Here is a 144179-nt window from a genome sequence, read left to right as displayed (position 1 = left end):
AAGGAGAGATTTTTGACCCTAAAGGCAATCATAGTATTATCAGTTAGTTAAAACACTTAATCATTTACAGGGTAGAGTTGGTCGGTCAACACTATGGCCGAGCTACTCTATATAGGCCAAGCTATACAATGAAGAAGTGTATGCATTCAATATTTTCCAAGTAGTAGTAACTCTGAAGAAAATTAATAGTTATTGAGTATATCATGGTTGTCGAGTTATACAAGAGGCAACACATGAGCCAAGTTCTATAGAAGCCAAGAAATGCAGTAGAAGCTAAGGATGATATGTACTAAGAGAAAACATGAAGAACAAGCATAAAACAACAAAAGAAGGTATATGAAACTTGCAAAAAACATTTAACCATTTCCACATAACCCATAATATATCTGAAATAAGTATGCAATTAAAATCCACATGCAAGAGAATAGACAACATATCCACAAAAATATGATACAATATATACCTTGGGAAACCCTCATTGAGGGAAAAAATGTAGCCTCCAAAAGCATTCATCACCATGTATTATTCAACAAAAAACCATTGTAATATAACCATGGAAGCCTTCAAATCCATAGCCACAACCAATCAATCCATGTGAAAAAGAATTAATCCACACATCCCATGCCATGCTCCCTTGGCTAACCTATCAAGCCTTTTTCTGCTCAACTCTTTCCTTTTTGTGTTTTTTATTCTTTTATTGTCTCTAGTACTATCCTTGTGGTTTCTTATATAGTAGCAAGTCCCACAAAATCATCAAGTGATAAAACCATGTGTTACCTAACCCATTGACCCCATATTAGATATTGGACATTTAATTTTGTTTCCCAATATTAAATAATCACATCAAATATTATCGCAATGTTACAATACAACTCATCAACTATATCCCATGGGAATCTCTACATGTTGCACTGTCCATCTAGGTGTTCCTAGGTGCAACATCACATAATAAAATAAAATGATACAATATAAACAATATTATGCAACGTGTGCAATACACATAACCTCAACAATCTCCCACTTGTTGTATACATTGCATAGGGTCAATCTGTAGCCACATAAATGAACAAGGAAATATTCCTTCCTAGCACATCCACCATCATGGGTCAGGGTATACCATGTGCTCCATCCTAGTACCTATAAAAAATTCAAAGTATCCAGCCTCTCAAACATGAATGATCCCACCTCCTATTATGCCACTATCACCAAACATATATAAAAGCCATCCAAAGAGAAATCCACCCAACATGTCACTTAAGAATCATAAAATCCTATACCAATTGAAATGGAAAGCACAAAAACCTAATCCAAAGGTAATCACATGTATCTATAGTTGTCAAAATTCATAGCTGAAATAAAAACCACACCAAGTGCCAACCCATTTGAATATCCATACCTAGAAAGGTATACCAAGTGAATTTCATATCATCAACATATCCAATCTACAACCTACAATCACAAGCCTCAAGAGCAATACCTACCATATATATACCAAGAAGCTCCCACTACAAAAAAGATAATGTCAAATCTATAACCAATTCACTCACAACATCACAAAGAAGTGAATCCATGTAGTATCAAGGATATTCACAACACACAAACTACAAGAAAAAATATCATAAAAAGTCTCTAACACTCTCCCAAGTTATCCACAACCAACAAAGGAATGAGATAAATGAACAACCATGCTATCTCTCACATGACATACATGAACAAAAACTAGTGATCACAATCTCCAATCAATCTCAAACCCAATGTAAGTAAAACCATTTGTATACCCATATGGTATAATATATTTTGGTATTGATCTTTAAAAACCACTTTTAAAAAATGTTTCTTTTGGGACCATACCACACTTGTGTATGGACACCATAATTTGACACAAATGAACGAACTTGTATAAATCCTTTTAAAGGAAGTTACCTAGAACACCAAAGATTTATGAGAATATTTTTTCCTTAATTTTTTATTTAATAATTTAATAATTGGCTATTAAGCTCATTTTTAAAACCTCTCTTGTACAAACACCATAATTTGATCAAAATTTCATTTTATTTTTATTTTTAACTTCAAAAGAATTGTATGTAGATTGATGACATAAATTAATTTAAGAAAAACAATAAACTAAAAAATTATTAATTTTTTAGTGAAGCTCACTATTTTACATTTATGTACCACATTTGATTAAAAAATAATTCAAAATTAGTAAATAACATCATAACACTATAAAATTTATATTTATGAAATTAGGATAGTGAAAACTCTAATGGATTTTTGTTTCATTGATAATTTTGATTGGGAAGACCCTCTAAATATTGACATAGCCCAAATTGGTCAGTTCAATGCCTTAGCTAAATCTTGAGAGGTCAAGGCATAGGCTTGGTCCCACCAAGCTTATCACGAACTAAAAACAAAGGTGAGAGAAGAAAATCTTGCCCCGTGTTGCAAGAAACAGGTGCCCATTATTTCCAATTCAAAAAATTGGACACCTTGTATTAAAAAGTAATATCAGTATTTACAAATACATCTTAAATCTCCCCCAATTCTTTTTCTGGAAATGGGAACCTATTTAAAAAAAATAAATAATGGATTTTTTTTTTTCCAAAAAAATGGCTGCCCATTTTTGAAATTTGCATCAAACATTCGAGCCTAAAATGGGTCCCCATTTTTAAAAAAATGGGTGCTTGTTTCTAAAAGAGTAAGATATCAATCCATAGACTTCCATAGTTTTGAGACCCAACTTCTTGCTTCCACCCTAGATGAAGAAAGTATCTACATTAGTCAATCCAAATATGTTAAGGAGATGCTAAATTTTTTGGGGATGAAAGATTCTAGACCATCAAGAACACCTATGGTCACATGCTACAAATTATCTAAGGAGGATAATGTTGGATACAATTGTTCAATAGTGTGTTGTCTTTAATGTTACACAAATGTCATATCAGTTATTAGTCAAAGTCTACCGAGCTCAGTTGGTTAGCAAGGCAAAAGAAAGAGTCTACTGAGCACAGTTGGTTTACAAGAAGATTCATAGTGTCTACCGAGCATTCTCAGACTTTACCTTGTGCAGATAGTTGTTACTGAGCTTTCAAGGTTAGCAAAAGAAAATTTAGTGTCTACCAAGCTTACTTGGTTATCAAAGGAAAATGTGGCAAAAAATAGTTCCTACCAAGCTCTCATGGTTAGCAAAGGAAATATAGTTTTTATTGAGCTCTCATGGTTAGTGAAGGAAATACAATTGTTACTGAGCTCTCATGGTCAGTGAAGGAAACATAGTTCTTACCGAGTTCACTTGGCAACCAAAAGATTTTGTGGAATTTGCAGTGTTAACCGAGTTGAGATGGTTAACTAAGGAAATTTTTTCTAGAGTAGTGTTTACCGAGCAGGGTCATCCAATGAAGGATTTCATTATTTTGGAAAATAAAGTTTATTTGTTTAATCTAATATTTGTAGCTAACTAATGTACGATTTATTGATAAATGTAACTTGTAATTGAGCCTACTTGATAATTTAAATTGAGCCTACTTGATAATTTGTAATGTATAAATAAAAGGTCAAGTTGCAAATTTTAAGTGTGATGGATTTGATGTGATATGAATGTGAAGGTGGAATGATTATTGTGAGAGCAAAGTTTGAAGAATAATCAGAGATCATTAAGGAGCAGCAAAGCTATATTTGATCAAGGAGGATCTAATGGTACAGAATAAAGATCTGTAATCAGCAAAATTTAGTTGCATCTTATTCTGGTCATTTCATTGTTACTTTCTAATCATTGTAGCAGTGATTTCTAAATCTCTTAACAGAGTTGGTTTAACATCCATTTTGTAAATCCTTTAACAAGGTGGAAAGTTTAGTTGAATTGTTCTAAAGACCTCTAGCAAGGCCATTCCTAGTAGGATGATTAAATCCTCTAATAGGGTCACACCTAATAGTGTGGTTTGTAACCTTTAATAGGGTTGGCTCCTAACAGGGCTCACTTCAGAAGAGTGAAAATTGGTAGCTAGTTACTTGGTGGTTTTTTCTATATTAGATTTCCACATTAAATCTGGTGTCTCTTGTGTTCATGTTATTTACTTTTGGATGCATGTTAATAATAGTGAATTCTTAAAGATCAATAACAAGTTAATCTACTGAGTTACAACATTTTTGTGAATTTCTACCAAGTATCAATAATAACTAGTTATTTAAGACATCTAAGGGATCTGTGAATTTCTTTTTGTAGTAACTGATTCACCCCCCCTCTCAGTTACTCCATCTATAATTTCAACAATTGATATCAGAGCTTTTGGTGCTTGTAGGGAAGATTTCAAGGATCTAAGCTAAAGATCAGGATGTCTTATAAGAGGAAAATTCCAAGACTTAACAAGGACAACTTCTAGACATGGCAGGGATTGATGAGACTTCATCTAGCTTCTATTGGTGATACAGGGCTAAAGTACCTTGATGAAAAATATGTAGAACTTTCTAGCACATTATCTATCAATGATATTGTTGAAAAGAAGACTCACAACAACATGATGGTAGATATTGCATTTTCCCTAAGTTATGAAGAATTTGATGATATCAAACATTGCAAAACTACTTTTCAAATGTGGATCAAGCTAAAAGATATCGATGGAGGTGATGATAATGTGATAAGAGCCAAAGTAGAAAGTTTGAGAGGTCAATTTAATCATATGAGGATGAGAGAGAATGAAAACATAGAAAATAATGTTGAAAGAGTTAAAGCAAGTGTCAGTGCAATCAAAGCATCTGGAGGAGATATCAAGGAGGAAACAATTATAAGTAAAGTTCTTAGAACACTACTTCCCATTTATGCAATCAAATTTTTTGCAATTCAAGAAAGAAGATGTGAAGCAAATCATGAGATAAATTTAGAGGCCATAGTTGGAAGATTGATTGCATTCAAGCTAGATAACTATGATAATTATATTCCAGCTACCAAGAACATTGAATTAGCATTTGAAGCCAAGCTTTCACTCAAGAAGAAAGAGAAGAAGATAAAGGATTCTCAGTCAGATAGTGAAGAAGAATTAAAAAAAAGTTCAAACATTGATCTTGAGGTGGTTGAAGCTCTACTAGCAAGGAAATATTCAAGAGGCAAAGGGAAATACAAAGGTAAGATTCCTTTAATCTATTTTTTTTATGAAGAAATTAGACATATTGCTGCTAGGTGCCCAAATAAGCAAAACAAGGATGAGAAGAAAGGTCATAAGTGCAATGGAAAGAAAGACTTCAAATCATTCAAGGACAAAGGTAATAAAACATGTTTCATGGCTAAGGATTCTAATAATTCTGATGATGAAGAAGAAGATGAAATTGTTTACATTGTTGTAAAGGATGAGTCTAATAATGATGAGGAAATGACACTTATTTCTCACGTGAGCAAAAATGATACATGGATTATAGATAGTGGTTGTTCTCATCACATGACTAGTGATAAAACTAAGTTTGAACATTTTGAAGACTATGATGGTGGTAGTGTGAGGTTTGGTAATAATGAACCTTGTTGCATAAAAGGAAAAGGAAGAATCTCACTACCCAAAGAACTTGTATGTGATAATGCATATTGGGTAGAAGGACTAAAACACAATCTGTTGAGTGTGGCACAGCTACTCAATAATGGATTCAAAGTGGAATTTATGTATAGAAAAACAAGACTGCTGGATGGAAAAGGAAAGCTGATTAGATTAGGTGCTCAAACAAAAGGTAACTTATTTTATCTTGAACTTGGTGAATGTTCATGTTTTATTGCTCAAGTTGAAGAAATTTGGTTATGGCATAGGAGGTTGTGTCATGTGAACTTTGATAACTTGGTGAAAATAAGTAAATTCAGAAAAGTAAGAGCCATTCCTAACAGAAACCTGAGGTTAGTCTATGTAAAAATTGTCAAATTGGCAAGATGGGAAAGACTAGCTTTAAAAGTAAGAACTATCAGTCTGAAGAAGTTTTAAAAATTGTGCATATTGATTTGTGTGGACCTATTGGAATTGAAAGTTATACTAGTGAAAAGTTTTTCATTCTTTTTGTTGATGATTACTCAAGAATGATGATTGTCATGTACCTTAGAGAGAAATCAGTAGCATTTGAGAAGTTCAAATGGTATTTGGCTAGAGTAGAGAAGGAATTAGGCAAAAGATTGAAATGCTTGAGGTTAGATAGAGGTGGTGAGTTCATCTCCAATGAGTTCAATAACTTTTGTATTGAAAGAGGAATAAAAAGGCAAGTTTTAGCAAGTGGAACTCCTGACCAAAATGGAATAGCTGAAAGAAGGAACAGATCTTGTGTGCTAGAAAATGTGACCTACAAGAAGCATGGGTTAACAAACAAATACTAGTTTAAAACCTTCAAAATGCATCAAGAATTCATCAAAATGCAAGGAATATATATCAACTAATGCTTGCTTGGGTTTTGCAACCCTAAGAAACCAAAAAATCCAACCTTCCAGCCACCTCTACAGCTCAACAAAGGTAGTCATGAGAGGCCTTGTTGGTGTGTTAAGATGGGGGTATGTTTGGTGTGCTCTCCCAAATACAACAATAAATGAATCTCTTGAGTGTGTGAGTGTAAGTGTGAATGAAAATGCACTAAGATCCTAAGCTATGTGGGATGAGGAACACTTCAAGAAATGGCTATGGAGAAAGCCATTTTTGAAAGCATTCAATAATGAAGATGATATGCAATAAAGTAAACTAACTAAGAATGTAAGCTATGGAATGGAAACGCAAATGTATGAAAAACTAAATGAACAATGCAAGATGCAAATTAAATCAGCTACCAAATGATTAGCATGAACCTACAAAATCACTATGAGAACTCTACTAATGCAAGCTCAAACTACCATGAAAGTTCAAACTATGAATGCAAACTCAAATCTCAAACCAACATGATAACAATGCAATAAAAATGAGATGCAAATGCTTGAGACAAGCCCTCTGTTTATAAGCTTGAGGGAGGGCTTGGTGAGGTGGCATCCATGTAGATGCCACATAAGGTGACATGCAAGCCATGCAAATGGTCAAGAATTCAAAGTTTTCTCACACATGTGTGAGCAAACTTGAGAAGAAGAGTAGGAGACAAGAGTGTGTAGGCATGCCATCTCACACATGTGTGAGCACACTCATAGGCTAATGAGGGGGATTAGGGAGATGATTAGGAATGATTAAGTGAGATTAGAGAAGAAGTAGGCTTAAGAGGATGAAAATGATGGTTATAGGCTAGGCTTCAAGTTAGGCTTAAGACTAAATTAAATGAAATTTAATTTAATCATGGGTTTAGAGAAATTAATAGGATGTGGGGAATTTAAATAAATAAAATTTATTTAAAAAGAGGAGTATGGAGGATCATGTGTTAAATTAATTTAACACATTAAAGCTAGAAGTATTTAAATTAGATTTAAATACTTAAGAGAATGAACTCATTTAATTAAAATAATTTAATTAAATAAATAGAAGAATGTGAGCAATATAATTAATTAATAATTAATTACAATGTCACGAGCAATATTAAAATTAATTAATATAGTGTTTAGGGATGATTTTAAGCATCTACATTTTGTCCCTCTTTGATGTGATGTCGAGACAACATCATATCAAAGAAAAAAAATATAGGTTGCCCCAGAGAAGGATAGGAGTCCTAGGAGTTGTGCTAAAGCGACAACAAGGGAGGAGGGTGCCCCCTCAAGGAAATGGGGTGAAAAAGGAATATATTTTGCTCCATTTTCTCAAAAATACACATGAGAAGGAAAAGGGAAAGAGAAAAGGCTTAAAAGATGGCCTTGCATGACTTGTATGTAAGCTTGACATGAAGTGGAGTGAAGTGGATAATAATTAATCTAAATGCAACTTAACTACTTGAATGCATGGGATTCAGTTGTGTTCATATGGGAGAGCACACCTTATTTTGGTATTGCAAGAGGAGTTACGCATCAAATGCTATAGTAGCATAGATGACAATATTCCTTTTGTGTGGACTAGACTCTCAACACAATAGATATAGGTTTCAAAGTCATGATGGAATAAATGACATATACACACTAAAGAGGTCTAGGTACACCCAAAGTCTTGTTACAAATCTTGGTGAAAAGTGTGCTAACCCATTGCCCCCAGTGAGCAATGCATAATCATAACTCAAAAACCAACAGAGATGTGCTAAAGAATCATAAAAATAGATCATATTGCAAAATGACACATGTAATCAGGTTAAACCATTCAAATGATACTAAGATATTGAAGATCAAGGCACACTTGGGAAGACTATCACTAGCACACAAAGATAAAAACAACAAAAAGACCTTATGACCAAGTAGTCATTCAATTCCTAATTCTTGTCATGAACTTGATTTTGATAGTGAAATTTGTTAAGCCTGTGTTGGAAGGATTCATCCTATAAGGGAAAAAAAAAAGATTGTTTGATTGAATTGTATGGAAATGTTTGTGATTGTTCATTGACAATAGTGTGAAAGGAACAATGTTCTTAAATCATTTAGTCTAAGTGTGAATTTATGTTAGTTAGTTTGCAATCATTATTTGATAAGCTCAGTTTGATGGATTGAAGCTCAGTGTCAGGAGATAAATAGAAGAATTTGGATAAGATATGATAATGGATGAATTGAATTGGAATGGAAGGAGGATGCAAGAGAGAAAATGATAAAGTTCTCTAGAGGAAAATGTGTTGAATGGAAGACTAGAAATTTGATCAAGGTATATGCAAATAGATGGAAAAATGGAGGATTGATTTGAATGAAATGATTAGAAGAAGGGAATATGATTAAATTAGAGGAGAAATGAATTGATTGAATGGATTGGAAGAGGTAAAAAATTGATGGAAGGTGGAATAGAGTAGAACCAATGAAAAGGGATAACCAAGGAATGGTAAACGGAGGAATAGCAATGTGAGTTGGTGGATGAAAGGAATGATGAAAGGGTATGAGTGGCCCAAATGATATGGTAGCAGAAAATGTGGAGCCAAGGACCATGTTTCAAAGGAGTCTCAATGCCCCATACCAAGGATAGGAATATGGTGGAAAATATGGTGGGAAAGGATGCATGAAAATGGCAAGATGGTAGGAAGTCTAGCACATGGAGGAAGAGAAGGCATGTGTTCTTCCAAAGCATGTATGAACATTTTGTTATTATGCCTCTAATAATGATCATGAGCATGGGCATGAAAGGGGAATGGATAAGGGATATGGGAGGGAGGGTATGAAAAAGGGATAATAATATGGATAAAATGTCGGATATGAAATGGAAGGGACAACCAAGATCAAGGACGTATGAAAGAAGGATGGAAGTATGTAGCAGTATGAATGGAAAATGGATGAACATGACAAGAACTACGGGATGCAAGATATGGATAACATGTCAAGATCAAATATATGGAAGAATTATGGACGTATGTAGGATAATGGATGGATAATGCGCGAGGAATATGGAAAGTGCATATGGATGGATGAAAGGAAAGTGAAAGTCAAGATCAAAAATGGAGAAGGATAATGAACGGTAGATGGAAGTATGGAAGATATGTATGGAAGTGTAGTATGGTTGGAGCTTGCCCCTAGTGTAGAGTGCAAGTGGAAGAGGAAAAGTGAATGGATGGATAAGTGGAATTGGAAGGAAATGAATGCATGATAGCAAAATGAAGGACTCCAGCATCTATTTACATGGATGGTATCCCTTGATTTTTCTCTCTTTCTCTCTTATTTTCAAGGAATTTTTACTATTTTCTCATAGATGTTGGTAGGATAATGAAAAGAAGGATGAAGGGGATTGAGGAGTGGAGGAAAAGGACTTATGAAAAGGTTTGGATTAGGGGGGTGGAGTGGGTGGGAGGAAGACATGGTTGATGGATGCTAGGTTGGAAGACTTGTGAATGAGTGGATGAAGGAAGCAAAAAGATCGTCATTGGCACACACCTTGAAGGGTGATGGAATGGAGGAAATTGTTGAGGATAGGTACAAGAAAGTTTGGATTTTGGGATATAGGGACCCAAAATGGAGGAAGTAGACAATGGATTTAGGATGGTGGATTTGGGTATATAAGGACCCAAAATGGATTTAGAAGCCTTTGGATTAGCCAAATTGGATGTCATTGTGAATCTTTCTTTGAGATTCATTGCTACATTAAGTAGGTTTGGGATCCATAAAAAATTTGCATTTTTGATTTTGAGCCTTTGTGGCTTTTTGATTTTGTTTTGGATCAAATTTTTCTCTTCTTGAACATGTCGTTTAGAAGGGACATGTTGATCCTTGGGCTTTTGTGGACTTTTGGCCTTATTTTCTTTTTCTTTGGCATCAAAATTGCTTCCATTGGATATGGTAGGGGTGCATGAAGAAGAGCAAATGGATGGTGGACATTGGAAGGAAGTCAAGGATGTGTGCTTTTGTTGATCTTTACTAGGAACATGAGGGGATGAAGGGGAAAACATAGATATGGTGGATGAATGTATGTAAGGGCCCAATATGGATGGAAGGGATGAAGGGTTTGACAATGGAACATAAGGACCTAGAATGGATGGAAGATAAGGACCTAGAATGGACTTGGAAAATGAACGATGGGAAGCTTTAGGTTTGGAAGGAGGAATTGTGGAATTGGAAGGAGTGGAAGGGATACCAACATCTTGAGACATTATTTCTTCAAGGGGATACTTATCATTTTAAACACAAGATGCGAGTCCATGTATATGGGGTTCATGAGTGGATTGGATAGGTGTGATGGGATCATGTGGAGGATTAGGAGGGAGAATAGGATCATGAGATGGAGTGGGATCATGAAAGGAAAAGGAATGGGTGCTTTGATCTTGACTTAGAAGAGGATCATGGAGTGGAATGTGTGGATCATGAGATGGAATAGGATCATTGAATGGAGTGGAGGGAATGGAACCGTGAGATGGGGTGATTTGATCTTGACATGGAGGAATGCTAGTGGATGGAGTGGAAGGAACTTCTGTATGAAGTGGAGGATCTATGGATGCAAACTCTTGAGATGGAGTGGAATTGGAGGTACATGGAATGCCTTGATCTTGATTAGGAAGGGAATCATGGGATGGACTAAGAGGGATAAATGGATCTTGAGGGATAAGGCAATGATGGGATGAAGAAATGCTCAGATCTAGAGAAGAAGAGGAACCTATGATGTCATGCTTTGGAGGAAGGTCATGAGATGAAAGTGGGGGTATGACATGAGGTGATTGGCTCCTTTCATCTTGTTCTTTACACTTAGCTAAGAACGATGAAAAATACCTCTTACGAGGTGGGGATGATGTGGATTTTGGAGGATTAGGGTTGTGGAGGTAATTGCATGGAGGATTGGGGTTGGATGGGACATGAGGACTATGGTCTTCAAAACATGGAGGAAGAGGAAACATGGCATGAAAGGTGGCCTCTTTCTATTGACTTGCTAAAAGATAATTCTTTAATTGTTCAATTTCCATAGCAAGGGCATTTGTGTTGGAGGAATTGTATGGGCTATGAATGGAATTGTGTATAGTTGAAGGATAATAAGGTGGATTTCCCTTGTCAAAGGTAGAAGAATAATGAACATGAGATGGATTAGAGTTGGATATGAAGTTTTGAGGATGAATTTGATATGTAGGTTGAACGGGATGTAGAATTCCATATTGTCTTTGAAGATTGTCAACCATTTGATTAAGAAAATTTGAATCCATGGATGCTAGAAGAAGAGTGATGAAAGATTCAAGGATGGATGGAATATGATCCTAGGACTAGGAACTATGTTGGACTTTGTATCAATTTGATTTGAATTCAATTTGCTTTGATATTGATTGGATATGATTTGGTTGAATTAGGGTTTGATTTGATGTGATGAGAAACCCTAGGATATTGCAAACAAGTGAATGTGAAATCTTAATGAAAGTCCAATGATGATGACAATGCTCCTATAGTAGAAGATGTGATGCAAAGTTGAATTAGAAAAAGATGAATGAAACTAGAAAGATTGATTATAGAGGAATATGTAAATGATTAAAATTAAGAATGGATTAGAAATGATTGGATTTGACAAGGGATTAGATTAGAAGAATGATGATGTGGAGGATTGAATTAAGGATGAATGATGAGATTGGCCAAGAAAATTGAATATGGATGATGATGAATCATGACTAGGATGAAGATTATGGATTTTATTGAGTGAGTAAGAAAATGAGGAAATGATTTGGATGAATAGAGATGATTAAGGTTTTGAGAAAAGATTTGAACGATTAAGAATGTGATTAAGACAAGAGATGCATGATGATGATGGGATGGATGGATAGAAGAAGTGATGGAGAAAACATGAGCTTCTTTTTGTTGTTTTTGTTTTTTTTTGAAATGTTTTGAAATGTTTTTTGATTTTTTTTATTTTTGAAGTTTTATGATTTTTTTGGATTTTTATGTTTTAAGATGCTAAATCAGACAAGGAAATATGTACAAAGGCAAGTTTATATGGTGTATGTCCCCTTCGAATGGGGAGGTTTTTGAACATTCAAGCACGTAGAACACACCAAAAAACCTATAAGGTTGCAACTGGGATGTACAAGGATCAACTAGAGGGCATCCTCGATATACGTAAGGTACACGAGGCCCAAATCTGTAGATGAAAGGAAATACTGCCACACAGCCAAGGGGAGACGGTAACCCAAATCTCCTCTTTCACTTCCCAAAGGTATAAAGTTCTTTGGGGCTTAGCCAAGAGGGACAATATTTTGCTTCCAAGAGAGGTGTCTTTCGATTCACCTCCCGCTATTTATACTTCTCTAGAAAATTGGAGTTGAGGTTGTCGCAAGGGGTGATGAAATCTCCAAGTAGGCCTCCTAAAAAAGAAAAAATAAGACCACTTATTTCTTGTGCACCCAAGATCACCCGAAGGCGCAAGGGGAGAGAATACGTAAGTGGCCTTGGGGTTTAAAAGACACTTGTTCTTTTCCCATTAAAATTTTAAATTTTCTATCTACTTGAAGACACATGATTAAAACATGCAAGGTTCTTTCTAACTTGAAATGGTGCTAATGTAAATTTAAAAATGTGGATTCGTCAACAAGAAAATAAAGCGAGCATACGTAAATGAAATACTAAAAATGAAAGATGCTAAAAATAAAATCAATTTACTTTAGGGCATTCAAGAGTGTGTAACTTCATTTTATGCACTAATTCTAAATGTTGTCTAGCCTAGGCATACATGTCAATTGTACCTTAATGCATTCAAGATAGTGTGAGTTCCTTTTAAGCACCAAGTCCAAATTTTTGTTGCTCTACACATTCATGTCTATTTTAAGCACCAAGTCTAAATGTTAGGTAACTTAAACATTCATGCATTCAAATGAAAGTGTTTAAATCCATACAAGTTCATCAGCCCTTAAGGTTTAAGTGATAAAAATTACTACAAATCTCTTTTAGTGATGAAAATCACTATTGGTTTTGTTTTTTAGGTTTTTAAGGTTACTTCTGTGCATAAAAATAGTTAGTTAAAACCTACAAGTCAATCAGTTGGTGAAAATCATTGTTAAAAATTGAACAATTCTGGTAAAACATGGAGATGCCAAAATATAGGTGCAGATGCTAAAATGCGCAGACGACAAAACACACAGACGCCAAACTACGAAGACGTTGAAACTTGAAGATGACAGAAGACCCTTAGAAGCAGTCTAAATAATTTCAGACGTAGATGACAATTTGAAAAGAAAAGATGCCAAAACTTGGAGACACTAAACAAAGTCCCACCCACAACGCAGAGGATAGAATTATCTTCGCGGACGACAAACTAACTTCGCAGACGATAGAACTAACCTCGAAGATGACATAATTGTTCTCACAAATGATAGAACTAATGTCACAGATGACATATTAATATTCGTAGATGACAGAGGACTCTTTAGAGACGATAGAATAAAAATGTAGACAACAGAATGACTTAAATGCAAGTATTGTTTCGAACTACTACAGAGATGCTAAAGAGTGCAGACGTTGGTCTTCATGAATGACAAGCGCAGACGATGTTGCGACCTGCGGAGATGACAATGCGATGTTTTATGACTGAACTAAGATTGTTTACAAATTTTTGAAATGAAACCAAGGACGTGGGTCCCACCGAGCATGCTAAAATGTGTGTTAGAAAATGTGACCTACAAGAAGCATGGGTTAATAAACAAATACTAATTTAAAACCTTCAAAATGCATCAAGCATTCATCAAAATGCAAGGAATAAATATCAACTAATGCTTGTTTGGGTTTTGCAACCCTAAGCAACCAACAAATCTAACCTTCTAGCCACCTCTACAGCTCAACAAAGGTACCCATGAGAGACCTTGTTGGTGTGTTAAGATGGGGGTATGTTTGGTGTGCTCTCTCAAACACAACAATAAATGAATCTCTTGAGTGTGTGAGTGCAAGTGTGAATGCAAATGTGAATAAAAATGCACTAAGATCCTAAGCTATGTGGGATGAAGAAAACTTCAAGAAATGTCTATGGAGAAAGCCATTTTTGAAAGCATTCAATAATGAAGATGATATGCAACAAATGAAACTAACTAAGAATGTAAGCTATGGAATGGAAATGCAAATGTATGAAAAAAATTAAATGAACAATGCAAGATGCAAACTAAATCAACTACCAAATGATTAGCATGAACTTACAAAATCACTATGAAAACTCTACTAATGCAAGCTCAAACTACATAAAATTTCAAACTATGAATGCAAACTCAAATCTCAAACCAACATGATAACAATGCAATAAAAATGAGATGCAAATGCTTGAGACAAGCCCTCTATTTATAGGCTTGAGGGAGGGCTTGGTGAGGTGACATCCATGTAGTGCCACATAAGGTGACATGCAAGTCATGCAAATGGTCAAAAATTCAAAGTTTTCTCACACGTGTGAGCAAACTTGAGAAGAAGAGTAGGAGACAAGAGTGTGTAGGCATGCCATCTCACACATGTGTGAGCACACTCTTAAGCTAATGAGGGGGATTAGGGAGATGATTAGGAATGATTAAGTGGGATTAGAGAAGAAGTAGGCTTAAGAGGATGAAAATGATGGTTATAGGCTAGGCTCCAGGTTAGGCTTAAGACTAAATTAAATGAAATTTAATTTAATCATGGGTTTAGAGAAATTAATAGGATGTGGAAAATTTATTTAAAAAGAGGAGTATGGAGGATTATGTGTTAAATTAATTTAACACATTAAAGCTAGAAGTATTTAAATTAGATTTAAATACTTAAGAGAATGAACTCATTTAATTAAAATAATTTAATTAAATAAATAGAAGAATGTGAGCAATATAATTAATTAATTAATAATTAATTACAATGTCACTAGCAATATTAAAATTAATTAATATAGTGTTTAGGGATGATTTTAAGCGTCTACAGATCTATCATGGACTATGCAAAAACCTTAATGATTAAAAAGAGCATTGCTATCAAATACTGGAAGGAAGCTATCAGCACTACAGTTCATACCTTGAACCAAGTACAACTAAAGAAAGAATCATTGAAAACCCCTTATGAGTTATGGTATGGCTATAAACCCAATGTAAGTTACCTAAAAGTATTTGGAAGCATATGTTACATTTTGAAAGAATTTAGAAAAGGTAAATTTGATGTGAAGGGTGATGAAGGAATATTTTTACAATATTCTTGCAAGATTAAAGCATATAGATTTTTGAATTTGTCTACTCACAAAGTCATAGAAAGTGAACAGGTGAAAGTTGATGAGTTTGTAAAAAGAATCGAAGAAGAAAGAAAAAGGGAACTATAAGACTACAGAAGATTTATTTTCATTGAACCTGATACAGTGCCAGATACACCTATCAATCAAGAATTTTCTCTTCCCGAGTTTTTAGTAACTAAGCTATAGGAACTTGAGTCACATTCTGATGCTACCAAGCCAATGCCTACTAAGTCTAAAGGACCCGAGTAGTAGAAAGAATAGTTAGAACCTGAAGCTGAAGTGCAAGAGGATGAAAATGCAATGTGTTCAAAAGGTAAAAAACTTGTGTTAGCTAAGTATGTTAGGAGACATCATACACTAGATCAAATCATTGGAGATAAATCTAAAGAAACTATGGCAAGAAGTAAGTTGAAAAGTACTTGTTTACTTGCTAATTTTGAACCTAAAAATGTCAAAGATGCATTAGAAAATGAAATTTGGATTGAGGCTATGAATGAAGAGATAGAGAAGATAGAGAAAAACAAAACATGGACTCTTGTACCTAGGCCTAAAGATAAAAATGTGATTGGAACTAATTGGGTATTCAAAAATAAGTTAAATGAAGATGGTAAGGTGTCAAGAAACAAAGCTAGAATAGTATGCAAAGGATACTCTCAAGAAGAAGGTATAGACTATGGAGAAACTTTTTCTTTTGTTGCAAGATTGGAAGGTGTCAGAACCTTACTTGCATATGCTACATACAAAAGATTCAAAGTTTATCAGATGGATGTCAAGTCAGCATTTCTTAATGGTATACTAGATGAAGAGGTTTATATTGGATAGCCTGAAAGTTTTGTTGATCTAGACAAGAAGGACACGGTCTAAAAATTACATAAAGCATTTTATGGTTTGAAGCAAGCCCCTAGAGCATGGTATGAGAGATTGCATAACTATCTTATTCAGATTGGTTTTCAAAGAACTAATGATAATAGTAGCTTGTATATCAAGGAAGGACCAGATAATAAGATTGTTTTGGCAAAAATATTGGTAGATGATACTTTGTTCACAGGAAATGGTGATCTTTGCAAAGAATTTTTAGAAAAAATGAAAAAGGAATTTGAAATGTCAATGTTTGATGAGATCAAATTCTTTTTTGGTCTTCAAATTCAATAGAATAAGTATGGCATCTAAATCACTCAATCTAAATACATCAAGGAGATACTAAAATTTTTTGGTATGGAAGACTACAAACTAGTTGGAACTCCTATGTGTACTTGATTGAAACTTACCAAGGATGATGAATCAAAGAAAGTGGATCAGACATTGTATAGATTTATGATTGGAAAGCTGCAATATGTAGTGCATACAAGATCAGACATTGCCCTTGCAGTTGGTATTGTAGCAAGATTTTCAGAAAAATCAAGAGAAAATCACATGATGACAATCAAAAGGATCATGAGATATTTAAAAGGGACTAAAGATTATGGATTATGGTATAAACTTGAAGGAAATCTGAATTTAAAAGTGTTTACTAATGTAGATTGGGCAAGAAATATTGATGAAAAAAAGAGTACAAGTGGAGGAGTTTTTTTTTTATAGAAAAAAGTTGGTTTCTTGGAAAAGTAAGAAGCAAAATTGTACATCCCAATCCACAAATGAGGTAGAATATGTTGCAGTAGCAGTAAACTATTCAAACATTGTTTGGTTCAAATAGTTATTCGAATGTATGAAGGAAGAAATCAAATAACTTGTTGTTATGTTTTGTGACAATACAAGTGCAATTAACATATCCAAAAAATTTGTGATGCATTAAAAAATCAAGCATATTGCTATAAAGTATCACTTTGTCAGAGAATTGGTGCAGGATAAGGAAATTAGATTGGAATATGTCCATACAAAGGAACAAATTGCTGACATATTCATAAAGCCTTTACCTAAGGATGCATTCTTGTATCTAAGAGGTAAGTTATAGGTCATTCCCCTATCTAAAGCTCACTAAAATATAGTTTTAGTGATGCATCAATAGGAACAGAATTGAAGATCTATCAGCTGATATAGCAAAGTAATGAAGACATTGCATATGAATCGGTACTTAAGGTACATTGAAATTCATTTGAGTTGTGTTTTCTTTGGCATGTGTTGTCAAAGAAGGAGAGTTTACTGTCATATCTTTCTAAATTTGCAAGAAAAAGAGAGTTTATGCAAGAGGGAGAGATCACTATGAAAGAGGGAGATTACTATATTTGAGGTGTTTTTGGAATGAAATGTAAGAGGGAGAAGCATTCTGTCAGAAAAGACTTGTTTTCAAATTTCATTCTACTATGACATGTTGTGTTGCCATCAATGCCAAAGAGGGAGATTTCTAGATAAAATTGTTCAATTGTGTGTTGTCTTTGATGTTACACAAATTTCATATCAGTTATCAGCCAGAGCCTACCAAGCTCAGTTGGTCAGCAAGGAAAAAGAAAGAGTCTACCGAGCTTAGTTGGTTTACAAGAAGATACACAGTGTGTACCAAGTGTTCTTAGACTTTACCTTGTGTAGATAGTTGTTACTGAGCTTTCAAGGTTAGCAAAAGGAAATTTAGTGTCAATCGAGCTTACTCAGTCATCAAAAGAAAACATGTTAAAAAAAAAATTCCAATTCTTACTTAGTTCACTCGATAGCCAAAGGATTTTGCATAATTTGTAGTGTTTACCGAGCAAGGTCGGCCAATGAAGGATTTCATTGTTCTGGGAAATAAAATTTATTAATTTAATGTAATATTTGTAACTGAGTAATGTATGGTTTATTAGTAAATGTATCTTGTAATTGAGCCAACTTGACAATTTGTAATGTATAAATAAAAGGTCAAGTTGCAAATTTTAAGTGTGATGGATTTGATGTGATATGAATGTGAAGGTGGACTAATTATTGTGAGAGCAAATTTTGAAGGATGATCAAAGATCATTAAGGATCAACAAATCTATATTTGATCAAGGAGGATCTAATGGTATAGAATAGAGATCTGTAATCAAAAAAATTTAGTTGCATCTTATTCAGGTCATTTGATTGTTACTTTCTAATCATTGTAGCAGTGATTTCTAAATCTCTTAACAGAGTTGGTTTAACAACCATTTTATAAATCCTCTAACAAGGTGGACAATTCAGTTGAATTGTTCTAAAGACCTCTAGCAAGGCCACTCCTAGCAAGGTGATTAAATCCTCTAACAGGGTCACACCTAACAGTGTGTTTTGTAACCTTTAACGGGGTTGGCTCCTAATAGGGCTCACTTCAAAAAAGTGAAAATTGGTAGCTAGTTATTTGGTGGTTTTTCTCATGTTGGGTTTCCACATTAAATCTGGTGTCTCTTATGTTCATGTTATTTACTTTTGGATGCACGTTAATAATGGTGAATGCTTAAAGATCAGTAAAAGTTAATCTACTGAGTTACAACATTTTTGTGAATGTCTATCGAGTATCAGTAGTAACTAGTTATCTAAGACATCTAAGGGATCTGTGGATTTTTTTTTGTAGTAACTAATTCACCCCCCCTCTCAGTTACTCCATCTATAATTCCAACAAATAAGTCTAAGGAGGTAAATGAAACTTTATACATATCAATGAATGCTAAGTTGTAGTGTGTTTCTCATAGTAGATTAGATATTGCACATGTAGTTAGCATTATTGCAAGGTTTTCTTCAAATCCTACAGATTCACATATGGTTGTTGTGAAAAGGATCTTTAGATATGTCAAAGGAACATAATATTATGGTCTATGGTATGAAAAAGGAGGAGATTTTAGTTTGAATGTATTTACTAATGTTGATTAGGCCCGCAATGTTGATGATAGAAAAATCACAAGTGGTGTAGAATTCTTTCTTGGTGAAAGATTAGTGTCATTGTAATGAAATAAATTGCAAAATAGAATAAATAATATAAAATATTAAATAAATACTTGATAATAGCTGAGAGTAATAGGCCACTTTAAGGGGACAACGTCCAAATATCTCCAATGAGAACACACTTCACAATTTGATAATGAAATAAGACTCACAACCTCTTATATATAACTAATTATGCCTAGGTTGAATAGACACAACCCTTTATAACACCTAAGCTGACCTACCTACCTAAATTAAGATATATATATTTGATAACATGACTTAATTAAGGATTAAAATAGCCACAAGTTGACTATTCATAACCCTATATACAATAATATTAAGGGTGTAGCATGCCCCCTCTCTTGAAAGAAACATTGTCCTCAATGCTAACCAAGTGTGAATTCTTATAAATGAACTCGTCATCCTCCCATGTGGCCTCTTCAACTAGTAAATTCTTCCATTGGATGAGATACTGAGTCAAGATTTTGTCCCTTAGCTTCTTTGTGCATGTTAGAATAATGCACTTTGGTTCCAAAATTATTCTTCCTTCTTCATCAAGTTCGTACTATTTGAGTAGGAATATTCCACTCAATTTCCTTCTTCAAACAAGAAACATGAAAAACTAGATGTATCTTTGTTGTTGGTGACAACTCAAGCTTGTAGGCAACACTACCAATATTTTTCATGATTTGGTATGGTCCATAATATCTTGGAGACAACTTATTCTCCTTTTTTTGTTGCTTCATTGAGATTTGTTTATAAGGTTGCCATCTCAAGAAGACCTAGTCCCCAGATTTGAAATTTCTTTCACTACAATGTTGTTCCACTTTTTGTTTCATTTGATTTTGTGCCATACCTAAATTGTCCTTGAGTCCTAAAAGTACCTATTGTTGATGAAGCAAGTGATCCTCTACTGCTTGAACTCTTGGGGACACCTTAAATGATGATGTCACCAAGAGTACCCAAACATGAGAATAAATCTTTGTAGAAGTGATTAGTAAAGATAGGATCATGATCACTAACAATAACCTTAGGTATACCATGTAGCTTTTGGATATTCTCCAAGAAAACTTTTGCCACTATACTTGCTATAAAAGGATGTGATAATGCAATAAAATGTGCATATTTAGTGAGGTGATCAACTACTACCATGATGACATTATGACCTTTAGATTTGAGGAGCCATGTGATGAAGTACATGGATACCTCTTCCCAATGTTGGCTAGGAATAGATAAAGGTTGTAAGAGACTTGGTGTCTTAATTGTTTCCCTCTTATTTCTTTGACAAACCAAACATTCAGCCACAAACTTTTGAACATCACCTTTTAGCCCTTCCCAAAAAAAATCTTACTCGACCCTATGATATGTATTCAAAAATCTTGAATGACCACCAATTGGGGATGCATGTAGTTCTTTGAGAATCTTGTGTTTAAGAGTGGAATTCTTGTAGAGATACAAATGCTCTTTATACCAAAGAATATCCCCCTTTAAACAAAACTTATTTGAACTAATAGGGTCACTTTTTATTTGTTGGATGAGATTACTTGTTGAAACATCATTTTTTCACTCTTCTTTGGCTTCTACCACCCAATTTTATTGCAATATTGAAAGGGCACACAATAAGGCTTCATCTTTTTCATCCTTCCTAGAAAGTGCATCGTCCACAATATTTTCCTTCCCTTTCTTGTATACAATTTCAAAGTCATATCCAAACATCTTAGTGACCCATTTTTGTTGCTCTTATGATGATAGTCTTTGTTCCAAAAAATATTTTAGGCTATCATGATCTGTCTTAACCTTGAAGTGTTGACCTATTAAATAAGGCCTCTATTTTTTAACTACATGAAGGATTGCTAACATTTATTTCTCGTAAAAAGGTTTGAGTTGATTTTTACCCTTTAATTGATGACTGTCAAAAGCAATTGGTCAACCTTCTTGCATGACAATCAATCCTATCCCATTTTCAAAAGCATCACATTCCAGAATGAATTCCTTGGTGAACTTTGGAGTGGCAAGCACTAGAGTTATACACATAACCTTCTTCAATTGCTCAAATGATACATTAACAGATTCATTCCAATGAAAAGAATCCTTTTTCCATAGATTTGTAAGGGGTGCTACTATATGACCATAATTCTTCACAAATATTCTATAGTGTCCTATCAATCCCAAGAAACCCCTCAACTTCTTAATAGTTTTTGGAATAGGCCATTCCATGATAGCCTTAATTTTGTTAGGGTCCACCTTTACTCCTCCATATGAAACTATGTGTCCCAAATACTCCACCTCCTTAAGAAAAAAAGCACACTTGGATGGCTTAGCATAGATTTGATGATCTTCAAGTAATTATAATGCTTGATCTACATGTTATAAATGTTTTTCCCAAGTCTTGCTATGAATTAATATATCATCAAAAAACACTAACACAAACTTTCTCAAGAACTTCTTAAAAATGGAATTTATCAAATTTTGGAATGTAGATGGTGCAGTGTATGATCAAATGGAATCACCAAAAATTCATAATGACCTTCATGAGTTCAAAATGTTGTCTTACAAATATCTTCCTCCTTAATCTGAATTTGGTGATAACTCAATCTAAGAACTAACTTGGTAAAATACATAGCTCCATTTAATTCATCTAGAAGATCATCAATGAATGGAATAGGAAACTTATCTTTAATGGTGTACTTGTTGAGCACTGTATAATCTAGACACATGTGCCAAATTTCATCCTTCTTATGCACTAGCACAATAGGTGAGGAGTGAGCACTTTGGCTATGCCTGATAATTCCTGCCTCTAGCATTTCCTCAACAATTTTTTCTATCTCACTTTTTTTGTATGTGTGGGTACCTATAAGACCTAATGTTTGGTGGATGAATCCCTTGAACTAGTTCTATGACATGGTCATGATCCCTCTTAGGAGGAAGTCCTTTAGGCATATCTCCAAGAATCATTGAGTGACGATCAATTATTACTTGTAAATCTAGATGAGTAAGAGCATTAGATTGAGAGATTCCTAATGAGCATAGTTGGACCACAAATCCATCCACACATTTCTTAAGAATTTTTTGCATTTGATGAGAACTTACCATGTGTGGGGATTTTTCCTTCTATCCCCTTAGCTCCACTACCTTTCCTTGTGATTGAAATTGCATGAATAGTTCTTGGAAGTTCATCTCAATTATTCCCAATGTAGTAAGTCATTGTACTCCCAAAACACTATCTATTGCACCTATGGATATTGCATTTATTGGGGTATCAAGTTGATAATCTACCATGGATAATTTGATGCTATGACACTTCCCTAAATAGGTAATTGTGCTCCCATCTACAATCAAAACCTAAAACTATGGGGTTGGATAAATAAAATAATTTAGAAGAGTTGGCAACTTTTTGTTGATGAAATTATGAGTACTACTTGAGTTGATCAATGCTATTACTTTCTACTTCTTTAGGAAACCCACTATCTTGAAAGTTTTTGGTGCACTGAAACCTAAAAGTGCATGACACGAAATGATTGGTTGAGAATCATGTGATTCCTCAACTGACTTTCTATCATCCTCTAATATGGGCTCATCCTCTTCTTCCTCACTTGGACCTTCAATATAGAACTATTTCTTTTCACTATATTTATGTCCTTAACTATATTTGCTATCACAATTGAAACCCTTTTTCTGTGTTCTCCTTAATTTGTTGTGGAGTCAACCTAGTGGGTTCAAGAAGATAAGGTGTTGAATATCCTTTATCTCTTCTCACACTAGCCCTCTACTTTCTAGAAATCAAGAACTTCTCCTCTATCCTGTGTGCCAATATAAAAGACTCATTTACTAAACTAGGACAAAAAATGTGTACCTCATGTTGAATGTGATCCTTGAGACCACCCAAGAATAAATTATTCAAGTTCTCCTCTATAATTGTATCCACTCTTAGGGATAGATTTTGGAATTGTTGAATATAATCCTTAACTGATCCTATTCGTTAAAGCTTAGCAAGTTGGCTAAATAAGTTTTCTGTCACACTATTGCTATATTTCTCTTGGAGTTCTTTTGTGAAAATTGACCATGATATAGTGAGACCCTCTTTCCTGCTATGAGTACAAAGCCAATGATACCAAATGAATTGATCTAGTTCTAGATATAGGGAAGCCATTATAACCATTTCTCCATATGGGATTTGATGTATTTTAACAAAAAATCTCCATTTGATTTATCCATGCTATAGGATCCTTGCCATCAAATTTGTGCATATTCACCTTTGGAAAAAATTTCCTAGATCTCATAGGATTAATAAAATTTGTGTCATTATTAGTCGACTTGAAGGTTTCACCTTGATTGCTTGAGAGCTCCTTCCTTGTTTCATTCATATAGGTTCTTAACATGCTTCATATATATGATATATCTCCTCATAGGTCACACATATCCTTCTTAACCTCTCCCTTGAACTTACTAAGTTCCTCATTGGGCTTACTATCCTCTGTTTCTTCCCAATCTTGATTAGAGGATTTCCCTAGTGTGGTAGAATTCTTTTTGCCTCTTATTAGAGGCCCCATCATGATGGAAACCAATGTTTTTGAAATAAATCACACAAATGAAATGTAAATTCTCTAATTTATTTATTTTTTGTTGTAACATACTTGAGCCAAGAAATCCTTACTTGGATAAAAAAATCCCCCCAAAAAAATTAGCAAATTTGTTGCCTTGAGAGAGAATTTTCCTAATTTTACAATATCTTGCTTATTTTTGTTTTTCAATTTCTCCAAGCTTTGAATTTAGGATCCTATTCTATGTATTGAAAAACCTAATACAAGTTATACTCCAATTTGGTAGGATGTGAGAGATATGAAGATCTCAAAAAATTGTGTAGAAATAGTAATTTTGCAATAATTTCCACAAATTTGCTCCAATTCCTCTAAATTTTTTACTATAGCTTCTTTAGTATGTTATTCAAAAACCCTTTAAAAATATTTGAAAAATTTGCTAAAATCTGAAAGTTATGCTCTTCCCAAAATCACCCCAATGTTGAGAAAAAATCTTGCCTCTATGGTGCCAAGATCATGCTTTGATACCACTTGTAATGAAATAACTTGCACAATAGAAGAAATACTATGAAATATTATATAAATACTTGATAATAGCTGAGAGTAATAGGCCACTTTGAGGGAGCAACCTCCAAATATCTCAAACGAGAACACACTTCACAATTTGATGATGAAATAAGACTCACAACCTCCTATATATAACTAATTTTGCTTAGGTTGAATAGATCAACCCTTCATAACACCTAGGCCAATATAAATAACTAAATTATAATATAATAATGATAATATGACCTAATTAAGGATTAAGATAGCCACAAGTTGACTATTCATAACCCTATATACAATAATATTAAGGGTGTAGCAGTCATGGACTAGAAAGATGAAGAATTGTATCTCACAATCTACTATAGAGGATAAATATGTTTCTTCTTCTATAAAATTTTAACAAATGATATAGATTAAATCAATTCTATAAGGGATTCATGGAAAGGTCAAGGAATTAGTGGTTATCAATTGTGATAACACTAGTGCAATAAATATATCCAAGAATATAGTGATGCATTCAAAGACAAAGATTATAGAAATAAAGTATCATTTTTCAAGAGAATAGGTACATGAGAAAAAGGTAAGGCTTAAGTATGTACCTAAAAATTATTTTTTTTTAACATATTTACAAAGCCACTACCAAAGGAGAGCTTTGAATATCTCAAAGGTACATTGGGGGTTATTGCCCTATCTAGAATATTTAATTAGAGGAAGATGTTGATTGCATTAGTTCATATATACTAATAAGAAGATCATATACATTAATTGTAGAGGTGGACTACTCTACTATGGAAGAAGTTTTAGCATGATATTGTAATGTAGTAATGAGAAAAAAAAAAACAAGGATCAATTAAGGACAATTAGACACTGGTTATAAAGAAGATAATGTATATGGAGAATAATTTGTGTCAAAGGGGGAACAAAGAAAAGAAATTAACTCTTGGGGAATGCTACTTAGAGGTAAAGACAAGAGACAAAGATAGCTAAAAGAATGACTTGTTATCTTTTGAATTGTATTAAAGGGAGAGAGATTATTATTAGGAGTGAAGTATTAATGACAAATATTGAGTAATAGGAGAAAGATTAGTCAAAGGGGGAGTGATGTGAGATCAATTATCAAAGAGGAGATACAATACAAGAGAGAAACATAAATGACTTAGGGGAAGTTTATGTAGATTGATAAAGACATTTCAACTTCTGTCTATGGGAGTAATTAGTTTAAGCTTGATGGTATGGAAATATTGTTTAGATGTTTGAAGATGTAAGTGTTGTCATTAGGAAACAAGAAGAAGTGTTGAAGTACAAATGACAAGTTGTGAGGCCTTGCCCTAACCCATCATAGCATAGTTGATATATTATTATTTTAATACTCATGACTCAATATGTTGAGACATTGTCAGATACACTGGACAATATTATGTTATTTTATGTCGTGTGATGTTTTACTTTCAGATTTTAAATTATGTATTTAATATTTCATGAACATGTATATTGATCATGTAGTACAAAAAGTGAATGCAAAATTAGGACTATGATTAACACTTTGATTATGCAATTTTTAGTTGTTAAGAATATGAGTAGAAATGAGATAAATAGTTAGTTATATGAAAGATTGATGTTTTGATTGATGTGATTATCTTGATAAGTTTTATATATATGCATGTGATTTTATTGAGCTACTAATGTGTGAAATGAGTGTGCAAGATATTTTAGTCAAGAAATCTAATGGAGAATTGGAATTGGACCCTATGTATAATTTGTGAAAACCAAAGTTGAATCTAATGAAAGATGTAGACCCCGTTGTTTCATATTTCTTTTGTATCATAAATTGAATGTATTTATCATTGTGTAATCATTACATGTTAATAGTTTGTAACAGTAATTTTATAGTGTCGCTTGACACTTGTGATTTGTATATGCATTTCTACATGATAGTTAGGGTTAACCAAGTAACCTAAAGATTTAAGTTGGACTAGGTTAGTGACCTATTACTAATCAGGTAGTAATCATGATTAATTACCCTAATTAGGTTTAGTGATAAATAGTGATAAATTTTTATTTTTAGAATTTTTAGGGTGTCCAAATAACTCATGCATTTTAATAGGTCCTTAAATAGTCCTAGAGGCAAAAAACCATGAAAACTAAGTACCCAGGGGGTATATGTATGGGTTGGGAGCATTTTCCACCCCTCTAGCCCCTATTGTTGACTTTGTGATCACCCAAATATTCCATTTTTTCTTTATTGTGAAAATTGAAGTTTCACCATAAGTTTGAAAAGTTAAATTCCACCTTGAGGTTAGCCTTATGAGAGGATTGAGTTAGAAGACTCTAGAAGCCTTTAGTCAAGTAGGGGAGTTATTGCATTTTGTAGGTGGTTGAGTTGAGATCCTATTTAGTGGAAGATTTGAGAGTAGAAGAGTGTTCACCTAACTTCTAGTTTTAGAGAGAAAATTTAGGATTGAAGGAGAAGGAAGGATAACTCTTCTCAAATTTCAATTGCCATAACCTTATTGTGAAGGTAGGAATCCTTCAAGTTCATTTTTTTAATGTTGTGTTTCATTTCTTAAGGAGGTTCTGCATATGTATGTTTGTGTGTTTGATGAACATGTTTGGGATGGGATTGTAATGGGTTTCTTTAAAAAAAAATTCTTCATATTCTACATTTAATTTTTGAGGGGATTTTAAGGGTTGTATTGGCATTAGTCACCCTCAGATAGGGTAGAAGTGGCCATGTATGGGAGGTGGGGTTCAGTTGGAATCCGACAGTGTAGAGTCTCTCCTCATGATGAGGAGAGGGAGAGAGTAGGGTGTTATGGGCCCCTACTTCTCAGTACAAATCATGTTTTGTGTTTTGGAAATTGAGAAATGGAAGAATGGAATTTCTTGTGATTATAGCCCTGAAAGGGCACCTATTATGGTGTTGTGACCGACATCTCCTATTTGGAAAAATCTACCTTCTCCCTAGTCTGGTTCAATGATGAACCTATTGCGCAAATCTAGATGGGAGTAAATGTTTGATTTTGTCTTCATGTTAAATTGTTTGTCTTCTAGTCAGTTTTGTTCTCTCCATGGTTACCTTGATGTGTTTGCAGATTTTTGTAATGGCTATCCTATTGTGAAGCCAAGCAAGAAATTTAGAGTTGTTATTTAAATGTAAATGTGTTGGGAGATTTCTCCTTGAGACAAAGATCCTATTGTAAAAATATTATTGTTAAACTTGCCTTTGAAATGATTATGATCTCAAGTTTTCTTCCTTGCTTCTTTGCCGAGGGAGTTCTTGAATTAGATGAATGAATAAAAAAAATGGAGTACTTTATGTTCATATGGTATTTCATATGATTAAATTTATATGCATAAGTTATTGGAAAATAAATGCAAAGATGTTTTACCCTTTTGTTGGCATTCTTAAAGTTCAAATTTGTATTCATGGATTAAATCGTAATTAGAGGAAATGATGAAATATATTAAATTATACAATTCAATACCAAGCTATGTTAAGGAAATTTGATTGTTTGAATGATAGATTATTTTGTACTTTCATTATTATTGCAACGAATGATAATCCTACATTATTATATCAACATAACATTATCAACGTTCCATTAAATCCCTATGTTATAATCAAAATAGAAAAAGGATATATATCCCCCTTGGCAAATAAGGGACAAAAAAGTAAATATACTCCTCTTACCATGAAAATATATTTTGCATTCAAATTCCACACATAGAAATATAAATAAGACTTGAGAAAAAAAAATCCTCACAGTGAAAACTCTCTGCCTTTTGTATGGGGAAAAAAATTTAATTCCCCCTCTTTGAAGAGAGCATATAAAGATTCCTTTAAATATCTTTATTTTGATCTAATAAATATTATAAATTTAAATTAAAAAAAAAAAGAAAATACATAAAAGAAAAACCTAAATATCCTAAACCCACCCACTAAACTTTATTCAATAACTACCCCTTTTCCCCTAAAAAATCCCCTCTACCCAACCCACTTGCAACTTACCTTTTTTACTTAGGCATTGAAAGGGAAAAAGGTGCCCATCACATCATGGATGATGTCACCCTCCCTACCTCTTCACCTTGGACGCAACATGCTTATTAGGTGAGGTTAAAGTCAAATTTGGCATTAAAGTTGCCTTGGTTGCTTTAAAAAAAACCACTCCTTTACATTCCCTTGTACCATGTGTAGTTAAGGAGTGGGAAGGTGGTTTTGGACACCATGTTTTATGACATGGTAATGGTTAGTAAGGTTAGTGGGATTAAGTTAGTTGGTAAATTAGTATAGTAGTTATTTGATTTTAAATTTTAATATTTAATATATTTAGTTATTATATATTGTTTTAATATTATAGTTAAACTTTTAATGTTAGGATATGTTAGTTTATTTTTAGAAATTGTTATTTTTTTTTTCTAAGGATATTAGGAATTTAGTAAGAGTTAAATTATAAAGTTAGTCTTAATTTAAATGATTTAAATTAGTATGTTTTAAATGTTAGAATATTGTTAAATGTTAGTAGTTAGTGAGTTAATAATTAGTTTTTAATTTATTTTAAATAATTGAAGTTAGATAGTTTTATCATGTTATTTTATTTTAAACTATAATTTATTTTTAAGATAGTTGTTAAATATTAATGTTAGAATAGTTTTAATGTTAGATTTTAATTGGATAAGGTTAGTTGTTGAATTTTGATGTTAGAATTAAATTGTTAGTTAATTTGTTAAGGTTAAAGATTGGATTAAATATTATAGTTAGTAAGTTATTTGTTTTAATGTTAATATCATATTACTTAAGGGTGTTAATATTTTTAATTAGTTAGTAATCTTTTGAATAAGAATTTAATGGTTAGTAGATTGTAGATTTTCATATGGATTATTTAAAAAGTAAATAAAAATAATATAATATTTTAAATTCAATTCAATTTAATTAAAATGTATATTATTTATCTTGTTATATTAACTAGTATTGGTAATCCTTGAGTTAAAATTGATGAAATTAATCTTATTAATATTAATATTATGGAATTAAAATTAACCTTAAAAGGATGAGTTAGTTACTAAGGATGGTTAGTTGTTATATTAGGGTCTAATATAAATGTGAACAAATGTTGAAATCAATTAAATAATGAATGTTCAAATTTAATGATCTACTTCTACACGTTGATTATAAACTAAAATGAAGTGTTAAGGTGTTGTTAGGGAAACCTAGATATGTATCTCAACATACGTATAGTTTAACTTGTAAAACAAACATATCAAATTATTTCAAAACCCTATGTGTCATGTAAGTTGTAATCAACTGGTATTAACATAGTAGATTTAATTAACTACTTATAAATAAAAAATTTGTGTTTTTGCCCCATATTTTGGGCATGACACAAGTGTTTCCATCAATATATGTTTGAGAATGAGAGGTTCTTCCATCAATGCCAAAGGGGGAGATTGTTGGCATAACTAGTTTTTTATGAGATTTTTGGCATAATCAACTACAAGAAATTTTTAGTGATGTTACATGATGATTTGATAAAGAATTGGTACAAATTTGGTAATAGATGAATCAATTATTTGGTTGTCATTGATGTCAACTATTTGACTAATTTTTTTTAGCATATTTCTATGAGACATTCAATGATTAAAGGATGATTTGTAGTATTATTGAAGTATTGTTTCTCTAAATAAAGGTTAAGGTATGAATTGGGATTCTATGTTTATGAGTGCAACTTCTAAAAAAAAATTGAGTTATGGGCGATGAACTCAAACTAGGTAATTGCTAAAATAGTTAGTGAAAAATAGTTAAATGATTTGAATGTTACTTTAGATCATTTAAATATTAGTTGGATCAATAATAGGGTATATTTGATGATGAATTCAAGATAATTTGGTTGAAACAACATCTTATAATGCTTAGAGATAAATATCTAGAATTGATGTTGATAGGTAAATTGGACAAATAGGTAAAGGTTTAACTAGTGATGAATGACAATTAATGAATATTTAAGGAGAACACATAATATTTGAATTATTATTTGGATTGGTGATGATTTTCAAAGTCCTCGAAGGTACTTGCATGATTTGTGGAAAATATTTGACAAAACATTAATCAAGGCATGTGATTGAGGAGGATTGTTCAAGAACTTTTTTTTGTCAAAACAACTCATGAGATGGAAAAGTCTCCACCAAGGAGAATTTCAAATATAAGTCAATGTTCTTAGAGGGAAATAATGTATGGATGGTTAGATGTCTTTTAACATATCATATCAAAATTGATTTGGATCATTAGATCTAGGTTTTCTTAATGTTGTGGAAATGATTTCTAATTAAGGGAAAATAATAAAGAAAAAAATGTTGATTGTTGAGTACGAGATTGAAGAAGGTTGCAATGATTAAGAAATGATCAAAATAAAGTAAAATCAAGCTAAAGAATTTTTTTTTGTATGTTTAAGAGTTATTTTACTTAATTATATTTCATGATGCAAAGGTAATGAAAATCATAGATTATTTTATTTATGTTACTCTCTAACCATTGTACTATTAAAATCCCTTAAGAGGGTGGATCCTAAAAGGTCCCTATTGTAAAATACTCTAACCAAGTGGAATTCAAAAGAGTTTTTAAAATACTCTAACTACATTTCTCATAGTAGGGAAAATAATTTAACGGGTCTATGGGTGAATCCTTTAACCGAGAAGTACATGACAATTCTTTTTGTAAACCTTAATCAGTCAAGATCCTAATAGGGTGTATTCTAAAAGAGTAAACAATTTGTGGGTATCATCTCACACCATGTTTTTTTGCTCAAATTGGTTTTCCATAAGATAAATCTAGTGTTTACTTTAGGTGGTTAATTTTCTTATGGTTCCATGTTGTTGAAAGTCTACTTTTCATTTGATGTTGATTGAATATTGAAGAGTTCAAAGTCTAAAGAAACTTTTGATTAGTGAACTTATTAAGAATTTTTTGATTTGGTGATTACTAATTAACTCTCCCCTCCTCCTCTCACTAATTAGGTATGTATTAACAAATATCCATGTTTTCTAACTTCACATTTGCATCTTCCACCATAAAAAATTAATGAAACTCTACATCAATACGCTTTGTACTAGCACGAAATGTATGATTCTTCACTAAAAATATATTTGTCATGATAACTAGTACTATAAAAACATCAAAATAAATATCAAAACACAATCTCTTAATCCAAATGTCTCTTTACAAGCATAAGAGACTTCTATGTAATTCGATTCTATGGTGGACAAAGTAAATACAACTTCAACTACTCTTCTAAATAATTACACCACTAAACATTGTGCAAATATATCTAGTGATGGATCTTCTTTTACCAATATCCCCTACTCAATCTAAATTTACATATCCATGAATAAAAAATGATTGTTGAGGTCTAGTAAAATAACCATGAAGATACAAGGAGTGCATAGATGTACTCCTCAAACACATGAAAAATCTATTAATCTCATATTAATACACAGTTCCAAGATTAACTAGATACTAAGGACTCCCACTTCTTGGACAATGCCTGACCTTATACAAACCATAACATACATCAAGATGCTAAAACACTCATATATAAGGTACTTTAAACATGTCCCACTATTTTAGTGAAAAATATTATGATCAAACTAATGTTAATGATATAAACTATGTGAGCTAATTTCATTCACCAAACACTTTTTACACATTAAACATTAAATACAAATGAAAGATGGGATTCCATAAATAACTCTCAATATAAACCAAGATATATTAGAAAAAACCAAATAGATGAAGGAATTTGAATACTAAACCAAAATTATATCAAGGAAGTAAATAAGAAAGTCCTCTTTTAGGCAATGCAAATTGATTAAAGATGCACAATGAAAATAAGAAATTGAACTAAATGAGTTAATGACAAGTATAAGATAGATCTGGGTGCTAAATTTTTGAAATCAACCCAATTGAAATATGGAGATAGGTGTGTGTTAAAAGTGAAGTAAATGATAAAGTAATTACTTGAAAAAATTCAAGGGAATGTAACTTTCTACTCTAAAAATCATGGATTTGAGCCTATGACTAAACTTTTGATTGTGTATCTACAATCATGATAGAAAACCTAGAAAAACTTATTTTTCTCTCAAATCTCTATAAATAGGTTGAATTAGTGGTAGACTATTCAAACACTTTTTGGAAAGATGGACATGTTTTCAGGACACATTAGCAAAGATGACCCAATTTTTTTAGAAAGGTCTCAAAGAGTAACTTAGTTTTTGGATTTGTAACCACAATTTGGATATGATATCCCTTCACATAGTAAGACTTGGTTTTTGTTTTGGGTTGATGAGGGATTTCTTTGATCAACCCTAAATTGAGGAATTAGCATTGAAATTGAGTTGTAAATAATGTAAGGAGGAAAGACAAACATAAATATTCACCTTTCTTGATGAAACCCTTATCGATAAGGAGTTTCCAATGCTTGTATATTGTCAATGTTGATTGTGCAATAAGGATGTAGGAAATCTCCACAAATGCAATGGATCTACCAAAATCACTCATGGAGCCATGGATTTAAATATGAATCAATGAAGAAGATGAAAAATGGCTCAATAAATATCCCCTCTCTTGATGGCCAAGAAAATGAAAGATCTAGAAGAGGAAATTCTCATAAAGGATCCTTGAATCTTGAATTTATTAAATGCTTGATAAAAATATACTTATTTAAGTTCTTGACTGCTTGAAATTGATACTCAGATTGCTTCAATGTCTAATGGGTTTCTTAAATATTCATGGATTGTGAAAATGAGGTTCCTAGGCTCCTTTTATACTAGTTTCTAGGTGCAAAAATAAAGCAATCCAACTTGGTCACCTGATTTTCAAATTTGCAACCCTGATATTGAACTCACCTTGGGACCTAAAGACCACAAGGAAGAGGTTGACTTGGGTCACCCTATTTTGGAATACCTTATATCTTACATTCAAATTGTATTTATAACTCAAATTTAAAATGTAAAACTATTTATTTTACCCTTCCTTGTAAACAACATATCAGATCCATTTTCATAATTATGATAAGAATGTGAGCAATTTTATATTTATAATCTAAAAAATGGTTGGGTTTAGTTCTTAGAAATCCAAAATAAAATACATAGGTTTCAATATTTGGATATCAGGAGATGGTTTCAAACCATACAAATATTTATTCAAATTACAAGTTTTTCTTTACCTTTTTCAATGTAGCACTTTGGAAATGACATATAAATTTTCTCTATTGAAATACCATGAAGGAATGTTGTCTTTACATCCATTTTCTTGATTTCAAAGTCATAATTTGTTACAAGTGATAATATGAATCAAATGGATATAGATAATTTGTCAAAGAGAATATATAACCATATTCTTGATTACCATCACCTATGAATACCCCTTTGTGACCAACCACACCATATACATCTCAACACTTCCATCTATATCTGATTTCTTCTTGAATGCTCATTTACACTTAAGAATTTTTTATCATCATTGGAAAAGGTACCAAATCTCATGTATCATTTTTCTTTAATTATATCATCTCTTCATTCATGGCTTCCATATAGGAATGTACATCATACATACTTATAGCCTCTTTAATTGTTTTAGGCTCATCAATCTTTGTAATCAAAGAAAATATACAACTGGAATTCAAGAAAGAATATTCAAAACTTTTAGGTGAATAACCATATCTATTAGGTCACTTCTTTTTTTATGAGTAGACCTCCTCAATGGTTGAGGTTGAGGTTTCTTCTCTTCTTTATAACATTTTGATCTTCTTGAGATTTCGTTGTCACTAATTTTAAAAGGAGTGCATAATTTATTTCTTATTAGAGTAGATGATATTTGAAAAGCCTTCTCTTTTTGTTTCTCTTCATTCTTTGGCTATAAATCAACCATGGAAGGTTTAAAACCATGAAATATCATAATTCTATTGCAGGGCACCTTTTATAAATAAAACACAATTCTTGTAACTTTTCACACTGACACCTTACCCAATGAAGATACACTTAACCACCTTATTCTCCAATTTTGATATTTTCTAGTGCTTGGTACATAAATCACAACCAAAAACCCTAAGATGTCTCAATGAGGAATTATTTATAGACTACACCTATATGGGTGTCTTCTCAATAAGTCCATAAGTAGGAGACCTATTAATTAAATAACATACAATGACTATATTTTCAATCTATAAAAAAAAATTAAATCCCAAGACCACTCAATGTATTGGTATCCCTTTCCATTAAAATTCCATTCATCCTCTTTGTAACTCTAATTTACTGCGAGATGTATGATTTTTTCTCATTCGTATCAATCTCATTATCCTTATACAACCTATCAAATTCCATCCAATGGAGCTCACTACCATTTTCATTCCTCAAGCACTTACTTTTTCTTCAAGTCAAATTTTAAACCAATAGTTTTAATGTCTTAAACTAGATAAAAAATTTAGATTTACTTCTAAGGAAATACACAAATTTACTTCTACTATAATTAGCTACAAACAAAATAAAGTATACATATCCAAATATCAAAGGAATATTAGCTAGAGAAAACACATCTAAATAAATACAAATAAACTTAGAAGACTTATGAGAATTGGATTAGAAAGAAGAATTACATTGTTTACTATAAGTATAAATTGAATACAAAATTACAATCATCAAGACCTTTAGAAAAGACTCTTAATTTTCAGTTCTCTAAGAACCTTCTTACCAATGTAACCAAGTCCTTTTTTAGGGCTCTAAGACCGTTCTTACTAATGTCAAAAGGTCTTTGGTGCCATAGAATTATATTATCTGCATATATGAAAACCTAACCGATCGAGAGCACTCGTAAACAAGCAAAAAATAGTAGCATGTGCATTCAAGATAAAAATAAGATTGAAAAACTACTAATTCTACTTGAGTTTTAAAAGACTATGCAATCAACATATTAGAGTCCTCACACAACTTCAAAGCAACTCAACAAGGGTTCCCATAAGAGGCCTTTTTGGTGTGCCTAAGTGTGAGAGATGTAGATGTGCTCTCCCCAAACACAACTATTGAATCCCTTGATGATGAAAATGCAATATGAAATGAATATATACTAAGAATGTGTGTGAAATACCTTCAAGCAATGGCTATGAGTAAGCCACCCTCAAAGGATTCCATAGATATGGAGGGGAATGAAGTGCAATGAAGAAAGAAACCTACAACATCATACTACCATGGAACTAATGCAAAAGCTAGAAATCCAAGTAATGCAAACAACTACCAAAGGTTAGTTCTAAGAATAAAATCTCTAAAAAGCTTTAGAACTATACTAGCATGATAACAATGCATATGGAGGAGATGGAGAAATGCTTGAGACAAGGGCTCTATTTATAAGTTTGAGAGAGGCCTTGGGGAGGTGTCATCTATGTGGCATCTACATAGGTACCACAAGGGAGACAATGGGCTAAAGGACAATCCATGCAAAACTCAAAAAGAGCCTTTATGGTTGAGAGGCTCAAGGTGTGCTCACACATGTGTGAGCAACCTAGGGAGAAGGAGTGGGGGGACAAAGGTGTAAGAGGTGTAAATGAGGTGGAAGCTTTATTGGATCATGAGCTTCTCACACATGTGTAAGCAAGCACTTAGGGGCTAAAAGGTGATTAGAAAGGTTCTAAGGATAATAAAGTGGGGTTAAGTAATGAGTAGGCTTAGAAGGATGAGAGTGATGGGTATAGACTAGGTCTTAGGATAGGATTAGGATTAAATTAAATAAGATTTAACTTAATCATAGGATTAAAGAATTTAATGGAATGGGGGGAATTTAAATAAATTAGAATTTATTTAAAAGGGGATCTATGGAGCACTATGTAATAAATAAATTTAATACATTAGAGGGACGCATTTAAATTAAATTTAAATGCATTAGGAAAATGAACCTATTTAATTAAATAAATTTAATTAAAATAAGTTGAAGAATATGACAAACTATAATTAATTAATTATAATATTGAAAAAAAAATTAGATAAATTAATATAGCATTTGGGATGATTTTAAGCATCTACATTATCAAATGGGAGCTTTATCTGCAAAGCATTTATACCCTTGGATACAAAAAAAACATGAACATCATATGCAGAAACAACAATCTTCTTCTTTGCTCAATCTGATTATGGGGATGAAGAACACAAATCCCTTTTCTTATACTTATAGAGTTGTTATTGCATTAAATCATGCGTGCATTTATCCTATACATGGTTCCAATATGAACAACCTTAGAAAATACCATAGAACCTCTTATCATCTTGCATCCAACACTTTAATAAGCTTTTTGATTGAATGTAAATTTCATGCCAAACAAAGGATACATGTAGTACACCATAAATTACATTCACTCTACCATCATGGAATATGATATTGAATAATCAATGATCAAAATACTTTAGGTGATTTATAACCCCTACAGACATTCCCACCATTTAACTTTTCATATTTTGAAAATCAATCTTTGTAGGAGGTCATGAGGAAAGAAGCACTTGAGTGTATTAACCAAATGTTCTAATACATGAGTTTCCAAGGTTATGACAATTGCATCTTATTCATATTGAGAAGTAGAATTAGATAAATCCTTTTACTTTTCTTTTACATATCTTTTCACTCTTTTAGATATGACCAGGTTTTCCATCATTCCAACATTTTTCTTTGGGATTTTAACTAGGAGATTTAGATCTCCTTGGACACTTGGATTTACCCTTCTTGACCTTGTTTATTTTCTCCATTATTCTACCATGATAAATGAGGCTTTCTTAGCCATCTCAAATTATTTCCTTTGCATTTTGTTAAATAATAATGAACCAATGATATCCTCCAATATGAAAGTAGTTTTTGTACTTCCAAATTCCATAACAAGGTGATCCCACACATCTAACAAAAACCATAAAGAAAGAATACACTTGTCTTGATCATAAATCTCATCACTGATAGAATTTGATTCCCTAACTAGCATATTAAATGCATCCGCTATTGATGTAAGATTTTTTTGAATGAAGAACCTACAATAGAACAATCATTATTTTGTCAATGATGTCAAACCTGCTACTTGTTGGTGAGACAATTTCTTTTTGGTCTAAAAGCTATCATTTAGTTGATTGATGAAGATGATTTAAGAAGAGAAGATAACAATAACACCTAGAGAAAGGTTGAGTTATTTGGTAAGTAAAAGAAGGACCAAGACCAAGTAAGACATTGATACTATAATGTATTGTTTATCTACTTAAATTCTGAAATGAATGATTACTCAAGTTAAGACTAGAAGAAGATCAAATATGAGAAGTGGTTTTTAAGTAGTCAATGCAAGCTGAGTAGAAATTAGTGGAAGTCGAGTGAAAAATAAGAGGTGTCGAGAAAAGATAAAAAATAGTGCAATCTAAGTGATTTTTAGTATACATCGAGTAAAGTTTAGTTAATGTCGAGCATCGATAAACTTTAGTGTTCGTTGAGTGGAAGAATAGTATAGAAGCTAAGTGACAAAAAATTGATGCCAAGTACTAGTAAATATGTTAAATCAAAGATTTGATGAATCTAAGCCAAATACTTTATTTTCTTGAATTGTGTGAAGTGTGTGGAAGATAACTATGATGAGTTGATGTCAGAGAATTCAAGGTAAACCATTTTAAGAAAAATTCAAGGAGGATTGAAGAAGTTTCTAGAAGAACCAAATGGAAAAGTGGGTAGATTCGTTGTATCCTACCTAACCCTAAATGAATGATTGTGGTTAAGTGAAAAAAGATCTTAATTCTATTTTGCCCAAAATATCGAGCAAAAACATACAATTTTTTTAAAAGTTAATTAATCCACTACGTTAAAACATGTTTGACTTAAAGACTTACACAAGACATATTTGATTTTCTAGGGTTTCATACTCCATCTCATGTGTTGGTTAAATCTCCTAGTTGAAATAGGTTACATCGTTTTAGAACGTTTGTCTAAATACCTTAAGACTAGTTGACATTATTTAAATGAAGTTTAAATTGGTTACAATCATAAAAATAATGACTATCAAAATTATTTGAGAAATTTATTTCATAGGCCACTTCAATGTTAAAATGTTCATCTATCTTGGTCTTAACCCAATACACTATTGACCTTAGTTGCATATAAAACTTTATCAAAACTATAAATTATATAAATTAAATTTTCAAGGTCATTAAAATATTTAAACAATAAAACTAAAACCCATCAAAGAAAAAAACACATTTCTTCTATCTATCACTTTCATTTTTAGAAATAATTATAATATTTAAAAATATAAGCCAACATTTACCACTTAATTAAATAAATTTAAATAACTAAAAACAATAATAAAATTAAATCTACAAACCTAAACTACTATTAAACAAAAACATAGGCATAACTAAAACTAATAAAATTAACATTGTTTTTCTAATCACATTCTAATTCTAACCCATTTAATTCTTACACAATATAAATATATTTTAATTACATTAACTTAAACTAAAATAATACTAATTCTAATCTCTTTAAAATATTACATAAAACTAATCTTAAATAACCTAAACATATTTGTGTACTAACCCATTAATTACTTTTCCCTAACACCCTCAAATTAACTTTATTACTAACTAACTAACTCCTAACATAAACTAACTATCCTAACCTAACCTAAACCTATTACCCCCTTTTTCCCATGTTCTCCCTAGGATCGCATGAGCTCTTCCTCAAGTGGGGTCGTGCTGCCCCAAATGAAAGTGCAGGAGTGGTACGATTGGAAACTTGGAAGGAAATCAAAGATGTAATAATGGTGATTTTACTATTGCAGTTTTAAAACATATTCCCTAACTTTCCATGTCATAAATGCTTGATATTTTTTTAAACTTTGCTTACTACCTCCAATCCAAAATAAGGGGTGACATCATAATATTGAGCACATAGCCAAGAGATGTTGTGATTAAAAGTTTAGTGGTTGTAGCTTTGGATAGTGATAGAATGATATTTATTTATTTTAATTTTTTTTAAAATTATATATTCCTTATTTAATATGAATTCAAGTATATTTAAAAAGAATCTTGAAGAATATTCTTAGTCCAAAGGAGAATTAAAAATTTCTCTCATACAAAAGGCAAAAAATATTTTTTCTCTAGAAAGATAAATTTCCTAAGGATCTTTTTTTTTCACCAAGTGTTGAGTTTTCTCATACAATTTTTAAATGTGGCATAAGGGGGATTTTTTTTTTTCTATGATGAATTATAGCATAGACTTTTGATGTTATATTTATGCATTCAAGTAGGTGTATTTTTCTTATCAATAGTTACTAAACTACTAAATGAAGTAACATCCATATAAATCGAATTTCCTTTAACACATGTTTGTAATCAAATTGCATAACTTTATGTAATATCATTGCATCTAATCACAAATAATCATATGCATATAAATTGAATTATAAAGAATCTCATATGAAAGGAATTTCTCTTTTTTTTTCAACACACGTGGACTAGCCACTTCATATTTATTTTATTCAAACACCTGATTCAAAGACTCCATCAGGAAAGAATCAAGGAAGAAACCCGATATCATAGTTGTTTCAAAAATAAATTCAATAATGAATTTTACATCACGATTATTGGAAGAGAAGTCTCCAAAACATTTGAATCAAGAAAATCAAAACTCTAAATCCAATTTGGCTCCATATCAAGGTATCAACTATGAAATCTGCAAATTACATCAAGGTAACCATAGAGAACTGAAATTGACCAGGTGACAATCAGATTCAACACATAGACACATTCAACAAATTATTCCTATCCCAAGTTTGCACAACAGGTTCCTTATCAAACTAAGACTAGGGAGAAGGTGGATTTTTCTAGGGTAGGAGAAGTTGATCACAACAACAAAACATATGCCTCTTCCAAGGCTAATAATCACAAGAACTTTCATTCTTTTACTTCTTATCTCCCCAAACACAAAATATTTTTTATTGACAAGTAGGGGGGCATAACACCCTACTTTTCTCCCTCTCCTCATCATGAGGAGAGACTCTGCACTGACTCGAAGTCCAATTTAGGTCCTCCTCCTATACATGGCAATATTTTCCCTATCCAAGGGTGACTATTACCAACATAGCTTGTACAGTTTCCTCACAAATAAAAATGTAAAACATGAAAGGAAAGAAATTAAGAAACCCATTACAACCCATCCCTCACATGTTCCATCATATATATGAATACACACACATGCAATAGGCCTACTTAAAAAAATGAAACACAACATGAAAAACAAGGCCATGAAGGATTCCTACCTTCACAAATGGTTATGAAAAATGAAAATTTTGAGAAGAGCTAATCCTTCCTCCTTCAATCTTAGCTTTACTCTCTCTAAATGTAGAGAATGGGTGAATACTCTTCAACCCTCAAATTTGCAACTAAATAGGCTTCTAAAATCACCCATCTAAAATTGCAATAACTCTAGACTTGATTAAGGCCTTCTATCCTACCATCAAGACAACCTTTTTGGTGGAGTGCAAACTTGACAAACTCATGGTGAAGTTCAATTTTCGCACTAAAAAAAAAATGAGATATTTAGGAGGTCATAAAAGTCAACAAAAGGGTCTAGAGGTGTGGAAAATGCCCCCAACCCATACACATACCCCCTAGGCACTTGGTTTTCATTAATTTTGGCCTCTAGGATCATTTCAAGACTTATTAATTTGGCTTGAAATATTTGAACTTTCTAAAGACCCTAGGAATTCAAACTTACCTCTAAGCCCTAATTAGGGTAATTAATCTAGGTTACCAACTAATTAGTCTTAAGCACTAACCTAATCTATCTTAGATTATCAAGTTACTCCAATAACCCTAATTAATATGTTGACACACATAAATGGATTACGAGTGTCAAATGACACCATAAGATTCACTGTTACGTAATATTAAACACCTTACAATAATATAATGACACATATATTTAGATTATGATACAAATAAAATACAACACAACAAGGTTTGTGTCTCTTTCTTACACTCAACCTTAGTTTCATAGATTGAACATAGGGTCGATTATCAATTCTTTGTTAGATCCCATGGCAAGTGATCCTACACACTCAATTCACACATTAGTAACTTGAGAAAAATCACATGCATATATTTAAAACTCATAAGGATAATCACATAAATTGATCAAAACATCAAACTTCCATTTAACTAGCCTTTATCTCATTTCTACTCACATATTTAACCATTAAATTTTTTATAATTAAGATATTATTCATATTCCTAATATTGAATTCATTTACTATAATATACTATAATTATGCATGTTTATAAAATATCAAATAATATGATTAAGCAATTTAAAGTAAAGCATCACATGACATAAATAATATAATAATGTCTAGTCCATCAAATAATGTGTCAACATATCGAGTCATAATGTGTCAAAATAAAAAGTATCAGATGTGGTATGATGGATTTGGGGTGAGGCCTCAAAAATTCTCTACTTATAGAGATATCTGGTCAGAAGGAAAGGTTGTCATGTATGAGAACCTGAGGAAGACAAAGAGTTTAGGGTATTTCTTCATTTAGTGGCTAAATAGAAGAGACTACAATTGGCATGCAAAGAAAGAAGGCTTAAGAGTATGAATTCTTGAAGGGTGAATAAGCTATTAGAGCTGAAGTGTGTGAATGCCAAGAAGAATGGAGGACTAAAACTGAGATCTATAATTTACAAGTGAGTTATAATTTTTATAAGATCAAGCCTTAATGTTACTTTCTTATCATTGTAGTCTAGGGTGAATTATTTGGATTAAGGTTGACCTAAAAGTCATTTGTAAATCCCTTAATTGGGTGACATTCTAATGGAATGGTCTAAAGTCCTCTAGCAAGGCTCACTCCTAATAGGGTAATTGAAATCCTCTAACCAGGTCACATTTAACAGTGTGTATTGTAACCTTTACTAGGGTTGACCTCTCATAGAGCATCACTTTAGAAGACTGAGAGTTAGAAACATTTCAAATGTGGGTTTCCATATTAAATCCTTATGTCAAAGTGCTATTGAATCTGTTATGTTTCATGTTTACATTTCTGAAAAAAAAAATTGACCTAGAACAATAACCTACAAAGTTTAGTATTGTATGATCTAATGGATGCATGCATTACAAGGTTTTATGGATATGTGTCTACTAAGAATTTAAAAAAATTATTTTTATATTTGGACCTTCGATAACTGACTCACTCCCCACCCCTTAGTTTTTCTAAAGAATTCTAACAATTGGTAATAGACTGCCATAGTGCTTTAGGGGACTAGTTTAAAGGTGCTAGAAGCAAAAGAGAAAGATGTCCAGAAGAGAGGTACCCAAGATTAATAAGGAGAACTTTCCTACATGGAAAAGTTTGATGAAGCTACACCTAGGAGGTCTTGGGGACAATGCACAATCTACCATCACCACTGAGCATGTTGACCCTACTGGAGCCTTAGTTGTTGAGGATTTTGAAAAATAAGAAAGAACACAATCAGACAATGTTGGATATTTCCTTTGCCCTAAGTTATTCTGTGTTTGATGATGTCAAGGGTTGTAATAGTGCAAAAAAGGTGTGGGATGATATTCACACTATTCATAAAGGAGACATAAACGTTTTGAGTGCCAAATCTGAAAGTCTTAGAGGAAATTTTGATGACATAAGGATACAAGAAGGTGAGAACATTTCTTAATATTTCTCTAGAATAAAAGATATTCTTAATGCTATAAGAGGAGCTAATGGTAAGATTGATGATGAGATTGTATTACCTAAAAAAGTATTGATAACATGGCTTCCCATATATGTTATTAGATTTTCTGCCATACAAGAATTAAGATGTATACCAGGTTCTAATTTGAATCCTAAAGGTTTGGTAGGTAGGCTTACTATCTTTTAACTCTCTAATTTTGATAATTTCAAATGTAAGAATATTGAATCTACCTTCAAAGCTAAACTATCATTAAAAGAACCTAAAGAGAAGAAGAAAAAGGTCAAATATGTTTCTAGTGATAGTGATATAGATGAGGAAGATGTAGAACAACTTGAAGCACTACTAGCAAGGATATTTCATACAGGAAAATTCAAATTCAAATGTAAGTTACCTATCATCTATTTTAAGTGCAATGAGGTTGGTCATAATGCTGCTAGATGTCTAGGAAAGAAGAACAATAGAAGTGGAGACAAATAAAAATATATATGAGATGAGGAAAACAAAGATTACAAAGATAAAGGAAAGAAGTCTTGCTACATTGTAGAAGAGGAAACCAAAGATGGATCTGATGATCATGATGATGAAGTGGTGTATATTTCAATGAAGGATGATTCTGATGAGGATGAGGCAACTGCACTAGTATCTTATGTGAACAAGAGTGATAGATGGATCATTGATCATGGGTGTTCACTCACATGACTAGAGATAAAAGTAAATTCTTTACCCTAAATTATTATGATGGAAAAAGTGTAAGGTTTGGTAATGATGCACCCTATCTGATAATTTGATGAGTGTGTCACAACTAAATAGTTTAGGTTTCAAAGTTGAGTTTGAGAACAAGATAGAAAATATCTATGAAACTGATGGGAAACTAATTGGGAAAGGTGATTAGACTAGAGGTAATCTATTTTATTTTGATATGAGTGATGCTACTTGTCTTGTTATAGAATTTGATGATGTATGGTTATGGAACAAGAGGTTATATCATGTTAACTTTGATAAGTTAGTTAGTATCAATAACATGAAAAGAGTCAGAGGTTTTCCTAAATTGAAGAAACCTGATAATATAATTTGCAGACAATGTCAGTTAGGAAAGATGATAAAATATAGTTTTAAAAGTTAGACTCACACCTCTAAATAAATTCTTGAGATTATTCAAACTAACTTGTGTGGAACAATTGATTTGCAAAGTTACAAGGGTGACATGTATATTATCCAATTTGTTGATGATTACTCTAGGATGATGATAGTTATGTTTTAGAAATAGAAATCTGATGCTTTGCAAATTCTTAAGTGGTACTTAGCTAGAGTTGAAAAGGAGATAAGAAAAATTTTGAAATGTTTGAGATCTAATAGAGGTGGAGAATTTAAATCAAATGAGTTTGAGATGTTCTGTAATGACAGAGGAATCAAAAGATAGACATTTGTACCTAGGACCCCTCCACAAAATGGAATTGTTGAAAGGAAGAATAGATTTGTAATGGATTGTGCTAGGACACTCATGATGGAGAATAATGTTTCTTTGAAATATTTGAGAGAGGTTATAAGTACAACTACCTATACCTTGAACTATGTGCAAGTCAAGAAAGGTACTCATTCAACACCTTTAGAATTATAGTATGGATACTCACCCAATGTAAAATATTTTAAGGTATTTGGAAGCAAGTGGTACATTCTTATGGATTTTAGAAATATAAAATTAGATGTTAAAAGTTAAGGAGGAATATTCCTTGGATATTCCACAAGAGTTAAATATTATAAGTGTTTATATACTAACACTAAAAAAGTTGTGGAAAGTAAAAATGTGAAGTTTGATGAATATAAAGAGGTATATGAAACTGAACCTATGAAGGAACCTAAGAAGTATACATAATATGTATAATTTTATGAAGGTATGTTTGTTCATGAAGATATTGTAAATCAAGTTGCAAATCAACAACAAGTTTTAGTGAATGCCAAGTCACATACAATGAATATCGAGTTGCATTCAAGAATCGAGTGATAGTTAGGAACCAAGTTGCAGATAGAAGCTAAGGCACATTTTGATTCTAAGATAAGTGTACATGAAAGAGATGTTGAATTACCTAATAGAGAAGTACATACTGATTTTGAAGTTGATAGACCTAATGAGGAAAGAAGAGAAGAACCAAGATTGTCAAAGTATGTCAAGAGACATCACCTTGCTGAACAAATTAATGGAGATAAAGATGCTAGATGAATGAAAAGAAACATGTTGAGAAGTGATACATATTTGTTGAGAATGCATGAGCCTAGGATAGTGAAAGATGCCTTAGAAAATGAGGACTAGAGTTAATTCATGCAAATAGAGATTGAGTAGCTTAAGAAGAATGAGACATGGACTATAGTTCCCAAACCAAAGGACAAGAATGTGATTAGAACCAAGTGGGTTTATAGAAACAAGCTAGGAAGTCACAAGGAATAAGGTAAGATTAGTTTGCAAGGGCTATGCACAAGAAGAAGGAATAGACTATGGAGAAATATTTTCCCCTATTGCAAGATTGGAAGGAGTAAGAACTCTATTTGCATACTCTACATACAAAGGTTTCAAAGTTTATCAAATGGATGTGAAGTCAATATTTCTAAATGACATATTAGAAGAAAAGGTTTACATCAAATGAACAGAAGAATTTGTTGATGCTAACAACAAGAACATGGTATTAGACTACACAAAGATCTATATGGTTTAAAGCAAGCTCCAAGAGCATGGTATGAAAGGGTTCACAATTATCTATTGGAATTCTTTAGAATAACTAAGAGGGGGGTGAATCAGTTATTCAAGAACTAGATGTACAAATAAAACTTTTCTTAGCTTAGTGAACCCATAAAAAATTCATATTCATGCATGCATCCATATAAATATCCAGTTACTTTAAAACCTTGTAGGTTACTGTCAAATCAACTTGTAGAAATGTAAAGTATGAAACATAATAGATTCATCAACACACTTGAATTAATAATTTAATGTGGAAACCCAATTTGGGAAAAAAAACTAGTAACATACTACTCCCTTTCACTCTTCTAAAGTGATGCCCTATGAAAGGCCAACCCTATTAAAGGTTACAATACATACTGTTAAATGTGACCCGGTTAAGAGATTTCAATCACCCTATTAGAAGTGAGCCTTGTTAGAGGACTTTAGGCCATTCACTTGGAATGTCACCCTATTAAAGGATTTACTAATGATTGTTAGGTCAACCTTAATCCAAAGTATTTATCCTAGACTGATACAATTGTTAAAGAGTAATAGTAGAGCTTTGATATGATACAATTTACAACTTCTCTTACAAATTATAGATCTTTGTTCAGTCCTTAATTTGCCTGGCCTTTGCACTTTGTAGTTTTGATAGCTTGTTCACCCTTCAAGAATAGATCCCCTTAAGCCTTCTTGCTCAATATGTCAATGCAGTCTCCTTTTAGGTCACTTGATGAAGCAAAACATTTTCTCCCTTAGGTTCTCACATCCAACTCTTTGTTTTCTCTCTTTGCTTCATGACTAGACATTCCTATAAATAGGAAATTAAGATACTTTTCCATTTTCCATTGTCCATTTTAGGGTTTAGACAATTAGGAAGGATACAATGTATCTACCCTATATCTTGTATCTCTTCTAGAAGCTTCTCCTAGAATCCATTTGGATTTGCCAAAAAATGGTTTACATCAAATTTTGTGCCACCAGCTCATCAACCTTATCTTCCTCCTGGTTCAAAAGTTTCAAGAAAACAAACTTGTTGGGTTATATTTTGAAAATCTTTGATCTTTAACGTAATCCAAAATTTCAACATTATCAACCTTCTAATGCTTGGCACATATTATGTTGCTCAACATCAACTGTGAAATTAGTCAGCATCAACTAAAGTTTACTGGTGCTCGACATCAACTAAACTTTGCTTGGCATTAACTATCTTGCTTGGCATCCACTAGAATTTTCTTTTACTTGGCTCCAACTAACTTTCTACTTGGCTTGCACTAACTTTTCTCGACACCTACTACCCACTCGATCAAGCTTGGTAGACAAACTTTGTTTAACTTATTCTTCTAAATCTTCTTAGTTTAGCCAACATTTATAACCTTAAGTAGATTATCAATTCATCATGTCATCACTGTCTTAACTGATCCTTGTACTTCATTACATAATCATAACTCATCTTTTCCTCTAGGTGCTTTTGTTACATCTTATTGATCAAATCCTCCTCATCAATCAACTAAGTGGTAGTACTTGAATCTTATAAGAAATTTTTTTACTAGCAAATAGCAAGTTTGACATTAGTGACAAAATAATGATTGAAACACATAATATTCTTCAACAATCTCTTTCTTATCAATCTCTTGCAACAATGATCTTCCCAATTAGATCTCAGTATTATCTTGTGAAGATTGGTTTTGAGAAGACTGATAATGAGGGAAATTTGTACTTAAAGACAAAAGGAGGTAAAGGTATTTTACTAGCTGAAACTTGTGATGATGATATCATATTTGGAGGTCAAGATACTTTATGTAAAGAATTTGCATATGAAATGAAGAAAGAATTTGAGATGTCTATGTTTGGAAAGATCAAGTTCTTTGTTGGTTCACAAATATATTAGATGAAAAATGGTATTTACAAAAATTTATCTAAGTATGTGAAGGAAGTATTGAAAACTTTTGGTTTGGATGATTCCAAACTAGTTAGCACATCTATTGTGATAGGAAAAACCTTGTCAAAGAATGATGATTCAGCTGACGTGAATAAAATATTGTATAGGTCTATGATTGGAAAATTGTAATAAGTAGTGCACAAAAGACCTAAGATTACATTATCTGTTGGGATTTTTGTAATATTCTTTGCAAATCCTAAGGAGAATCATTTGATGGTTGTTAAGAGAATTATAAGATATTTGAAAGGACATAAAACTATGGTCTATACTATAGGAAAAGTGAAAATTTTGAGTTTAGAGCCTATACTAATGTTGATTGGGTTGGAAACATTGATGACAGAAAGAGCACAAGCTGTGGATCATTTTTCTTAGGAAAGAGCTTGGTCACCTAGACTAGCAAGAAACAAAAATTGCATATCTCAATCTATTGCTAAAGTTGAATATGTGGTTTCTGTAGTAAATTTTATACAAATTGTATGGATCAAATGGCTACTCAAAGGTATGAAGGAGGAAATCACTAAAACTTGTGCTACTTTATTGTGATAATAAAAATGCTATAAATATATCATAGAACCATGTGATGCACACAGACAAAGCACATTGCAATCAAGTATCATTACTTGAGAGAGTTAGTTCAAGACAAAGAAGTGAGGATGAAATATGTGAATACACAAGAGTAGATAGTCATCTTCACAAAAGCTTTAGCTAAGGATGCTCATGAGAATGCTAGAGGTAAACTAGGGGTGATACCCCTATCCAAAGCTACTTAAGAAGCATGAGTAGTACCTTGCATTAACTAAGTTGAATGTTGTATCTTAAAACTTGATGCAATAGATATTACTTTAGGAGTTGCCTAAAGTAATGAAGGAACTAAATTAGAAGATCTATAGTTACATGAAAGGTGATAGAGAGAGAATCTAGAATTGATTATTTCTGCATATAGGGATGACAAGTCTTTGGAATTTTTGTCAAAGAGGAAGATAGTGTACCTGATGTTTACTAAAGGGAAAAGAAATATACATCTACCTAGTAAGAGAGAGAAAGTACCAAGGGAGATATAAGAACATATCAAGGAGAGATAGATACCTGAATATATTAGAAAGAGGGAATGATAATACAATAAGCAGTAAAAGAACTTGAAAAAGTTCACATTACCCTACATAGAGGAAGGACATATACTACACTGATAAAGGGAGAAATTTCAAAGATTTGTTTTCCTTTTAGTATTGTTGTTGGTATTGGTTTTCCATCAATGCCAAAGAGAGAGATTGTTGATGTAAGATTGTTTTGAACTGAAGAACCTATAATGGAAAAATTATTATTTTTCCAATGATGTCAAACTTGCTACCTACTGGTGAGACAACTATTTTTTGGTCTAAAAGCTATCATTTAGTTGATTGATGAAGAGGAGATAACAATGGCACCTAGAGAAAGTTTGAGTTATTTGGTATGTAAAAGAAGCACTAAGACCAAGTAAGACATTGGTATTATAGTGTATTGTTTATCTAGTCAAAGTTTGAAATAAAATATTACTTAAGTTAAGATTGGAAGAAGATCAAGTATGAAAAGTGTCTACCAAGTAGTCAATGAAAGCTAAGTAGAAATTAGTGGAAGCCAAATGAAAAACAAGAGGTGTTGAGAAAAGATGAAAAATAGTGCAAGTTGAGTGATTGTCAGTATATGCCAAATAAATTTTAGTTGATCCCAACCATCAGTAAACTTTAGTGTTCATTGAGTGAACTAGTGTTGGCTGAGTGGAAGAATAGTATTGAAGCCAAGTGACAACATATTGATGATGAGGACTAGTAAATATGTTAAATTAAAGATTTGCTGAATTTGAGCCAACTATTTTATTTCCTTGAATTGTGTGAAGCATGTGGAAGATAACTATGATAAGTTGGTGGTGCTTAATTTAAGGTAAACTATTTTGAGGCGAATTCAAGGAGGATTGAAGAAGAATTTTCTAGAGGAACCAAATTGAAAAGTGGGTAGATTCTACAATGTTGTTTTGACCTAGGGCAATAACCTACAAATTTTAAGTATTGTATGATCTAATGGATGCATGCATAACAAGATTTTATGGATATAGGTCTACTAAGCATTAAAAAAAAATTATTTGTACATCTGGACCTTGGATAACTAATTCACCCACTGCCCCCACTTTTCAGTTATTATAAAGAATACCAACATTCACATGATTTGGAACAAACCCTCATTCGTCCATCATTATATAATACAATTTATTTCTCAAGAATAACTCATTTATCAAGGATTTCCCTTGATAAATATCACCAAGCTTCCTCTAGAGATCAACTACAATCTTCATTTCTCTATTAAAAAATACAATGTCAACCAAACAAAGTCTTATCTGACCCTTGTCTTTTCAATCCATTTTATCCCACTCATCCTAATGTGTAGCTTGAGGTTTTGTCAAAAAAATCACAACCCATAAATCTAAAAAGTTACAAACATTCCATTCATTTTGGATTTTCACAACTCAAAATTGATGCAATTAAATTTGTCCGTCTCTATTTTTTGGATGTCCTTTTCATATCTAATCTTCAACAAGGGTATGAAATATTCCTCTACAAAACTTCAACTGAAAATAGAATTATCTTATCAAATGAGAGTTTTATCTCCAAAGAATTTGTACCCTTGGATACCCAAAACATATGAATGTCATATGTAGAAATAATAATCTTCTTCTTTTCTTAATGTGATAATGGGGATGAAAAACCCAAATCCATTTTCTTAGACTTAGAAGTGTTATTGTAGTAAATCATGCATGCATTTATTTGATACAAGGTTCTAATATGATGACCCTTAGAAAGTGCTATAGAACCTCTTATCATCTTGTATCCACCAGTTGATAAAATTACTTACAAGTGCCCATCAACAAGATTCTTGATTGAATGCAAATTTCATGCCAAACCAAGGATATTTATTACATCATCAATCCCCTTTACTCTACCATCATGAAATATGACATTGATTTGTTGTTAGAGAAAAAGGTTTATTTATTAAATTACCTTTTCTCCCTTCCTAAGATTTCACTTTATGCACTTTTGTATTCACATTTAATAATTAATTAGTAATTATTAAATGGCTTTTACCTTTTAGGTTACCCTTCATTCGGGTTTAGGTCTCCTTCTACAAGGATAGATTGTTTGTACTTATCTCTGATCTTTTTCATTTCTTAGAATACAATTTACATATTTTCAAAGAAAACCCTTGCCTTTTCTTGACTTTTTCTTCACTGTGATAGATTTTTACATGCAGGTATTGTTCAAGCTTTGTGGATTTGTATTGCATTTTGCTCAAATCCTTCAAGGTATCAAAGCCAAATCTGTTGTAGCTTGTTCAGTATTTGGAGAAAAAGGAGAACGAGGGTTTGACAAAATAGATCTGGTGTTGTTTAGGAATATACCTTCTTCACTTTTAGCATCTATTTTTCCATTCCTAAAATCCTTAAGAATGTACCACTTGCTTCCAAATACCTTAAAGTATTTTACATTGGGTGAGTATCCATGCTATAATTCAAAAGGTGTCAAATGAGTACCTTTCTTGACTTGCACATGGTTCATGGTATAGACAACTGCACTTCCAACCTCTCTCCATTATTTCAAAAAAACATTCTTCTTCACCATTAGTGTCCTTGCATAGTCCATTATAGATTAGTTATACCTTTAAGAAATTACATTTTGTGGAGGGGTTCTAGGTGCAAAAGTTTATCTTTTTATTCCTCTATCATTATCGAACATCTCAAAGTCATTTGAATAAATTCTCCACCACTGTCAGACCTTAGACATTTCAAGCTTTTTTTCCTCTCCTTTTTAACTCTAGCTAAGTACCACTTAAACATTTGGAAAGGATCAATTTTTTTTTTTAGAAACATAACTATATCATCCTAGAATAATCATCAACAAATAGGATAATGTAATTGTCATCTTTGTAACATTGCACATCAATTGTTCCACACAAGTTAGTATGAAAAATCTCCAAAATTTCTTTAGAGGTGTGAGTCTTATTTTTATAACTCGATTTTGTCATTTTGCCTAACTGACATTTTTTTCATATCATATTGTTAGGTTTGCTTAGTTTAAAAAAACCTCTGACTCTTTTTATGCTACTAATACTAACTAAGTTATCAAAGTTAACATGCCATAACCTCTTGTGCCATAAAAACACATCATCAAATTCTACAACAAGACAAGTAGAATCATTTATATCAAGATAAAATAGATTACCTCTAGTCTAATTACCTTTCCCAATTAGTTTCCCATCAATGTCATAGATTTTTGCTATCTTTTTCTCAAAATCAACTTTGCAACCTGAACTATTCAGTTGTGACACACTCAAAAAATTATAGCTAAGTCCTACATAATAAGAATTGTCACACATGATCTTTTCTGTGAGTTTGATAGATGTTTTTTCTTTTATCAGATAGGGTGCATTATTACCAAACCTTACACTATTTCCATCATAATAAACAAGGATAATGAAGTTACTTTTATCTCCAATCATGTGATGTGAACACCCACTATTAATGATACATCTGCCACTCTTGCTCACATAAGATACTAGTGCAGTTGCCTCATCCCCATTAGAATCATGCTTTATTACAACATACTCCACTTCATCATCATGGTCATCAAATCCATCTTTGGTTTCCTCTTCAACAATGTAGCAAGACTTTTTCCCTTTTTCTTTATAATCTTTGTTGTCCTCATCTCTTCTACTTATGTATTTATCCCCACCTCTATTGTTCTTCTTCTCTAGACATCTTGTTGTTCTTCTTCTCAATACTTTTTTGATCATAATCTCATCTTCAATCTTACCATTTTCTCCTCTAATAACATTTACTACTTATTTTACTCCGGCACAATATTGAACTATATTCTTTCCTTCTTGCATTCTCGTATCATCAAACTTACCTCTGAGACATTTAGATTTGGCTCTTAGTACATTTTTGTCTCCTCCATATATCTTTTCTATAGAATCCCACATATTCTTAGTAGTATCACATTCCTTGATGTTATCAAACTCAGTGCAGCTTAGGGAAGATGCAGTCTCTAACATTTCCTGATTATGTTGTTTACTCTTTTTCAGATCCTTGATAGTTTGGGCTCCAGCGGGGTCAACATACTCAGTGGTGATGGTAGATTGTGCATGGTCTCCAAGGTCTCCTAGATGTAGCTTCAATATACTTTTCCATGAAGGGAAGTTCTCCTTGTTGAGCTTGGGTACCTCTCTTTTAGACATCCTGATCTTTTACTTCTAGTACCTTCAAACTAGTCCTCTTAAGCATTATGGCAGTCTAATAAAAATTATTGGAATTATTTAGAATAACTAGGATGGGGTTGAATTAGTTATCCAAGGTCTAGATGTACAAATAAAACTTTTCAATGCTTAGTAAACCCATATCCATAAAACCTTATCATGCATGTATCCATTAGATCATACAATACATAAACTTCGTAGGTTATTGTCCTAGGTCAAAACAACTTTGCAAAAATGTAAACATGAAACATAATAGATTCAATAACACATTTGACACAAGGATTTTACGTGGAAACCCAATTTGGGAAAAACAACTAGGAAAATGTTATTAATTCTCACTCTTCTATAATGATGCCCTTTGAAAGACAACCTTGTTTAAGGTTACAATACACACTGTTAAATGTGACCTAGTTAAAAGATTTAAATCACCTTGTTAAGAGTGAGCCTTTTTAGAGGACTTTAGACCATTCCATTAGAATTTCACCTAATTAAAGTATTTACAAATGACTATTAGGTCAACTTTAATCCAAAAGATTTACCCTAAACTAATACAATGATTAGAAAGTAATAGTAAAGCTTGATCTGATAAAAAATTACAACTCACTTGTAGATTACAGATCTTTGTTTTATTTCCTCCATTCTTCTTGGAATTTTCACACTTCAACTTTGATCACTTGTTTACCCTTCAAGTACTCATACTCTTAAGCCTTCTTGCTTTGCATGCTAATTGTAGTCACGTCTATTTGACCACTGAATGAAGCAATACCCAAGACTCTTTATCTTCCTTAGGTTCTTGCATATGACAACCTTTTCTTCTGACCATTTATCTGTATAAATAGAGAATTTAGATCTTTTGTCGGTTAACCACAATCATCCATTTTAGGGTTAGGTAGTATTACGTAGGATACAATGAATCTACCTAGTTTTCCATTTGATTCCTCTAGAAACTTCTTCTACAATCTTCTTTGAATTTTCCTCATAATGGTTTATTTTCAATTTTGTGCCACCAACTCATCATAGTAATCTTCCACATGCTTCACATAATTCTAGAAAAAAAATTAGTCAATTTAGATTCATCAAATCTTTGATTTGAAACACAATAACTAGCACTCGGCATCAATATGTTGTCACTTGACATCTATTCTTTCACTTGGCCAACACTAGTACACTCGACAAACACTAAAGTTTAATAATGTGTGGCACCAACTAAAATTTACTCTGCATATGCTACCAATCACTTAGCTTACACTATTTTTCATCTTTGGTCAACACTTCTTGATTTTCACTTGACTTCTACTAATTTCTGCTTGGCTTGCACTGACTACTTGGCAAGGCTTGGCAGAAACTTTTCTTACTTGATCTTCTTCCAGTCTTAACTTGAGCAATATTTCATTTTATTTTTTAAGTAGATAAACAATACACTATAGTATCAATGTCTTACTTGGTCTTAGTGCTTCTTTTACATACCAAATAACTCAATCTTTCTCTAGGTGTTATTGTTATCTCCTCTTTTCAAATCCTCTTCATCAATCAACTAAATGATAGATTTCAGACCAAAAAAACAATTGTCTCACTAACAGGTAGTAGGTTTGACATCATTGACAAAATAATAATTTTTTCATTATAGGTTCTTCACTTCAACACAATCTTATATCAGCAGTAACTGATAGCAATCATGTTGACTGCCACCGCTCAATTGGCCATCATTGCCAACAGTGCCTCTTGTCCACCACCATTGTTGTGGCTTAGCTACTCACCACTCCTCCTATGACAAGTTTTTTTTAAATAAACAAATTATGTGCTTCTTGGGGCCTTGTTCATTTTTTTGCAATATTTTGAGAATACAAAGGTCTTATTTTGATTTGAAAGAAGTGCCAAAAAGATGGTTTCAAGATGGAGATGATAGATCAAGTATTTTAAGGAATTTTTTCTAGTTTTGTACCTATTTTTCCACTTGAGTTTTGTTGATGACTTCTATCTTCCTGGGGCATAACTTCTTTGTTATAGCTCTATTTTTTTATCCAAAAAATGTCAGAAACCTCTTCTCAAGAACTTTCCAAATTCTCTATCATTTCAATAGTATTTTGTACTAGGCATTTTTTATTCATTTCTAAATATTTTTTCTCTTCTCTCATTTACATATTCCTTCTAGTAATTAGGGTTCATTTTTTTGCATTCTGGGGGGTTTTTTGTCATATTGTAAATATGTTATTTACTTATGTAAATGAGAACTACATTAAAAAATAATTCAACTCCTTCTAAAACAATGGATGAGACATCTTTTTGTTTAGAACTTTTGACCCCTCATAACTATCACACTTGGAAGACCTTGATGACTCAGCTTGTTTGGTACAAAGGGTTGTGGTCTTGCTTAGATGTCATGTAACCAATTCTATAGAGGCCTTTTTAGGTCATGCAGCATAGGAATGAGATGGATGAGGCAATAGGATTGATTTCTTTACAAGTCTTCGACAGTCTACAATTTCATATTGATGGGTACAATACCCCTCTAGCTATGTGAACTAATCTTGAAAGCTTATTTGGAATAATGAATGAGTTTAGGGCACTTCAGATCGAGGTAGATCTTACCTCTCTTATACTAGATTCTTTTCCTTCCACTAAGGACTTCTTGATGAAATTCAAAGAACAATGATCTTTATTGCAAATTTGTGGGAAAACCAAGAATGACACTAAGTGTATCTACCTGATTCTTTCTAAGCTTCATAAAAAATTTCATATTTTTGCTTCTACCTTCCATTCCACCAAAGATTCTTTGGATAATAGATTTATTGTGCCTTCCTTTGAGGTCTTTTATGATCATTTGACTCTAGAGAAAGTGAAGCTCTCTTAGTTGGATTCTCTCATAGGCTCACAAACTTATGCATTGGCAACTCCACCATCTTCAAGGACGAAGGAGGAGACACAAAATTTATCATTCTACAAAGTCTTAGATTGATTCTAGCACTCACAGTTCATGAGGGCCACCTCCTCCTAAGGGGGTAAAATCAAAACCAGAAAGAACAAATTATGCTTGTTGTAATAATCCTAATCATGATGAGTCACATTTCTATGAAGAAATTAGATGGCTATGTCAAAGAAGTTTTAGATGACAGCTCTACTTCAGAAGAGAAACATTGATATTCCTTCTACTTCTCATAGACTTTCTTCATCATCATCATTTCAGTCAGATGGTAAATATATAGGAAATGGTCATGCACTATGTGCAACTACTATTACTCATTCTTCTAGATGGTTATTGGATTCAGGTGCTTCACACCATATGGCATCTCCTCAAGATTTGTTCACTTATTTTGAGGCTTCTCCTACTCCACACATTTTGATGGGGAACAACACTATTATGACTATATGTGGGAAAGGATCTATTGATATTGATGATAGTATATTTCATGATGTAATTTATGTTCCATATTTGTCCTCTAAACTTCTCTCTATTTATCAGATTACACATAGTGGGATAGGGAAGACAAATGAGTTTGCACAAGATTCAGTACACATCAAAGATAGTGAGACAGATAATATTATTTCTACAAGGACTATTGGTCATGCTTCCCGCCTATATTCCTTCTCACATTTTATTCCACCATCTCCACTGTTAGAGACTTACTCTTTTTTATTCACAAGAGCCTACTGAGGTGAAGTCAGTTTGCTTGAACTTATGTGTTGTTTCTGAGACCAGTGTTGTGACTTCTACACCTCCACCTCCTATTTAGATTCCATCTCTTGCACAAGATTAGTCTTCAACATTGCCTACTATTGTAGCTTTGATCATTGAGCCACCTATTGCAATTTTTTAGGATATATCAAAGGACACACATCTCCTCTCAGATGATAGATTCAACACACCTGTTATCTCACCTTCATTTGAGATTCTATTTCACGATTCTCATGCTTTCTCATTTGAGCATCAGCTAGGACTTCTAGTTGCACCTTACATACATGGGTATTATCATCCTTGTCCACTACCTTTGTTTCCTTCATATTAGAGCCACATTGGTATGTTCATCAACATAAGAGTTTTGTCATTTTAGTGGGGCTATGGAGTCTCAAGCTTCTATCATGGAGGTTATCATTGTACTTATGGTCTTGAGAGATTCTCTTGGGATGTTTCATTTGTGCATCCTTTTTCTATCTCTTTTCGGAGTAGATTTTTTTCCACTAGATTTTCTCTATTTCTTCATTCCATAGAGATTTGGTTGTGATTGGTTACCTCATCAAGCCTTGTTGCTGGGACCCAATTTTGCTTTCAACATTGTAGTTTCCTTGCATTGTTTGTAGCTACATTTTTGCTCAACTTAATTGGAGTGTTAGAGAAAAAGGTGAATTTAATTTAATTTATTAAATTACCTTTTCTTCCTTCTTAAGATTTCACTTTATGCACTTTTGCATTCACATTTAATAATTAATTAGTAATTATTAAACAACTCTTACCTTTTAGGTTACCCCTTTTCAGGTTTTGATCTCCTTCTATAAGGATAGATCGTTTGTAATTATCTATAATCTAAGCATTTATTTCTAAGAATACAATTTGCATATTTTTAGAGCAAAACCTTGCCTCTTCTTGTATTTTTCTTCTCTATGACAAATTTTTACATTCAAGTATTCTTCAGGCTTTTCGGATTTGTATTCTGTATTGCTCAAATGCTTCATTTGTCAATGATCAAAATAATTTAGTTGAGTTCTAACCCCCACACACATTCCCATTGTTAAAATTCATATTTTGAAAACCAATCTTTGTAGGAGTTCATGTGGAAAAAAGAACTTGAGTGTTTTAACCACAACTTCTAATGCATAAGTTTCCAAGGTTGTGCCAATTGCATCTTCTTCATATTGAGAGTTAGAACTAGAGAAATATTTTTACCTTTCTTTTATGTATCTTTCCGCTCTTTTTAGATATGACCATGTTTTCCATCATTCCAACATTTTTCCTTGGGATTTTAACCAAGAGATTGAGTTCTCCTTGAACACTTGGATTTTCCCTTCTTGTCCTTATTTATTTTTTCCATTATTCGACCATGAGAATGAGGCGTTCTTAGCCATCTCAAAATATTCCTTCACATGTCATCAAATAATAATGAACTAATGGCATCCTCCAATTTGAAAGTAGTTTTTATGCTTCCAAATTCCATAACAAAGTGATCCTACACATCTGAAAAAGGAAAAAACATAATAAAAACATACATTTATCTTGACCATAAATCTTGACACTGATAGAATTTAATTCAGTAACTAGCATATTAAATGTGCATTCAAGTGATTTAGAATGGATCCTCATTCTTTTATCCTTAGAGAATACAATGTATTTCTCAAGAATAACTCATATACATCCAAGGATTTCCTTTGCTATGTATTACCAAGCTTCCTCTAGAGATCAACTACAATCTTCTCCTCTCCATTAAAAAAACTATATTAACCAAATATAGTCTTATCTTACCCTTGTCTTTTCAATCCATTTTATCCCACTCATCCTACTATGCAACTTGAGGTTTTGTCGAAAAAAACATAACCCATACATCTACAACAATAAGTATGCTCTTCATTTTGAGTTTGCACAACTCAAAATTGATGCCAATAAGTTTATCACTCTCTATTTTGTTGGATGTGCTTTTCATATCTAACCTATGAAAATGTTATGAAATATTCCTCTACAAAATGTCAGCTAAAAATAAAATTATCTTATCAAATGGGAGTTTTATCTCCAATTCATTTGTACCCTAGGATACCCAAAAAATATGAACATCATATGTAGAAACAAAAATCTTCTTCTTTTCTTAATCAGATAATGGGGATGAAGAACCCAAATCTCATTTCTTAGACCTAGAAGTCTTATTGTAGTAAACTGTGCATGCATTTATCCTATACAAGGTTCCAATATGAACACCCTTAGAAAGTACCATAGAACCTCTTATCATCTTGTATCCACAACTTGATAAAATAACTTGAAAATTCCCATTGACAAGCTTGTTGATTGAATGTAAGTTTTCATGGAAAACCAAGGATATGTAGTATACCATAAATCTCCTTCACTCTACCATTATGGAATATGATATTGAGTTGTCAATAATTAAAATAATTTAGGTGAGTTATAACCCCACACACATTCCCAACATTAAACTCTTCATATTTTGAAAACCAATCTTTGTGGGAGGTCATGTGGAAAGAAGCACTTTAATGTATCAACCACAACTTCTAATGCATGAGTTTCCAAGGCTATGACAATTGCATCTTCTTCATACTGAGAGTTAGAACTACAGAAATCTTTTTACCTTTCTTTTACTTATCTTTGCACTCTTTTTAGATATGACCAAGTTTTCCATCATTCCAAAAAATTTCTTTGGGATCTCAATCAAGAGATTTATATCTCCTTGGAAACTTGGATTTACCCTTCTTGTCCTTCTTATTTATTTTCTCCATTATTCTACCATGAGAAACTAGGCCTTCTTAGGCATCTCAAAATATTTCCTTGGCATATCTTCAAATAAAAATGAACTGATAACATCCTCCAATTTGAAAGTAGCTTTTGTGCTTCCAAATGCCATAACAAGATGATCCCACACATCTGAAAAAAATCATAACAAAAGCATACATTTATCTTGATCATAAATCTTGTCACTGATAGAATTTGATTGGGTAACTAGCATATTAAATGCATTCAAGTGATTCGGAATGGACCCTCCTTCCTCCATCCTTAAAGATTACAACTTATTTCTTAAGAATAACTCATTTACAAGGATTTAATAGGAAGGATGATGCCAAAATTTCTTATAAATAGTGAAACTACTATAAACTAGATAAACACGTACAAAATCAGATTTAAGAAAATTAAACTACAACACTAGATATACCTAGGAAAACTCTTTTTGAAAAAAACTTACACTCTAAAATCCAGACTCGGATATATTTTCAACTACAAAAATTACAATATAGTACTTAGAGCCAATTCTCTTAAGCAATAAAGACAACAAAAGAGAATTCTAGAGAATACTTGACACACAAAATCTCCTTAAAGATTTCCAGCCTATTAGTCATCAAATATTCTAAGAAGCTACATATTTATAAATCTCAACACAGATGAAAAGAGCCCATAGTTTCCATACTAATCAGTATGAATTCTAGCAATACATACAAAACTTCAGCAATTTTTTTTAATATAATCAGTATGAACACTAGAAATACTTGCAACAGTTCAACATTAAATATGAACTTCTAATACACACTGCCCCTAAAAAAGACAATTCAAAATTTAAATTTGTAGAAGATTCTAAAATAGAACTTAAAATATTATTTTGTTTGAAATTGAACATAGCTTATTTCAAAGAAGAAAAATATAAAATTTGTAAAAGTCAGAAACAAGCTATACAAATAATAGCTGAATTCAAAACAAGTGTTGGACTGTTGTGTAAACCTATCGACCAAATGATAGCTGAATTCAAAACAAGCGTTGCACTGTTGTGTAAACCTATCTACCAAATGACAGCTAAATTCAAAACAAGCGTTGCACTGTTGTGTAAACCTATGTACCAAATGATAGCTGAATTCAAAGAAAGTGTTCTATAAACCTATCTACCATGTATTATTATCTTCAAAAAGGTAAAGAAGCTCATCAAATGGCATTTCAAGAGGAACCCAAGTTTTTGTTAACTGCATTTCTTGAGGAATCCATGCTTCTCTCAGTTGCATTTCTTGAGAAATCCATGCTTCTCTTAAATCGGCCATTGCCTTTGCACATGAAAGAATTGCCATTACCCTTGAATTCATGACCTTCTTATTTGAAACCGGTTCCTTCACATCCACTTTTGATGTCAACCTTCTTTTATCTTCAGGTTTTTCCTATTGAACTCCAATACTGTTATTCTCTATGTTAACAGCTTCTACTATTGCTGGCTTAACTTTTAGAGGATGTCCTATAAACATGACAACAATGAAAAAATAACTTTCAATAGGCTTTGAGTTGTTATATTATAAATAGGGGAGAAAGTTGGTTTAATCGTTTTAAAATTCTATGTATAGCAGTTTATTTAACAAGTCTATTGCTTATGATTAATGATTCAGGGATACACCATGGAAAGGAATATAATAATAACACTTTCACAGGCTAATCATGTTTTATTAATATCTGACAAAATAAAAGACAATCAAATACTATGAAAATAAAATATCTGACATGATAGAAGACAACCAGATACTACAGAACTCACTGAAAATGGAAAAATCCAGTTAAGTCCCAATTCAAAATAGACAAAAACAGGAAAATTATATAATCCAGTTACTGATAAAAGAGAAAAAAAATTTAAAAACAGTAGAGAAAATGTAAATTTACCCATTCTTTTTCCTTTAGCCTTTAGCTATAAGCGTTGGAGGAATATTTCCCCCTTGTGGTAGAGCAGGATTATGTCCCTTGTTTACTTTCATGCTTACTCTTCTCACTGTTATTCAATGGTGTGATGAATTAAACTTTAAAAAGCAACAGAAAAGAAACATGTTTTTACAGATAAAAACAATAAACAACTGAGTCACTTCAATTCTGTTCCTCATCAGTTTAAATCACGTTTTCTGCAATATGCTATATTGCCAATGTACTATGTAAAAACCAATTAGCTTTTCAATTCTCACAAATAACTCAATAAAAGAGAACATTTTATGATACAGTCAAAATAATAATACCATTATAAATATAGTTCTCTACAAAACAAAAAGATAGCCTAAAACATTTCACAGCTGAAAAGATATCTCTTATATATATTCCTTGGATATTTCACAAGAATTAAATATTATAAGTGTTTCTATACTAACACTAAAAAAGTTGTGGAAAGTAAAAATGTGAAGTTTGATGAATATAAAGAGGTACACGAAATTGAACCTATGAAGGAACCTAAGGAGTATAAATCATATGTATACTTTTATGAAGGTATGTTTGTTGATGAAGATATTGTAAATCAAGTTGCAAATCAACAACAAGTTTTAGTGAATTCCAAGTCACATACAATGAATATCGAGTTGCATTCAAGAATCGAGTGATAGTTAGGAACCAAGTTGCAGATAGAAGCTAAGGCACATTTTGATTCTAAGATAAGTGTACATGAAAGAGATGTTGAATTACCTAATAGAGAAGTACATAGTGATTCTGAAGTTGATAGACCTAATGAGAAAAGAAGAGAAGAACAAAGATTGTCAAAGTATGTCAAGAGACATCACCCTGTGGAACAAATTATTGGAGATAAAGATGCTAGATGAATGAAAAGAAACACGTTGAGAAGTGATACATATTTGTTGAGAATGCATGAGCCTAGGATAGTGAAAGATGCCTTAGAAAATGAGGACTAGAGTAAATTCATGCAAATAGAGATTGAGTAGCTTAAGAAGAATGAGACATGGACTATAGTTCCCAAACCAAAGGACAAGAATGTGATTAGAACCAAGTGAGTTTATAGAAATAAGCTAGATGAAAATGGTGAAGTCACAAGGAATAAGGTAAGATTAGTTTGCAAGGGATATGCACAAGAAGAAGGAATAGACTATGGAGAAACATTTTCCCCTATTGCAAGATTGGAAGGAGTAAGAACTCTATTTGCATACTCTATATACAAAGGTTTCAAAGTTTATCAAATGGATGTGAAGTCAATATTTCTAAATGACATATTAGAAGAAAAGGTTTACATCAAATGAACAGCAGAATTTGTTGATGCTAACAACAAGAGCATGGTATTAGACTACACAAAGCTCTATATGGTTTAAAGCAACCTCCAAGAGCATGGTATGAAAGGGTTCACAATTATCTATTGGAATTCTTTAGAATAACTAAGAGGGGGGTGAATTAGTTATTCAAGGTCTAGATGTACAAATAAAACTTTTTTCAGCTTAGTGAACCCATAAAACATTCATATTCATGCATGCATCCATATAAATATGCAATTACTTTAAAACCTTGTAAGTTACTGTCAAATCAACTTGTAGAAATGTAAAGTATGAAACATAATAGATTCATCAACACACTTGACATAATAATTTAATGTGGAAACCCAATTTGGAAAAAATAAGTAGTAACATACTACTCTGTTTCACTCTTGTAAAGTGATGCCCTATGAAAGGCCAACCCTATTAAAGGTTACAATACATACTGTTAAACGTGACCCGGTTAAGAGATTTCAATCACCCTATTAGAAGTGATCCTTGTTAGAGGACTTTAGTCTAGTCACTTGGAATGTCACCCTATTAAAGGATTTACTAATGATTGTTAGGTCAACCTTAATCCAAAGGATTTATCCTAGACTGATACAATTGTTAAAGAGTAATAGTAGAGCTTTGATATGATACAATTTACAACTTCTCTTACAAATTATAGATCTTTGTTCAGTCCTCAATTTGCCTAGCCTTTGCACTTTGTAGTTTTGATATCTTGTTCACCCTTAAAGAATAGATCTCCTTAAGCCTTCTTGCTCAATATGTCAATGCAGTCTCCTTTTAGGTCACTTGATGAAGCAAAACCTTTTTTCCCTTAGGTTCTCACATCCAACTCTTTGTTTTTGCTCTTTGCTTCATGACTAGACATTCCTATAAATAGGAAATTAAGATACTTTTCCATTTTCCATTGTCCATTTTAGGGTTTGGACAATTAGGAAGGATACAATGTATCTACCCCATATCTTGTATCTCTTCTAGAAGCTTCTCCTAGAATCCATTTGGATTTGCCCAAAAATGGTTTACATCAAATTTCGTGCCACCAGCTCATCAACCTTATCTTCCTCCTAGTTCAAAAGTTTCAAGAAAACAAACTTGTTGGCTTATATTTTGAAAATCTTTGATCTTTAACATAATGTAGAATCTCAACATTATCAACCTTCTAATGCTTGGCACATATTATGTTGCTCAACATCAACTATGAAATTAGTCAGCATCAACTAAAGTTTAGTGGTGCTCGACATCAACTAAACTTTTCTTGGCATCAACTATCTTGCTCGGCATCCACTAGAGTTTTCTTTTACTTGTCTCCAACTAACTTTCTACTTGGCTTGCACTAACTTTTCTCGACACCTACTACCCACTCGATCAAGCTTGGTAGACAAACTCTGATTAACTTATTCTTCTAAACCTTTTTAGTTTAGCCAACATTTATAACCTTAAGTAGATTATCAATTCATCATGTCATCATTGTGTTAACTGATCCTTGTACTTCATTACATAATCATAACTCATCTTTTCCTCTAGGTGCTTTTGTTACATCTTATTGATCAAATCCTCCTCATCAATCAACTAAGTGATAGTACTTGAATCTTATAAGAAATTGTTTTACTAGCAAATAGCAAGTTTGACATTAGTGACAAAATAATGATTGAAACACATAATATTCTTCAACAATCTCTTTCTTATCAATCTCTTGCAACAATGATCTTTCCAATTAGATCTCAGTATTATCATGTGAAGATTAGTTTTGAGAAGATTGATAATGAGGGAAATTTGTACTTAAAGACAAAAGGAGGTAAAGGTATTTTACTAGCTGAAACTTGTGTTGATGATATCATATTTGGAGGTCAAGATACTTTATGTAAGGAATTTGCATATGAAATGAAGAAAGAATTTGAGATGTCTATGTTTGGAAAGATCAAGTTCTTTGTTGGTTCGTAAATATATCAGATGAAAAATGGTATTTACAACACTTTATCTAAGTATGTGAAGGAAGTATTGAAAACTTTTGGTTTAGATGATTCCAAACTAGTTAGCACATCTATTGTGGCAGGAAAAACGTTGTCAAAGAATGATGTTTCAGCTGATGTGAATCAAATATTGTATAGGTCTATGATTGGAAAATTGTAATAAGTAGTGCACAAAAGACCTAAGATTACATTATCTGTTGAGATTTTTGTAATATTCTTTGCAAATCCTAAGGAGAATCATTTGATGGTTGTTAAGAGAATTATATGATATCTGAAAGGAACATAAAACTATGGTCTATACTATAAGAAAAATGAAAAATTTGAGTTTAGAGCCTATACTAATGTTGATTGGGTTGGAAACATTGATGACAGAAAGAGCACAAGCTGTGGATCATTTTTCTTAGCAAAGAGGTTGGTCACCTAGACTAGCAAGAAACAAAAATTGCATATCTCAATCTATTGCTAAAGTTGAATATGTGGTTGTTGTAGTAAATTGTATAAAAATTGTATGGATCAAATGGCTACTCAAAGGTATGAAGGAGGAAATCACTAAAACTTGTGGTACTTTATTGTGATAATAAAAATGCTATAAATATATCAAAGAACCATGTGATGCACACAGACAAAGCACATTGCAATCAAGTATCATTACTTGAGAGAGTTAGTTCAAGACAAAGAAGTGAGGATGGAATATGTGAATACACAAGAGTAGATAGTCATCTTCACAAAAGCTTTAGCTAAGGCTGCTCATGAGTATGCTAGAGGTAAACTAGGGGTGATACCCCTATCCAAAGCTACTTAAGAAGCATGAGTAGTACCTTGCATTAACTAAGTTGAATGTTGTATTTTACAACTTGATGCAATAGATATTACTTCAGGAGTTGCCTAAAGTAATGAAGGAACTAAATTAGAAGATCTATAGTTACATGAAAGTTGATAGAGAGAGAATCTTGAATTGATTATATCTGCATATAGAGATGACAAGTCTTTGGAATTTTTGTTAAAGAGGGAGATAGTGTACCTGATGTTTACTAAAGGGAAAAGAAATATACATCTACCTAGTAAGAGAGAGAAAGTACCAAGGGAGATATAAGAACATATCAAGGAGAGATAGATACTTGAATATATTAGAAAGAGGGAATGATAATACAATAAGCAGTAAAAGAACTTGAAAAAGCTCACATTACCCTACATAGAGGAAGGACATATACTACACTGATAAAGGGAGAAATTTCAAAGATTTGTTTTCTTTTTAGTATTGTTGTTGGTATTGGTTTTCCATCAATGCCAAAGAGAGAGATTGTTGATGTAAGATTGTTTTGAACTGAAGAACCTATAATGGAAAAATTATTATTTTGCCAATGATGTCAAACTTGCTACCTACTGGTGAGACAACTATTTTTTGGTCTAAAAGCTATCATTTAGTTGATTGATGAAGAGGAGATAACAATGGCACCTAGAGAAAGTTTGAGTTATTTGGTATGTAAAAGAAGCACTAAGACCAAGTAAGACATTGATATTATAGTGTATTGTTTATCTAGTCAAAGTTTGAAATGAAATATTACTTAAGTTAAGATTGGAAGAAGATCAAGTATGAAAAGTATCTACCAAGTAGTCAGTGAAAGCTAAGTAGAAATTAGTGGAAGCTGAATGAAAAACAAGAGGTGTTGACAAAAGATGAAAAATAGTGCAAGTTGAGTGATTGTCAGTACATGCCAAATAAATTTTAGTTGATCCCAACCATCAGTAAACTTTAGTGTTCATTGAGTGAACTAGTGTTGGCTGAGTGGAAGAATAGTATTGAAGTCAAGTGACAACATATTGATGATGAGTACTAGTAAATATGTTAAATTAAAGATTTGATGAATTTGAGCCAACTATTTTATTTCCTTGAATTGTGTGAAGCATGTAGAAGATAACTATGATAATTAGGTGGTGCTTAACTCAAGGTAAACTATTTTGAGGCGAATTCAAGGAGGATTGAAGAAGAATTTTCTAGAGGAACCGAATTGAAAAGTGGGTAGATTCTACAAAGTTGTTTTGACCTAGGGCAATAACCTAAAAATTTTAGGTATTGTATGATCTAATGGATGCATGCATAACAAGATTTTATGGATATAGGTCTCTTAAGCATTAAAAAAAATTTATTTGTACATCTGGACCTTGGATAACTAATTCACCCACTGCCCCCACTTTTTAGTTATTATAAAGAATTCCAACATTCACATGATTTTGAAAAAACCCTCATTCATCCATCATTATATAATACAATTTATTTCTCAAGAATAACTCATTTATCAAGGATTTCCCTTGATAAATATCACCAAGCTTCTTCTAGAGATCAACTACAATCTTCATTTCTCTATTAAAAAATACAATGTCAACCAAACAAAGTCTTATCTAACCCTTGTCTTTTCAATCCATTTTATCCCACTCATCCTAATGTGTAGCTTGAGGTTTTGTCAAAAAAATCACAACCCATAAATCTAAAAAGTTACAAGCATTCCATTCATTTTGGATTTTCACAACTCAAAATTGATGCAATTAAATTTGTCCCTCTCTATTTTTTGGATGTCCTTTTCATATCTAATCTTCAACAAGGGTATGAAATGTTCCTCTACAAAACTTCAACTGAAAATAGAATTATCTTATCAAATGAGATTTTTATCTCCAAAGAATTTGTACCCTTGGATACCCAAAACATATGAATGTCATATGTAGAAATAATAATCTTCTTCTTTTCTTAATGTGATAATGGGGATGAAAAACCCAAATCCATTTTCTTAGACTTAGAAGTGTTATTGTAGTAAATCATGCATGCATTTATTTGATACAAGGTTCTAATATGATGACCCTTAGAAAGTGCTATAGAACCTCTTATCATCTTGTATCCACCAGTTGATAAAATAACTTACAAGTGCCCATCAACAAGATTCTTGATTGAATGCAAATTTCATGCCAAACCAAGGATATTTATTACATCATCAATCCCCTTCACTCTACCATCATGAAATATGACATTGATTTGTTGTTAGAGAAAAAGTTTTATTTATTAAATTACCTTTTCTCCCTTCTTAAGATTTCACTTTATGCACTTTTGTATTCACATTTGATAATTAATTAGTAATTATTAAATGGCTTTTACCTTTTAGGTTACCCTTCATTCGGGTTTAGGTCTCCTTCTACAAGGATAGATTGTTTGTACTTATCTCTGATCTTTTTCATTTCTTAGAATACAATTTACATATTTTCAAAGAAAACCCTTGCCTTTTCTTGACTTTTTCTTCACTGTGATAGATTTTTACATGCAGGTATTGTTCAAGCTTTGTGGATTTGTATTGCATTTTGCTCAAATCCTTCAAGGTATCAGAGCCAAATCTGTTGTAGCTTGTTCAGTATTTGGAGAAAAAGGAGAACGAGGGTTTGACAAAATAGATCTGGTGTTGTTTAGGTATTTTTATAAAAAAAAAAAGTGGTCTTTGATTTTTAGAGTGTGTTGTGGCCAAAAAGGCCTCGCGACTGGATTTAGATGGCGTTAAAACCCACTTTTTCATATGAAGTTTGTCAATTTTGTAAAATGTTGATTTGGGAGGCAAAAATATTTTGCATAGTAGGGTCAGATGACCTCTGCACACAATCAGAGGCATAAGTTTTCTTTTTTTTTAAATTGCAAAAAATGCCCTCTTGGGCCTACGCAGTTAACCAGAACCACTAGGGGTAGTGGTAATTTTTGGTATTATTTAGAATAATTGTGAGGGGTGAATTAGTTATCTAAGTTCCAAATATACAAATAAAACTTTTTAATGCTTAGTAAACCCATATCCATAAAACCTTATCATGCATGCATCCATTAGATGATATAATACATAAACTTTGTAGGTTACTGTCCTATGTCAAAGCAACTTTGTAGAAATGTAAACATGAAACATAATAGATTCAATAACACATTTGACACAAGGATTTTACATGGAAATCCAATTTGGGAAAAGCCACCAGTGGCATGCTACTAATTCTCACTCTTCTAAAGTGATGCCCTATGAAAGACCAACCCTATTAAAGGTTACAATACACAGTATTAAATGTAACCTAGTTAAAGGATTTCAATCATCCAATTATGAGTGAGCCTTGTTAGAGGATTTTAGACTATTCAATTAGAATGTCACCTAGTTAAAGGATTTATAAATGACTATTAGGTTAACCTTAATCCAAAGGATTTACCCTAGACTGATACAATGATTAGAAAATAATAGTAAGGATTGATCTAATAAAAAATTATAACTCATTTGTAGATTATAGATCTTAGTTTTAGCCCTCCATTATGCTTGGCATTGACATACTTCAGCTCTAATAGCTTGTTCACCCATCAATTATTCATACTCTTAAGCCTTCTTTCTTTGCATGTGAAATGCAGTCACTTATGTTCAACCACTAAATGAAGTAATAACCTTCCTTAGGTTCTTGCACATGGAAACCTTTTCTTCTGACCATCTTTTGCTCTAAATAGAGAATTTAGATCTTTTGTCGCTTAATCAAAATTGCCCACTTTTCTATTTGATTCCTCTAAAAAAATTCTACAATCTTCCTTGAATTTGCCTCAAAAATGCTTTACCTTGGATTTTGTGCCACCAACTCATCATAGTTATCTTCCACATGCTTCACACAATTCAATAAAACAAAATAGTTGGTTTAGATTTGTCAAATCTTTGATTTAACATAATTATTGGCACTTAGCATCAATATCATGTCAATCAACATCTATATTATTCTTTCACTCAACTAACACTATTTCACTCATCAAACACTAAAGTTTTTGATGCTCAGCACCAACTAAAATTTACTCGATATATACTAACAATCACTCAGCTTATATTATTTTTCATCTTTTCTTAGCACCTCTTGATTTTCACTCAACTTTTACTAATTTTTTCTCAACTTGCACTAACTACTCGGCAAGGCTTGGAAGACACTTTTCTTACTTGATCTTCTTCTATTCTTAACTTGAGTAATCTTTCATTTTAGACTTTAACTAGATAAACAATACACTATAGTAACAATGTCTTACTTGGTCTTAGTGCTTCTTTTACATACCAAATAACTAAACTTTTCTCTAGGTGCTATTGTTATCTCCTCTTTTCAAATCCTCTTCATCAATCGACTAAATGATAGCTTTCAGAACAAAAAAATGATTGTCTCACCAACAAGTAGCATATTTCACATTATTGAAAAAATAATGATTGTTCCATTACAAGTACTTCACTTCAAAACAATCTTATATCAATAATCTCCCTCTTTAGCATTGATGGTAAACCAATACCAACAACAATATGAAAAAGAAAATAAATCTTTGAAATTTCTCCTTCTATCAATGTAGTATATATCCTTCCTCTATGTAGGGTAATGTGAGTTTTGTCAAGTTCCTTTATAGTATCTTCAAGTTCAATCAACATCAGTGTAGGTTCTCAACTCAGATTTTTCATTTTTCTTGTAGTGTAGACCATAGTCTTCTATCCCTGTCAGATATCTCATAATTATCTTAACATCCATTAAATGATTCTCCTTAGGATTTGTAGAGAATCTTGCAACAATCCCAATAGATAATGCAATTTCAGGTCTTCTATGCATTACATATTGCAATTTGCCAATCATAGACCTATACAATGTTTGATTCACATCAACTGAATCATCATTCTCTAACAACTTGTGTCTTTTCACCATAGGTGTGCTCACTAGTTTGGAATTTTCCAATCTAAAAATTTTCAATATTTCCTTCACATATTTAGATTGAGTGATGTATATACCATATTTCATCTGATATACTTACAAACCAACAAAGAACTTGATCTCTCCAAACATAGACATCTCAAATTCTTTCTTCATTTCATTTCCAAATGTCTTCCATAATGTATCCTAACCTCTAAATATGATATCATCAAAAAATATTTCAGCTAGTAAAATAACTTTACCTCCTTTCGTCTTCAAGTATAGATTGATGTTATCATCAGCCTTCTCAAACCCAATCTTCACAAGATAATTGTGATGCCTTTCATACCATGCTCTTTGGGATTTCTTTAAACCATATAAATCTTTGTGTAGTCTACATACCATGTTCTTATTGTTAGTATCAAAAAATCCTTCTAGTTGTTCTATATAGACCTCTTCTTCTAATATGCCATTCAGAAATATTGACTTCACATCCATTTGATAAACTTTGAAACCTTTGTATGTAGAGTAAGCAACCAACATTCTTACTCCTTCCAGTCTTGCAACAGGGGAAACATTTTCTCCATAGTCAATTCCTTCTTCTTGTGCATACCCTTTGTAAACTAATCTTTCCTTATTCCTTTTGACTTAACCATTTTCACTTAACTTTTTTTTGTACACCCACTTGGTTCTAATCACATTCTTGTCCTCTAGTCTAGGAATTAGAGTACATGTCTTGTTCTTCTCAATTTGCTACATTTCTTCTCTCATGGATTTACTCTTCTCACTTTCTAAAGAATCTTTCACTATCTTAAGCTTCTGCATGCTCAACAAACATGTATCACTTCTCAATCTATTTCTTGTCATTGGTCTAGAATCTTTATCTCTAATAATTTGTTCAGTAGGGTGATGTCTCTTGGCATACTTTAACAATCTTGGTTTTATTATTATTTCCTCAATAGGTTTGTCAACTTTAGAATCACAATGTACTTCTCTATCTGGTAGTTCAACATCTCTTTCATGTACACTTATCTTAGAATCAAAATGTGCCTTAGCTTCTATCTACAACTTAGATCTTGACTATAACTCAGCTCCTGAATGCAATTCAGCATTCATTGTATATAATTTGGAAGTCACTAATACTTATTGTTGATTAACAACTTGGTTTACAACATCTTCATCAATAGATATACCTTCATAAAAGTATACAAATGATTTGTACTCTTCAGGTTCCTTCATAGGTTTAGCTTCATGTACTTCTATATATTCATCAAATTTCACATTTTCACTTTCCACAACTTTGCTAGTGTTAGTATTTGAACACTTATAAGCTTTACTTCTTGTGGAATAACCAAAGAATATACCTTCTTCACTTTTAGCATCTATTTTTCCATTCCTAAAATCCTTAAGAATGTACCACTTGCTTCCAAATACCTTAAAGTATTTTACATTGGGTGAGTATCCATGCTATAATTCAAAAGGTGTCGAATGAGTACCTTTCTTGACTTGCACATGGTTCAAGGTATAGACAACTGCACTTCCAACCTCTCTCCATTATTTCAAAAAAACATTCTTCTTCACCATTAGTGTCCTAGAATAGTCCATTATAGATTAGTTATACCTTTAAGAAATTACATTTTGTGGAGGGGTTCTAGGTGCAAAATTTTATCTTTTTATTCTCTATCATTATCGAACATCTCAAAGTCATTTGAAAAAATTCTCCACCACTGTCACACCTTAGACATTTCAAGATTTTTTTCGTCTCCTTTTTAACTCTAGCTAAGTACCACTTAAACATTTGGAAAGCATCAATTATTATTTTTAGAAACATAACTATATCATCCTAGAATAATCATCAACAAATAGGATAATGTACTTGTCATCTTTGTAACATTGCTCATCAATTGTTCCACACAAGTTAGTATGAACAATCTCCAAAATTTCTTTAGAGGTGTGAGTCTTATTTTTATAACTAGATTTTTTCATTTTGCCTAACTGACATTTTTTTCATATCATATTGTTAGGTTTGTTTAGTTTAAAAAAACCTCTGACTCTTTTTATGCTACTAATACTAACTAAGTTATCAAAGTTAACATGCCATAACCTCTTGTGCCATAACAACACATCATCAAATTCTACAACAAGACAAGTAGAATCATTTGTATCAAGATAAAATAGATTACCTCTAGTCTAATTACCTTTCCCAATTAGTTTCACATCAATGTCATATATCTTTGCTATCTTTTTCTCAAAATCAACTTTGCAACCTGAACTATTCAGTTGTGACACACTCAAAAAATTATAGATAAGTCCTACATAATAAGAATTGTCACACATGATCTTTTCTGTGAGTTTGATAGATTTTTTTTCTTTTATCAGATAGGGTGCATTATTACCAAACCTTACACTATTTCCATCATAATAATTAAGGATAATGAAGTTACTTTTATCTCCAATCATGTGATGTGAACACCCACTATCAATGATACATCTGCCACTCTTGCTCACATAAGATACTAGTGCAGTTGCCTCATCCCCATTAGAATCATGCTTTATTACAACATACACCACTTCATCATCATGGTCATCAAATCCATCTTTGGTTTCCTCTTCAACAATGTAGCAAGACTTTTTCCCTTTTTCTTTGTAATCTTTGTTGTCCTCATCTCTTCTACTTATGTATTTATCCCCACCTCTATTGTTCTTCTTCTCTAGACATCTAGCATCAATATGACCAACCTCATTCCAATTAGAACACATGATAGGTAACTTACTTTTGAATTTTCCTTTTCCTCTATGAAATGTCCTTCCTAGAAGTGCTTCAAGCTATTCTACATCTTTCTCATCTGTATCATTGTCATTAGAAATACTTTGACCTTTTTCTTCTTCTCTTTAGGTTCTTTTAGTGACAATTTTGCTTTGAAAGTAGATTCAAAATTCTTAGATTTGACATTATCAAAATTAGAGAGTTCAAAGGTAGTGAGTCTACCTATCAATCCTTCAAGGGTCAAATCATTACCAAGTGTGCACCTTAGTTCTTGTATCGCAGAGACAATAATAGCATAGATGGACAGTAGGGTTCTCAATACTTTGTTGATCATAATCTCATCTTCAATCTTACCATTTGCTCCTCTAATAACATTTACTACTTATTTTACTCTGGCACAATATTGAACTATATTCTTTCCTTCTTGCATTCTCATATCATCAAACTTACCTCTGAGACATTCAGATTTGGCTCTTAGTACATTTTTGTCTCCTCCATATATCTTTTCTATAGAATCCCACATCTTCTTAGTAGTATCACATTCCTTGATGTTATCAAACTCAGTGCAGCTTAGGGCAGATGCAGTCTCTAACATTTCCTGATTATGTTGTTTACTTTTTTTCAAATCCTCGATAGTTTGGGCTCCAGCAGGGTCAACATACTCAGTGGTGATGGTAGATTGTGCATGGTCTCCAAGGCCTCCTAGATGTAGCTTCAACATACTTTTCCATGAAGGGAATTTCTCCTTGTTGAGCTTGGGTACCTCTCTTTTGGACATCCTAATCTTTTACTTCTAGTACCTTCAAACTAGTCCTCTTAAGCATTATGGCAGTCTAATAAAAATTGTTGGAATTATTTAGAATAACTAGGATGGGGTTGAATTAGTTATCCAAGGTCTAGATGTACAAATAAAAATTTTCAATGCTTAGTAGACCCATATCCATAAAACCTTATCATGCATGTATCCATTAGATCATACAATACATAAACTTCATAGGTTATTGTCCTAGGTCAAAACAACTTTGCAAAAATGTAAACATGAAACATAACAGATTCAATAACACATCTGACACAAGGATTTTACGTGGAAATCCAATTTGGGAAAAACCACCAGTAAAATGTTATTAATTCTCACTCTTCTATAATGATGCCCTTTGAAAGACAACCTTGTTTAAGGTTACAATACACACTGTTAAATGTGACCTGGTTAAAGGATTTAAATCACCTTGTTAAGAGTGAGCCGTTTTAGAGGACTTTAGACCATTCCATTAGAATTTAGCCTAATTAAATTTTTTTACAAATGACTATTAGGTCAACTTTAATCCAAAAGATTTACCCTAAACTAATACAATGATTAGAAAGTAATAGTAAGGCTTGATCTGATAACAAATTACAACTGACTTGTAGATTACAGATCTTTGTTTTATGTCCTCCATTCTTCTTGGAATTTGCACACTTCAACTCTGATCACTTTTGCACCCTTCAAGTACTCATACTCTTAAGCCTTCTTGCTTTGCATGCCAATTGTAGTCACTTCTATTTGACCATTGAATGAAGCAATACCCAAGACTCTTTGTCTTCCTTAGGTTCTTGCATATGACAACCTTTTCTTCTGACCATTTATCTGTATAAATAGAGAATTTAGATCTTTTGTCGCTTAACCACAATCATCCATTTTAGGGTTAGGTAGTATTAGGTAGGATACAATGAATCTACCTAGCTTTCCATTTGATTCCTCTAGAAACTTCTTCTACAATCTTCTTTGAATTTTCCTCATAATGGTTTATTTTCAATTTTGTGCCACCAACTCATCATAGTAATCTTCCACATGCTTCACATAATTCTAGAAAAAAAAGTAGTCAGTTTAGATTCATCAAATCTTTGATTTGAAACACAATAACTAGCACTCGGCATCAATATGTTGTCACTTGACATTTATACTATTCTTTCACTTGGCCAACACTAGTACACTCGACAAACACTAAAGTTTAATAATGTGTGGCACCAACTAAAATTTACTCTACATATGCTACCAATCACTAAGCTTACACTATTTTTCATCTTTGGTCAACACCTCTTGATTTTCACTTGACTTCTACTAATTTCTACTTGGCTTGCACTGATTACTTGGCAAGGCTTGGCAGAAACTTTTCTTACTCGATCTTCTTCCACTCTTAACTTGAGCAATATTTCATTTTATTCTTTATGTAGATAAACAATACACTGTAGTATTAATATCTTACTTGGTCTTAGTGCTTCTTTTACATACCAAATAACTCAATCTTTCTCTAGGTGTTATTGTTATCTCCTCTTTTCAAATCCTCTTCATCAATCAACTAAATGATAGATTTCAGACCAAAAAAACAATTGTCTCACTAATAGGTAGTAGGTTTGACATCATTCACAAAATAATGATTTTTTCATTATAGGTTCTTCACTTCAACACAATCTTATATCAGCAGTAACCGCTAGCAATCACGTTGACTACCACCGCTCAATCGGCCATCATCGCCAACAGTGCCTCCTGTCCACCACCATTGATGTGGCTTAGCTACTCACCTCTTCTCCTATGACAAGTTTTTTTTAAATAAACAAATTATGTGCTTCCTGGGGCCTTTTTCATTTTTTTGCAATATTTTGAGAATACAAAGGTCTTATTTGTTAGAGTAAATAATTAATATCTAATTATTTATTCTATTGCTTAAGCTTACTTAGGTCATGCATTTATTTAATACTTTTGTATTTAATGCATGTAGTGGTTAGTTGTTGACAACTCGGGAGTTTTCTCCTTTTTTAACATATTCCACTTTTTGTGGATATGTGCTGAGTTGTCAATCTTATCTTCTACCTCCTTCCAGCTTGTTCTACAAGCTTTCATGAGCTCTTTATATTCGGGCTCTCTCTCATTGTATTTTTATCAAATCACATCATCACATCATTTCTTATTGTAAATACATTCCTTCTTGTGTTTGCATTATGATGGCTCTCATGTCCGTTTAGGATTTTTTGCTCGTGCTCCATGCTCTTCCCTTCTATGGCTTCTCTTTGATAGGTTTCGCATGTAGGTGATCTTGGCGTCTTCGGAGTTGGCTTTCCTCAACTCTAACATGGTATCAGAGCCTTCCTGTTGCTACTTTGTTGAAGAAATTTTGAAGCTGTGATTTGAAGTCACAAACCCTAGTTTGTTTGTGCAATATTTCTTCAAATCAGGGGATCAGCGATTTTTTGGAGCACCTTGGGACCGAACGGACATCACCATTGGATCCGGAAGGCCATTTGTAGTTAGGATTCATATAAAAATTTTTGGATTTGGAGACAGAGCTCCGGGAGGCAAAAAATTTTCATTTCAGGGCCGTACGGACGAAAAAAAATGGCATTTATTGCATTTTTATTTTAAAAATTGCAGCGCCGCCGCCGCGCCACCGCAGGGCCGCCACCGCGCCACCTGCGCACAACCCGTAGCAGCCGCAGCAGGTAGCGCCGCCCGAGCTCCGTCGCGGCCTGGCCGCCTCCCGGCCGCCGCTTGACTGCGGATCTCCGCCAGCGGTGCATCCTTATCCGCCGCCCCTGCGGCCACCTACTCCCGATTCCACCGTCTCTGCCCAGTCCTCTGCCACCAGCTCTGCAGTCACACTCAGCGCCTTTGCAGCCACTGTAGGGGTTATACGTGGCCTGGGCGCCACGTGGCACCTTGCCACATGGACCCGCCACGTCACCCCTGCCAGGTCGCCTTGCCACGTGGATCTGGCACGTGGCGTTCTTTTTTGCAGTGATGGATGACGGGTCGTCAAATTTTTTCCCGTCAAATGCTGACGTCAGCATGTGTCATCATCCTTGCTTGCACTCTCCTGATTTGGTTTTAGACCTACCTTTTATTTTTTGGCCATAACTTTTGCATACGGAGGTATTTTTCCGATCCGAAAGAAGCGTCAAAAAGCTGGTTCCGAGACGGAGACATTGGTGTAGGTATTTTTTGGTTTTGATGCATTTTTATTACCTATTTTTTCTGTTGAAGTCTGAAGTCCTGTTTTTGACTCTAGCATGCATATCTTTTGCGTCCCATGTTAGTTTTTTGAAAACTTTATATTTCTGGAAAGTTGGTTCTGTGTACTCTTCAGAAAAGTAGTCCTTTTTCTTTTTTTTTGGCCTCTGCTCTTTCTATCATAGTTTTGGCGTTTTTGCTCTATGGTGGATATTTTGAGTGTTTTAGGCCCGAGGATCATTTTCCTGGCATGGTTTGCTTTCTTTTCAGCTGTACTTTCTTTTGGTTCAGTTCTTTTTTAGTTATGATCATTGTAGATATCTTTTTGAAGCACTTTTTTGTTTCACACTAAGATAAAGTGTCACTTTTGCATTCTGGGAGTCATGAACGTTGTTTTGAGTCAGGTGTACTTGCACTATTTTCATAAAGCACCATGGGGGGGATTATTTGTTTGCTGTTTTAGGCATTCTCCCTTTGTCAAGTGAGTGTCCCTTCCACGACATTAGCCCCATGCAGAGTCAGTTAGACCGTGTCTTTATCGATGTCTGTACCTCTTTTCCTCTCTCCTCGTTCTTGGTTCGTTTGCAAGAGATTTGGCTCACCTTCTCAGTTGCCTGCCATCACACCCCTTCTGCATTAAGGGGGGGTTATGCTATGTTCTAATGCATCCTTGGTTCGATGGTTCGATAGTGTGAACTATGTATTTAGTGGTTGATCCTATGTACAAGGCGATTGCAGTGGTTGGCTACCTATGCATTTTGGTGAGATGGATCATCTACCATATAGACATGCTCAGTTCGTGCCTTCTTCTTCCATGGAGGTTTCTTCAGATCAGCAATTTGACAGATTTGTGGCTTCTTCATGCTTCAGTGATGTTGCTTCTTCATGATCATTCCTTGTTCCTGTTTTAGGGGACAATTTCCCTAGTTGGAGACTTCTTCAGCTCTTCACTGGGTTCTTACCTCTTTTTGGGGGAGGGTTTTTCCCATGTGATTTTCTCTCTTTCCCTGCTTACAGAGGTTGCATTTTCTTGCATTGTACTTGGGTACCTAACATGGCCTCGTTGTCGGGACCCATTATGCATTTCATCTTTTTTTTGTGAGCTTAAGGGATTTCCCTAAGTTGCACTTAAGGGGGCATGTTAGAGTAAATAATTAATATCTAATTATTTATTCTATTGCTTAAGCTTACTTAGGTCATGCATTTATTTAATACTTTTGTATTTAATGCATGTAGTGGTTAGTTGTTGACAACTCGAGAGTTTGCTCCTTTTTTAGCATATTCCACTTTTTGTGGATATGTGTTGAGTTGTCAATCTTATCTTCTACCTCCTTCCAGCTTGTTCTACAAGCTTCCATGAGCTCTTTATATTCGGGCTCTCTCTCATTGTATTTTTATCAAATCACATCATCACATCATTTCTTATTGTAAATACATTCCTTCTTGTGTTTGCATTATGATGGCTCTCATGTCCGTTTAGGGTTTTTTGCTCGTGCTCCATGCTCTTCCCTTCTATGGCTTCTCTTTGACAGGTTTCGCATGCAGGTGATCTTGGCGTCTTCGGAGTTGGCTTTCTTCTATGGCTTCTCTTTGACAGGTTTCGCATGCAGGTGATCTTGGCGTCTTCAGAGTTGGCTTTCCTCGACTCTAACATTATTTTGATTTGAAAGAAGTGCCAAAAAGATGGTTTCAAGATGGAGATGATAGATCAAGTATTTTAAGGATTTTTTTCTAGTTTGGTACCTATTATGCCTCTTGAGTTTTGTTGATGACTTCTATCTTCCTGGGGCATAACTTCTTTGTTATAGCTCTATTTTTTTATCCAAAAAATGTCAGAAAGCTCTTCTCAAGAACTTTCCAAATTCTCTATCATTTCAATAGTATTTTGTACTAGGCATTTTTTATTCATTTCTAAATAGTTTTTCTCTTCTCTCATTTACATATTCCTTCTAGTAATTAGGGTTCATTTTTTTGCATTCTAGGGGGTTTTTTGTCATATTGTAAATATATTATTTACTTATGTAAATGAGAACTACATTAAAAAATAATTCAACTCCTTCAAAAAAAATGGATGAGACATCTTTTTGTCTAGAACTTTTGACCCCTCATAACTACCACACTTGGAAGACCTTGATGACTCAGCTTGTTCGGTCCAAAGGGTTGTGGTGTTGCTTAGATGTCATGTAACCAATTTTATAGAGGCCTTTTTAGGTCATGCAGCACAGGAATGAGATGGATGAGGCAATAAGATTGATTTCTTTACAAGTCTTTGACAATCTACAATTTCATCTTGATGGGTACAATACCCCTCTAGCTATGTGAACTAATCTTGAAATTTTATTTGGAATAGTGAATGATTTTAGGGCACTTTAGATTGAGGTAGATCTTACCTCTCTTATACTAGATTATTTTCCTTCCACTAAGGACTTCTTGATGAAATTCAAACAACAGAGATCTTATTGCAAATTTGTGGGAAAACCAAGAATGACACTAAGTGTATCTATCTGATTCTTTCTAAGCTTCATGAAAACTTTCAGATTTTTGCTTCTACCTTCCATTCCACCAAAGATGCTTTGGATAATAGATTTATTGTGCCTTCCTTTGAGGTCTATTATGATCATTTGACTCTAGAGAAAGTGAAGCTTTCTTAGTTGGATTCTCTCATAGGCTCACAAACTTATGCATTGGCAACTCCACCATCTTCAAGGACGAAGGAGGAGACACAGAATTTATCATTCTACAAAGTCTTAGATTGATTCCAACACTCATAGTTCATGAGGGTCACCTCCTCCTAAGGGGGTAAAATCAAAACCAAAAAGAACAAATTATGCTTCATGTAATAATCCTAATCATGATGAGTCACATTTCTATGAAGAAGTTAGAGGGCTATGTCAAAGAAGTTTTAGATGACAGCTCTACTTCAGAAGAGAAACATTGATATTCCTTCTACTTCTCATAGACTTTCTTCATCATCATCATTTCAATCAGATGGTAAATATATAGGAAATGATCATGCACTATGTACAACTACTATTACTCATTCTTCTAGATGGTTATTGGATTCAGGTGCTTCACACCATATGGCATCTCCTCAAGATTTGTTCACTTATTTTGAGGCTTCTCCTACTCCACACATTTTGATGGGGAACAACACTATTATGACTATATGTGGGAAAGGATCTATCGATATTGATGATAGTGGGATAGGGAAGACAAATGAGTTTGCACAAGATTTAGTACATATCAAAGATAGTGAGACAGATAATATTATTTCTACAAGGACTATTGATCATGCTTCCCACCTATATTCCTTCTCACATTTTCTACCACCATCTCCACTATTAGAGACTTACTCTTTTTTATTCACAAGAGCCTATTGAGGTGAAGTCAGTTTGCTTGAACTTATGTGTTGTTTCTGAGACTAGTGTTGTGACTTCTACACCTCCACCTCCTATTCAGATTCCATCTCTTGCACAAGATTAGTCTTCAACATTGCCTACTATTGTAGCTTTGATCATTGAACCGCCTATTGCAATTTTTGAGGATATATCAAAGGACACGCATCTCCTCTCAGATGATAGATTCAACACACCTATTATCTCACCTTCATTGGAGATTCCATTTCATGATTCTCATGCTTTCTCCTTTGAGCATCAACTAGGACTTCTAGTTGCACCTTACATACATGGGTATTATCATCCTTGTCCACTACATTTGTTTCCTTCATATTAGAGCCACATTGGTATGTTCATCGACACAAGAGTTTTGTCATTTTGGTGGGGCAATGGAGTCTCAAGCTTCTATCATGGAGGTTATCATTGTACTTCTGGTCTTGAGAGATTCTCTTAGGATGTTTCATTTGTGAATCCTTTTTCTCTCTTTTTGGAGTAGATTTTTTTCCACTAAATTTTCTCTATTTCTTCATTCCATAGAGATTTGGTTGTGATTGGGTACCTCACCAAGCCTTGTTTTTGGGACCCAATTTTGCTTTCAACATTGTAGTATCCTTGAATTTTTTGTAGCTACATTGTTGCTCAACTTCATTGGGGTGTTAGAGAAAAAGGTGAATTTAATTTAATTTATTAAATTACCTTTTCTTCCTTCTTAAGATTTCACTTTATGCACTTTTGCATTCACATTTAATAATTAATTAGTAATTATTAAACAGCTCTTACCTTTTAGGTTACCCCTTTCCAGGTTTTGATCTACTTCTATAAGGATAGATCGTTTGTAATTATCTCTAATCTAAGCATTTATTTCTAAGAATACAATTTGCATATTTTAGAGCAACACCTTGCCTCTTGTATTTTTCTTCTCTCTGAAAATTTTTTACATTCAAGTATTCTTCAGGCTTTTTGGATTTGTATTGTGTATTGCTCAAATCCTTCATTTGTCAATGATCAAAATAATTTAGTTGAGTTCTAACCCCCACACACATTCCCATTTTTAAAATTCATATTTTGAAAACCAATCTTTGTAGGAGGTCATGTGGAAAAAAGAACTTGAGTGTTTTAACCACAACTTCTAATGCATAAGTTTCCAAGGTTCTGCCAATTGCATCTTCTTCATATTGAGAGTTAGAACTAGAGAAATATTTTTACCTTTCTTTTATGTATCTTTCCACTCTTTTTAGATATGACCATGTTTTCCATCATTCCAACATTTTTCCTTGGGATTTTAACCAAGAGATTGAGTTCTCCTTGAACACTTGGATTTGCCCTTCTTGTCCTTATTTATTTTTTCCATTATTCAACCATGAGAATGAGGCCTTCTTAGCCATCTCAAAATATTCCTTCACATGTCATCAAATAATAATGAACTAATGGCATCCTCCAATTTGAAAGTAGTTTTTATGCTTCCAAATTCCATAACAAAGTGATCCTACACATCTAAAAAAGAAAAAAACATAATAAAAACATACATTTATCTTGATCATAAATCTTGACACTGATAGAATTTAATTCAGTAACTAGCATATTAAATGTGCATTCAAGTGATTTAGAATGGATCCTCATTCTTTTATCCTTAGAGAATACAATGTATTTCTCAAGAATAACTCATATACATCCAAGGATTTCCTTTGCTATGTATTACCAAGCTTCCTCTAGAGATCAACTACAATCTTCTCCTCTCCATTAAAAATACTATATCAACCAAATATAGTCTTATCTTACCCTTGTCTTTTCAATCCATTTTATCCCACTCATCCTACTATGCAACTTGAGGTTTTGTCGAAAAAAACATAACCCATACATCTACAACAATAAGTATGGTCTTCATTTTGAGTTTGCACAACTCAAAATTGATGCCATTAAGTTTATCACTCTCTATTTTGTTGGATGTGCTTTTCATATCTAACCTACGACAAGGTTATGAAATATTCCTCTACAAAACTTCAGCTAAAAATAAAATTATCTTATCAAATGGGAGCTTTATCTCCAATTCATTTGTACCCTAGGATACCCAAAAAATATGAACATCATATGTAGAAACAAAAATCTTCTTCTTTTCTTAATCAGATAATGGGGATGAAGAACCCAAATCTCATTTCTTAGACCTAGAAGTCTTATTGTAGTAAACTGTGCATGCATTTATCCTATACAAGGTTCCAATATTAACACCCTTATAAAGTACCATAGAACCTCTTATCATCTTGTATCCACAACTTGATAAAATAACTTGAAAATTCCCATTGACAAGCTTGTTGATTGAATGTAAGTTTTCATGGAAAACCAAGGATATGTAGTATACCATCAATCCCCTTCACTCTACCATTATGGAATATGATATTGAGTTGTCAATAATCAAAATAATTTAGGTGAGTTATAACCCCACACACATTCCCAACATTAAACTCTTCATATTTTGAAAACCAATCTTTGTGGGAGGTCATGTGGAAAGAATCACTTTAATGTATCAACCACAACTTCTAATGCATGAGTTTCCAAGGCTATGACAATTGCATCTTCTTCATATTGAGAGTTAGAAGTACATAAATCTTTTTACCTTTCTTTTACTTATCTTTGCACTCTTTTTAGATATGACCAAGTTTTCCATCATTCCAACATTTTTCTTTGGGATCTCAACCAAGAGATTTATATCTCCTTGGAAACTTGGATTTACCCTTCTTGTCCTTCTTATTTATTTTCTCCATTATTCTACCATGAGAAACTAGGCCTTCTTAGGCATCTCAAAATATTTCCTTGGCATATCTTCAAATAATAATGAACTGATAACATCCTCCAATTTGAAAGTAGCTTTTGTGCTTCCAAATGCCATAACAAGATGATCCCACACATCTGACAAAAATCATAACAAAAGCATACATTTATCTTGATCATAAATCTTGTCACTGACAGAATTTGATTGGGTAACTAGCATATTAAATGCATTCAAGTGATTTGGAATGGACCCTCCTTCCTCCATCCTTAGAGATTACAAGTTATTTCTTAAGAATAACTCATTTACCAAGGATTTAATAGGAAGGATGATGCCAAAATTTCTTATAAATAGTGAAACTACTATAAACTAGATAAACACGCACAAAATGAGATTTAAGAAAATTAAACTACAACACTAGATATACCTAGGAAAACTCTTTTTGAAAAAAACTTACACTCTAAAATCCAGACTCGGATATATTTTCAACTACAACAATTACAATATAGTACTTAGAGCCAATTCTCTTAAGCAATAAAGACAACAAAAGAGAATTCTAGAGAATACTTGACACACAAAATCTCCTTAAAAGATTTCCAGCCTATTAGTTATCAAATACACTAAGAAGCTACATATTTATAAATCTCAACACAGATGAAAAGAGCGCATAGTTTCTGTACTAATCAGTATGAATTCTAGCAATACATACAAGACTTCAGCAATTTCTTTTAATATAATCAGTATGAACCCTAGCAATACTTGCAGCACTTCAACAGTAAATATGAACTTCTAATACACACTGCCCCTAAAAAAGACAATTCAAAATTTAAATTTGTAGAAGATTCTAAAATAGAACTTAAAATATCATTTTGTCTGAAATTGAACATATCTTATTTCAAAGAAAGAAAAATATAAAATTTGGAAAAGTCAGAAACAAGCTATACAAATAACAGCTGAATTCAAAACAAGTGTTGGACTGTTGTGTAAACCTATCTACCAAATGATAGCTGAATTCAAAACAAGCGTTGCATTGTTGTGTAAACCTATGTACCAAATGATAGCTGAATTCAAAGCAAGTGTTCTGTAAACCTATCTACCATGTATTATTATCTTCAAAAAGGTAAAGAAGCTCATCAAATGACATTTCAAGAGGAACCCAAGTTTCTGTTAACTGCATTTCTTGAGGAATCCATGCTTCTCTCAGTTGCATTTCTTGAGAAATCCATGCTTCTCTTAAATCGGCCATTGCTTTTGCACATGAAAGAATTTCCATTACCCTTGAATTCATGACCTTCTTATTTGAAACCGGTTCCTTCACATCCACTTTTGATGTCAACATTCTTTTATCTTCAGGTTTTTCCTATTGAACTCCAATACTGTTATTCTCTATGTTAACAACTTCTACTGTTGCTGGCTTAACTTTTAGAGGATGTCCTATAAACATGACAACAATGAAAAATAACTTTCAATAGGCTTTGAGTTGTTATATTATAAATAGGGGAGAAAGTTGGTTTAATCGTTTTAAAATTCTATGTATAGCAGTTTATTTAACAAGTCTATTGCTTATGATTAATGATTTAGGGATACACCATGGAAAGGAATATAATGTCATATCAGAATACTTTTATAAAAGTGTTCCAAAAGACAAAATAACACTTTCACAGGCTAATCATGTTTTATTAATATCTGACAAAATAAAAGACAATCAAATACTATGAAAATAAAATATCTGACATAATAGAAGACAACCAGATACTACAGAACTCACTGAAAATGGAAAAATCCAGTTAAGTCCCAATTCAAAATAGACAAAAACAGGAAAATTATATAATCCAGTTACTGATAAAAGAGAAAAAAAATTTAAAAACAGTAGAGAAAATGTAAATTTACCCATTCTTTTTCCTTTAGCCTTTAGCTGTAAGGGGAGCAGGATTCTGTCCCTTGTTTTCTTTCATGCTTACTCTTCTCACTGTTATTCAATGGTGTGATGAATTAAACTTTGAAAAGCAACAGAAAAGAAACATGTTTTTATAGATAAAAACGATAAACAACTGAGTCACTTCAATTCTGTTCCTCATCAGTTTAAATCACGTTTTCTGCAATATGCTATATTGCCAATGTACTATGTAAAAACCAATTAGCTTTTCAATTCTCACCAATAACTCAATAAAAGAGAACATTTTATGATATAGTCAAAATAATAATACCATTATAAATACAGTTCTCTACAAAACAAAAAGACAGCCTAAAACATTTCACAGCTGAAAAGATGTCTCTTATATATATTCCTTGGATATTCCACAAGAATTAAATATTATAAGTGTTTATATACTAACACTAAAAAAGTTGTGGAAAGTAAAAATGTGAAGTTTGATGAATATAAAGAGGTACATGAAATTTAACCTATGAAGGAACCTAAGGAGTATAAATCATATGTATACTTTTATGAAGGTATGTTTGTTGATGAAGATATTGTAAATCAAGTTGCAAATCAACAACAAGTTTTAGTGAATTCCAAGTCACATACAATGAATATCGAGTTGCATTCAAGAATCGAGTGATAGTTAGGAACCAAGTTGCAGATAGAAGCTAAGGCACATTTTGATTCTAAGATAAGTGTACATGAAAGAGATGTTGAATTACCTAATAGAGAAGTACATAGTGATTCTGAAGTTGATAGACCTAATGAGAAAAGAAGAGAAGAACGAAGATTGTCAAAGTATGTCAAGAGACATCACCCTGCTGAACAAATTATTGGAGATAAGGATGCTAGATGAATGAAAAGAAACACGTTGAGAAGTGATACATATTTTTTGAGAATGCATGAGCCTAGGATAGTGAAAGATGCCTTAGAAAATGAGGACTAGAGTAAATTCATGCAAATGGAGATTGAGTAGCTTAAGAAGAATGAGACATGGACTATAGTTCCCAAACCAAAGGACAAGAATGTGATTAGAACCAAGTGGGTTTATAGAAACAAGCTAGATGAAAATGGTGAAGTCACAAGGAATAAGGTAAGATTAGTTTGCAAGGGCTATGCACAAGAAGAAGGAATAGACTATGGATAAACATTTTCTCCTATTGCAAGATTGGAAGGAGTAAGAACTCTATTTGCATACTCTACATACAAAGGTTTCAAAATTTATCAAATCGATGTGAAGTCAATATTTCTGAATGACATATTAGAAGAAAAGGTTTACATCAAATGAACAGAAGAATTTGCTGATGCTAACAACAAGAACATGGTATTAGACTACACAAAGCTCTATATGGTTTAAAGCAAGCTCCAAGAGCACGGTATGAAAGGATTCACAATTATCTATTGGAATTCTTTAGAATAACTAAGAGGGGGGTGAATTAGTTATTCAAGGTCTAGATGTACAAATAAAACTTTTCTCAGCTTAGTGAACCCATAAAACATTCATATTCATGCATGCATTTATATAAATATGCAATTACTTTAAAACCTTGTAGGTTACTATCAAATCAACTTGTAGAAATGTAAAGTATGAAACATAATAGATTCATCAACACACTTGACATAATAATTTAATGTGGAAACCCCATTTGGAAAAAATAACCAGTAACATACTACTCCCTTTCACTCTTGTAAAGTGATGCCCTATGAAAGGCCAACCCTATTAAAGGTTACAATACATACTGTTAAATGTGACCCAGTTAAGGGATTTCAATCACCCTATTAGAAGTGAGCCTTGTTAGAGGACTTTAGGCCAGTCACTTGGAATTTCACCCTATTAAAGGATTTACTAATGATTGTTAAGTCAACCTTAATCCAAAGGATTTATCCTAGACTGATACAATTGTTAAAGAGTAATAGTAGAGCTTTGATATGACACAATTTACAACTTCTCTTACAAATTATAGATCTTTGTTCAGTCCTCAATTTGCCTGGCCTTTGCACTTTGTAGTTTTGATAGCTTGTTCACCCTTAAAGAATAGATCTCCTTAAGCCTTCTTGCTCAATATGTCAATGCAGTCTCCTTTTAGGTCACTTGATGAAGCAAAACCTTTTCTCCCTTAGGTTCTCACATCCAACTCTTTGTTTTCTCTCTTTGCTTCATGACTAGACATTCCTATAAATAGGAAATTAAGATACTTTTCCATTTTCCATTGTCCATTTTAGGGTTTGGACAATTAGGAAGGATACAATTTATCTACCCCATATCTTGTATCTCTTCTAGAAGCTTCTCCTAGAATCTATTTGGATTTGCCCAAAAATGGTTTACATCAAATTTTGTGCCACCAGCTCATCAACCTTATCTTCCTCCTAGTTCAAAAGTTTCAAGAAAACAAACTTGTTGGCTTATATTTTGAAAATCTTTGATCTTTAACATAATGCAAAATCTCAACATTATCAACCTTCTAATGCTTGGCACATATTATGTTGCTCAACATCAACTATGAAATCAGTCAGCATCAACTAATGAAATTTAGCTTAAATCTTCAATTTATAGGCATCCACTTTTTGAAAAAGAATTGGTAAGCCATTTGTGATAGAGACATATAACCTCCATTAATAATCGTGAAGTCATATAACCTCTATTAATAACAGTGAACCAATCATTATTTACAACTGGCTTTTATTTTTAAATTAAATAAACTACTCTTCTTACTAAGAAAAAATAAATATATGATTGTCAAGAGCCATATAACTTCTGTCGATAACATGAACTAATCATTATTTACAACACACTATTATTTTTAAATTAAATATAAGATGTTAAAAAACTAAAATGGAACTAAACTAATAATAATAAAAATAATGTCTCTTCTTACTAAAATAAGTCATCTACACCTTTATTACATTTCCACTTTTTAAAAATAAATTATCAGACCTACAACTTATATTGATAGTTGTGAAAAAAATAAATGCACAATGATAAAATAAATAGTAAATAGTGTAGATAGAACACACTATCTAAACCATATTGGAGGACCTTGAATTTTTTTTTAAATAATTTTTTTTTGCCTCTCTAAGTAATATGTTATATGGTAGTGTAATACATTAGGTAGGAGTGTTTTGGTGTGGTTGGAGTAGAAAAAAAAATTACAAAAGAAAATAACATAAGATTTGATCACTTCTTTATGTAGGGTGCATTTTAACAAGAATGAGCACAACTTTTACCAATTTTCTAATATTTGATATAAAATTAAATCTTTATAACACATCTTATTGTATAATATTCTTTTGAATAATACACTAGTATGTACATTGTTTATTATTTATTGGATATACAAACTTGCGAGCACAACTACCTAGTATGAGCTTGAAGTGACAACCTTACTAACCAAGTGTTTCAATTGTTGCTCTACATGGGTCACCCCTTTACTAACCATTAAAAGATAAAAACAAGAAAGTGCATAGTAACGCAAGAGTATGTGTAGTAGATGGAAGGAAATCTTTGGATGACATTAAGCATGACTATGTTCTTTTCTTTAATTGTTAAAGTAAAAAAAAGAGGAAGTACAAGATGTATCTAGACAAGTTGCAAATTTTTTGCATGAGTCTTAGGATGTATTGTATTTGGTAATGTACCTAAGGGATTGTCGCTAATGAGGAAAATAATTCACCAAATGGACTTGATTCTTGATCTAGTTTTCCATGTAAAAATGAGGAAAATAATTCACCAAATGGACTTGATTCTTATATCTAGTTTTCCATGTAACACATCCCATAAAATGAATCAAATAGAAAATGAAGAATTGACTATGAAAAGACAATATTATTTAAAAATTGGATTTGATTCAAGAGAGCCAAAGTCTATATACTTATAATGATATAACTAAACTAGGATAAAGAATATATATGATATTTGTATAATCTCAAGCCATAAATAAATTACCATTGACTATATATTTCTCTTTCCAAGGGTGGATGACATTACAAATTATTCGAGTAGAGTTGAGTAGTTCCCATAGATATATTTGAAGAGTGTATATAACAAAACATGAATAGGAGACAGAGTGAGTAGAGAATAGCCTTCAAATCCAAGAAGGATTTGTATGAGTAGCTAGAAAATTCATTTTGACTAATCAATGCACCAAACACATTCATGTGGCTCATGAGTGAGGTACTAGAATACTTTATGGGTAGATTTGTTAAGAGAAGAAAAGTTACAGATTAACCTTATGAATTGCAACTCTATGGAGAAAGAGTTGATGTAAACCTAAGATATTTTTACAAAACATTTGGTCTTAGAGTGGAGGCAAAAAAAATAAATACTACCCTTGAATGAACTACCACTAAAATTAGTATTGAGGTGAGATCTTTTCACTCTTCGAAAAGATTTTATAAGAAGTTTATCAAATATTTTAGTAATGCTTATACATTAATAACTCACACAATGGAAAAATAAAAGAGAATCAATTTGATTAAATAGGCAATAAGAGGTTTAGATTTTCTGAAAAGCAAAAGTTATAGACTAGCCTACTTTTGCACTTTATAATTTATTTTATTAAGCTATTTCAAGTAGATTTATGCAAGTGTCAATATCATTGGAGCTTCTTTGAGTCAATCAAGTAATTCCATTTTTTATTTCAATCAAAATTTGAAGGATGCCAAAAGGAGATAATATGTTTATACTTGGGTTTAGTTTTATGCCTTTATGCTCTTGAGGAAATAGAGACATTATTCTTGTACCTTGATAATTTAAATGATCTTGGAATGGAATCACAAGTGTAGATGCAATATCATGAGTTTGTTTTAGATATGATATGCTGGTTTTCATTAATGAAAAACTTGCTAGAAGGTTTTCGTGGTTTCCCTTGGTTGGAAGGATGATATATTGTTTGATGAAACTTTGTATTTTGGTGTGATTGTGTTGGTTTCCATTGTCCTAAAAATATTTTGGTTTTCTCAAAATATCATAGAAATTAGTGATCAAGACAAAAATTCCTTTTAGTGTTATGGTTTAGAATTGGTCACATATGTAAATAACTTGATAAAAAATATGTTCATCTAATTTTACAACATTTTAGCTATGTTAAGGTAATACTAAAATCTTTTCTTATCATTAGATACAATACATTTTAGTGCAGTCCAATTTGTATTTTTTGTAGCTTTGGTTTACCTTGCTCACTACTTGTTTGGTAGTGCCTAGTATAATTCAACAAATATTAGTACATTTACTGGTTCTATTTTGATGTTGTCTTACATATTTTCCTTTTTTTATCATTAAATAGGTTGATGTAACTATTATGTGATGTCATTAATGTCTAACTATAGTAGATTTGATGATTGATGAAGATGATTTGAAAATAGGTTGATGATCTAAAATTGCTAAATTGGAAGATTAATGGCTTAGTTTTTTGGTACTATTAGTGGTTTAAAAAAATTGGATGATGAGGACTAATTCCGAAATCTGAATTCTTTTAAAATGTGAAATTATATTTTTGGTAACCTTATTTTGTAAACCACTGACCTATTTTTGATCTATAATTGATTATATGATTCAAAAGACTTATTTTGAGAATATGTGTGCTTCTTTAGTACTAGTTTTGTTCAGGGTGGAGAGCTAATTTCCAATTGATGTATTGTGTTATGTTAAAATTAAAAAAATTAATGACTCCAGGATGTGTGTCAACTCCATGTGATTTTTTACAAATATTTTCCTTTCACTAATAATTTTTTTTTGGAAGTGTTTTTATTGAACTTGTATCTACAAGTTACATCTTTCTTTCACAAACCTTCTATGTGATCCAGATAGAATGTATTTACATGTGTGTGTGGGTGTGTGTGTCTGTAATTTTTATGATCAAAGAAATGTTTGGTGAAGATGATGTAAAGGAGAAAGATGAAAAGGAATAAGGATTGAACAAGACTATGAGGCTCGGATGTAGATAGTTCAAAGATGAATAAAGGTTTATATGAGTATTCCCTATGAACTATGATCCAAAATATCAATATTCTTTGTTATCTATTTAATTTCTTTCTTAATCAACTAATATTGTATTTCTTGGAATCAAATTTAATCTTTATATTGTAAGTATTTTATCTTTCTTTATAGGTAGTGAACCTTAGTTGAAAATCTTGAGAAGTGAGGTCTAAGGTAGTGAGTCTTACATCTTGTATCAAAATTTTCTATATTTATATTGTGAGATAACTCTCCCAATGGTTTTTCCCATCTTGGGTTTTCTAAACAATTTATTTTGGTTTTAGTATATCTATAGCTTTGTTAATTTAGTTATTTTCTTTCATGCCAAATATTGTGAATAAATTATTCAGTTAAGGATTCAAATAAAGGTTTATGATTATGGAAGAAAATAATGATTTGCCCCACCCTCTCAACACATAGGTGTGTCCAATAATTAATGTAGACACCCAAAAATTGGCAAAGACTTAAATCACGCAGTTCTAATCAATTAGTACAAATTAAAGAGAAAATTTAGAAAAGACACAACAGACTTTCAAATCAAAAATCACATCAGGTCATTAATCACCTATCAAATCAACAAGACCTAAATCAACTTTAAAGAGAAGAAAAACAATTGAAATTCATAAAATGAAATTCAAAAAAGGAGGAGGAAAAAGACAAAAGTGTTGAAAATACATAAGACATTTATTAAATCAATAAAATCATTTATCCTCACAAGATTGAAAATCTCCCTTTTTCATTTTAAAAGAATTAGAAATATCCTCAATTATCCTCAAAATCAAGTTTGTTGGACTCTTCCTCCTGGTCTCTTATGAGATATTTTTAGTTTCTCTTTCACCCCCAGTTAAAGGTGAAAATCTTGATTCTTACCCCAACCCCTTCCAATATCCTATAAATAGGAGTGAAATCTAAGAGGCAAGGGACCCAATTTTTTATGCATTTGTACTATAGGTACATTTGAACTCGTCGTTTTAGCATTCTCATTATAGCAAGTTCATAGCATTTTAGCATCATTTATTGCATATTAGTTCATGGAATGATCATTTCAAGAGCATTTCTAGGAGTTGTATTTTACATATAATCTGCATTTTAGTCATAGATCTTGCATGTTTTCATTGTAGATCTGCATTTTTAGCATACTCCCATTTTAGAACTATCACTAAGATGCCAGTCTGAGAGCTATTTTAGTAGTTGTAGTTAGGGAAACCTAAGATGCTCATAGAGATTACATTCTGATGATGATATCTTGGGTCTAGATTAGTTCATCGTCAGTCTATTTTCATTCTACACTAAAGTTTCATGAATACACATTCATGCCATGTACAAAATGGTGCCCACCATGGGGCTGAACTAAAAGCCTCTCTATGTTCAATTTTTTCAGTCTAATCTTTCATTTCTATTATAGATATGTGTTCCTTGCTATTTTCTTATGTAGATCTAATCAAATATAGGTTCTACAGTGTTTGGGAGACCTCATATAAGCAAGAACAACATTCCAAAGTCTTCTTCGAGCATAGAAGGGCTGGATTTGAATCTTCTGACACTTCTGCACTCTATTTCAATGCTTTTGAAATATATTTTAATGCATTTAATCTTTTTGTATTGCATATACATTATTTTTTAATGCATTTGCATAGTTGTGTAGTGCATCTGCATCTTCTTGTAGCACTTTTGAAGAGTTTTGTAATGTATTTAATCTTTTTTGTAGTGCATATACATTGTTCTGTAATGCATTTGCATAGTTCTGTAATGCATCTACATCTTCTTATGACACTTTTGAAGAGTTATGTAACGCATTTAATCATTTTCGTAGCGCATATGAAATATATTATAGTGCATTTGATTTTCTTATAGCGCATTTGTATGATAAAATAGCACATATAAGGTGTATTGCAATGCATATGAGCATTTCTAAAGCACATCTAGTAAAAATTATAGTTTCTTAAATCTAACTTCTACATCCGAATATTGTTTTCTTACAAGTCCCTTCTGCATTAACAAAAAAGCCTTTATATTGCAGACAACGTGCAACAAGAATGAAGAGCCTCATAAATGTGCCTAGCCTTTGCTAGCTTTGAATCAAGTAGGTGGACCTTGGCTCTCATTGATTAAGAGTGTGGTATTTCTAAGTTTTCAAACATAGCTTAATAGAAGTGTTCAATCTTGTTGATCTGATAAAGAAGTAGGCCTATGCTCTTAACTCCTTCAAGTTGATTAGAATGCCCAACCTTCTATAAAGATCAGTCATAGTTGAATGAGGAAAGAACCCACACATAGCCTAATTAGGGGCCCCTCTGTCTTCAGTAGTGTAAGGGCTAGTAATTAAACCTTTGTGTCTGTCATGTTTGGGAAGCCAAAATAGTGAGGATATGCTCTCACTCTTCTCGAGTGATCAGACTCCCAAACCTGTTTGTGACTTCCATTTCTCACTTTTCACTAGGTAGGATTATCTAGCCATAAAAGGGCTACCTCTCAAGTTGTATTAGTAGGGCCAGTGAGAGGGATTGCCCCCCAATCTTGTATTCCTAATTGAATGTAACCCACCTATATTTAGAACATAGCCTTCCTCTAGTAGTCCTACAAAAGATTACACCAAACCTCCCTAGCATTGGTGGGAAGCTCTTTGTCACAAGAGAGGTAAATCTGAACACAGTTGGAACACTAAGACCCACTAGTCACCAGCTTTAGATAACCTTGATAGGAAGCCATTTTCTTCCATTTTCTAGGTGTGTGTGATTTTTCATTTTATTTTGGTCTTACTACTATTGTGCTTGGAAGTGCTTTAAAACTTAATAATGAACACGAGTGTGAATCACAAACCTTCCAGAAAGATAAACCTCAAATTGGTATCAAGAAACCAAGTCTAATATGAAGACATTTCTGAAAAACCCTTAAATTAATGCATATACTACATAAAATAATGCTTTTGAATATTCCTATAACACTTATGATCTCTGTTATGATGCATATATCTATAAAAGAGTGCATCTGAGCCTTGAAACAACACATCTGATTCAAGAAATAGCACTTATTATAGTTCAAATAGCACATCTAAGTATTTAAGTAGTGCATATAAATAATGAAACAATGCATTTGATTACTAAAACAATGCATCTAACCATTCTTATGACACATCTGAACAAAAACATAAAATAGAAGCCATCTTTAGGTATAATAATCACAAAAAAATGATGAATTTGGATACCCCTTTCCTTGCTGGTATTTTACGAAGTCTGAGAAATTTTGTATCTAACTAAAAACATCCTTCCAAAACAAGCAGGGCTACAAACATCCTTATCAACCCAACAGTTATCATTGCTTCATTTTGTACATCAAGTGAAAAATGTTCGGAGACACACATCCGTCCCTTACTTGACTTTGTGAAAGTGAAATTCATCCTTTCAACATCCATAAGCACCTTTTCCAATCTAGCTTGCTACCACAGACAAATCACGGTCAACGAAAACCCTTGCCTTTTCAAAAAATGCCTAAGAACTAAAGGAATCCAACTCACATTTCATGCCAACAAATAAAACTAGTACAACTACAAAACGAAAGTGATCGCCTATACAAGTGAGTGCTAGAATAACCAATAGAACCATCAAACACACGAAACCTCTAAATCTCCTCAAGCCTACTACAACAATAGCTTTCCCACAGAACACAGATATTCACCAGTCACCCTTGTTCAATCAAGACCCAGAATCCATGGCCACAATGGATTCATCTAATGTCTGGGATGAAAGAAGTATTGAAATTAAGATTGAAGATTTCTAACAAAATTTCAAGCTTGTCGACATCATGGACAAGATACTTGAAAAACATAAGGAATGTTATATACTAGCGTTAGCACAACAAGGTGCAAAATTACCATATGATTTTGATGTGACCAACTTGAAATGAGATGAAGAAGAGTCACCCCTAGATGTTGTCACACAAAAGTTACAAGACCTACAAATGGAAATGGAAAGAATGAAGAGAGGAAAAACACAACCCGTAGAATTTAGTCTTGAGAAGGTGTGCCCTCTCCCCTTTGATAAGAACATTACCTTCATGCCTTTCCCACCAAATGTGCAAATACCAAAATATGATAAATATTTTGACAGACAATTCTATACCTTGAGTATGGAATTTGTCCATGACATGACATACCTGATGCAACTATTTCCTAGAAGCCTTGGAGGGAAAACCATGGAGTGGTTCTCTAAGCTACCCTCCAATATCAAAACATTTGACCAACTAGCTTTCGTGTTCATCTCCCAATATTCTTACATATCGAAAGGGAAGTTTCAATGATCGACCTATGCAACATGAAACAACTCCTTGGCAAGTGATTCAAAACTTTCTTACAAAAATGGAGACACACTTTTGCTAAGTACCAGAGAGACATACCTGATAAGGAGAAGATTGACATCTTCATTAATAGCCTCTCCAAACCAATGAATTACTAGCTCAAACTCCAAGGGCCTAAGGATTTCAAAACTACCTTAGAAAATGCTGCTAAGGTAGAAGAGACCTTACCAAATAATGACATCATTAAACTATCAAAAGATGGTAAGGGCTTTTCAAATAACTCCACACAAACTCATAATTCCTCTAATTAGGCCATTGATAAACAAAAGTCATGGTGGCAAAACAAAAACAAGAACACTGTTAATGATGGGATGGTTGAAGCCAACCATGTGAAACCTCAAAACTAATCACATCTAAACCAATCATATCCTATTGTCAACAACACTAACCCGAATTCACCCCAACAAGACAATGTGGTCCACCTGTTTTATTGACACAATGTGGAAACCCCCTCAACGACCAATCAACAAGTTGCTTACAATCAAGCTCCTCCCCTCACAAATACAAATCTTTCGATATACCCAAGGTATATACTCCCATCAGAGTGTCTTATGAGAGTGCCTTGCAAACCCTCTTGGAAGATGAGCTCATTATAATTTCTAAGGCTAAACCTTATGAACCCCAAGTCAAACCGAAATGGTGGAATGACAAACACATTTGTGCCTACCATCGAAACAGGGGGCATTTAACAAACAATTATTTTTCCCTTGAGGGGGCAATCCAAAAATTGATTAATGATGGGGTCATCATAGTAAACAACATTAGCAATAATGAAGATCATATGGCCTTCAAGAACCCCTTCATGAGTCATGAAAAGGGTGAATCCTCTAAAGCTAATCAGAATGCAGCCCCTCAAACTAAGGTTAATTACGCGCATCATTATGACAACACCATTAACATGATTTCTAACTTTGATGACACCATAAATGTCATCATAGTTAAGGATAAAAACAAAAAACAATCCTCAAATGCCATTACTTGAGGCCAAGCCTCTAAAGTTATCCTACTAGGACCTATGACAAATTCTGACCCTGTAGCTACAAGCTCCTCCTTGCCCAAGTACAATTTGGTCAACCAATTACTTAAAACTCTGGCCCATATCTCCATTTTTGAACTATTATAGATTTCCTCAGAGCATAAAGAAATACTCACTAAAGCCTTAGTATTGAATGATCTAGATGTGAGTAGATTCCAGAACATGGTCAGCAACCTTGTCGCCCCTCACTACATATCTTTCTCAACCCAAGATGACATGTCTGTCATCTAGCCTCAAAACTCTCTTTTGTATATTGAATTCTTTACCCATAGAAACATAGTTAAGTGAGCATTGGTTGATGGAGGAGTAAGCCTCAATATTTGCACACTCAATTTAGTAAAAGCCCTAGGGTATATAGAGGATGTTGTTGACCCAAGAAAGAAAATTACACTACTACATTTGACATCATTTTTCTACCAAAATTTTTGACCATCAACTAAAAAAGTTTAGTTTGGTTGGAATGTAGAAGGAAAATTTTTTTTTAAAAAAAAACCTAAGCCCCATATTGGTCGAAATGGGGGGCTTAGATGTAAACAATAAAAAAATTTCATGTTTGTTTGTTTTCGCATGCATGGGATGTTTTTTTGTTTGTTATTTTTCACATGCATGGGATGTTTTGTTGGATTTGGATACTTGATGCACCATCACCAGAAAAAAAAATTGGATGCCCTAGTTCTACCCTAGCTTTCTCACGGTTGGAGTTGGAAACTTGATATTTTGAAAAGGAGGTGATCGGTCTTTTGGAAGTTTAGATTTGGAAATAGCAAGGCCAAATGCATAAGGTAGAGTTTCAATTGTTTTCTCTTTAGATTCATTGCCTTTTCATCTTCAAAAAGCAATTTCGTATTCTTTCATCTCTTCATTATCATTTGTTCCATGATTGTATTCAGTGCAGTTGTATAACTTGTACATGGCTGCTTCTTTTCAATCCAAGGAATCATTATGTCCAATTCTCTTCCATCGGTTTGATGGGCATTTTTTCCTTGTTCTTTCTTTGATGGGCATTTTTTTCCCTTGTTCTTTCTTATCTTTTGAACTTGGTAGCAAGTGCAAGGGATGCATTCTTCACTTTCCTCGTATGGTATTGCTTGGCCGATGATGCCCTCTCCTCAATGAATTCTATGATATTTCATGCTTGATAATATGCCTTCCTCTAAACAATCCTTAATGGACTTTGCATGACTTGGAACAATGTTCTCTTCTATGCTAGTTTCCTAATGTTAAAAGTTAAAATTAATCTCTTTTATATATCAGGTTTGGACTTCATTCCTAGAAGCATCAATTCTAATTTTTGGTAGTTTTGTAGAACATCTTTTGTGGACATAATTTACTCCTTACCTACATTGCAAACAACAAAGAAGGAAACATCTATTTTGCTAGTTTTGCTATCTTAAAACTATTTTAATCCTTTTAAAGCCTTCATATCAGATCTATACATTTCTTGATCACATGGCTACATACATCATCATGAAATATGGGGAAAAAATATTGTTTTTTTATAATAATTATAGACTATAGAAAGCCATATTTTGGGCATAAAAAGGGCATTGACATTTGACACAGATTAAGCCTTCTTAGCTTGCCATGCTATTTGCAAAACCTTCAACAAGTTATGTGCCCTATGAACCATTGATCATAGATCTACTTAGTTCCTTCATTAAAAACTAGGTGGTATTTTTTGTCATGTCAAATTATGTGATGTTTAATTAGTACCAATCTTGAAACAATTGCAAGAGTAGTGGTTTACAAGAGCTCATCTCTTGTGATTAAAAATAGTCCACCTAGCACTCATTGCATCTATATGATCCTCATACATTTGAAGCATTTGAGATTTATTTGGTGTTGTTGTTGTAAGACCAGTACAAATTTGTTTGCATCTATAGAAAAGAAAGCATGGAGAGTGTGAAGGAGAAAATGATGTAGGTCTAGGAGCTCAAAATGTCGTTAATAAAAAAATTTTGGGTGCCCATTGTTTAAAATTTTATGGAAGGTTCTCCAAGGCTTAACAACCATGTTTGAATGCTTCAAGTGGGCTAGAGTTTGGTAGGACAAACCTGAAGCAGAGGAATTTGTCATGGAGTTGATAGCAATAGCATTGGATGTTTTGGATAATCTACACTCCCCATTGGACAGCCAATGACATGTGTATAATATGTGCAACCCAAAATCATGTTATATAAAAAAATTATATATAAATCAGTAAATTGATTAATTAATATAATATTCTTGTAATCTTATAAAGATATATAGGAGGGATGTGAAATATATATCTTCCTATTAGTTTATTCATTATTGTATTTACATATAAATTGTTATATATAAATATATATAGGAATATCAAATTATATATTATATTGTACAGCGAACCCAACTAGACTGATTTTGGGATTGTTTTTCCATATTGGCAAAACCAATTTTTGTAAACTAGCAAATCACCACAGAGCAGCTGGATGTTTTGTGACAAAAACCTAGAAAATATAGTTGCATTTATATAGGATGAAGGTTTATTAAAATTAAAGAGGGAAATATGTAATGGATATAACAGTCTAAGATATTTGACCAGCTGGAGATGAATACAATAAAGAACTGGGGGATAGTAGATTAGATAATATAATAACATTACAGCATAGTGCACATGAATAAGAAAGGGAATTAGGAAACTAATGGAATTCTCATCATTCTAGCTTCATCATCATCTTTACCATATATTTTCCTTAACAATATTCCCAAATGAAAACACTAAAAAAATTCCAATTTCTTGTGGCTTGTATCAGATCAAAATGTTAGCATCGCAGTGAGAAAATGTGGTTATCTAGATATAGGAAGAAAATCAGGATAAGATTGTAAGAGCATGATGGTACATTGGGATGCCTCTATGTTTGATCTTTTTTATTCTCAAATGGTTCATGGTGATCTTGTTTGCATTTTTGCAATGATCACTACTACATTTAACCTTATTTTTCTATTGCAACTATGTTTCTTTTTCTCTACTTCATTTTACTAAACATTCCCTATCAACAAAATATTGATTGTGTTTCAATATTAAAATGTATAAGGGTATGTGAAGACTTTTATTATTATCCATAGAAATTGATTGAGAAACACATGAAGTTTTGACAACTCATGCACCCTTGTGATGCAAAGGATAGGGTGATGGACCCAAGTAAAAACCCAAAATGAGCAAGATTGTAGGAGTGTTCCTAGTGACCCTTCTAGGTCCTGATAGGCAAGTTCCACAACCAGTCAACTCTAGGATGTTTTGGGGTCTCAATAGGGTTTTTATAGTCTATCTAACATGTTCCCATCAACATCTTTCAGTTTCCATACCCTGCAAGCCAAAATGCATAATTCACCTAAATGTTGTCAATGCAAAATTGTAACTTCTGTAACAACAGCAAGACAAAATGGTGGATATCTTTTGGTTTACACAAATGAAACAGTTTCAAACACCCTTTATCTTCATTCAAAACATATGTAAATCTTGGATGGGCTTCCTTTGCCAAGTATCAAAGATTCTTCACAATGACCCTGTTTCAACAATGAAGCAATAGTGCATTTACAAAGCAACTTATAGAAGTACTTAATGTATGGACTTCAAAACTTGCATATATTTCTAAAATTTCTTTAATTAGACAGATCCACACTCAATTCCACTCTATGGCTTTCCTAACCCCAAAAGCCCCAATTCATCTGTTCAAAACCCTTGTTTCTAGGGCATCACCAATCTCCCACATGCCAAGGTTTCTTGGACTAATTCAAACTGTAGACATCTATGTTTTATCACCATAAACATGAATCAAATCTCAAATCCTACCCTTCTTAAGGAAATTATCTCTCCATATGACTATCCCCTCCAAATAACCCTTAGTTTCACCCTTTTTGTGTATGGTGGCCACCAAATACTTAAGTTAGTGGTTCATTACAAAGTTAGAAGCATTCATACAAGTTAGAAACCTACCATTCCATGAAGAATCAGACAATATTTCATGGAATGACCTTGATTGTTTGAAAAAAAATTCAAAATTGTTAACAAACTGCTTGCTACAGCTAGAAATCTATGAATTTGAAAAAATGACTTACAAATTTGGATTCAAATCTTGGTTTAAGACATCAAGAAATGTCTGAGAATATAACACAATGCATTCCAATTGAAAAGATGTGCAAGAAACTCAAAAATCCTTCAACCTGTTGTTAAAACCAAGCACTTTTATTTAGTTTTTTCTAAGATAGTCTGTACAATCATATATTTATAGTTTCAGGAGATAGTTAACAACCCCTTTAACCTACTCTAACTCCTTTCACTTCCAATTCCTTCATAAAATTTAAACTATTGAGTTTCCCTCCAAAATGCCCATCTAGCTGTTACATTCAAGATTTGAATTTTCTAAAGCAATAAACTATGTTTTTAAGGGATCACTTATTGAATGTTTTAACTTATTTAAGGACTTGAGATTATTATGACATCATACTAGACCCTATCACATGACTCCTCTACCTTAGACAACCTCTAGATTCTATTCCATGTCCAATTACAACTTTTCAATATGAAAGTCTTTCAAGACATTATACAATATTATGACTCTTTAGGCTTTCAAAGGCAATGATTGGTTACAAAATGGACCAATTGATACCATGAGATTCTCCATGTCCTCTGTGATGACCTGGACCCTCAAGGTACCTATGATGAGCATATGATGCCCCTACATCCCTTTTCCTCCTAACCTAGTTTTATTTATAGGTAACAGGTAACAAAATTTCTCTCATTCATTTTCTTATATGTTAAGGCTTAACTTACTTAATGTTCTTAGGATTATTCTGTGTTAAATCTCATTGATACACAATCATTTGGATTGGAATGCTTAGGACTCTGGCTGCAATTCTAAAGAGGAATTATTGGAGCTTTCTTTCTTGCCTTGAAATCATTCCACCTTTAGCTCTCGACATTGATGCAAAGACCTAGGTGGACTTTCAATTATTCACAATAAGAGGGACTTTCCTAGTGTTCTCATAACACAATCAAGCTTTTTCATAGGATCACTCTCCTTGATCCAATCAACTCCAAACCTTATCAGAGTGCACATACCATTCTCTTGTGCCACCATAGACTCTACATCTTAGAAATAATCCCATGTCCCTCAAATGGATTCACCAAGCAATCTTGTTCAACAACCATCAAATGCCCACAATGCCTCAATAGGCTCCAATCTTGACTTCACTTCAACTAGGTGTTTCTGTCACCTTCACACATCTCAAACAACTTCAACTAACCTATTTCCAAGGTTACCAAATACTCATCTTATTATCTGATACCAAAAATCCACTACAAGCCCTTCACTAGGCCTATTTCCCAATTAGCCCTGCCTAATTGGTTTTTCACACTTTTCTCTCACTTTTCCCAAAACTCTTAGAAAAATAAGACCATATCTAGATACCATTTTGGATTCTACACAACATACTTCAAATGCTCATGCTACTCCCTTGGACCAAATGCCCAAACCAACACTGTTGCCACATAATTAACCCTCTTTTAGCCCTTCTATTACAAAGCAACCACTAACATATCTCATCTCACAAACCATCTAACCTCAAACAGAGTTGTATTTTCATCCAAAATAAAGGATTTTCAAATTCATAGGAGATTCCATCAAGTTTTACACACCCAACCAACAAACCCTCCTTCCTAGGTGCCTAAACCAAGGGTTTTACCAAACTCACCTTTCCAAACATTTCTTGATCCTTCCAATGGATCCAACACCTTTATATTTTATATAGCCATAACATGACCTTCCTTGTCATAAAATATAATTCTCCTTTAGATGGAACCTCCAGACCTATGACTATCCCAACACCTAGTAACAGCTCTAGACCTATGATCCCCACAAAATATTTATCAACACTTACCTTGTTGCTTGTAACAAAATGTTGCATTTCTAAACTCATATCTACAAGCATTTAAACCCTCCAAATATAATATTCCTTTATAAAATCTAAGTTAAACACTAAATCCATTTGAGTTTAGATATCTTGATCTCTAATTTCTTTTCAAAAATCATCCTCCAAGGTGGAACTCGCCAATCTGCTCTTCTTATATGCTTATGGAATTGTTTTGGATTTTCCAAATAATTTCAACATCCAACCTTTATAGACGTTTGAGTCCTAAATTCATGTCCCTTGATGTTAGGCCCAAATGGTCTAAGGATTAAGTTTTTTTTAATTGTACAACCACCACGAGGCTAAACTTGCATAAGCTAATTGATTTCTATTTAAGTGAAATCTTATTTCTTCTTTTGACCCTTAGGCCAAACCACTTAGGCCTACTTTTCAACAAATTTCAATTGCAATTATTTCATGGTTGAAACTATAATGATCTTAGGCTCACGAGTTTTTGAGATTTACCTATCTTTTGAGCTCACATATTCTTGATTGAAGATTGCATTAATATGTTTCAATCTTTTATTCATCTTCTTTAGTTGATGCATTAATTACATTAGTCATTGCTATCAAGATTAGTCATGGCATGCTACTGTTAGCACCTAAGTAACTTTCACCTTGTGACATCTCTTTGAGGCATTTTGCAAATAACTAAGATACATTGTCTATAAATCCACATTTTGCAAACATCTAGGCCTTCTAGAAATTATAGGATCATTTTAGTTACATTTGAAAACATTAATCAACAATTTCCATATGTGCAGATATAAAAATTAACTACAACATGTCCAATTTATTTGTAGGTATATTTTCTTGTGAAGAAAGACCATGCCTGACAATATGAACCCAGAACAAAATAATGAGACAATGGCTGCATTGTGGGCTCAGTTTCGAAGAAAACCTAATAAATGTTATTATCCTTGCAAAAAGTGTAAGGGCTTAAATAATCAAAGAATTCTAATCACAACAGCCTAGAGTCGTTGTAGGCAATATGGTCATGTTGAAGGAGGCCATGATTTTCGTCCATTGCTGAATGTGAATTTCCTACTAGAGGAACATGGATGTGTGAATATCCAAGCTAAGGATAACACTCCCATGGAAGAAGATGATAATGTGCCAGAGGACACAATTGAAGAAGATGGTATTGGGGTAGGTGATGAAGAGGCTCACAATGATGGTACTAGAAAATCCAATAATGATGATGAAGATGGTCTTGATATACCTTTACTTGAGAAGGCACATGAGCCCTTATATGAAGGCTCCCAAACAACCCTACTCTCGACTGTAGTGTTGTTGGTGAACTTAAAGGTTATGAATGGTATATCCAATGTAGCAATGTCACATATGCTAAGGTGTGTCATTTTTGTCATATTCAGTGTTAGCATACAATTACTATTCATTATATTAACAATGCATTTTTTTTGTTGTAGGTTGATTAGTGAGTTTTTGTTACCACCATCAAACATTTTGCCTCGTTCGTATCAAAAATTATCTAACATTATGGATCAGATTGGAATGAAGTATCAAATAATAAATGCATGTCCCAATGATCACATTCTATATCATAAACAACATGAATTTGTAATAGAATGCCCTGATTGTCATGTTAGTAGATATTAGTCAGATCAAATAACAAAAAAAGTGCCTCATAAGGTTCTTTGGTACATTCCCATTATTCCATGTCTTCAACGGTTATTCAGGTGTGCTAGCTTGGCACAATTTATAGATTACCATGCACACAATAGAAGTTAGGATGACATTATGCAAATGCTTGCTGATGGTTCTGCATTTAAAGAGATAGAAGAAATATGATCACACTTTAAAGAAGAACCTCATAATTTGAAGCTTTCATTGGTGGTGGACGGTGTTAATCCATATCGAGATATGAGATCTGTTTACTTAGTGTGGCCTATTTTTGTTATTAACAATAACATTCCTCCTTGGATGTCCATAAAGAGGGAGCACATAATGTTGTCAATGATCGTGCCAGGTATTTTTTTTAATTTTATAGTTATCAAAATTAATTTATAAATAGTGCATAAAAATGGTTCTAATAATTACGTAATGTTTATGTTCATTCAATTGCTAGGTAAATACCAAGTTAAAGATATGAATGTGTATATTGAGCCCCTAATTGACAAGTTGTTGAAGTTATGGAATGACATCACTATGTATGACATCTCTAGACTGATAGGACATCGACAATTTCAATTCCATCCAATGCTTGTATGGACAATACATGATGCCCCTAGGCTAACTCATTTTTGCGGTATGTCATATTATAAAGATCACATATTTTTGGTCTATTATAGTGCTTACACATTACTATTGAATGCTTAAGTTGTGCATGATAATTGTACATGATCCAATTATACATGATCTTTTAGGTCTTTAAATAAAGGAAAAATTTGCATGTCTAGTTTGTGGTCTGAAGATGAAATGTTGTCATTCAAGAAGTTTAGGAAAGCAGGTGTTTGATGAGTTTAGACACTTTCTCCACAATAATCATAGGTATCAAATTGACAAAAAATATCTTTTCAATGGGAAAGAAGAGACATCATCAAGGCCACAAAGAATGACACCTCATTTATGGAAGTTGGAATACGATCGACTAAATCATCGAGGTAATGTCCAATTTGTCGTTCAAATTGTAAAATTTGTATTTTGATATTGTCTTATATTTACTAATATTGTAATTGATGCTCATGAATGTTTTCAAGGCATCAATGACCAACTTCCTAGAGGAATGAAAAGTTATCCTACTCAATTTAATAAGTTACCATACTACAAGGATCTCCCAATCGCACATTTGTTTAATGCTATGCATATTGGAAAGAATGTAACAGAGACATTATGGAAATTTGTTGGATGAAAGACGTGATAAAGAACAAATTGCAAAAAATTTTACTTACATTCATAAATCCAATCATGCACTAAAATTTTTCATTGAATCAAATAGCAATGGAGATCGCATAAATACAAGTTCCCTTCCTTAGTTAGTAATGGAGCAACAAAGTGATGCATTAAAAGAAGTCATAAAAAAAAAAATTCAACAAGATTTGCTGCAAATATAAGCACTCTTCTATCAAAGAAAGGTGATTTTTGGCTAGGGTTGAAAACACATGATTGGGATACCTTCCTTAAGGTAAGTCATGTTCTCTATTTACAGTAAATTTGTAAGATTGAATGTAGTACCAATTGCATTATTTAATAATATATTGAAATAATCATTTTTTAATGATTGCAGTCCGTCCTACCTCTATCCCTTCCACAACAGTTTGACAACAGTATTAAACAAGTTATATATGATATTGGAAAATACATGAGGTTAGAAGTGTTTTTTTTTAGATTTGTAGCTTTTTATCTGAAATCTATTGTATAATTTTATTTGAAATCTCCTTTATGTGTTTTTGCGTGTTGAATCTCTTTTAGGTGGTTATCATCTAAAGAAATTGATATAAAAGATATAAAATACTGAAAGAGAAAAATTCCATAGCTTATGTGTGAAATGCAAAAGTGTTTACCTCCAATATTTTTCAATGCTCAAGAACACTACCTCATACATCAAGTTGAGGAGATTGAATTGTGTGGACCTGTACAAGCTAGATCAATGTGGATGGTTGAGAGGCACTTGAAATTTATGAAGGGCTTGGTTCAACAAAGAGCATGTCTTGAAGGTTCTATGATAGAGAGATATATGATATACCATACCATGGTGTATATAAATGAATATCTTCCAAAGTTTGCAGCAAATATCCATGTAGATTGCATTTGGGATCCCAACTGTAATGACAAATTCAAAGGGGAGTACTTGATGGGGAAAGGTAGATTGAGGAGGGTGAGAGGTAATTATTTAAAAAAATTGTAATTAATAATTCTTATCCATCATCAATATATATAAGTTGTTTCTAACTGGTATAATTGTCTTCTTTATAGTTGGTCATGAGTGGGATGCACTACACTTGTATATTACAAACAATCTTGATTAGATGATAGTATGGATTGAACAGTCTCAAGAAAATGGTCGCTCATTAACATGGGATGGTGTTGCATTGTTGGTTAAAAAAGCTCATCGTAATGGAGATCCCAATATTACATCAATGGTACTTGATCTAATATATGGCTTAAGAGATACAAAGGTACACATAAGATTACTAATCATTAGACATAAGTTTAATATCAACTCACAGATCAATGAGAAGATTCTTGACATGTTTGAATAATTGCAGGTCAAACACCACAAAGCTATGTACTAACATGGCTATAAATTTTGCACAAAAAAGTTAGATCAAATGAAGAAAATGTGTGATTACGGGATAAGTGTTGTCTTCGCGGTCACCAATATTTCATCTAGAACTGATATACATCCTCAACAATATGAAAATTGATACTATGGCATTTTGGATGATATACTTGAGTGCAACTTTAATTCATTCAAAATAGTTCTATTTTTCATCAAATGGTTCAGGTTACGACTAAATCGAAATGATCTTGATAGGACTATTATTGAACATGATAGTGGATTTACTATGATTAATACAAGGTCATTTGAGTCAGTCAGAGATGAGCCCTATGTTCTTCCAAGCCAATGCAAGCAAGTGTTTTACTTTGGTGTTCCACACAAACTAGGTTGGTCATTTGTTGTTAGACATGACCCAAGAGGAAGGCCAGTAAAGTATAATGTGATCAAAGAAGAAGATATTGAAGAAGCATAAGAGGAAGTAAATGATTATCAGGAACGATAGTTACCCAGTGATGAAGAAGAAGAAGATGGTGATGATTTTGGTCATGCTAACGATAATGGTGATAATGATGATGATGATGCTGATGACGATCATGATCATGGTGATGAAGATGGTGATGATCATGGTGATGATGGTCATGATGATGATAGTGATCAAGATGATGATGATGGTGATGAAGATGGTGGTGGTGACGACAATGATCAAAGTGACAAGTATGATGATGGTGATGATGATGATAATGATGACATCGATGAAGATCATGATGATTAATGAAATGTCTAGGTAGGATCAATGTCAACTATGATGGGGTCTTGTATGACCAAATTTTTCTTTCCAAACCATATGTGCACATATAAACATTAAGTAGAACATGTCAAATATTTTTTTAGATATAAACATTAGTTACACTAAATTTTTAACTTAAGACAAATGATTTACATATACAATCTACTTTATTATTAATATTTTTTTTGGTAAGTCTATTACTTTAATTTCACTGCTGATTTCTAGGAATTACTAATTTTTTTCACAAGGTGATATGGATGCACCATCTTAGACACCTTAAATAGAGGTAAACATTAATTATTGTAAATTTTAATGTTAATATAGAAACAAATGTCATATTATTATGTTCTTTTCTTTATGGCTTTGGAGTTATTTTGATGAAATTATACTGATATTTGATGTCACAAATGATAGGAAAAAGCTAGAATGATCGCTGATCAAATGCGATCTGAAATACAGGCGTCATATCTACATGACATTGCCCTTAGTACTGACCCTATATTCATCACCCAGAAAACTAAGCAAAGATACACTAATGAACTTGTTAACATTATCATTGAGGGTGATAGAAGTGAGGAGAAAGAGGTACTGAGAATAGAATTGGACTGTAGAATCCAATCTTTGAAGGTAAGTAGTAATTTGACTAAAGCAGTAATAGAAGTTCAATAGATATTAATATTTTATAGTATCTTAGGGATCATGATCTCTAATTTTATGTGTTCTTGTATAGACATATGTGCCAGTTGCAACATCACATGGTGAACATGGTGAGGGTTGTTGCACACAACCTTCGTGTAAGTAACACTTTGTTTGTTTTAATCAACATTATAACACTTACCTTTTTTTTTGTGGACATTTCTCGCTAGTATCTCATTTGATCTTTATCCATTTCAAATTTCTTTGCTAACAATATTCTATTCTTCAGCACATGATGAAGTGCGGACTCCTCCTTCGGTTGGCGATCCAGTATTTCCTGGTGCATTGTCGGCAACAAGGACCATGCAAACATCCTCGTCTATGTCCACTAGAACTGGTAAAACCTTGTTTTGCTATATTTTGTAATGTGCTATTTGTAATGTATTTCTACAAGTTGATGAATAATGAAGTAGCATATTAGTGCTTAAATGATGTGTACAGAAGCCTGCTTACACACACCATACATACATACATACATACATATATATACCCACACATAAAGAGACATGGAGATAGGTAGGGAGGTAGACCAACAAAGAGCAGTACTAGAATTGTCATTTAATTGTCATGATATTTCAATTGATACACCAATAGAGAGTAGTACTACTGAAGCTGATCCATTTCTTGGAGCAATTCATGTGATTAGTACTAGTTCGTATGAAGGGACATTATTGATGAATAAGAAAACTATGTTTCCATTAAAAGAATGAAAGCTTTCAAGTGCTTTAAAATTGTTATTATTTGAAGTGTAAATTTAGTTTACTTTTACATTACTCATTTTGGACTGATAAATCCTTTATGTTTTTGTAGGTAATAATGCTTTCTTTGAACATCTTTTTCATATGACATTGAGACTATTTGGACCCACCATACGTAAAAGGTACGTAGTTTCATATCATTGCTACATAATTTTTCTTTTCTTTCATTTATTGTAATATATTAAAGTTATTGATCTAAAAATCTATTTGTTTTTTAAAAGGTGGAATGTACAAGCTATGGAATTAAAAAATCAGCTGATTGCATCTTTTGAGGAGAAATTTGGGAAAAACATTTTTGACACTAGCCTACTTCTAAAAAGAGTAGCAAAGCATATAAAGACTGTGAGGGATCAATATAGAAGGGCTCTTAAGGATAACCCAAAGTACGACCATCCTCCTATGATTCCACCGATGGAGTGGAATGAATTAATAGAAGATGCAAAGGAGAAAAGGCTATGTGAAGATAGAGATAATGGAGCAGCACAGGGCAAAAATAGGTATGTCATTATAGTATTGAGTACATTGTAATCATGCACTAATTATTGATATTTGTAAATATATAATCTAAGATGTTTGAAATTGTTCATAGATTGCAGGACACATCCATGGCTACAAAAGCGAGAGTAGAAAAGGTTGGCCAACACAAACTTGGCTCTGGTGGCTATATGAATCTCCAGTCTCGACTTGTAGGTAGAGCAATGAATTTTTTTTTTTTTAACATAATGTTGCAAACGGTTTTTTTTAATGAAATCATAAATGGAAAATTGACATTATCAAGAAAAAAATAAAGGGCACAGTATTCAATGTGGAGGTCACAGATGAAGATAAAAAAATTGTCTTGAAGGAAGGCTATAAAGTTGTGGCTACACACCTACACAAAAAATCTATAAGCCTTGCCCAAGAATCTAGTGCACCAAATGATATCTCATAGGTAAATTGGTCAGATGAAAAGTAAATGAAATTGAATAGTTGAGAAAATTCTTTTTTGGTATTAGTTTTAAACATAAATTGACTACATAACAATGTGCATAATATTTTATTGCAGCCTTCATATCCTACCACAAAACCTGCTCGTGACGAAGGCCATGATGTGCATTATAGTGGTGGAGGTATTAATTTGCTATTGGAAATTAATTATGCAATTATGAATACAATTTAACATCTTCAATTGCAATTTGACGTTTATCCTTTTTTTGAATATTTCATAGCATGTTGAACATCATGCTGAAGGAGTGGACCATGTTCCAAGTGTTCAACATGTTGACATGGTGGTGGATCAAAATGTTAATGTACATAATGTGGCATTGTCAAGTAAAAAAAATGTATGTTATGTTGTATTTATACTTAATTACAGACTTGTAACAGTTAGAAAAAGAAAAAGAGTATGCCAATTTATCCCATTCACTTGTTCTTGCAACAAAGCCCCCTTTAGTACAGCAGCCTCCTGCTCCTCCAAAGAGAATGAGCCATCATAATTTGACATTACATGTGCCAAAAGAGGAGGAGAATGATGCAGATATGGATGCTCCTATGAGCACTTTTCTTAGGAGAGCTCAGAAAAATAAAAAAAAGAAATGATGTTTTAAAAATCTTCTTTGATAAACCTTGTTGGATAATGAAAGAACTTTTTTTAAGTAATTATGTATGAATGATGCATATTAATACAGATTTTTATTTTATGTTAATGAATATTGTTATGTGGTAATGAAGTCTTGATTAGTATTGTGTATTAATGAATTGTATATCGTATTAATGAATGTTATGTGATTGTATTGATTGAATGTTTTAGTTCATAAATGGATGAATGAATGAATGAAGTATGTAATTAGATGATAATGGGTACTTTAGATTAATGTTAGGGGGAGGGGGGTGAGGCCAGATGAGCTTCCACCTTCACATGGTTCGCCTTGTTAAGTAGAGAATATTATAGTATTCTTGAAACCAAGTGAAGCTCAAACTAAGGACCCTTTTTCATTATGTTCAAGAGGGTTAGACAAGCTAAGGACCCTTTTCATTTTAGTCTAAAAAGTAAGTGTATTCTATTACAAAAAAATGTATCTTTATTTTCCTATCATATTGATGTCCTTATCAAAATTCAAGGAACTTTAGGAAGTTTATACATTAACAAATTCCATGTCTCTGGCCCATCAAGAATCCAAGGAACTTTAGGAAGTTTATAGGTTAACAAATTCCATGTCTCTGGCCCATCAAGAATCCAAGGAACTTTAGGAAGGCTAGAGGCTAATTGACTCCTCTCCTCTATCCATTCTCTCTAATAGACATTACCAAAATGGAAAAATATAAAGAACAGATCCCAAATTTAAGCATTAGAAAATCATACCCTTCTCTAGCCATGGAATCTCACTTATATAATGTGAGATGCAACAAGCTACAAGCTAAGAGAAACTGACAGGTGTCCTTTTTCGGAGATAATTACATACACCTATCACAAAATGACAAAAATATGGATAACAGAAGATGCCTAGATCAAACATTCCCTTTAGTGGGTCTGCTTCTATTACATTCTCTATTATTGCTGATTTGGTAACTATTATGATCCCTCTTTGTATGCAACTACCAAGCTAACTAATGATGAAGTTTGTTCTGATGATTGCAAGTTAGTCTCCACCTATGGGCTTTCACCATCTTTATCCTGCACAATGGGAATAACTTCTACTTTTTCCTCTTCTTTGGTTGTATTAGTGTCCTATGGGCCTGGGTCTGCAACTGAAAGTGACTGATTATTCTTGTCTTCTTCTCCATGTTGGCCTTGTGTAGTGATGGTGTCAATGATTTGGATCTCATCACCCTGCACCTCATCACTGTCAGTTTCTATATCCTCAAACTATTCACCAGGAGCTATTTTTGCCATCCACTTGTCAAACAGTGTGTCATTTGGCCAATTGAATTGCAAAGTATCACTCTGGCTCTTGAGCAGATACTTAGCCTCATTATCAATGGTAACAAAATTCAGTTTCAAAGAATCAAAGAATATTTGGGCCTTCACTATTTCTTCAGTTGTTGTGGCCCACCATGCATGCCCTATTTCACTGATAACTTGATTCATTCTTTTAAAAAAATAAATCATCAAGCTCCTTAGCCCATTTATCTTTTCTTTTCAAATTATTTTTCTTATCTAGGGCACAAGGAAACAAACTAAACTTTTGGCTCTTGTACTTATCTAAGTAGCCAACTATTATTCTTTGCAAATGAATTCTCTTATTGTCAAAGTCAGTAAGATCAAAAATAATATCAAAAGTTTTCTCAATTTGATCACAAGAAACTTTTATAGCAGAATAACACAAAAATGTCACATTTTTCCTCCTTCTTACCCACTTATTTACAATAGGCTTCAAAGCCTCATCACTTGCTTTCATTTCATCCCAGATACTGATCACCCTAGCCAACTGATCATAAACTAGTGGCCATTCAATTTTATCTCCCAAATATGTAAGAGCCTTTCTTAATCTTTCTTCATATTTCACATTCAATTCCACATGCAAGGCCCACAATTTATTCTTTTCTTCTTCAAAGTCCTCAGCAGTATAATATTCTGGCCTTTGGGGTGTATCTGGTACCTCTATGAAGGGAGTGGATTTAAAAGGTTCAACTGGGGGGCGAGGGTATGTTATGCTTGGTCTTGTGGACCTCCCCATTAGCTTATTCTCAAGCTCAATTATCCTCTTTACCTCTTTATTGTAGGCATCCACAACTACCTCATACTTGCTCTGTAGCTCAATCATTTCATTTTCCTCTCTCTCTATAGTAGCCAAGGAAAATTGAGAGTAATCTACATTCATGTGAGCTACTTGGACATGTGAGGTATCAGAAACTCTCCTCACAATGATACTCCCAGTTAGTCCTAAATCATCAAGCTGTGATGGAGCAGCCCTAGATCCTCTTCTCAATGACCGCATGACAAGAGCAACTTGGTCATTACTAAATGCAGTTCTCAAGAATTCTTTTTTATTTGGATCTTGCAATCCCAAATTATTTGACACAAAATTGAAAATCAAGGCATCAACAATGTCCCAATTGGGCAATAATAAAATATTTTCAGCCTTTACCATCCATCTCCCTTCTTCAGGGGTTATATTTTGGAACTCTTGAATCATTTGTTCCTTTATTCGATTTTGAATGGAGGCTTCATCCATTTTTGGATGCTCTGTTTTCATATTCTTACATATTTCCTCAAAGTTGTGCATGTTTGCCCTCCAAGAAAACTGATGGAAAGCCCTAGACTTTACAAAATTGTCATCAGACAAAAATTGCTAACTGGCTTATTCCAAAATAGGATCCAATTCCCTTCCCTTGAAATCTGCTACAGTCAACTCAAAACTTGGCATAGGAGGCACCTAGGGGTTCCCTTCATCAATCTCTACTTGGGTAACAAAAACTCCCCCTTGTGTTCCAATTTGTTCAATCTGCTCATCAGTGAGCACTCCTCCTCAATTCTCATAGGGGTTTGGGAAGATGAGTAACCCTCATCTTGAGATTCCTCTTCCCTTATTATCCTTCTCCTCTTAGGAGAAGGTTCAAGAGGCCTTTCCTCAAAAATAGCACTAGTAGATGCACTGTCTATTTTCTTTTATCCACCATGGGCCTTTGATTATGAATGATAGTATATCCTGGCTTCCTTTGAACAATTAATGGACCTATCTATTAAGAAATTAACTTGTGTGAAATTGAATCTATATTGTTTATGTCTATCCTCAAGTTAATATTACATCACTGATTCATTAATTGTGTCTATACATACATACATACATACATACATACAATATTATACATATACATATATACTTAAGATTATATTAATCAGTTTGTATGTAATCAAATTATTGATAGCACATTATGTTAAATTGTAGTTCAGTCAAATTGATTATAAATGGTAAATAATCATTAGCTATATATTCTTTATACATGCATATTATTATATATATAATATATATATTACATATTATATGATATATATAATAATTTGTATATATATAGTTAGTTAGTTATATTAAATATACTAACCAATGATGATTAACTATAAACACATGTCTCATCCATCTTTCTCATATTTATATGAGAAGCAAATTTGCAATTAAAAAAACATCAATAACAATGACAATGTTATTACATTTGCAGAGATCTAAAATTTAAGATGCTATCAGAGATAAACTGCAAATGTCATTGGAGTACAAAGATATTAATAGTACAACATTGTGCATATGTTGTGGAGGAACTTTCATCCCAGCGTAATTAGCTGCCATGATGCTAAATGATCCTAGTTATGCAGGGGAATTCCAATAGATGACGTCCATTCCCTGGGATTGAAAAGACTCGCTGCATACACCGAACACATTTTTTAGTATTTTATAATATTTAGAAATAAAGATGAACACAGCATACACATCGGGAATCTACGCCAAAATTAGTGGCGAGTAAATGAGATAGAAAGGTATTGAAGGAAGTTAGAAAAGAAGGGACTAAACAACTTCCAGTCATCAGACGTCCGTTAAGGCAGATTGAGTGGTATATACAGACCGATAAACAAGTTAAGACGACTGTGTATTTGCAAGCAACAACGATTTGGAGACTAGAACAACAGAATACATACAATGATTAATAGAACTAATATAATCTCTAAATTATTTAATGGGGAAGATACATGGAAAGAGGATTATCAAGATACAATAATTAGGTAGCATCAATTATGAAGGAGATCAAAAGCAAAAAAAATCTCATTATTCTGAACTAAGCATCGGTTAAGTTAGAGAATTATAGAATTATATAATCATATTGTAGGCGAGTAAGAATCCGAAACATGCGACTGTCAGTGAAGAGCACGAAGATAAATGTAACATGAGTATATAATATTGAAGAATCATAAAATGAGAAATTCATAGCATATTGGAGTGCCAATAACTGTCTCTCAACGAAAAAAAGAAAATTTGCACAGCAAACAAGAACATTATCACCTCTAGTGTAGCAGACTAGATATAGTTAGTGTTCGACATGGATAGGAAAGACATATCTAAGACACAGAGGACTGGAGAGCACAGACATGGATAGGACGATGAACATGGGTCTACTTACATATACCCAGCAAGGAAAGGAGATAAGAATCACGGAGTCTAATTGGGAAACTATACGGAGCGAAGGATTCAAGAAATATATGAATATAATAATATTGTTACCCAACGCAGATTTAGAGACTTAGAAGTAACATTTCCTTTGCAATCATAGCAGCTTATTCAATACAAATGATGATGACGAACCAGTTCAACTATTAACAAGTGTCAACGTAAATTAATTACATTGCAAGGCATGGTCAGCACCGACCAAGAAGCTTTCAGAAGAATGTGCGGCCATCCCTCCAACTGCCAACTACTCACATTAATAATTCACCAAAAACCACTTTTGGAGATTTGTATATTTATTACATTTGTTGTTATAAATAGACTTGCTGGGCCTGGAGTTTTCAGCGCTCAAGTTTGCATTGATATGCTGTGTTTGTTACGAGTTTGTTCATGGTATCAGAGCCATTAGTAAGGAGCCAGTGGCAATGAATGATCTGCTAGAGTTTGCTGTTAGAAATATGCGAGATACAAAGATATTAAAAGGTACATTTTCTTCAGTCTGAATTTTTGGGAAAGAATATAATAATGTAGCGTTGCAACTAAAGTATTCTTACTTTCATTTATGAAAGGCTTTGTATACGGAGGCTGAATATCAATCAATAAATCTTTGAAGTGGGGTTTATGGGAATAAGTAAATTTTAGGTATCATCTGGTTTTCTGCTGTGGTTAGGCAGTTTGGTGGTGTTTATACGGTTGCACATATTTGTAGTGTTGTGTGGCTTGGACAGTTTGATTTTTTTTTAGAGATGGTACTTTTGGGTATTTGGTGGTGGTGATTTTGGGCAACTTTGGTAGTGCTATGCTGATGGGCATTATGATGATAATGTGATTCGACATTTTGACAGTACTCTATTTTATTCAATTGTGGCGTTGCCTTTTGGTGGTGCTCTGGTAGCTTTGACATATCGGTGTTCAAACTCGGTCATTTTGTTTCTACCTTGCTGTTTGGTATTTTGATGGGTATCTTTTGAACGGGAAAATTGTTTTGTAAACTGTTGAAGCTTAAAACTGGATTGTATTTTATTTTGTGAAGCTTAAAATATTTGATCATTATATATGATTGAGAAGTGAGAGTATCTTTGGAAGATATAAATTGTGTGTGTCTCAAGGTGTGTGGAGATTTTTTATGAGATTAAGGAGTATTGTTGAAGATGTATTGTGAAGTGGTTAATAAAAATAGAAAGTGGTAACTTTGTTTAGAAAAGAAAAGTTTGATAAAGTTATTATAAGTCCTTGTTTGATAGGTTCTTAAGAAGGCCAATATCAAGGTGTGGTCTTTGCCAGATGCTTGATGCTTATGTGATTGTGTGCATGTGTGTTGGTAATTGATTGAAAATTAACTATGGCTGGTGAAATGTCTAATCTTGTGGTTAGTGAAAAATTGGATGGTTCAAATTATGCTAATTGGAAATGTGAGATAGAGTTAATTTTACAAATGAAAGATTTATGGGAACTAGTCACAGAAGAAGAACCTGAGGATCAAGATAAACTTAATAAATGGAATAAAAAGTATATGAATGCACGTGCTACACTTTTGTGGCAAATTAGTCCAGGGATTAGGCCTCATGTTCAAGGTTTAAAAACAACAAAGGCAATATGGGAAACTTTACAAACAATGTATGAAAGAACAAGTAAGTTAAAAGCAATGGATATTAAGAGGCAATTAACTCATTTGAAAATGAAAGAAGGATATAGCATGAATGATCATATTGCTAGATTGAAAAACTTAAGAAATCAGCTTGCAATGATGAAGGTTGAGTACGAAGATGATGAAATCATAGAATTTTTAATTGAAAGTCTTTCAGAGGAGTATAATAATTTCATTTGCACTTTAGAAGTAACTGACAAATTTGAAAATATAAAATTGCAAGAAGTCTATGGTGCTTTGTTAAATGAAGAAGAAAGGCTTCACAAGTTTACAAGTGAGTCTAGCAAGAGTCAAGCATTTATAACTAGAGGGAAATACAAGTATTATAATCAAGAAAGAACATATCAAAATCAAAGACCTAATCAAGGGAATCAATATAGAAATAATCAAAGACAATGATCTCAACAAAGAGATAATCAAAATAGGCAAAATTATCAAAGGCCACAAAATAAAGGGAGAAATTACAATAATAATCTCAAAAGAGCAAATACTATCAAATGTTTCAAGTGTGGAAAAGAAGGGCATAAAAGTGATCAATGTTTTAAGAAATGGCAAAAGAGATTTAATCAAAGAAGGCAATCAAATTTTGTTCAAGAAGAGGGTGATCATCATATAATGATAGCTTCTTTGGCTACTCAAGGTGATTCAAGTAATGCATGGTATATTGATTCGGGAGCTAGCCAACATCTAACTCACAACAAAAATATCTTTAACTCTTTAGAAGCAACAAAAGGTGCAAAAATATTTCTTGGTGATGATAGTTCACATGACATAGAAGGAATAGGTACAATTTCAATGAAAGGTAATGATGGTAAAAATTTGGAAATAACTAATGTGAATTTTGTACCTAGGTTGGCCAAAAATCTTCTATCAGTGAGTCAAATAACTCAACATGGATATAAGGGGGAATTTTATTCAGATAAGTGTTTAATCAAGAATATTAATGATGGATACAAAATAGTTGCTAGAGGAGTTGAGAATGATGGATTATATAAATTTCAAGCTATTGTTGCTAAGAAGGCTTATATCACTAAAAGATCATCCTTAAGTGAGTTATGGCATCAAAGGTATGGTCATTTAAATTATCAAAGTTTGGCTATGCTTTCAAAGATGAATATGGTTGATGGATTACCTTGGATAAAATTAAATACAAATGTGTGTGAAGGATGCATGGTTGGTAAACAACATAGAGACACTTTTGAGAGGTCTACATGGAGAGCAAAGAGAAGTCTAGAACTTATCCATAGTGATTTGTGTGGTCCTATGAATCCAACATCAAAGGGAGGAGCTAGGTATATCTTGACATTTATTGATGATTTTTCAAGGAAAATTTGGGTTTATTTCTTAAAACAAAAGGATGAAGTGTTTAACAAATTTGAAATATTTAAAGCTCTTGTGGAAAATGAAAGTGAAAATAAGATCAAGAGAATTAGAACTGACAATGGTGGAGAATATGTAAACAATAGGTTCAAATCATTTTGTGATCATCATGGGATCAAAAGAGAGATGACTAATAGATATACTCCTCAACAAAATGGTATTGCTGAAAGGAAGAATAGGACTTTAGTGGAAATGGCGCGTTGTATGCTACAATCTAAGAATCTTCCTTTGTTTCTATGGGTTGAAGCTATTAATACCACATCTCATGTTTTGAATAGATCTCCCACAAATGTTTTGCAAAACATTACTCCTGAAGAAGCTTGGAGTGGAAGAAAACCTAATGTTAAGTATTTTAGAGTGTTTGGATGTGAAGCCTATGCCCATGTGCCAGATGAGATTAGAGAAAAGAAATTTGATAAGAAAAGCATTAAGTGCATCTTTGTGGGGTATGATGACCAAAGGAAAGGATATAGGTTATATGATCCTAGTGTGGAAGATGTGTTTACAAGTAGGGATGTCAAGTTTAATGAAGGGTTTGATGATATGCCAATATCCACTCCCATTCCACATATGGCCATTGAGAATCATGAAGATCCTAATGATTTTGAAACTGGTGAAAGTTCTAAGGAACCCTTTGACATGGATGAAAAATCTAGTCCTTCTCCAAAGACCAAGAGTATTCAAGAAATTTATCAAAGGACTCATCAAATTAATTATGCTTTGATGACCACCATAATGAAGACTAATGATCCTCAAACATATGAAGAGGCCAAAGGAAAACATGAATAGGAAGAAGCTATGAAAAATGAGTATGATTCATTGATAAAGAACAACACTTGGGAATTGGTAGAGTTGCCAAAAGGTAAGAATGTGGTTAACAATAAGTGGGTATATAAGACCAAGTTCAAGTCAGATGGGAGTATTGAAAAACATAAGGCAAGACTAGTAGCCAAAGGGTATTCACAAAAAGAAGGGATTGATTACACAGAAACTTTTGCCCCAGTAGCAAAGATTAGTACTGTCAGAGTTATTATAGCATTAGCAACTCATTTTAAGTGGCCTTTACACCAAATGGATGTTAAAAATGCATTTTTGAATGGTGAAATTGATGAAGAGATTTATATGACTCAGCCACAAGGATTTGAAATACAAGGGAAAGAACATTTGGTTTACAAATTAAGGAAGTCTTTATATGGTCTCAAACAGGCTCCAAGGGCTTGGTATGCTAGAATTGATGAATATTTTCAAATTCACGGCTTCCATAATAGTCCACATGATCCAAATTTGTATGTGAAAGAATTTGCTAGTGGTGATATCATAATCATTGTGCTTTATGTTGATGATCTTATTATCACAGGACATAGCATGGATAAAATTAGTAACATAAAGTTAAGCTTGCAAAATACATTTGAGATGACAAATCTTGGTTTTTTACACTATTTTCTTGGTATACAAGTATGGCAAAAAGATGATGGATTTTATCTTTCTCAAACTAAGTATGCCCTAGACATATTGAAGAGGTTTCAAATGACAGATTGTAAAAGTGTCTCTACTCAAATTGCTTCGGGGTTGAAATTAAGCAAGGACATGGAAGGTGAAGATGTTGATCCTACCTTATATAGGCAATTGGTTGGTAGTCTTGTATATTTAACACACACTCATCCTGATATTTCTTTTGCAGTTAGTGTGGTTTCCAGATTTTTGAGCTCACCTAAAGTCCCACATTGGATAGCTGCTAAAAGAATACTAAGATATATGAAAGGGACTTTAACGATGGGCATCTATTATTCATTTCATGGAGATATTTCTCTTGTTGGCTATTCAGATTCTGATTGGGCAGGATGCATGGATGATCGTAAGTCCACTATAGGTTATGTTGTCTATCTTGGTGCAGGTCTCGTTTCTTGGTGCAATAAAAAGCAGTCTACCATAGCTCTATCCACTATAGAAGCTGAATATATTGCAGCAAACGAAGCAGCAAAAGACATCACTTGGCTACGAGCTATCTTATCAGTCCTTAGGCAACATCATGCAGAGCCTTCTCTACTTCATTGTGACAATCAAAGTGCCATATCATTGTCTAAGAATCCAGTGTTCCATGCTCGCACCAAACATATTGAAGTCTATCATCATTATATCAGGCATCTTCTCCAACAACAGGTGATTCATCTTCAATATTGCAAGACAGAGGACCAGATTGTTGACTTATTCACCAAGGCTTTAAGTGAAGCCAAGTTTGTATCTCTTCGCCATCTTTTGGGCTTAAGAGCAGTGACATAATTATGGTTGTCATTTAGGGGGGATTCTTATGAATTCCAACCATTGAATTTAGGAGATAATAGATTGTAAATGGGTACCTAACAAGGCCTTAGGCCAGGACCCATCATATGTAGATTATGGGGGGATATTTAGATAGTAGATATTTAGTATAGCTATTGTAATTAATTTAGGGGGGATGTCAATGTAAATTAATTACATTGCAAGGCATGGTCAGCACCGACCAAGAAGCTTCCAGAGGCATGTGCAGCCATCCCTCCAATTGCCAACTACTCACATTAATAATTCACCAAAAACCACTTCTGGAGATTTCTATACATTTATTACATTTGTTGTTATAAATAGACTTGCTAGGCCTGGAGTTTTTAGCGCTCAAGTTTGCATTGATATGTTGTGTTTGTTACGAGTTTGTTCAACAAGATGGTCAACAATATATGTTCAATCTGCCCTAAATCAGAGATGATGCTTTAAATAATAAAGCCAAAAAACAATACAGAGTATTGACTAGCAATATTCATCACACTCAATGATAGAAAATCACATTAAAGTAAGTATAGATTGATATATAGTCATCTCATGCTTAGTAAGGGCCATTTGGTAGCAGATAAGGAGGTACCGTTACATATATTGTGCCCAACATTAAGAGCATCAAAGAAAAGATCATCTCAGATTGAAGATGTAATATTCTGGTTACTTAATAATAGCCTTGAAATGGTAATAATAAATCAAGGGGCATCTTATGATGCAATAAATATCTTCCAATATAGAATACGAGAGAAATAGTAGAATTACATCCATAGTTCATAATAGAGTATATATAAGAAATATCATTGCATAATGCTTCATTCAAGTCAAATAGAGCAATGTCTCCATTGTATTAATTGCAATATTTTCATATTCATGAATCATAATCTATATCACTCAATAAGGACTTAAAGGGAATAAGTTCCTTGTGATTTAGGATTTTAGGAAAGGAAAAAAAAACAAGAAAAAAAAAAAAAAAAGGAAAAGTAAAACCACTCCTATTTCCTGATTTCATTGAATAGGGGACATTACAAAAGATTTGGTTCTCTAAGGCATTTCCAGTGTTTTCCAACATTTTGACTTCCAAGCCTTCAGTGACGATGGTGTTTGCTAGGCTCTTTCCCTTTATTTCTACTCGATGATGGTTGTATTTCTCTTGAAACTTGTTCTCCCTCAGGTGGTGATTCAACTATCACACCTTTTGGTTTGCATCACAGATGATATAAACTACACTACCAAATGCATGTTTCAATAACTAGCAGCCATACATGGAGTCATTGGATAGATTGATGAGATGAGACTGTGATCTAAAAAGAGAAATTGGAAAGTATGTAAGGAAACATATATAGATAGAAGGGGCCAAAGAAATACATTTAAAAATACAAAGTGGATAACAAGCGACAAGAATAGTCACACCATTCACAACGAATAAAATATTGCTAGTGATTGGAGTAAAAGCTAAGCAATCCATTAAAAAGGATTTCAATAAAAATTTATGCTTTCCAAGGGAGAAATGTAGTAGCATGTGCAAGGATGAAACTTAAGCACCATGAAAGGATGAAATTTAAGCACCATTCAATGATATGCATTCTTTATATCATTTGCATTTAGCGACACATACAATGATAAAAGGGATCTATGGAAAATGAGTTGTTATAAGTTGTGGAGTGTGTAAACATAAAATCAATGAACTAAACTTCATCTTGGTGGTGAAAGATGAAATTTTGACCAGTATTAAGTGAATATGGAATATATTCATAATAAGATGTAAGAAAATTTGTGTCTAGAATATAGCAAAGGGAAGGGCAAAGAGGACATGGATATGGATTATGAACATAGGTATGGAACTTGAGTATAAATACAAGGACCATTTTGAGAGGATTGGATGGAATATAATTATGGATATTCATCTACAAGTGAACACAATATTTTTTAAAGCTATTGAACAAGATCATTTGATGCTTCAAATTAATTGAAAACTCTATGAGCTGGAATGTGTGGGAATTTTGCATTGTGGGGGGAATAATAACAAATTTTCCATTCCCACTTGAACCATTTCTAGAAAGGAGACATTCCATTCTGAAATGTTTATGGACCCTTATGTGCATATAAGTATTCTTCTCTTTTACATTTATCTACTTATTGTACTCTCTCCTATTTTTAATTCTATACATACTATAAGGGTTATTTGCCTTGATTTTTTCCTTTATGTTTCAGGACATTCTTACAGGAAAAGAAGTTTGGTACTTTACATGTGCTACCTAATATTGTGTAGACTCAATCTAGGGTGATCCCACAATAATGGGTTCCACTTTTTGACCAATTTTGACATTGAAATCAATATTTTTGCAACAAACGTCATGTTCAAGTGACTATATCTCCAAAACTATAAATAATTTCAAGATGACATAAACTAGTGATTTTGAGTACTTTGTTCCTACTTTGTAACCATATTTTTTAATCTAAAAAAAATATTTATTTATGTCAATTTTTTTTATCTCCTCCAAAAAGTGGTACATAATAAAATTCAATATTTTAAAAAGTGACAGTCCATTTGACACACATAACTTTTTTTCTAGAAATGATAATGAAGTAATTCTTTCGGCGTTCGATTTGTAACATCAATATCCAGTGTTTGCATTTGGTTTGATTTATTTTTGATGAATATTGTATAGTTTATGAAGTTTTGAAGTGACATGAACCGTAATTCAGACATACGTTCCGTTTGACACAGATAATTTGAAGTCAATTTATCATAAACCATTTTTATTTTATTTTTTAATAGAAAGGTATCTCAATAAGCCAGTGCCTCCATATTTTTCAAAAAAAATTTGACCTAATTTACTAATTTTCTCGAGGTGTCAAAGTCGGTTGATGTTCAATCGGTAATGAACCTATAATGAGTTAAACTCATATTTGAAAGTCTTAATGATTAAATTATGTAATAAAATTATAGTCATAGGAAAGCTTGCTCTGAGCAGCACATTTTAAAAAAAAAAATTTTACAGTAGGAGATCATTCTCTTGCAATTATGGCAGTCAAAAGAGCAAAAACAAAGAAAAAAGAAAAAAAGGTTAAAATTTTTGTGATTTTGCATGTTCGTGCGAACATGGCGTTCGTGCGAACACGTTTACCATGTTCACGTGAACATACAAATCATGTTTGCGTGAATATATATATCATATATGTTCGGGCGAACATACGAAATATGTTCGCGCAAACATGATTAAAAAAAAGTTCGCACAAACACAATAAGTGTGTTCGTGCGAACATATGGTAAACTCAATTTCTCATTTTGCAATTTTTTTCATTTTTGTTCATCCCACTAAAGTGGAACCCATTATTGTGGGTTCACCCTCTAATGATAGTAGTTCCAAAGACCTTGATGATCAAGATGGATAAGGTGAGGCTCTTGAAGAAAACATCTTTTGATGATTGAAATTATGAGATCCTTCTACATTAAGAGGGAGTATGACACTTCTTTTAAGGAAATGTAGGAGATTAGAAGATTGATACTCAAAGGAAGTCTAGAAATACATGGGTGTGTCTTCATGATTTTGATGGGCCTACCTCTATGTACATCATGACAAAGTATTGACTTATCACCTGAAGGTTAAAAAGATTAATATTTTATTCAGAGGGAGTAGACCATATCACTTTAGAGGTAAACTTGACATGATAAATATTGTTTGTTTCTTATGCACTTATTGACTAACATCATATGGTTGATGATTATATGCATACAGTGATAAATCTACTTTTGTAGAAAATGCTCCATGACTTAATGTCATGTGACCTTGTGATATGTACCCTAAGGATGATATTGGTGCACTTAGCAGAAGGATGAGTTATATTGATATGGAGGTACACTTGCATCATTTCGTTGCATCATATTCATGAATATATATAAATTTTTCTTGCAATCTTGTTTTGTGAAAAGTGATGACTTTTCTTGTGAAAGGTGATGACCTTTCATGTATTTTGATCCTATTATAAAGTGATGACTTTATTTTAGTTGATCTTTCTTCAAACAATGGCTGAATTTGGTGTTATCTTTGTTCTTTGGGCTGAATTTTTCTGAACACATTGATAACCTTCATGGGTCCTTTAGGCGATAACCATACATCATGAAAATCCATTGTTTGAAAGTTTGGGTTACCTTTGTTCTTTGGGCCTGATTTTGCCAGACACATTGATAACCTTCATGGGTCTTTTGGGCGATAGTCGAACACCATGAAAACCCATTGTTTCGAAAGTTTGGGTTATCTTTGTTCTTTGGGCCAAATTTTGCTAGACACGTTGATAACCTTCATGGGTCTTTTGGGCGTTAGCCAGACACCATGAAAATCTATTATGTTTTCTCTCTTTTTTCTCTCTCTTAGTTTAAAACATAATGATGATTGCACCTTATTGTGCAAGTTAAACTTGTTTCAATTTCTCTTGCTAAAGAAGGAGTGTTAAGAAATTAGCTTGTGTGAAATTGAATCTATATTGTTTATGTCTATCCTCAAGTTAATATTACATAACTGATTCATTAAGTGTGTGTGTGTGTGTGTGTGTGTGTGTGTGTGTGTGTGTGTGTGTGTATATATATATATATATATATATATATATATACTTAAGATTATATTAATCAGTTTGTATGTAATCAACTTACTGATAGCACATTATGTTAAATTGTAGTTTAGTCAAATTGATTATAAATGGTAAATCATCATTAGCTATATATTCTTTATACATACATATTATTATTATATATAATATATATATTACATATTATATTATATATATAATTATTTATATATTTATATATTTTACTAGTTTCACGATTATTTATTGTGTATAACATTTTCATGATGTTATCTATTTTTATTTTTATAAGTTGAAATAATTTAAATTCATAATTAATTTCAATGAATAAAACAAAATAAAAAATACATTCTCCTTTACAATTATTGAAAACAACAATAATTCTATATATATATAGTTAGTTAGTTAGTTAGTTAGTTATACAAACCAATGATTATTAACTATAGAGACATGTCTCTTTATGAGACATGTCTCCTCCTTCTCATATCTATATGAGAAGCAAATCTGCAATTAAAAAAACATCAATAACAATGGCAGTGTTATTACATTTGTAGAGATCTAAAATTTAAGATTGTCCCTATATTAGGAGTGAAGCCCAATCTCCTCATTATTTCCTTGGCTTTATCTGGAAAAGAATTAATGAAATATTATTTTTTCTCATTCATTACCTCCATTATTTCAGGAAATGTATTCATAAGCTTATTAACTTTATCTACAGTAGTTACATCATCACTACGAGGACTATAATTTTCATCAAAACAATTAATAAAATTCAAAACTTTTGAATAGACTCTCCATTTTTCTTTCTTTGTCTCTTGCTCCTGCAGAGAGTACTCATTCCTTATTACATCTTTAGGGAAATAAAACTCATGCTCAACTAGACAAAGTTTGATCCTATGCCTAAGAGCCAAATTAAAGAAACCCTCTGCATCACAAAAATGAGGGTGAGATATAGCCATCTTATACTGGTCCAAAAATTTGTAAAGAGAAACCCATCCTTCCTTGGTTATCACAAACTGGTGGGCTACTGTGCAAGTGGTAAAAATTGATCCTATCCCTCTTTTGTGCAAAAAAGCTTCTTCTACTCCTCCCAACTGCCACAAGAATTCAACTACTCCTACCTTTAGGGGCACCTGGTAAGGTAGTACATGGGGTGTCCCTTTGAATCCATAAATTCTGATAATAATTGAAACTGAATATGGGATGACATCTCCCCAATTATGTGAAACCTTCAAATTATGGGGTTTATCCATAGGCCTAACAAGGTGCATTAGTGCCTTAGGGATCCTAGGATTGTCACTCAATATGAGGCACCTCAGTTTGGAGGTGAAGTACCTGTCAAATATAATAAAACTAGCATTTTTTGCTTCCCTAATCATATCTGCACTCCATAACTAAACTGGCAATGCTTCTCCTTCTTGTTCTCTATTTAAAACCATTTCTTTACCAAAGTACATAACCCCCTGAAACAAAAACATGTGCATTAGTAGAGAGGAATGGCCCCAAGCCTTTTCCACCTTGCCCTTAGCAATCCCAACCAATCCACTATGAATCTCATCGGCCAAGTAAGAAGCAAAATCAAAAATTATTTCCACGTTGAAAGAGGAGAATTGAGTAATCAAATACATGAAACTCATAGGGATAAAATCTTCTTCACCCTCTCCAAAAACTCTACACAGGGTCCTATATATCTCTACTACCCTGGCATTGAAGCATGTTTTCTTGAAAGGTTCTTTAGAAGATGATGTTATTGCCAGTAGGGTTCCAATTCTGCCAACGTGGGCCTTCAGTGCACCTTGTCTAACTATATCCTTCTGAGACATATACTCTTTTTCTAAATCTGTCAAATTAATGGGCACATGATACTTAGTGAGAGGTCCCAAACAAAAAACTTCCCTAATCTCTTCTAGACTGATGGTGATAAGAATTTCACCATCTATTCTTCTCACTACCCTAGTGGCTTTATCATAATTCTTTGCCATGGCCTCAAGGAGATCATAATCCATAAAAACACTAGGGACCACTAGCTTTCCTAGGTCGAAATTCCATATATTGGCATGTGGAGCAAATAGTTTTCTCTCTGCAAACCATTTCTTAAACAAATTTAAACCAGTTTGCGAGGTATGAGCATGTTGGACCCAATTACCCTTATCAAATAATCCATCTTTTATCCTCAACTTAGGGTTTAATGACGTCAACTTCTTAACTTGTACTATTTCAACAGTAGACTCAGGAAGTAACTCAAGCATATCATCATGTACATTTCTATCCAAATAATTTTTTTGACCTAAAAATCCCTTCTTTGGAGGCATCTTGGATTATGCTTTGCAGTACTAAAAAAACTTACAAAGATGACAATGTAACTACTTACTTGAATTCAGCTCTCATTCTCTCTGTATTTCTGCAATTTCTATGTGAACCAGTTGTTTCACAATCTTGCCAATTTCAGCACGGTCTTCTTAGTAATTACTTCTTCTCGAAAAGGCTCAAAATATTTGTTTGCATAAGGTGGAAATGAGAAAATATTTTTTATTATACTCTATTTTTCCTCACACGTGAAGCTTTCATGCCAATTAATACACAGAGTGGCACCACCTTCTGTGTTTAAGTCTGTGTCATTGATCTTTGAAAATCCTATGATCAAGGGATGCAAAAAAAGACAACTTGGCATTCCACTTGACAAGTTGGCCAATCAATCCAATGAAAACTGATCACGTACATAGCTCTGTCCTTGATGGAATTTTTGTCTAGACCTACTAGCGATTGAGGACACATGTCGACAGGTTGCTACTTCACTATACATAAAGAATGAGCACCTTGCCATAGTGAAGCAGTGATAGCCATTGATTCAATCTTGATCTTGTGGATGACATATTATAGCATTTCTCTGAAGAACAATGGTGGGTCCTTATTCACTACCTCGCTATACATATCCTCTGAGCTATTCTTCATGGTGAGATAGCGACGATCGTTGATCTGAGACCAAATCAAAGGTAGGGAAGCTACATAAAGTACCTTGAAGAGTGGTGGGTCCCATACTATGTCACATAGAGTAAACAACTTGCAACTTTCCATACTGAGATAGTGAGGTCTATTGATTCTAGTTTGATCTAATGATTAGAATCCCTTATATGCTTTATGAATGGGGTGTGGGTTTGAGGCACTGGTGACGTAGGAAAATTTGCACTGCTAGCAACAAGCCAAACCTTTCTTAAATCTTAGTCACCTTTCCACATTGTTTGAGGTCCCACCATGTGTTCATTTCATGATGTCTCACTATGTCGCTAACAGTGAGATGCCAAAAAAATTTGATAGCGAGGTAGCGAGCTCCGGTGATTTCAAAAAAACTTGACGCTGGAGGAATAAAAACCAATCAAATCACCATCACCTTTATTAATTGCTTTTGATAATAGCAGCTATTACTCATCATGCCACTTAGACAAAGTATGATTATTGAGAAACTTGAAGGTCACCATGCTCTTTGATTTCATGACTACTCACTACTTCACTAATGGTGGAATGCTTATTTTTTCCAATAGCGAGGTAGCGAGGCATCAAAAAACTTTTGTTCTGACATCATTTTCTGGCTATCTTTTACTGGGTCCATTTTCTTTCCTGACGGTACTAACATGGTGCATCTGACTAAGCTTTTAGCTATAGCACAAATCCCTGACTATCGTCCCTTTATTTTACAGTCCCGTTCTTTTAGAATTTTTGGTGCTCACTACTTCACTATGCATAAAAAGTGCACATCTTTTTATAGTGAGATTGTGATAACTATGGATCTTTCCAAATTGGACAGTGGGGAACATGAGAGAAAAGGCTACTCGAGGGGTGTGGAATAAAAGGAAAACAAAATATTCACCCAAGTTCCCTTTTCAAAAGATTTCGTGCCCAAAATTTTAAAAGGACTGAGACATAGGGTTTTAACAAAAAAATTCAAAGGCTAACAAATAGATGATTAAATCAAAAACCCTAGTCACCACTAATGGATTCCAACCTACTTTTTATACCTAGACAAAGGAAATTTTTTCATGTAAAAAATCATACCAACACAAGTATAATGTTATTTTGTGTCTAGGCACACAACATGCCCTTTTCCTTAAAGAGACTCATCCTCAAAGCTAGTAAAAGTCAAAATGTTGAGTAACACTTTTAATATACAACTTCACAAATGCATAAAATGGGGCTTCTTTCTTAAAATACTGGCTCACATGAATGTTTTGCCACAATTTTTGAAGTCTTGGAAAATACTTCATAATTGAGTACTAGATCATCTATTGCAATCGCTTTTACTTCAACTTCCAAAATAAATTGTTATCTTTAGCATTAGTTTTGCCTCTTCAGTAGCAATCCTTCCAAGTTTTAATATTACTATACATTATACATTTGTTACTGGGATTTGCTTCTAATTTATTGTGTTCCAACCTCTTGCAAACTTGCCTAGGAAGACACCACAGATCTTTTGTACTACACCACCAAGGAACACTCAAAACATAGGGTCAAACATGCATGAAAAACTATTTTCTTTTCTTTTAAATGGAAGAAATTTTTTTTCTTTAATTAGGATTGTTGTTTGGAGATTGTAGTGTGGAAGAGTGTGCTCATTACTTGGAGACAATCAAAACATATGAGAACAAGCTAGCAGATAGTATTCTGGAGCGTACTGACAACGACTATCTATCATGAGTATTCTTCATACCTCTATTGAATAAAAGTTGTGCATTGTTCATGTAGATTCAAAACTTAGAAATATTTATTTCTTTTAGCTAGGAATAATAAAGATAAAATAATTGAAAGAAGAAATAGATTTTGAAGAACCTCTTTAAATGAATATAAGACATTTGTGTTAAATTGTTTTGTGTTTTGAATAATTTGTATCATATTCCTGAATGATCAATGGACAAGCTTTCTTATATATTCATCCTTGAGTGAGGAGTGCCATTGTATGGGACATGTCTTGTGTCCCTTCATTTCCTTTGCTAATCACACCTTTCCGTAACAAGTCTTCTAACAATAGGATCAGTTAGTATAAAATTTTTAATAATGAAGATTATATCCCTTCATGATCATTTCTAGACACACCTTTTCCTTGTTAGATTTTCATCCTTTCATTCAATAATTAATCAACCTTTAGTTATTGATTATATTATTCTCCTTATTGGATGCCAATAGTAATAATCTCACTAGTCATTGTGCATGAGCTAGTATAATAATATGGTTCATTGGTTCAATAAATCTCAAATTTTGTCATTTTTTCACTTAATCATTATCATAACATATTGTTGTTCCTCCATATCGGTATCAATTATGAGTGTTGTATGCTTATTATTGCTTAGTCATATGTTGATTGATGTCCTCTTGATTATTTATGTTTATTGATACAGCTTCTCCTAATTTTTGTGTCATCTTGTTACATAGTAATCATGGACCATCATTGGATATACATATGATCATTGATCAATTATCACTTGGTTTTTGATCTTCGTAGTAGCTATCATACTTATTAGCACTTGGGAACTAGAATACCCATTACAGATTCCTCATTTTCTATTTTTTATCACTCCATATTGATTTAGTAATTGGTTCATTAACCAAATCACTTCGTCTCATGATGTTGATGTGTATTGACTGCTCTTCAACTTCTTCCATGTATGATGCAAATTGATATCTTAGCTACTAGTGAAAATAGTTCTAAATGATGATTTATCCATAGTTGTGATTTATCTTGATGGTATCTATAGACCATTCAATTGAACTATGTATTTGTTGTAGCCTTCCTCCAGGAGGAGGATTCAATTGAACTATTCATCTAGGATTCCATATTTTGCATGCATGTCTACCAGGGTAGTTGCAACTTAAACAAATATATTCTCTCAATATATCTATTTTGTGCATATCCAGCAACCATGGCTTTTGATGACCACATTACGTTCAGGCATCCTATCAAACAATTCACATGATTTATCTATGCTTCCATTTTACAAGCATGTCTCCCAAGGCAAATGTTACTACTTCATCTACACCGTCTGACAAAATGCTTTACGCTTTGATAGATTCCTATAGCTTATCCCAAAGCTCTCATTCAATAGTTATGAGATGATCAATCAAGAGGAAACAGTTGAGAGCTTAGAGTGACACAATTTTCAGATGATCATATGAAATGAAATGGGCGTGCGAGTAGAAAGAAACTAGAAAGATATTGTGTATAGATGAAGGCATGAAATGTGTTGGTATGATTTTTTACATATTAATTTTTCTTAAAATCATTGTGAAAAATCAGATGTGAGTTCTTTTCTTAGGTCCTATTGCTTTAGGTTTTGGTCTTATATTTTGATATCTTTTAAAATCTATGTAAAACCCTAGGTCTTTCCTTTTAAATCTTATTTTGGCATGAAAGTCTTAACAGTAGCTGAATATTCTTTCTCGCCTACGTCGAGGTCATTGTTGAGTCCTTTTGAAAAATCTTATCCTGCCATTGGATCTTGTTAGAATCAACGAATGTCGCGTACTCGCTATAAAAAGTTGTGAGGTTGTTTCCTATAGTGATGTAGCAACCATTAGAGAACTATGTCTTGGTACTAAAAGTGAAGTCCAGTGCTGATAAAACTATATTAATATGAAGGCATTATGGTCACATGCTATCTCCTAGGATTGTCAGTGTCAGAAAGGATGCACAAGGAGGAATTCACAAATGGTGTCACCAAAATTGAAGTTTCTTCTGTGACTCGCTAAGTTACTATCAAAAAATCTATGTGACCTACCAGTAGTGACATAGTGAGTGCCCAAATTTTAAAGGAAGCGGCAATTTTTTTTAAAACTAATGTGATCATGGAAATTCCCATGCAAGTTCATAAATATGCGTGACCACCTTCTCTGACACCAGTATTAATTGACAAATTTTCAATCAATGTGTTTGTGTTCTTTGTCACCAGAGTTTTGACTACTTCATAAGTTGCTATCTCACTAGCCAGGAAGTTGGTGTTTTCACTAGTAGCAAGGTAGCGACTAGTCAGAGGGTTGTGATGCAGTGGAAATTTTAAAAGAGATGGGCCCCGAACAAGTGATTCATCATAAATGAATTGTGCAAATTAAATGACACGGTGGCATCCTACTTAGCATTTATAGGCCAAAAGTTTTGACTCCACCAGAGCTCGCTATGTCACTACTGAGAAGTTTGTGTTTTTCACCAGTAGCGAGGTAGCAACATGCCTAAAAATGAAAAACATGACAGAGTCAAGGAAAAATGATGTCATTAGAAATGAAATAATATATATTTGTGCCAGCATGTTAAGCTAGCTCAGCGACAGCAGTATCTTGGACCCACTCCCTGTGCATAGAACATGTAAATGATTCTAAATCGTTAGATCAAGCATAAATTGACAATACTCGCTAACTTGCTATGGAAAGATGTGTGAAAAGTATGTATAGCAAAGTAGCAAGTTGATGACATGTCTCCTCAATCATCTGTGGGCCCAATTTGAAATGCAAGCATTAGAGGAAAGGTACAAATAGAGTTATTTTATTAGGTTGACCACCAACGTGTTAAGAGGAAATGTGAGTCAGCCCAATTTTCATTCCATGATCATAGGAGTTTTTGAAGATTGACGGCACAGATTTAAAAGGAAGTATGGTGCCACTCTGTTTCTCTATTTTATGCATTTATGATGAATGAAAGCTTCACGTGTGAGAAAAATAAAGTATAATATAGGAGATTTCATCACTTCCAGTCTCACTCAAACAAAGATTTCTCATTTTCTAAGCACAAGAGCCTGTTGATTGTATTGTGTTAAGCTTGGTAAAGATGTGAAGCGATTCCTCATTTGTTCGAGAGCAATTGCAGAGGTTCAGAGAAGAACAAGTCTAGAAAGTCAAGTAAGTATTCACATAAAACCTCTGTAGCATTCCAGTTCCTATTATTATGATCAAGATGCCTCTGAAGAAAGCATGTTTTGGGAAAATTAATTATATGGATAGAAATGTCCATGATGATTTGCTAGAATTACTCCCAAAATCCACCACCGAGCCTGCATAAGTCAAAAGGTTAATTTCCTTAAACCCTACGCTGAATATTGATGATGGCTTATATGACAAGGGGAACTAGGTTAGGGATGCAACAACTACACAAACTGGTCTTGTCTTGTTCAAAAAGTGGTTTTCAGAGACGAATTTGTTTGCCCCACATTCTAACATCTAGAATTTTGATTTGGGAAAGCTAGTAGTCCCAAGTGTTTTCATGGATTATAATTTTCTTGAAGCCATTGCCAAGAATTATGACCAAGCTATTAGGGTGGTAAGAAGAAATGATGGTGTGCCTCTAATCTTGATTAGTCCTGAAGAAATTAGAGAGGTTTTTCACCTAGAACCATTGTCAGATTACCATGTGCCAATAAATCTGCCAAAACTAGAAAATGAATACAAAGCAAAGAAGGATGTGATTAGGGGAGGTGCATTGAGGATACACATTAGTACAATAGGAACTCTGCCAGTAATTACTACAGCCTCTAGGGAACCTTTTAAGAAGAGTCTTTTCACTTCTCAAGCTGTAGAAATATACAAAACCTTGTGTTGTGTTTTTGGTGAGGATGAGCAGGATTTTATGTCCATTGGCCTTATGTATATGATGGTTCAAATTTTTTCTTTTGGTGTAGATGTTATCTTTGATTTTGCCTCCTTTTTTGCTGAGGAAATTCATACTAGTTTAGTTGGAATTGTGAAGGGAAAAGTGGAGAAAAATTTTGGCCACTATTCTCTATTGATGCATATGTTCTTGTTCAAGGGGGTGACATATTTTAGTAATGAGATGGAATTGAATAGAGAAGAGAATGGGGAAGCACTGCCAATCCAGTTGTGGAGTGCGAATATGACCTGGGATGCAAATAATGCCATTTTTGTTAGATTTGATAGGTATTTTGCTTCTAAATTGAAATGCCTCATATTAAGAGACAATCCCAAAATCCTTAAGGTATTAATGGACCTCCTCAGACCTATGGACAAACCCCATTACTTGAAAGTTTCACATAATTGGGGAGATATCATTCCTTAACCTATTTCTACAATTTTTAGAATCTACGGTTTTAAAGGAAGTCCTAATGTCTTGCCTTACCAAGTACCTTTTAAGGTAGGAATGGTTGAAGTTTTGTTGCAATTAGGAGGAGTAGAAGAAATGTTTCTATTGAAAAGGAAACAAGGGTCAATTTTCTCTACCTGTACAGTAGCCCATCAGTTTGTGATTACTAAAGGGATTGGCTCTTTTTGCATAAGATTTTGGATTAGTATATGATGGATGTCTCCCATCCCCATTTTTGTGATTCTGAGGGATTTTTTAATCAAACTTTGAGGCATAGAATTAAGTTGGGATAGGTCAAACATGATTCATATTATCTAGAGGACATTATAAGGAATGAATTATCATTGCAGGAGCAAGAAACTAAAAAGGAAAAATGGAGAGTTTAATCGCAGGTCCTAGAATTCATTCATTGTTTTGATAAAAAATATAGTCCTTTAGATAATGTTACTACAGAGGTTGACAAAATAAATAAGCTCATAAATAACTTCCTTGAAATAATAGAAGCTATAAATGAGAAGAAATAATTTTTTATTGACTCTTATCTTGGTAAGGCCAGAGAGGTCATGAGGAGGTTTGCTTTCACTCCTAATTAAGGAGCTGGTCAGATAATTGTACAAAAGTAGCTTGGTTATACTATCATTCAAAATAAAAGGGCTCCTATAGATAAGGGCAAGCAAATAATGGGATTCACTAGTGCAGCCTAAGAGGAGAGACCTGATGAACCTAGTCCCAAGAGGTAGAAGGTAATGAAAGAAGAGAGGCCTCAAGTTGAGGAATATTCACCCACTCAATCCCCTTTGAGGATTGGAGAAGAACAGCTCACTGGCGAGCAGATTGAATAGATGGGATCACAGGGAGGTATCTTTATTACTCAAGTGGAATTAGATGAGGGAAATCCTCCAGAACCTCCCCTACCAAGTTTGGATCTAACAATAGTAAACTATAGAGGCAGGGAGTTGGACCCTATGTTAGAATAGGCAAGTAATCAATTTTTGGCTGATGACAGCTTCGTGAGATCTAGGGCTTTCCAGCAGTATACATGGAAGGAAAACATGGATATTTTTGAAGAGAGATGCAAAAGCCTAAAAACAGAGCATCTAGAAATGGATGAAACTTCCATCCAGAAGAAAATAAAAGAGGAAATGATGAAAGAATTTCAGAATATAAGCCCTGAGGAGGGGAGGCAAATGGTAAAGGGCTCTAACATTTTATTGTTACCAAATTGGGATATTGTTGATGCTTTAGTTTTTAGTTCTATTTCAAATAAATTGAATTTGCAAGACCACAATAAAAAGGATTTCAAGGGCACTGCATTGGTTGAGGATCAAGCTACATTGGTCATTTGGTCATTAACAAGAGGATCTAGAGCCACACCATCAAAGTCAGATGAGTTTGGATTGATGGGAAACATAATTATAAGAAGGGTTGCTGATACCTCACATGTGTAGGCAGCACACTGGAATGTGGATTCATCCAAATTTCTTTTGGCCAATGCTAGGAAGGAAGAACAAGCTATGTTTGAGTTGCAGAATAAATATGAGACAATTCTTGATACCTATAATAAAGAGTTAAAAAGGAGAATTGAGCTTGAAGACAAGCTAATGGGGAAGTCCACCAAGGCAAGAATAACATACCCCCGTCCTCCAGTGGAACCTTTTAAATCCACCTCCCTTGTAGAAATACTAGACACACCTCAAAGGCTAGAATATTACATAGCTAAGGATTGTGAAGAAGAGAAAAGCAAGCTATGCACATTACATATAGAGCTAAATATGCAATATGAGGATAAGATTAGAAAGACTCTAATGTATTTAGTAGATAAAATTGAATGGCCCTTGTTTTATGATCAGTTGGCAAGAGTGAAAAGTGTATGGAAGGAACTAAAAACCCATGATGAAACCTTCAAGCCTATTGTTAATAAGTGGGGAAAAAGGGAGAAAGAAATCACCCTTTTATGTTATTCAATTATAAGGTCTTCCCATGACCATATTGAAAAAGTGTATGATGTTGCTAATGACCTGTCAGATTTTGATAATAGGAGAATTGCTTTGCAATTGAAAATTGTTTTTTATTTAAGAAAGTATAAGAATTAGAAATTTGATTTATTTCCTTGTGCCCTGGATAGAAAGAAAAAATTGAAAAATAAGGATGAACGGAGAAAAGAATTAGATGACCTATTCTGCATAAGGATAAATAAAGTTGTAAATGAAAAGGGGCATGCTTTGTGGGCCATCATGATAGAGGAATTGGTTAAAGTTTAGTTATTTTTTTATTCTTTGAGACAAGAGTTTGTTGGTTTTGAAAATGAGGCTAACTATATATTAAAGAAGAAAGATGATATCCTATGATTTAGCTAGCCTGATGATGCACAATTTAACACCTGGATGGTAGATATTGCTCCTAATGAGTAGTTAAAAGAAGGTGGTACAGATGATGAAGAAGAAAAGTACAGACAGTCAATCCAATAGTATGCAGTTGTTCTGAATTTGCTTCCACTTGTACTCTCTGGTGATATTGAAATGATAGAATCAGCAAGATGTTTTGCGATTTTCTTTGAATTCTATTGGTTATTGTATTAGTCATTCAAAAGGATAGTACAAAGGGGTATTAACACTATATTTGTGTCACCAATTTGTATCTCCATTTTATGAGTTTGTTTACTTTGAAGTCACTTAAATAAGGTTTAATTGGTTGAATGTAATCTGGATGGGTTGTATGCTAGTTTTATTGTTGCTTATAATTCAAGAAATTATGGAAATGCTTCAGTGAATCAATAGGGTTTGTGAGCTTATAAAAGGGATATTTCATAAGAAGGGAAATGGGTGATTACAATTGACTTATTCATTTGCAAGTTATTTGAATTAGATCTCTTGCCAATAGTCAATTTTCTACCCAATGGATAAGGCACTGATCACATGAGTCAGAAATGGGCAAGGGTGAATTCTGCTGCTACATATCAAATCATTTTTAAAAAATCAAAATTATTTCATTCCATTTCGTTCAAAGTTAGAAATGTTGGTTACCACTCATTTTCATATAGTTTTCTAAGTCTTAGATAGCCACTAATTCCAAGAATACTTTTAAACTAACAGGAGATTTATAACCAGATATTCTTCTAGGGGATGCATATAGATTTGAGAAGCTTTTAGAGAAAATTGATAAACTATGTATGTGCCTGAGGGTAAAAGATGAGAATCAAAATTAAACTAAGATAATTTCATACCACAGTTTGTATTAGAATCATCCCTAGGTATACCTGCCTTGGTTTAGCAGAGCCTAAAGAGTAGAAACCCATTTTTGGTTTTGTTGAAGTTGGGTCAAAGTGTTGTATTCATGTAATTGCTACTAGTTTGGATAATCCTTAGATTATGTGAGTAATTTCACTACTATATTCAGCATTTTGTTGCTCAGTAGTTTCAAACACCAACAAAATGGATGGTTTTGGAGCACTCAGCACAAACACTCAGCATTCAGTACATCATCATTCGAGATCAAATGGGTGTGTAGGATTATACACATAGTGAATAATAAAGGAGGGAATTTAACCCTCCCTAAGGCTCACACTTGTGGAGGTACACTTCAGCAATGGCCCTTCCTATGAAATTTCTATCTAAAACCTTTCTAATGAGATAATGTGTTATGAGCTCTTCATCAGTGGGATGGAACGTGAATCTAGGAGGTAGTTGTGCATCACCCATATCATGATTGTAACTAAAGTTAAGAGCCTCTATTATTGAATTCTCTTCCTTATTTCCCATAGCAAAGGAAATGAATATGGGTGATAGGGAAGAGAATTCAATAATAGATGCTCTTAACTTTAGTTACAGTCATGATATGGGTGATGTACAACTGCCTCCTAGATTCACGTTCCATCCCACTGATGAAGAGCTCATAACACATTATCTCATTAGAAAGGTTTTAGGCAAAAATTTCACAGGAAGGGGCATTGCTAAAGTGGACCTCAATAAGTGTGAGCATAAAAAAAAAAATTGTGACCAATGTTTGGTCGACAACATCCAAGCATTGGTCAAAATTTCAACCAATGCTTGGCAGAATTTGGGCCATGTTTGATAGTTCTCGACCAATGTTTGGTCAAGAACTACCAAGTATTGGTCAAAATTTTGACCAATGTTTGGTCAAGAACTACCAAGTGTTGGTCAAAATTTTGACCAATGTTTGGTCAAGAACTACCAAGCATTGGTCAAAATTTTGACCAATACTTGGCAGAACTTGGCCCAACATGTTTGATAGTTTTCGACCAACTTATTGGTCAAAATTTTGACCAACAAGTAGGTTGGTCAAAATTTTGATGAGAAAAACTTTGACCAATGGGTTGGTCAAATTTGGTTGAACTTTGGTCAAAAATTAGGGTGAAATTTTGACCAATTTTGGTTGAAAAAGGGCCTCAAATGTACTAGTGGATCTTGTTGGATCTTGCAAAATTGATTTTGTAATTGCTATTTGTATTTGGCCCTAACCTAGAAGGCCTTACAGTCAGGCATATTGCATGTAATCAGTTATATTTATGAACAAATTATTGTGAGTTGGTACCATATCTTGCATTGTTGCTTCTTGTTGTTTTGCTTCCACTGTGTGGTTATATAGTTGGGGCCTAGGACATCTAGTTTGGGAATTCTCCTTCCTTGCATTGCATCAAAAAATGAAATGACATTCAAGTTCCAATTAATATTGAAAATCAAACTCCAGTTGAAAATAACAACATGAATGTACACATGGAAACACCAACTAATGAAGAATCATGTTTGAGTGATAACAAAGTAGATAAATATTTTGAAATTAGTAGTGATGTGCTATATAATCTTCAAGGATTGGTTTCATGGAAATAGGCTAAGACACATGCTAGTAAATTATTCTTACAATATTTTTATAATAAGAAATTTGGGTTTCAATGTCAATTAATGTTGCAAATATTTAAAATATCTAAAATGAAAAAAGTGATGAAAAGGTTAGGAATTTTTGTGAAACCAATAAATAAAGACAATTCTTTAAATTAAGTTGTATCCACTTTTGGTAGTGCATTTGATGTTATTAGAAAAAAAAAATCACTCTAAAGATAAGAATACATCACGACAAGAAATAACAACTCTAGTTAACAAATCAACTTCTGATTAAAAAAATGATTAGTAACATAAGTGGATATCGTAATGTGAGTTGTAAAACTTTAGAAAGAGTTGTAAAGAGAAGGGTTAACTTTGAAAGTCATCTAGAAACTAGTTTGTTGACTGCTAGTGTTATATTTATTAGATCTGATGAGAAATTATTAGTGAAGTCAAAACTTTAAAAAAAATTGCATGATTATACAAAAGTATCACATAATTCAAGAGATTTTCTTAAATTGAGATTTGGCTTAAAAATTTGTGATCCACAACCTATGCACCTTTTGGACATGACTCAAATTGAATTGTACAAAAAAAATGAGATGATAAGGTGTTAACTATTGCATTAGTCAAATATTTTTTGAAAAGTGTAAATTGTGGTATGTAAGGACTAACAAGGAAAGATCACATGTTCTAAAATTCATGTAACTCAATTTTGTTACCATTATGATGTATTTTGATCTATATATAGTAACATTTGTACTATTGAAATATTTTTTTAATGTGGTATAAATATACCACATCATTTAACTATAAAAAGTTTTCATATAAGGTTAGTTTTGTAACCCACCTAAATACATGTCTTTCTAGTGTACGTGATATGTGTGGCAATCTTGCATTGTTAGATGAATATTTTCATGAAAATCCTTTGATTGATTTTAGACAACAACCAGTTGATTTTTAAAAATACTCAAAATTATTGAATATCCATTGTAGAATGGAAAGGTTGGAAGAGGGTATAATCTAATTATACAAAAAGTTAGTTGGCATGCATTTATGAATGAATTTAGGAGTAGATCATACCAAAACATGTTCAACACTCTCAATATGCTATATTTCTTGATGGGAATTTTTTCACATGCAAGAATATGTTTCCAATTGGTAGTATACTTTTAGTCATTGACTTTGCAAAGAACTACACACTTTCACCCCAAGGTAAGATACAATCACAATATAACAATTCAGTGCAAGTATTATTTTTTGTTCATATTTTTTAAAGGCATGTGCCTAATAGTATAGAAGAGGATCAATTTTTTTTTTTGAAAGAGTACCATTTCCATATGAGTGATAATAAATTACACACATATGAGTTTATCCAAAATTGTTTCAAGGTCTTTTATGATAATTTAAGGGAGAGAGAAATTCAATTGACACAACATCTAATATGGTTTGCTAATTGTATGGGATAATTAAAGAATGCTAGATTACTTTGTTGATTGAGTAGGATAGACAAGAAAACTAATATCTAACATATGTGGATTTTTTTTTAAGGTTTGGCATGGTAAGGAGAACATGTTGGTGCTAGTACATGTGTTAAGAGAGCCCTTTTCTTAGAGAAACTAAAATTTGAGGAAAAAGCCAAATTTAAAAATGCACATGACTTTGTGGAATGCTTGTAACACATCTTTATACATAGGATCAAGTCAGAACACTATAATTAGGCATTTATTCTGGCTAGTTTAAGAGAATAATATCCTTTCAATATATGACTATGATACCATTATCGGGTTAGCTAAATGGTATTCATTTAGGACTTTTAATTTTAGCACTTGGAATACATGGGCTAGGGATTTTTTATGCTTTTGTCCATATTGTGTTGTGGGTGAATGGAAAGAATGTGATAATATAGAATGGATTGGAGAATGACAAAAAATCATTAGCACCTAGTGATACACACATTGAAGATGATAGAATAAATAAAGATCCAAATGATATAATTGCATCTTAGGACTATGATTATGTTTCAGACCTCATACAACCTGATACAAAATTTATTTCAATTTTTTGTCACTGTGCTTTAAATTATATTATTTATGTATGTCACATTTAATTTACTAATATTTTTCTATTAATTTAAATAGAAAAAATTCAAATTAAATTCAAGTACATACATGTGTACCTTAGCTTATTATGCAATAAATGTATGTGTTGTTATTGCACCTAATGATAATGATGAACAAACTAGGTATTGGCTAGCTATATCTATCAAACCTAAGATAATTTTGATATGCCATCAAGTAGATCATGATTTTTTTTAGTATCCAATTGGATCTTTCATGGTACCTAGCACATGGTTATGCAAAAACTTAAGGAATGGTTTACCAACATTTGAAGACTACCAATTGAAAAAGAAGATTTTACACTATTCTCATTTTTTGGTGGCAATGAATATCAAATTACAGAGATACAAATGGAGACTCACCAGTAACATATATTATGGTCACTTTCAAAGGAAGAGAATGAGGCAATCATAGCTGCATTTAAAAATAGAGAGGATGTAGATGGTACAGTAGTTTTAATCAGATTTACACACATGTAACTTTGTGTTTATTGTGCTCTTTTTTAAATGTACTTACATATAATTAATTTATGTACACGTTGTCAATAATCTTATATGTACTTATTATTTAGGTGTTAGTTACAACTTATCAACATTGATGCCACTCAAATTTTGACAAATCAAAGTTACATTTCAATAGGTGACTGCATTTAATTAATATATGAGTATGCACTTCATAAATTATTTAAGTTGTGTCTCCTACAATTGTTTTATTTTGATTTAAAATATGGTCTTAGTCTCTTTAATATTTATGTTGGACTATCATACACATAGGTGTTATTATTTTTTTGTAAATTACTTGCTAACACATGGATCTTGTCAACATCTTGTACAATTAGATATGGTGAGTACAATAAACATATTTTATAGAATACACATATAACTTTTCAACTATTTTACTAATTGAACTTTAATTATAAAATTATATTTTTACTAACATTTCAACATTTGTTTTTTATTTTGCAGGACCCCATTGTTGAAAGAAGATTGTCGAAATTAAGAAGATTGAAGAAACCTATCATGGAACAAACATTATTTTGTCACTAATGTCAAACTTGCTACTTGTTGGTGAGACAATTTATTATTTTGGTCTGAATGCTATCATTTGATTGATTGATGAAAAGGATTTGAAAAGAAAAGATAATAAGAGAACCTAGAGAAAGGTTGAGTTATATGGTGTATAAAAGGAGCACTAAGACAAGCAAGACTTTGATGATATAGTGTATTGTTTATCTACTTAAGGCTATAATAAAAAGATACTTGAGAAAAGACTAGAAGAATGCTAAGAAAAGAAATATGTCTACTAAGCCTGACTAAGAAAATAGTGGAAGCCAAGCAAGTCAATGTAGGCCAAGTAGAAAGTTAGTTGAAGTCGACCAATAAGTTCAATATGTGCCGAGAAAAGATAAATCTAGTAGGTTTTGAGTTAAGAAATCTTAGTATGTGTCGAGCATAAGAAGATGGTAGTAGTGATTGCGAGAGACTTATTATATGTTGAGCAACCCAATGTTGACCAAGCATCAAAAGGCAATGTTTTCTGAGAAAACAACATGTTATTGGCAAGTGATAGTAAAATGAGTTTGATCAAAGATTTTATGAATCTGAGATGAAAAGGTTGATTTCTTGAATTGTGTGAAGCATGTGGAAGATAAGTATGATTAGTTGGTGGCAAAGAATTCAAGATAAATTATTTTGAGACAAATTCAAAGAGGATTGTAAGTAAAGTTTCTAAGAGGGAATAAAATGGAATGATGGGGAGATTCAATGAATCTAACCTAACCCTAAGATGGACAATTGTGGTTAAGTGACAAAAGATCTAAATTCTCTATTTAAGGAGATAATAGGCTCGAAGCATTAAGTCATAGTGTGAACCAGATAGAGACGAGGTGTCTTGTGGTGTTGCTTCATTTGGTGGCTGAGAGGAAGAGTCTATAGTTGGAATACTAAGCAAGCATGCTTAAGGAGATCAAGGCTTGAAGGGTGAACAAGCTATTAGAAATGAAGAGGATGAGTGCCAAGTAGAATGGAGGATTGAATGTGAGATCTGTAATCTACAAGTGAATATTTTTGTTATCAGATCAAGTCTTGTTGTTACTTTCTAACAATTGTATCAGTCTAGATAACTCCTTTGGACTAAGGTTGACCTAATAGTCATGAATAAGTCCTTTAACAGGATGACATTCTAATCGAATGTTCTAAAGTCCTCTAATAAGGCTCACTTCTAATAAGGTGATTGAAATCCTTTAATCAAGGTCACATTTAATAGTGTGCATTGTAATTGTTAACAACTTTTTCCCCTCTTCCAAAGATCTAATTAAACTAGGGTGGTAGCCATATCCATGTTCATCTGACCATCTATTCATTTATTGCCATACAAACTTTAGAGGGATATGTAAAACCTCTATATTATTTATATCCCTAACTCTTAACCATTTTCTTTGTATTACATGATATGATCTTATGTTATCTCAAGTTGTGCCCCTACGACTACCCTTTTTCACTTTGTCACTACAGTTATGGCTTAATCATTAGGGTGGATTGTGAAGGCATGACATAGCTAAGTTAATTGTTAGCATAGCTTTACCATAGTTTATGCTAGCATCCAATTTTGGGTTACAATGGTGTGATAAATTTTAGTTTAAAGAGATTCGTAGCTTCATAGGTAGTAAAGGGAAAACCGTGGTTAGAGTTGCAAAGTGGTGAAAGCCTCTTGTGCGCATGTTCGCGAGGTTAAAAGCTAGACCCAAAGTTAAGGTCATAAGCACACAATAGGTGGACACGTTTCATGGTGGGCTAGGTTCATTTGAATACTCCATCACATCATTGCAAGGGTCAGTTTCAAAGGAGTTGTTAATCA

This window comes from Cupressus sempervirens, chromosome 3, assembly GCF_028749045.1.
Source record: "Cupressus sempervirens isolate cs-2001-9-10 chromosome 3, ASM2874904v1, whole genome shotgun sequence".
In the NCBI taxonomy this organism is placed as follows: Eukaryota; Viridiplantae; Streptophyta; class Pinopsida; order Cupressales; family Cupressaceae; genus Cupressus; species Cupressus sempervirens.
Note: the sequence above shows the minus strand (reverse complement) of the source record.